Source organism: Coturnix japonica, chromosome Z (genome assembly GCF_001577835.2).
Source record: "Coturnix japonica isolate 7356 chromosome Z, Coturnix japonica 2.1, whole genome shotgun sequence".
In the NCBI taxonomy this organism is placed as follows: Eukaryota; Metazoa; Chordata; class Aves; order Galliformes; family Phasianidae; genus Coturnix; species Coturnix japonica.
In genome coordinates, this window is record NC_029547.1 from 56,447,851 (window position 1) to 56,592,029 (window position 144,179).

General features: G+C 39.0%; 2 protein-coding genes across 2 annotated transcripts; one reads left to right on the forward strand and one right to left on the reverse strand.

The window, feature by feature from the left end:
* Positions 1–41,514: 41,514 nt before the first annotated feature.
* Positions 41,515–42,771, forward strand: LOC107306525 (E3 ubiquitin-protein ligase Topors-like). Its single transcript, XM_015849766.2, has 2 exons — positions 41,515–41,984; positions 42,106–42,771. Exon 2 carries the CDS (start codon positions 42,187–42,189, stop codon positions 42,769–42,771), a length of 585 nt encoding a protein of 194 aa, XP_015705252.1. The 5' UTR covers positions 41,515–41,984; positions 42,106–42,186.
* A 7,268-nt stretch (positions 42,772–50,039) lies between these two features.
* ATG10 (autophagy related 10) lies at positions 50,040–105,123 on the reverse strand. Its single transcript, XM_032441297.1, has 4 exons — positions 104,678–105,123; positions 103,994–104,119; positions 99,060–99,176; positions 50,040–54,582 (listed from the first exon to the last, which is right to left on the reverse strand). Exons 1-4 carry the CDS (start codon positions 104,783–104,785, stop codon positions 54,358–54,360), a joined length of 576 nt encoding a protein of 191 aa, XP_032297188.1. The 5' UTR covers positions 104,786–105,123; the 3' UTR covers positions 50,040–54,357.
* Between the last annotated feature and the right edge of the window lie 39,056 nt (positions 105,124–144,179).

The following is a 144,179-nucleotide window of genomic DNA, read 5'->3' on the forward strand; positions in this document are numbered from 1 at the left end:
CCCTCCCTCCTCCCTCCCCTCCCTCCCTCCTCCCTCCCTCCCTCCCTGCCCTCCCTCCCTCCCTCCCTCTAATTCCCCTCCCTCCTCTTTCCTTCCTTCCTCCCTCCCCCCCGCCTCCCCTCTTGCGCCCTCCCTCCCCTTAAACCTGCCCCTCCCTTCCCTCCTTCCTTCCTTCCTTCCTTCCTTCCAGTCCCTTCCTTCCCTTCCTTCCGTCCTTCCTTCCTTCCTTCCTTCCTTCTCTTCCTTCCTTCCTTTCCTTTCCTCTTCTTCCTTCCCTTCCTCCTTCCTTCCTTCCACATCCTTCCTATCCTCCTGTACCTTCCTTCCTATCTCCTCCTATCCTGTCCTATCCTTCCTTCCTCCCTCCCCTCCCTCCCTCCCTCCCTCCCTTCCCTCCCTCTCTAGAAGTCCATAAATTCATTCATTTTCTAGTTCTTCACACTTCTTGAACACTTATGAACCTTAGGGATCTTTCTGAACTCTACTACTAACAGTGGCCTTTCATAAGCAGGTATTTTGGTGCTTCGTTTCTGCAATAAGCAGGAGTTCCACATGAATGTCAGCTCACTTGTTCAGATGAAAATGAAGGAGACTGAGCTCTGCAGAGCATAAGCAGGATGAAAATCTGTGTAATATTACTGTAAACCAACAGATAATAGAGGTTTAGTTAAATCCAGAAAGGTAGCCTGAACTTGCATAAAGAAATAATGAAAAAATATTTTTCATTTTAAAAGAAGTATGGCAGGTGACTTTTCACACATTAAGCAATATACTTCTTTATGGTGCTGCTAATTCCTCCAGGCATTGTGCTTCACTCCCACAGAAACCAAGAAGAATTTTCCTAATAAAATTTATATATGGAAGCTTTTTACCTGTGCTGGGGGAATTCAGAGATTTAATACAGCTGTGCTGTATCTGTGGTCATTACTATTCCCAGAAAAAGATGCAGTGATTTAACCCACAGGCAGCTCAGCACCACACAGCCATTTGCTTGATTTCCTCACAGTGGGATGGGGGACAGAAACAGGAAAGAATATAAAACCCGTGGGTTGATTCAACGAGTTTAATAGGAAAGAAAAGAGAAGTGTTGGGGAAGAAAAACTAAAATGAAAACAGTGCATAAAACAAATGATTCATAATGCATCTATTCACCGTATGCCATCTACAAATGCTCAGTTTGTTCCTAAGTAAAGGTAGCCCCCACAGCTAATCATTATTGCTAATCATGACACCATATGGTATAGGATATCTCTCTGATCAGTTTGGATCAGCTGTCCTGGCTGTGTGAAACTAGGACAAGAGGGTAGTAATATTTTTCCCCACTCTGTGTATGGAAAGTATATTTGCCTCTTAGGTGTATTCTGAAAGCACTACTGAAGAATTAAAAAACAAACAAAGACAAAAAAATAAAAAAATAAAAAAAGCAAACTAAAAACCCTCAAAAAGCCAAGCAGAGCAGAAACACTACTGCTGGAAAACTAGATACACTTTGGATTCATGGGTAAAAGGATAAAACAACTTGTGTTTTTCTAAACTGATATTAAACAGGTCAGTATTTCTCAATTTGGGTTTCAGTATAACCATTCCTTTCAAAGAATTACAATTGGCTTGTTTGTGCATGTGTTGCTTTGAACATCTGAACAGCGTACTGCTAGTCAGACACACAATGCAATCACTTTCTGTACCCAGTCTGGCAGTTCAGTAGACTACTAGCTTCTCAAATCATCCAACATTTACAGAGCCACCTACTCCAAATCATCATTCTGAGCCCAAATCAAACATATAACACTGCTACATGTTCCTTAAGCTTTAGAAGTCTAGGTATATCATGCTCTTTTACTATTCTGCTGTAAACACTTTACAATTATAGGCTTCTGAATATATGTCACTAAGTATGGCAGAGAAGCTACTGAAAAGAATACAGTTTAGCAATGTATTTGTGTCATTTTTCAATTGTCTTGTATGCACATGTTCTGCTCTAATATGCCTTAAGATAAACAGGCTCCAGATGAGGACATTGCATCATGGAGGCACAGAAATTTCAGAAGAATTGATCCTGAAAATCTAATTTATAGTTTAAATAAACCCGAATGGAACCTCCTCTAACAATGACTGCACAACCCTCAGGCTCCTTATCTGTGGCCTTATCCTTCTCTTGAGACCAGCTACATGCTATTCCCAAAGACGATATAATCCTTGTGTGCCTCTTTTCTTTGATTCTAGTTTCAAGACTTGGCAGGAAAGTTCAGCCTCAGGTGGAGACTGAAAAAAATATAAAGAAATAAACAGACACCTGAGGTGGTTTCTTCCTGTTGAGGAAGAGTAAGGTAGATTCTTGCTGAACTTAAGGGCTTTCTTATATCCTGTTAATGCTTAGTCAAGTGTTAACATTTCCATATTTTCAGAAGTCTTGAAAAGTCTGTATTTTCATTTCTGTTGAGCTAAGATCATTTCTAGAGTTTGAGGAGATTGCTAAGCAGTTAAAGGACTGAAACAGCAGTAGGAAGACATGTCTTGAGTTTCTAGATCACATTCAGAAACCCATTCCAAGCGGTCATTCTACATTAACCCAACTGGACCAAACAAGAATGCCTACCTGACTTTCCATGCTGAATCTCCAAATTCTCTTTAGTGTGGTTGCATACCCTGATGCCTCTTTGCTGCAATGGATACTACCTGCATGCTGGAAGGACTCTGCCCCAGAAATGCCTCTCACCATGAAGATGATGGCAAAGGAGACACCGATGCTGTCTCCCCATGTCTTATCCACTTCTGTCTCTAGTGATTTATGGGTCATGAGGGGGAGAGATGCCAGCAGCTACATCACATACAGCCATTGGTGTTGTAGCACTAGTAGGATTAGTTAGCTGGGACTTAAGAAGCAAACTGGGTTAAATATTTTTTTTCTCATCTTGGACTTCATGCTGAAATATATCATTCATGTAGAAGCAGAAAGATGCCTTTTTCAGTCTCATCTGAGTTTCATGTTCACTTAGTTTGCTGTCACATTGTTGTTGTTGGTAGTGATATTTCTCTTTGTCAGAGATATCTACTTTATAGAATGGAACATTTCTAGACCCTGGGTGAGTCCTATCCAGGCTAATGTACTGTGCTGAACCAGGTCCCATGTGCCAGCTGACACATCATGCACCCAGCTCAGCAGGGCACCATCTTTGTATGATTGAAATTAATCCATGAAAAGACTCATTTCTCCTCCTTTCTTGAAATTACTGCTGTTCTCAGATCATTATGCTGTGTAAGTTTTAGTCTCTGACTAAAAGGTGATCTGTTTTACAACTGTTGTCCATTCAGAATAAAAAAGGAATAGATTTTGTAATAGAGTAAAGCATGGACTGAAGTGATTTTTTTATTATTATTTTTAAAGGGAAAAAAAGAAAAAAATTAAACTATTTGGTAAGTTCTAGGTCAGAATTTATGGGGCAAAAATCCCTTAGTCCACTCCAGACGGCTATTTCCATTAACATTAGGATAAATCATAACAGTAGCAATCAATTTTGAATACTTCAGTGTACTGAGAGTCCGTTTCTGCAGCTGCAGGCTGCACTCTGTTTTGATGAGCAAGTGTTCATTTCATCACTTCCACAGGTTTTCAAAATGACTGCAGTGAATTAAATCAGAAATTCTATTATGTATTAAAACTGTAGCATATTGATAAACAGCTATGAATTTCAGCTCATAGAGCCACACTTCTTAACTTGAATGCAAAGTCTTCCCAGGTGCAGTAGCTGTATAGTTTGAACTTGTATACTTACATTCACTGTTGCAGTTATTGATTTCTGACTTCTCCTCCTCCCCCAACTCTCATTTTCACCAATGATCTGAAGATATTGGACTTTCTGGCAAAGATATTTGAGAACAAGTTATCATGTTTTACAATATATATGCATCAGATGATAATGAACCTCTATCTAAAAATCATTATTCACTAATGGAAAGCCTGGAAAGCCATGTCTTGTGTTTTCTTATTTTGTTTTAAGAAAGGCTAAGTGAACTGGGTCTGTTTAGCCTTGAGAAAAGAAGACCGAGAGGGGTTCTGATCCAGGTTTATAAATATCTGAGGAGTGGGGGGCAAAGTGGCGAGGCCAGACTCTTCTCAGCAGTGTGTGTAGACAGGACAAGAGAAATGAGTAGGAACTGGAGCATAGGAAGTTCCGCACAAATGTATGCAAGAACTTCTTTACAGTGAGGATGACAGAGCACTGGAACAGGCTGCCCAGGGGGGTTGCGGAGTCTCCTTCTCTGGAGATATTCAAGACCCATCTGGATGCTTACCTGTGCGACCTGGTGTAGGGAACCTGCTTTGGCAGGGGGGTTGGACTTGATCTTTGGAGGTCCCTTCCAACCCCTACGATTCGGTGAGTCTGTGATTCAACATGGTTATCTGTCCACTTTATAAAATTTAGGTTGCTCTGGACTTAGTGCCGCCTCCTAATTACCATGGCAAACACGTCAGCAATGTGCAATAGAGTAATTTCTCAGCTACAAAATCTTCTTCTTCAATGAAGTCACCACTACTCGCATTTTCACCGCAGATGAAAAAGAGCCTGTATACTGTGTTCTTAACTGTCTGCATAACCAGAGGTGATCCACTATTTCATAACAGCTAAGACGACTTCTTTGCTAGGCAAATGTTAACTGTTCAGTCCAGTTTTCACTGTCCTCACATCCACAGGCTGATCGACAAAAACATTCAGAAGTGTTGATGAATGTCAATGAGTGCCATTTTTATCACATAAAGCAATTCAGTGACACATGTTTATTTCATTTGTACTTTCACATCAGATGCCATTCTGTCAGACTGCCCTTCAGCTGCTATCTGTCACGTGGCAAGAACATACAATGGAATATTGGTGGGAAAGTTCAGCCTCCTCTGCTACCGTACCACCAACATCTACCTCTGATGTTGTAAGCCAACAAAATCAAATAGGTGGTGTTACTTTTAGAGCAGCCCCGGAAGGCCTATTGATTTTTATTTCCTAGAATAAAATAGGTACCTGGAATATTCTTAATTTGTTGTCCACTGGATAAAAATTTTTTAAGATAATCTTTTTGAAAAAATCTAACACTTAGTATTTGTGTTTTTGTTTGTTTAATAGGGAAGGCTTGTAAAGAAACAGAGATAAATGGTAAAAGTTTGTAGCTGAACCACCAGTGACAGTCATTTCATGTATTAGACTATTTGAAAGCTAAAATCTCAAGACAATTATATTTTGGTAGAAAATCAAAAGCTTGTGTTACCAAATCTCAGTTCCATGGAAATTGTCTCACCTCAATTGGATGTGTAAGGTTAAATCAACTGAATCACATCACAAAATAATCCATGGGAGGCAGTTTGAGTGAAGTTGTCTCTTTTTTTAGCCAGACATTTTGAAAAATGAAGCTGTAATTTTGATTTCCTAAAACACAAACAGTTTGATTTGTTTTAATTATTCAGTGCCTACCTTCCCTTCTTCTCCTTCACTACAGCTAAGGTATGAATTCAGTGAGCAATACAAAGAATTAGTGACAGTAAGAAGATGCAATGATATAAACTAGCACTGTTGCTGCCTTTTCAAAATACAAAACTATAATTCTTGGGTGCCTCCTATGCTAACACTTTCTTCTCATTTTCCTGCTTTCTGTATCTTACTCTAGGTTTTATCCTTTCACACACAACTCAAATGTACAATCATTCAATTTTCTAACCTCAATATTCACTTTCAGTTTCAAGGAAAGCCTACAGCTCATACAATTTAGCTTCAGATCTGTGCTGTTTTACAGTTCATTGGATATTTCTAGGCCAAAGAACAAGAAGTAATTGACCAAGCAAAGATCAATTTATCTATTTCTTCTGTTTGACCTATTACACTTTGTTGTAACTGTAACAGCAGATTTTAAGAATGCAGTGAATGGTCTGTAGGTTAAACAAATTATGCATGATGGCAAAATCAAACATTTTACAGTGTAACAATATTTATACTTTTAATTATATCAAATTATATCCGATGTGCTAAAGATAATTGCATTTTCCTTGAAATAAAAAATGGAATCCCAAAGGTTACAGCTGAATTTAACCATACTTTTTTAATGAAACCTACTGCTTCTATATTTCTGGGGGTCTTTTCATACCTTATCTGGTAGAACCAGTCAGGTATTAAACTCATGTCAACAAAACATTGTTCTTTGGAATATTCCTTTCCAATTAGGAGAGTCTCTCATCCTTAACAAATGGATTTCTTATCTATATTGTGTTTGCAGTATCATAACTAAGTTCTAAAGCAGGCCAATAATATTTAATGAAAACTTAAGTCAGACGAAGAAATAAAATACAAACTATTCTAAATAAAGTTAGTTTCTTGAGCTGTTATGTACATAAATGGAGCTATTCTGAAGCAGAAATGATCTGAAGATCTTTGGAATGCAGTATAGTAATAAGAGTTTACAATATTGGGAAGTACGTTTGCTTATTTGTTTGTTTGTTGCATTTTCTGGTCTTTCTTGCTCAACACAGATACAATTGAGAAAATAATAATAATAATAATATTTCCTATGGAATTCAATATTTTTTTTCCTTTCCTTCAGAAAAAATGTCCCACTGAGTTGCTTTATAAATTACTCTTTTTCTACTTCTTGATTGATATTTCCAAAGTGATTGGAAAAATTAAAGACCTTAATATATACCATTAGTGTAGCTCTTTAAAAGTTAAAACTCTGAGCTGATATTCACTGAAAATTCTTTAATTTTTGTGCTGCTTATATGCATTAGTAGAACCTAGAAAATTATATTTCATACTTTATAACAAATTTTCAATGAAAATGGAAGATTTATCTTTGGAAAAAGTGAGTTGCTGTTCTCAGAATCATTAAATACAGTTAGCATATAGAAAACATATACAAAATGTAGTTGGTCAATCATTTTAATGCTAAGTTATAGACCATTTCTATCTTAAACATATGGTGAAATGCAAATCTTTTGTTAATCATTGTTATTTTTATTAGGACTGTAACATTTGGAAAACCTTTTGTTCCACAGTTCACTGATTTATTTCTCACAATTTTCAAAAATGAAGGAAGATCTTACAGTCTTTAAAATAAGATTAGGTATATTCCTTACTGAAGAAAAAATGTGTAACTCAAATTATTGACTGGAGTTGGTATCGATGACTTTTAGAATCACAGAACTGTTGAGATTAGAGGGAACATCTTCAGATAGTTGTTACAACCCATCTACCTAAAAAAAAGTGAGCTAGGAGTTATTCCCTGTGACAGTGTATAGTTAGGATTTTAATACCTCCAATGGTGAAGCAATCTGCTTCAGCACAACCTCCCTTTGGGTTTTGAAAATTTAGGCTGCAATATCTCAGGAATTTTGAAAGTATTTTGATTCCACATAAAACATATTTCAGTCAAGCAGTAAAATAATAACATGCTTTTGCAATTGGAATTTCAAACCTTCATTTACTAGAACTGTTTTAAAGAAGTGTAGTAAATGTACTTTGGTAAATTTAAGCTTATGTGCCGACATTGATCAGAATTTAAGTAAAGATTATTTGGAAGTAAGTTCTTCTTCTTTATGTGTGTCTAATATACTATTTCCATTTCTTGTATTTATAAGCTTGATAATGTGCTGCATACTTACTTTTTGCATGTTGATTTCTAAAACTTCCTTTTTTAGCATCTTTTTTCCCCTTTTTATAAAGTCGTCTATGTTAATACAATATTTTAAAACCCAGTGGAAGCAGATATGCAATATATATTCCAGTGAATAGATATCTCCTTTTCCTTTTTTCTTTTTTTTTCCCATTGCACATTATATTGCTTCTATGATGCAATATAGTTTGAATTTACAGAGTAAAGGGTGTTATCAGGTGTTCTGAAAGACATGCTAACACTAGAAGAAGCACTGAATAACTCTTCAAAATACACTGCATAAAGCCTAAGTGCATTTGAAACTACAGAAATTTACTCTTCCAGGAACACTGTTTTAAGCTACCTTAACAATTCTAGAGATACACATTTACTTTAATTTTCCTTGACGTACCTGTTCATTTTTGAGAATTTTTCTGGATAACTTAATTTAAATTGACATGACAGAAAACTAAGAAAGAATCAATTTACACTAATTTTATTTAAAATTGTTTAGAAACTTAGAAGAAATCAATTGTTGTGTACATGCACTTTAAATGTCAGCAAATGTGAAATGAAATAAAATGAATTTTTTATGATATCAGGGAAGTCAGCATTTATTTTTAGTTAAATTAGTGCGTTGCTCAATAGACCCATTATACATTGCAGTCAGAAAACATTTTGTGTTAGATGTGACCAGCTGAATGATCTTCTCAGCCTAGACTGACCTGAAGGTGGAGGTGGAGAGGCTGATGAGCGCTGGGGAGTGTGAAAGGGAGATTGTTGGTTACAGTACCTACCAGCCCTGAGATCTAGGCAGCCACCTGAGGCTCCATGTGAAGAACATCACCCCCTACTGCCTTTGGGAACACAGCTGGGTTTGGGAACACAAACTGTGCTCTCTATGCCTCCAGGTATAACAAATAATGAGGGACTGAATGTAGAGGGCCAGCAGATTAATACTTATCTCTGAGCCTGGGGTGCCCACAAGGGGTTTGATCTCAGCTTGATTTACATGAGACCAGGCCTGCTGGCAACCAATGGGAATAGCTTATCCCACTGGTGGAAAGGGATTTTACAATGGGAGTTGGGAAGGTTCATTGATAGAGCTTTAAACTAGGTATGAATTGGGCTGGGGTGAAACTGGGGTCACTGGAAAGAAGCCTGGTATGTTACATGCCAGTGCTTGTAGGAGGGGAGGTGTCCTGGTAAGATCCCACAGGAAGGAGAAGGATGATGCACCATTTTGTAGGAAGAACCAAAGTGTTGGTGTGAGGTTGGTTACTATGGAAACACCCAAGTATGGTCAATAGGGTTTTAGGGCTTCTCCCACCCAAAAGGTGGCCTGGCACAGGTGCTTTTGCACTAATGAATGCAGGCATGGTTAACAAACAGGAGGAGATGTAGGCTGCTGTGTGGATGGAAAACTGTGATATAGTCACCATCACAGAAATCTGGTAGAATGACTCACACAGCTGGAGTGCTGTGATTGATAGCTATCAACTTTTCAAGAGATAGGCAAGGCAGGAAAGCAATGGTGTGCCCCTCTATGTTAAGACATTATCATGGGAGTCTGCTCCAGGCTACCCAACCAGGACAAAGAGGTAGACAGGATACTTCATAGCGAGGTCTCACAGTCTCTACCCCTTATTATTGTGGGGGACTTCAACTTCCCAGACATCTGGAATGATGATACAGCAGATAGGGAACAGTCCCAGAGGTTCCTAGAGTGTATGGGAGACAACTTCTTGACACAGTTGGTGAAGGAGCCAACAAGGGGAAACAAAATCCTGGACATGCTGCTTGTTAATAGAGAAGGCCTTGTGTGGGACATAAAGTTTGGAGGCCATCTGGAGCAAAGTAATCATAAGATACTAGATTTTTTTTATTGTTGTTGAACCACAAGGGGGAGCCAGCAGTACTTCCACCTTGGACTTCCAGTGGGCAGACTTTGGTCTCTTTTGGACCATGGTTGAGAGGGTCCCTTGGGAGGTAGTTCTGGAGGGCATGGGAGACCAGGAAGGATGGAAATACTTTAAAGAAGTTGTTTTAAAGGTGCAGGAACTGACCATCCCCAAGTCATGGAAGATGAGTTTTCTTGGATATTTTTCCTCTTTATGTGAGCATTGACATATTTGTCATATCATGTCATTGCATTTGTATATTTAAACTCACTTTATTTGGGTCATACACGGCTTCTGAAGTATCATCTGAAATAGCATTCTCTCTTGTTTTTTCTTTTATTCATTTAGAGAGTAAAATTAACTTCCAGTTGAAATGTAGCTTTGGGATTCATACAGTGTTTTGGAAAAGGGCACTTCATTCTAAGCTTACAATAATGGTGTGAATTAAAATACCTATTTTGCCAATTAGGGCACAAAGTCTGCCAGATTTTGAAAAGCATTTGGACAGTGTTCTAAAGTGTATGGTATAATTCTTAATTAGCCCAGTCTGGAGCAAGGAGTTTGACTTGATGATTCTTCCAGTGCAGGATATTCCATAGAGATGGAGTCTGAAGAAAACCATGCTTATGTAGACATATATCAAGGAAAATTTACTAGGCCTTTTTATGTAAGAGGTCTAGGGATTAACAGAAATATGTACATAAAAGCCTGCTTTAGTAATCACAGTCTTCCATGAGACATGGATTTGTATAGTATTTTATTATCGAAAATGTATAGGTAAAAGTAGGCATATTTTCTTACACTGCAAAATGTAATTCAGAATTTAGTTTGAATTTAAACTTCTAGCTTTTATTCCAGTAGCAATATGATCATGGAAAAATGGAATGTTTGTTGAAAGTGTCTATACAGTTCCTAATACTGTAGTGTTTGAGAGCCATATTTATTTGTGCATATCTGAACTGAAACAGAGAGGCACTAAGAACTACAACCAGAAAATAAATTGAGGAACTGCAATATTTAGAGTTGTTAAAGTTGATACCTAGATACCTTGTCAGCCAGTTGACTCTTCAGCCTCATGTCAACAATTTGAGGTGAGTCCTAAAAGTAGAACTGAGTGTGTGAGTCAGTCTTAATTATCACTTTAGATCCCAAGTATTAAATTCCCCAAAGTTGCCAGTACAAAAAGTATTTTTTAGATATTTTGATGGTTGGAAAACTTTCCAGATGTTCCACAGATATTAAGATACATACGATTGAAAGATTAGCTGGAACAGAAATTAATATTTTTCATACTATTACAGGTCCTTTTCAAATAGATGCAAGACTGATAAATAGTCACATAATTTCTGGAATTTTGGTGTAAGGGCTCAGAACTTTTGCCTCCACGATACTCAGAGGACTTAACTGCTTCAAACTGACTGTCATAAAAACCAGACTACAAAGTTGGTCTGTCCTAGACAGCTGGTAAAAAAAGTTGAAGAGTAGGACCACAGCATCTTAAGTCTCAGTGTCTCTGAAGTTTGAGTTATTCTTTATATTCAAGATGGGAAAACTTTAAACTTTTCTGAAATGTTGGAGATCAAACTCTTTTATTTCAGAACTAAAAGGAAGATTCTACCCTTTTCCTGCTGTTAGCAAAAAGATCAGTATCTTTTTACACAGCAGTTGAATGTTTGGAATGCTCAACAACCACCTTAGTCTGACAAATTCAGTTTCCTTTTCTGTGGGAAAGGCTCAGAAAAATATCTTCTCTCGCCTAGACAGTTTACAGCAAGTTAGATGCTACTCCATCTTAATGGGAACCATATTAACATAAAGGAGACAATTATGTTCCACTGTAATTTATGTCTTGATGGGAAGTATGCCCTAGCAGCCTCTTCCTGGCTACATAGAGCTGAAAGTTTGCAAGATATTCAAACCAAATAGTGATCAGGGAGTGTGAGAAGAAAATCAGAAAAGTCTGCATGAAAATGATTGCTTCACAGGCTCAAATACCTCAAGAATTGTTAATAACATAGTCTTTCTGAATTAGTTTTTGCCGAATTTCTTTTCTAATGAATAATATATTTTCAGAAAGCTCATTTTTTCTACACCTTAATTAATAGAAACTGAAACTGAGTTGCATGCTATGCAGTTCTTACTGTAAATTAGAAAGACTTTTTTTTTTTTTTTTTTTCAGGAAACGGGAATTTTCTGCAAGCTATTTAATAACTTGAGATGAGCAATCTCATGTAAGTGTTGTAGTGCTCCATTACCTCTGAACTAAATTTCCTGTTGGGAAGGGAATCATTATTCTTTTCCTGAACTTCTGTGTTAATCTTGCTAAAGTGGTTTGCAAGTGTTTGGATAAGGTTAGCAGTAAATGTTCTAATGGAGCAAAGTGTGTGCAGCCTTTCTTCTGTCCAGCAACAGGAAATTTCCTTCCTTCCTTCCTTCCTTCCTTCCTTCCTTCCTTCCTTCCTTCCTTCCTTCCTTCCTTCCTTCCTTCCTTCCTTCCTTCCTTCGCTGTCCTTCTTCCTTCCTTCCTTCCTTCCTGCCTTCCCTCTTCCTTTCCTCCTTCCTTCTTTCCTTCCTTTCCTTCCTTCCTTCCTTCTTTCCTTCCTTCCTTCCCTTTCCTTCCTTCCCTTCCTTACCTTCCTCCTTCCTTTCCTTCCTCTTTCCCTCCTTCCCTCCTCCTTTCCTTCCCTTTCCTTCCTTCCTTCCTTCCTTCCTTCCTTCCTTCCTTCCTTCCTTCCTTCCTTCCTTCCTTCCTTCTTTTTAATTTGTTTGCTTCTTACATTCATTCCTACTCATTCTTTTCTTTTTTCTTCCTTTTTGTTACTTGTGGTTCATTTCACGTCAGGATTCTAGCGTTAAGCCTCCGCGAATCCGACCTGGTCCAGATGGGGCCCATTTAACTACACGTTCACAACAATATGGTGAATAGCTAAATGGCATTTTATTGTGTGTGTTAGTGGTTTAAATAAGCTGCTATCTACTTTGTCTACACCCCTTCTACATATGCATAACCCCTTCTACATATACATAACCGAGCAGGGGAGGGCCTATCGCGTTACATCCCGAGTGTTCATGCACGCCTAATACAACACTTTTAATCAAAATGCAATTAAAAATGGACAAAATAAGTCTACAATTTCACTTACAACTAATCCCGAAAATGAATTCATTTTCAGGACATTAGCATAACTGACTCTTAAGATCATAAAGTTTGATTGTCAGCCTTGCACCGCAAGGCCATCCCTATGGATAACCATGTCCCTTAGTGCTTCATCCATATGTCTCAATTAATTTCGGGGAGGGGGATTCTATACTCCTTGGATCTGTGTAAGCACTACTCTGCAAAAACTGAAGCTACATTATTTTTAAGAAAAAATCAAACTATAGCATCATATATAGCCTCTGTAGAGGAAATTTACCCTATTCTAGACAAAATGTGAATGTTATGGGTTTGAATGCACCATTTGTCTAGCAAACCAGAGTCTGTATAGAACCTTCTTACTCTCAAAGAGATGATATGTTGCCTTTCCCAACTTGGTGTCATCTGCATATTTACTGACAGTGCACTCAATTCCGGAATCAAGATCACTGATAAAAATGTCGAGTGAAACTCACCCAGGGGATCCCTCGGGGACACCACTGGTGATGAGCCATGAATTGGATTTTAATCCATTTGAGCCCAACCATCCAGCTGGATTTTTCCTCACTGAACAGCACATATATCTAAACCCTGAACAGCTAGCTTCTTCAGGAGAAGGTTGTGGGAAACAGTGTCAAATGACTTGCTAAAGTCCAAGAAAACAAGTTACGTAGCCTTCCCCCTGTCCATTAAGTTGGTAATTTTACTACTGTAGGAAAGCTTATCTAGTCAATACTAACTTGCGTTTATTGTTCCTTATATGTTCACAGGAGCAGGAAGGCTTTTTTAGCAAGAGTTTTGAGAAATACACAGTGATACCAAAAGTATTATGACATTGGTAAGTTATACCTCCCTTGGATATTAGAAAATACTTTTAGAGCTTTTTTATCAATGAGCTTTTTTAGCTTCTGCTTTATAATTCCACTTGATATTATGCAACCACTTATCTAAATGGAATAGAATTAGGAATATCAAATTAACACTATTATAATGCAGGGAAGAAGTAACACTGAGAGTAACCTAAGGCAGAAATAGTCCCCATGTTGACCTGAAGAGAGAACCTGAAGAATCCATCTCTCTGGATGAGACTTTTGCTGCCAGTAACAGATGACTTCTGTTTAAATCAGTCTTGTGAAGTGCTGGTGACATGCTGCAATATGTTTGGAGCTGCCACTGTTCATTTTCATGACAATAGAATAAGAAATGGAGGGTACTGAAAAGAGTCAAGTTTTGCTAATTCTCTTCCATTAGCCATCCCCCTGTCATTTATAGGGGTCATTAAAGTCAAAGATATTACTGATGAGAGAAGGCTGGGAAATAGCTGAGAGACACAGGGGACTAATCAACTATGAGACGAGGGAAACAAATGAGATACTTGTGTGAACTGGAAAACCAAATGAAAGCATTGTTGTTTCTGGAAAAAGTATGAGAGAAGATAACAGAAAGGTATTGAAATGTCAGTTAGGGTTGAAATATGTTTATGCCGTGTCCAGGTGGATATGATGATTTAAATTATACACAACTGTGTTAAGCAAATGTCAGAATTTTTTGTACCAAAGTGTTCTAGGGGAGAACTGTGAGATATTTTCTACGGGGCATATTAGAATTTGCTTCCAATTCCCATGTTTTGCTCTTATTATTTCAATAATATCAGAGATTAAATTTTGAAGGGAGTTATGCTGTTATGATAAATTTAAACTTCTGAGATATTTACAGACCACTTGGGAAATTACTTGTTGAAATGTTGAAGATAAGTAAAAGAGCTACTAGTACAAAAACTGTGAGTTAGATTAGAATATTGGAGGACAGAAAAGAAAGGGTTTTGAAGAAGTGTATATTTATGATAAATCAGTGAAATTCAGAACTGCTACACATTGTTAATGCTTTTTGTTTGTTTGTTAGTCTGTTTTCTTGTACTTGAGCACACAGCTGAGAGTTTTTATAGGGGAACTTTATAGCTAAGTATAAGGAAATATTTTATGCAGGAGAGATTACAAAATTATGCAAGAAGTCAAAGCTTTTATGAGAGGAGAAATAAAATGGAATGTCATTTGATAACAGAAGCTAAAATGGCTACATGGGTCTTTTACATGGAGATCAAAGATTTTTTTAATATTATTATTAAGAACACAGACAGATTATGAATTCTAGCTGAGCCCAACTTTATAAATATGACTAATGTGATTCTATGTTTCAGAAACTTTTAGTGGGCTACAGAGTTAAAACAAACAAATGATCAAGCAAACAAATAAACTGACCCCCCAGACAACAAACTTGAAGTTTCAGTTTGATAAATTTAGTTATAAAATATGTGATATGGTTGGAAGCCGCACTGTGAGACAAAATTCAGTGATCCTGAAAATTGCTTGTACAACAGCACATTCTCCCAGAATCTTATTTATCTGTCCCTCCTTTCCAGATTGCTGTGCCCTTAGGTACTACAGGACACATCTTCAGGAGCTGCCTTTACTCTGCAGCACTACTTGCAATAATATGAACATTACAGTGAAACCACATGGCCCCATGAAGATTTCAGACATTTTGTGCTGAGTGGAAGTGAGAAACAGTGCATGTACAGAAAGCAGACATGTGATGCAAGGTGAGGCAGAAGTCATGCAAAGCAAGCAGTTATCAGAGAATACATAAGTTATACAGAGGTGGAGGTCTGTCTTTTTTCCTAAGTAACACTGATAGGACAGGAGGCAGCATCCCCAAGTTGTACCAAGGAAGGTTCCGGATGGTCACTTGGCAAATTTTTTTCACAGAGTGGTGAGGCATTGTAACAGGCTGCCTAGGGAGGTGATGGGGTCACTGTCCCTGAAGATGTTCGAGAAGTGTATCAATGTGGCACTGAAGGTTAATGGGCATAATGGGGACGGGTTGACAGTTGGACTGGGTGATCTTAGAGGTCTTTTCCACTCTTAATGATTCTATGATTTTGTATTTGTGAGATGGATTTCCTAATCTTCCACTTTAGCATGAAAATCCACATCCAGAAAACACAAATCTAATCTGCTGTCCTCACAACAGTTTCTCTGATCTTTGTTGATCCATTTGCAGCTTCTACATGTCACCACAAAACTCCAAGAGGTAAAAAACATCACCAGCTTCAGTATGTCCACAGTTAATGCGTCTTGATTAAGTGGGACTTCAAATAAGACTCAGGTTCCAGGTGAGTAACAGAAATTAGTGTGGTCCATCTGGCTCCCTAAATTGTTAATAAATAGATGCCTTTTATTATAATACAGATTTTTAGTGCCAGAATGTTATGTTTGATATTTCCTTTGCATTTGACAGCTAACATACATGCTTGAATTTTTGTATTATCTGCATAATATTTAATGGTTGAAGTTGGTAGATAAAGTAGTCTTCCATTTATAACTAGATTTAAAAAAAATCATTGAAAGGGAAAGTCTTACCACATGAAGCATTTCTGAGTGCATTATTTTTCATATGATTGATTGAAATAAAATTGGATATTTTTGACATGTAATTAAAATATTCCTGGTAATGTTATCATACAGACTGTTCTATTTGACTGTTATAGTGCTATGTAATAAGCTTTAAATTTTTGCTGTCTTATGTTTAAAATGAAGCTTTACAATTGTTCTTTATTTAAGTTCTAAATATGTGTCAAAATTCTAGATTTCTGTATATACTATGCTACTTAGAGGAACAAAAAACATTAAGGTCTGTGAATACAGACAAAACAAATATGTTGATTTATTTTAACTAGGTTGGAATTCAGACTCCTTACATTCCACTCTTGCAGGGAAAAACATAAGATTACATCAGAATGTTGACAGATATCTGTAAAAGGGCTTTTCTGTCAGTCTCTTTGTCTGACAATTCTGAAGCCATGGTGGGTTGAGGTTATCTGTTCTGCCATTCCATCTACATTAGTAGATGATTGTCTGCTTAGCCTGCTTGAGATTTCTGTAGTTTGCAGCTTAGTATGAATTTTTAAGTGAGATGTAGAATCACTCAGACAGTGTGAAGTCTGCACTGGTCTGAACTCCAGGACCTACTTGCCTGGATGTATTGGACATCCGTTGGAAGACAAGGACGAATGCACTAACCAGGGCCTCGGGCATCTAACTTCAGACAGGTGCACATCTCTGACAGCAAAGTTGTTGAATCATAGAATCAGAATCATCTGTGTTGGAAAAGAGCTTCAAGGTCATCAGATCCAAGTACTGACCATATTTACTAAGTCCTGTCACTTATGGCCACATCTACATGTCTCTTAAATACCTTCAGAGATGGAGACTTCACCAGTTTCCTAAGAGGCCTGTTCCATTGTTAAGTACACTCTCACTGAAGAAATTCTTCTTAATGTCTAATCTGAGTCTCCCCTAGTGCAATTTTGGGCTGTTTCTTCATGTCCTATTGCTTGTTACCTGAGAAAAGAGACTGACATCCTCCTAGTTGCAGTGATAACTTTTTGTCTTCAACATGCATTCAAGCTAATGTGCAGGACTAAAGCATGCCCTGGGTGCCCACTCTACTTTTGGCAATGTATGAAAGTATAAAGTATAGGAAGGTGTGCTTAAAATACAGTGGAGAAATTATATTAAGATCTAAATAATTTTACTGTCAAAAGCCTAGCAAGTCAGGTCAATGAAGGAAAAAGTATAAATTTGTATATATGTATATGTAATAATATGTATATAATTTAATATATGTATAATTTGTATATATGTATATGTAATAATATGTATATATATTATGCATATATTATATATGTGTGTATAATATGTGTGTGTGTGTGTGCGTGTGTATGTATATATATGTATGTATGCATGTATGTATGTATGTATATACACGCATTATATATATATTCAGTTTAGAATGTGAATGTCTTGTGACTCCACTACTTGTATATTCATAAGGCCCAGGCTCATCTGAGATATGTAGACTATGGAAGAACTTTCAGACTTTGGAGATCTTCTGAACATTTGCTGCTAAAAACACAAGCTGTACTGAAACAAGTCACTGAAGTGCTCTGGCACATGGCAATATGGGAAAAAGCCTGTGGGGTTGATGGGTAGACTGGAAAAAAGCCTTGATGAGCTCTGTCCCAGTGCCATGATGCGGAGTACTGCCATGTTTCTGCAGAAGCATAGCCTTCAGCGCTGCAGAATGGTAATAACAGCAACAAATCTAATGCAGCCAAGGGAGTAACAGACTTATCTACTTGATCAACAATGAGGAAAAAAACACTGTGGAAGAAATGCAAAGTATTTGTATATTCATGTTATATATGCTAGCTAGAAATAAATACACCAATTTAAATATGTGTCGATATGTGTTTCTGTAGAGATATATACACACATGCATACATACAGACTCAGTGGTGCTTATCTCTATACTTTGCACAACTCATGCATATTAATGAATTTAGCCTCAAAATACTCTTGGGATCTGGAGAATTATTGTTATCATCATATAAAAAGAAGAAATGTTATACATTGCAGCACAAATTGGAGAGTAGGAATAAAATATTACTACAAAAAACAAACAAAAAACAAAAAAAACCCCAACAACACATGAGTAACCAAAAAGATTTCACAGAGAGGTTAAGATTAATACCAGTAACATTTAAAGTGCAGCAAGTGAACATTGCAGGCCTTTTAATAGTAGGCCTTTTAATAAAATGGGCAAGGCCATTTTTGACTGCACAGAGACATTGCAATATTTTAAAATTCTGTGCATTGCTATTTTTATTTCAGGATTATTAGGTGCATACAACTCTCAGCATATTTTCATTTAAGCACATCATAAGTTTTAGCTGTTAGTAGGAGACACATAGCCGAATATTTTTTATAATAACAAGCACATATATTGATTCTTCCACAGCACAAAGATGTTGTGAGTCTGGCACCTGGCATTCTTTTATATATGTTTTCACCTTACTTAATACTCCAAACACCTTTGCAGCCTTCCAAAACCTTGCTGTTTTACTGAGAAGTCTAGATCCTCTGAAATTTTGATTAGCTTAACAAATAAAGATCTCTTAACTATCATTAAGATCTCAATAGACTATAAAAGTGTCTCAAAACATCTTAAATGCTTCATCAGATTTTATAAGAGCAAGCATCTCTTACATCATTTTGTATACACATTTGTCTTTAAGTCTTGTGCAGGACCATTCTAGCCCCTGCAGCTCTTTATGCCAAGATTAAGACTAGGGATCTTTCCAAACTGTATACTGTTCTGTCCATTATCTGACTACAAGAACTTGTACAAAAAAAATGTTTTCTGTGCTCTTTTCCATCCATTTCAGTTCTTTAGTTTCCATTTACCATCTAGATCACCCAGGACACTACATGAATCTATGGGTTTAAACCTATGTCTGTATGAAGCTCTTGAAGTTTTGTGAATATATATTTAAATAATCATGGAATCATTAATGTTGGAAAGACCACTAACATCTCATCCAACTACACACCCATCATGACCATACCACTAGACCACGTCACTCAGTGCTCCATTCTCTGAAACACTTCTAAGAGCAGTGACTCAACAACTTCCTGGGGCAGCCTGTTCCAGTACTGCACATGTCTTTCAGAGAAGTATTTTTTATAACCAGTCTGAAGCTCCCCTGGCTCAACTTGAGTCCATTCCCTCTTGCCCTACTGTTGGCACCTGGGATAACAGGCTGACCCTCATCTCACCACAATCTCATTTCAAGGAGTTGTAGGGAGTGGTTAACATCTTGCTTCAGCCTCCTCTTCTACAGACTAAACAATTCCAGTTCTCTTTACTGCTCCTTGGACAGACACTCCTGTTATATTATTTAAAGTGCATAGTTCCAAAACAGCAGTTTTAGAGATTTTTGTTGACATTAGAGTTATTTTACCTTTGTTTCTGCCTTGGTTTTCAGCTTTCTCATTACAACATTTTCAAAACTGACAATAAAGGTAGCTCTGAAACTATTTTTATGGCTTCAAACAACTTAAGCATGACTTGTAATCTGGTAGAACCTGTTATATTCTGCATGTTACTGCTCACTTCTAGTTTCATTTAACTCACTATGCCATGTGTTTTCACAAATATTTTGTAACTTTCTACTCTTAAAGCATTCCAGTTAAAGTATAATCTTGTGTCCTGAAGCAATGGTTGCATTCCCAGTGATCTGAAGTCTACTGTTAATCTGGTTCTGCAAGGAACAGACTATTTGCTAAATTATTAAATGTAGTTTGTAAGTCCTTTGTGTTTCTTACCCATTTGCATTTACAGATATGTTAACTGGCAAATAAATTTCTTTTCACTCCATTCTATATATTACATTATATAGCTAAATATCAGTACTTGTAACCCCTGACATCATATTTTCTCAAAACATATTCTTCTTCATAGAATCATAGAATAAAAGAATGTCTGGAATTGAAAAGGACTAAGATGTTCATTGAGTTTCAACCCACCTCCTGTGTGCAGGGTTGCCAGCCACCAGACCAGACTGCCCAAAGCCACATCCAGCCTGGCCTTGAATGCCTCCAGGGATGGGGCACCCACAACCTCCTTGGGCAACCTGTTCCACTCATTCACCACCCTCCTAATGAAAAATTTCCGACTAGTATCCAACCTAAATCTCCCTGTCTCAGGAATGCTCTAGCATTCCCCCTTATCCTATCATTATCCACACTCGTAAACAGCCGTACACCCTCCTGTTTATATGTACCCTTCAGCTATTGGAAGGCCACAGTGAGGTCTCCTAGATCCTTCTCTTTTCCAAGCTAAACAAGACCAGTTCCCTCGATCTTTCCTCATAGGAGGGCTGCTCCAGACCTCTGATTATCTTAGTGTCCCTTCTCTGGACCCATTCCAAGAGCTCCACGTTTTTGCTGTGCTGGGTGCCTCAGGCCTGGACGCAGTACTGCAGATGGGGCCTCACAAGAGCTGAGTAGATGGGGACAATCACCTCCCTTTACCTGCAGGCCACCCCCTTTTAAAGCAGCCCAGAACACAGTTGGCCTTCTGGGCTGAAAGCTCACACTATTGACTTGTGTCCAGCTTCTCATCCACCAAGGACCCCCAAATACTTCAGAAATCTTCCCCTGGTTTGTATAAATATCAGGGATTGCCCTGACCCAAAACAGAGTAAAATGTTAAGAAAGTAGATAACATAACAGGAAATTATAAGTGGAAATCATTTTTTAAACAGAAATAAAAAATCTGGGGGACTTTCTCAATTAGTTCCAGACATTGTTATGTTATCATCGTTTTGGAAAAAACTTGACACATATAAAAAGATGGAAATAAAATATCTGCATTTGCTAAATATCTGTATTTATTAACCCATTCAGCTTTTAGAGACTTGTATGAAAATAGTTTTTTTTTTGAAGATTTTTTCTTTTTGAAGAAAGAGATTTAAAAAGTTGTAAACAAATTAATGAATATCAAGGTTTTCTGTCTCTTTTTTCATTCCATTACTTTTCACTAAGCCTTCTTAAATGATTAAGTTGTACAACTCCCCTCATCCTGTCTATATCCCTCCCTGCCACTGAGGTTTTTATTTAGAAGGGAATTGTGTATTGAAAACTAATTCACATGAGGAAATTGAATTGCAAGCTATTCAGCACACAGTTTGCCAGTTGACATTCATTCCTATGACCACACTGTAGTGTGTTGTAGTAACTGACCAGTCTAGAGGGAATATTCTATTTTCGATTATTTCATCTATTTTAAAAATATTTGAACAGGAGAGTAGCCTTTGTGTATGTAGGCAACTTAAAAATCTCATAGATTTATTTTACATGGGCATTTCAATAAGTTCTGGAGGAGAAGCTGATGAAAAACTCCGTCCTTGCATGACCAAGACTCTAGGATAATTCATTGAAGAAGGTGTGGTCTTCTCCTTGTTCCTTGAGTCAATGAGATGTACTTTAGCTGCTGATCATTCCAAGGCTGGTGCTACTGAGTGGTTTCTCTTGAGGAAGGAAGAGTTCCTTCATTCCAATATTTCCACTGACAAGAAGGTGTTTCTCACCCAGGCTGACACTGCCAGCAGCTCAGAGGTTTTTTGATAGGGCACAAAGTCTGTATCACAATTTCCAATGGACCTTCTGCTTTTGTTATATGCCTCTCTAAATGTGAAAATGGCTTGATTTGTGACAAATAACTGTTGTCCAAACACACATCTCTGTCCAATTGCATCCGATTTCTCATCCCCAATGATATGTTTCAGGAGCATGCATCTGGCACTTAGAGAACTGATGTATTTGGTCTTGGTGGAAAAAATCTTTATCCTCACAAGTCAACGCATCTACTTATGCATCCATCCTAGTCTTTAAGATGTTTGTATAAGCTATGCCTTTAGTCAACCATGGTCTTAAAATAACAATTTTGATAAGATAATTGTATTTTAAAAGTAATTCATAAATGATTTTGGTTCTCTAATCTACATGTACTTAGGTCTATGAAGCATACATTGTATGTCAGTCTTATAGAGTGTTCTTAAATTGCTCACTTCAAATATGCACTATCTATCTGAAGTTGTTGACTACAGATTTATTACTACATGTGACACTGTGTGTATCCTAGGCCTAGATGATTATAGCATCTTAATCTGAAGACAAGTGGTAAGTAGAGAACATTCTATTTTTAGTGTAAGCTGTTGGACAGATAATAATTTATGACATAACTGAAAAGGCCTGAAGGATTTATGAATATTTGCATAAAAAGCCTAAGGCCTAAGAAGTGTGACTATATAGCAAGCTATCTTTTACGTATATCCAGAATATTACTCTGTCAATTCTGTCTCTCTTCCCATCCATTAATGCCCAGTACATGCTGTTTGGGCAGAGCATATATGTAGTGTATAAAAGGGTCTGCACATGAGGTTTCAGGGTGACTGACATGCCTTAGAGACCGACTTAGAGAAGAGTACTGCACAGTGTTCTCATGTGTTCTTCATCCCTTTGAGGGTGAAATATTGTCAAATCTTACAGACTCTCCAGAAGGAGGGATTCTTCTGTGCCTTTTGTACAACACAATGTTTTTTTTCATGCTAACTATCAAATTGACTCAAAAAAAGTCTTATGTTTGTTGGTCTTATGAGGAATGGCTCAGGGAGCTGGGATTGTTTAGCCTGGAGAAGAGGCTCAGGGGAGACCTCATTGCATGCTACAGCTTCCTGAAGGGAGGCTGTGGTGAGGAGGGGCTTGGTCTCTTCTCCCAGGCAACAAACAGGACCTGAGGAAATGGCCACAAGTTGTATCAGATGAAGGTTATACTGGACTTTTTCTCTCAGAGAGTGGTCAGGCCCTGGAATGGAATGGCTGCCCAGGGAGGTGGTGGAGTCATCATCTCTGGCTGTGTTCAAGAGGTGTCTGGATGAGGAGCTATGGTTTAGTGGTTTTCTGTAGGTATTGTAAAGGGAGGATGGTTGGACTAGATGATCTTATAGGTCCTTTCAAACCTTGTGATTCTATGATTCTGTGAAATACATAGAAACATACTGATTACAAATGTGATTTTAATGTACATCACTAATTCAAATAACTTTATGTTATCTTAATACTGGAGTAAAATTAGGAAAACAATGATTTTTATTTTATTTTATTTTATAGTATTCGGCTGATGGTATATGATTCTTAGATATACAAGCTTTGGTAATAACATTATTTTAAAATTTGTAATACTCCAGGATTTAATTTTTCTACGTGGGACTTCATAAGAAAGTAAGATGCACACACTCACCATGAAGAAGTATTAACTTGTACTAAGTTCTTGGAGAGAAGAGTTTCAACTATTTGCTTAATGTAATTTGTTATATAAGAAGATGCTAGTATCATGTTGCGTGATATAAAAATATCACTAGTGAAGATACAACAAAAACATAAAGATATGAGAAAGTTTAGTTTTTTAATGGGAGTGAAAAAATTGTCACTAAATAGCTACTGGCATAAACAATAATTGAAACTAAGAATGTATTCTGCAGTTGTAATGTAGGATGACAGGTTATGCTGGACTCCTGTATTCAACGCATTTGGGTCAGAAGGGTACAGAGGAAACACACAACAATGGTATTAAATGAAGACAGTGTGATTAGTTTTTCCCAAACCTAAACATGTGTGTGTACAAAATCTGCTAAAATCTTATAGGAGTTTATATCATGTTTGCATTAGAAATATCAGAAGGTAGTGTTTGAAGTTCTCATGATGTTTTATTGGTGATGACATAGATTACATAGGTTACATATGTTAACAAGGAATGTTTTTAAAATCATAGAAACATGGAATCACTATGGGTGGAAAAGACCTCTAAGATCATCCAGTCTAACAGTCAGCCATCTCCACCATGCTCATAACCATGTCCCTCAGTGCCATGTCTATACATTTCCTCCCTTGAACACCTTCAGGAATGGTGTTTCCACCTCTTCCCTGGGCAGCCTGTTTCGATAACTCATTCTGAGATTATTTTTTTCCTAATATCCTAAACATTTCTTTGTGCAACTTGAAGCTGTTTCCTCTTGTCATATCTCTGTTACCTGGGAGAAATGGCCAACCCCCACCTCACCAGTAATGACTTTCTTTGAGCTTCATGCACTTTTGTACATACATAGATCATCTGGGAGCTCTACAATAAGAAGCATAATGATCCAGGTCAAGAAAGCAAACAGTAGATATTCTGATAAATTCTTTATTTTCAACTTGATTTGGATTAGTCATGCACTTACTATTTATAGATATCTGATGAGCTGAACACTCACTCCAAATATCCTTGACACTTTTCTTGTTTCCTTGTTAGCAAGCCTAATGACAGTACTCTTAGCAATGATGGAGAAACTACTTGACCTTTTCAGCAGAAATGGGCAAGATAGGGAAGTGAAATTGTTGTTCGGTAGTTCACTGGCTAATTAACAAGAGTCATTTTTGTCTTGAGCTAAGATCTTTATGTATTTTAAGAGAGCATTGAATCTGCTGCTATGCAGATTGGTTTCCAAAATCTGTTACATTAGCCAAAACCTTCCTAGGAGTGGGATGATATGTGGGATGATATTGTGAAAGCTCCCACTTCAAACTCCTGAAACCCAGTTTCAGTGATAGTGGATTAAAAACAATTTTTGGATACCATTAATTCTGTGTTAAATTGTTTAATTGTTAGCCTTGCTTGAATTGTTAGATATAATGCATCTACAGCAGTGGAGCTGATGAGAAGAGAGTTCCATTGGATTCAGACATTTAACTAGTTTGTAACTCCTAGAGACTGACACTAATAATTACAGATAGGGCATATCGTCCTGCTTTGAATTTTATCTATCATCATTTTCATTCTTTCTGCCTGGCTTTGGGTGAGCTAGCTATTGCTATATAATTTGCTGGGGATCACTGGTATGCTAGCAAATGAAGAGGCCATGTAGATTACTTTCAAATATATTGTACAGTGTCTAGATTAATATTGCTCTTTGTGTAGATGGCTATAATAAAGCAAGAACAGTATTAATGGTTTGAGGGGTTCCTCAGTAAGGATACAGTAGAAATATATTCTGGAGATGGGTGGGAGAAGACTGTATCTTGCTCACAAGAGGTCTGATACCCTGCATTTCAAAATTGAATTCTTCATTTAAAACTAAGAACAATTCACTCACTGCTGTAAATCCTACCATCACTGATTTCATCACTGGTATCCCAGCTTACATTCAATGACATCATAACTATCAAAATAAACACTGAATGAATGAAGGAGAGGTATTTGCTTGGGTGAACAGGCTGTCAGAAGCAGTCACTGCAAGGTATGAATTCTCCCATTTATATTACTAATCCAATTAATGCTGGATCTCAGTTGCCTGCTCATCTGTTAAGTACTACTGCTTTCTGCTGACCAAAAATTCTCAAACAGAAAAATTATACTCATTGACGATATGGTATTCTGTGCATTAAAGTAAAGAATAACACGCCATAAAGATCTATGCACTTTGGTGCATATTTCATTATATTACTGATATACTATACTGACATCTGTAATGACACTAGACTCATGAATTACCCTGGTTGCCAGAAAAAAAACCAAAACATCCATTCCTTTTTTCACCTCTACATCTGACACCTGGTGCCAGGCACAGGGAGTTGCATGAATTAGCTGACTGCCTAATATCTGCTGACATGTTTATGTTCCAAAAGCTTGTTTTTAAAAAAAACAAAATCATGCAGAATTGTTCAGGGCAGAAGATAACAAACAAACAAATAAATAAATAAAACTTGAACCCTAGCATGTTTGACCTTTACTGACTTGACATGTTTTCCAGCTACTTTCTGAATATTATTTATTGTTTCTCATTTTTAATGTAAGATGAAAGTGGGAACAAATCTCAGAATTACTTTTATGCTTCAAGCATTAGAGTTTCTAATATAATTTATTAAATCAGTCTGGAAGTCTTACAGATTTTTCTCCACAAAGTTATCTGGCAACATGTGTACATACATCTAAGTTTTTTCAACTATCAATCATTTAATTTGTGAGTAGATTTCATTCTTAAGAAAACCTGATTGCATGAGGGATGGACATTTCTCAGAAAAATGGTGACTAATAAGAAAAACAGCGACTTACTGTGATGTCATTCTCACTGTAGACAGAGTAAATAATGATCGGATCTGGCTCTCGTAAATTAGACGTAAAATAAGATGTTTGATTTCTTTCACCATTATTAACACATGACAGGAAAAGAAAAATTACACTTTTTCCCCCATCCTTATTGAGCTGTGTGCCTGCAGTAGGGTTGTATTATAATTTATTTTTATTCTGACCTTCAAAATTAATGTGAGGAACCTGAAGAGTCCAGGACTGTGGAGAAATTGCTAGTTTCTGTTGTTAAATTAATTTTGTGATTGCTTGTTGCTCTGGACGGATCTCTTTTTCATCTGCAATGAAGATTAGACTTCAGAATTTTTTCACTGTCTTGTGAAATGTCACTGAACAGATGGTGCTTTTCACTGTTTTCTTGATTAGAGCCCAATCTGCCAAAGTGCTTACACACATGCTTAACTTAAGCACATCTGCCCTCCCATTTCTGTCAGTTTTATAATCAGTGCTTAGTGAAGTTTTGATTTTAAATTATTCCACTAGCTGAATAAAATTTTTTCCTTGAAATTTAGCACCAAATTGTGTGTTTGTTAACTTAAAGTAGATTATACTATTTAAACCTCTGATTACATGGGAGTCATTGTCAGAATTCCTCACTTGGGAACATACTTCAGTGTGGATGTTCTCGTATAACAGAATGAACATAATAAAGAAATGTGTGAAATAAAAATAATAGTGCCAGTCTCTCTGTCAGAAATAACCAAGAACTTTATAAGAATACATAAGTAAATTTTAAAATAAAATGCAGTTTGGGGTTATATCCTTAGATAACTATCTCTAGCTCATGTGCACGAAGCATTAAGCATATCACCTAAATCAAATGCTTCCCAGCTCTACCCTGGAAGAAGACATTAAGAATCTTTCCTTGCCTCAGAATTTAGAGTGGCAATTCCATCACTTGCTACTTCTTTAAAAACTTATCAGGATGAAGAATTTCAGCTTGGTGGAAAGGTCAGTATCTGAATCCCCTTACCTGAATTTGAAGGTTCAAAGCCCTGCTTTGTGTTTTTAAGAACCTATTCCATGAACCAACCTACAGGCTAACAACCTCTCCCGTTAAGCATGAATAATTCCTATTAAGGTTCAGAAGGAATGCACTACTTTATGAATGATTATAATGTAAGATAGATTCTTTCAACATTCCCCAAACATCAGTAGTATACATTTTGCTAAATGCTTCGGAATGAAATACCTTTTCCTACTTGTGAACACCAAGCACTGCAAAAACAGTGTGTGCCCTTCTGTTATTACTGGTCATGAGATTGCTTAGATTATTTTTCCCCAAATGCCATATTTCCTGGAGTTCTGGCTAAAGCAAGCATTCCTTTTTGATATTTACTCCTTCTTTTCCTTCCTTCCCTCATTCATTCCTCCCTAGGCTACACTACTGATGTGTATCAAAGTGATGAAACAGGTCTTCCTTTAGACCAGTTTGTTATTTCATATAAAGGATGGATTTCATCTGAAACATGAATTGAGATCATAAAATCATCAAGGACAAATATTCAAAGATTTTTTTTCATGATATATTTCATTATTTTCACCCCACCCTCAATTTAAAACTTTATCTAATATTTCTTCCTAATTGCTGCTTTTGGTATACAACACTAGCTTGGAATTTAAATTTAAATGATCTTCTCCAAAATTGCTTTCCTCTTTTTTAATATACTACTTTTAGGTCTTTCCTATGAACATATCATTTGGAAAGAATAGCTGTTTCTGATGAAAAAAAAATATACATCTACAGCAGCACAAAACAATCACAAGTCTGGAGTTTGTTGGAAGGAAGAAAGGAAGGAAAGAAGGAAGGAGGGAAGGAAGGAAGGAAGGAAGGAAGGAGGGAAGGAGGGAAGGAAGGAGGGAAGGAAGGAGGGAAGGAGGGAAGGAAGGAGGGAAGGAGGGAGGACCCCACGCGAGGATGGAAGGAAGGAAAGAAGGAAGGAAGGAAGGAGGAAGGAAGAGAAGGAGGAAGGAAGGAAGGAGGAAGGAAGGAAGGAAGGAAGGAAGGAAGGAAGGAGGAAGGAAGGAAGGAAGGAAAGGAAGGAGAGGGAAGGAAAGGAAGGAAGGAAGGAAGGAAGGAAGGAAAGGAAGGAAGGAAGGAAGGAAGGAAGGAAGAGGAAGGAAGAAGGACGAAGGAAAGGAAGGAAGGTAATGAAGGAAGGAAGGAAGGAAGGAAGGAAGGAAGGAAGGAAGGAAGGAAGGAAGGAAGGAAGGAAGGAAGGAAGAAAATGCAGTACTGAAATTATTTAACTTCAGGGCAGCAGATTTATCAGAATATTTCTTTGTATTCAATAGCAGCTCTGATCTATAATTCTATGCACGCTATTTGCCAAATCAAGTTTTATTAGACAGCATAATTAATTGCCTCTTGTCTTATGGTAACCAAAACACTGTGAAACACTGAATCTACTCATGATAAAAAGATATAATAATGTTAGCATGCTGAAATTATATTTGTAGTTTTAGCAGCATAAACAAAATTCAGTTTTCTGCTCCAGGTCCTTCCTGGAAATAACAAGAGTTATTTGTTTGTCTTTTTGTACTTCATACCACAATACTAATTTGTTTTTCAGTCTTTTGTCTGCTGTCATAAATTTAGAGTGCCGGCTTGTTGAGATAAGGAAAATACTACTATTTCACTTTTTCAGTGTTCTGTAAAACACATAGCATGTTGTAGCTTGCATCTCTGCAAAAAAAGCACAAGGAAAATGTGAGCAACCATTAGATAAAATAACAAAGTTATTAAATGCAGAAAACAAGCAAAAATGCTGTTTCAGTTCCAGTGATTAGTAGTTATAATTTGAAAAATCTGGTTCAACTACTATGACTTGGACCTTATAAACATTTCTATCACGTTATAGGGTTGGATATAATATGTAGAGTACTTACAGCGGGCTTTTAGAACAAGGGAATGAGATTTCAAGGAAAAAATGTGTTTTGCTAATTTTTACTAATAATATATGACAACTACTTAATTTTTTTTTGTTAAATTATTTATTAAAAGGCTTAAATATGCTCAGATTTATTGTGCTAATTATAAACTTATTTGTGTCCTCACATGTCACCATTTTTAATAGCAAAGTTCTCCAGTTTCCTTCTATTCTCTCTGTATATATTTTCTGTACTGTCACCCTAAATTCTTACTGGAATAACCTCAGTCTGATTTTCTGTGCTTTGTGGCTGCTATGTTCATAAGGGGCCTGTACGCATGTAAAAAGCATTCCCCAGTCTCCATAACTCTGCAGAGAGGAAAACTGTAATAGAAGATATTCAGCTTCCACCGCCACACTCCCATTTTGGCTTATAAGACAATCTGACTATCAAAAAACATATCATTAATGAAAACTTACCATCTCTGATGAAATGAAGAGTTACATTGAAGAAAGGGTAAATATATACATATTTATTTTTTTGAGGGGGAGGAAGAGGATTATAAAGATTTATTTCAGAGTTCTCTACACAGTTTCAATGCATGCTCCAGAAATACAAAAACTGAAACTTTTCATTAAAATTATGATGACTGCTCCAGAAGTAATGCCTTGTATTATCTGACGCTGGCCCATGACATCAGGTGTTGTTACTGTATGACAGATGGCAGCAGAGGGGCAGTCTGACAGAATGGTGTCAGACATGGAAGTGTATATGATGAAAAGAGCTAGAATAGTATTCCTCAGTGTGGAAAAGGATGGCACACACTGCCATTCAGAGACTCTTGCTGAACATTGATGTAAAACAACCAGTGGATGTGAGGTGATGGATGGTATGTTTCAGCAGTGGGGACAATGACAGTGGGTCACCACCACTGAGGCAGATTGTTACAAGAGTTTCATGCAGGCTTTCTTTGATGACTGTCAAAAATGCACAGGTAGTGGTAATTAATGTGTTGAAGAGGACTGTTCTGTAGCTGATAATTTGCACTATAAAATAGTGTTACTGTGCTCTTTGTTGCATTTGTAGCGGAAATAAATAGAGGCATTACTTTTGCAGCAGTAGATGTATAGAAGGAATATTGCATATGAACAAAATGTCCTGATTTTTTTTTTTTTTTTTATTCTCAGAATCACTTCTACTTGTGAAGAGCAATACTAAAATAAATAAATAATAATAACAGGAAAATTAGATAGACTCATGGTGGAAAAAAAATAATCAACAAACCAAATGAAGTTTACTTTTTTATATTGACTTCAGCTGACCTCCCACAGATTAGATGAATCACCTTGTGTTAGAAGATATCTACTGAGGAAGATGTATACAAGATGTTATCAGTCATACATGAAGGTACAATAATATTTTACAGCTGTGTGTTAGTTCAATTTTGATGCAAGCAAGTCTTGTCCAAAATAAGGAGGGGACAACTTTTAGCTCAGTTCATTTAGTCAGTCTTTTTACAATGCTTGCCATGGTTATGCAGGTTTTGCTCAAGGGCTGTTTGTCTTTGAAACTAGTTTGAATTCCACTGAGCTGGAATATAACATACTGCTAGTTCGTATGTGTCTGAAAAGTAGTGTGTAGGCTCACTTGGACAAGAGAGATTGCAAGAAACAATACTCAGATTGCTTCAGCTTCCTAAAAACGTCTTGATCTGTATGGTTTTTAAGTAATGTAAAACCTTCATCTGTATTGCCTGAGTAACCATCCAAACATTGCTCATCGGGAGAGGCTTGTACCAAGGTACTCTGTATCTGAAATAACAGAGTACTCATATGATGTTATTTTTATATACCAGCCTAAGAGAACTGTTAGTAAATATTAAGTAAATATTACACCTAATCACCTAAACTGTTGGCATAAATCTCCATAGATTTAGTGTAATATCCAAACAGAATAATGTAATAATGTATCAAGTTAAGATTTTTACTGCATATATTGTGTTTGAAAAAAACTTTAAGGTTTTGAGGTGAAAATACTTGAGTGACAGTTATAAAGTACATATAAAAGGTACTGTTGTGTCTCAAGGTCACTCATCCATTAAATAAAAGAAAAGGTGACAAAAGTTAGAAGGAAACAAAGTGAGAAGATTTTAAGATAAAAAGAAAAAACACTGTTAATGAATGCTGAACGGGAAGTCATAATTTATCTCCAGAGAGAAAGCAAATTTCAGTTAAGTATTTCAGTAAAGCTAAGTGTTTATTATTATTATTATTATTATTTTAACAGCATTCAATACTATTCTGATGTATTCGTACATAAGCCTGAAGTTCTGCCAAGCAACGAACAGACATGGTAGCACCAAATGCACTGAGAGAAACTTGATGTTCTTTTTCATATAAGAAAATTACAAGCTAGAATGCATATTTTCAGTTTAATTCTTCCAGGTGTTGGAAGATCAAAAACTGAATTAGAATCTGCCTGGGAAATTGCTAGTGTACAATCATGACATGCATTGAATTCACTGAAAAATATAGTTAGCACAGGATGCTCTGGTAATTTTTGTGTAGTCTTTAAAGCAATCCTGTTACTGTTCCACCTCACTAGATAAACTTTTCTTGTGCTGAGGGGAAGGGTTAGGACTGCCTAATAGAGCCTTATGACTTAATAATTGCTGGTGTTTTTTTTGTTTTTTTTTTTTTTTACAGGGAATGCTGTGTAATCAAATCCTTTCCCTGAAGATGTTTATGCAGGTTGGATAGTAAAGGAACAATTCCAATGAGCAGAAGCCCATAGCACACAACTGAAATGTTGTCTTTTGTCTCTGCATTACTATTAATGAGAAACGCATTGTATCATTTTATCTCTGAAGGTTTCCTTGAATTCAGGGTTTCCACTGAATGTGTTTTAAGCTAAGGTGTTTCTTTCTCCTGGAGGCATGGCAGCTTTCTACCCGTTTCTCCAGTTCTGTCAGAGATATTCACACTGTATTGAGCTCATGGTAAAATCTTTCAAAATATATACGTACTCTAAATAAATAAATAAATAAATTCTAAGAGTATGTTCAAAAGCAGGAAGAAAAAAAGTAAATCTGATTCAAAGGTTATTTTTCCATCAAAATGTATTGGACTTGTGAATTATCTTAATCAAATAATTAATTAATTTAATTTTAAATAACCATGTTTAGACTAATATTTATTCATCACCAGATCCGGTGTTTTCTTGTGATCTTCTACTTGGTCTTATTTAAGGCTAGTACCATATTAGTATAAACAGCATTTTTGCATCCACCTCTGTCTCCTGCCCCTGCTACTCCTCGCCCCCTCCCCCTCGGCCCAGTTTCAAATTGTAGCCAAATAGGAACAAATATGCAAAGAAGTATTTATGTGATCATCCAATTGTATTATTCCTCCTAAGGAGCAATTTGAGGGATGGCTACTGCTTCATTTATCTGCACAAATCCATATATCGACCCCTTTAAATTATCATACTTTGTAAACTACCAGCCCTTTCTTCCTTCTTTATATTGTTTCTCTCTACTGAAGCAAGCCTACCTATCTTAATATCCAGGATGAAGGTAACAAGCTGCTCTTGCATCAGTTAGTCAGCAGAAAGGAATTACAAGATCCCTACAGGTTTCCCACATACGGCAACAGAAGTTCAATGCAGACAGACTGCAAACACTGTTTATTAAGTCCTGCATAATTGTTCTTTGCCCTCCACTGCTTTTCTTTTTTCAGCAGAACTCACAATCCCCAGGCAGGAACCAGATGTTTTAGGCAAGACACTGTAATATCTGAGTAAAATGAAACTTCTGTCCTGAAGATCTCAAAACACAAATGTGTGAAAAATCATTTTTAGGAAACAGAAAGCTGAAATGTGGATGTGGAAAGATAAATTTCCTGGGCTGCATGAGAAGGCTGTCTTTAAGATGCACATAATTCTTTTAGATCTCCAACATATTTCTTGGCCTTGCTTTCAAGCGGTTTTCCACTGGACCCTAGTGTGGAGGATCCCAACTAAAGGGTTTCTGTCATAGCTGAGATAAAATGTCTACTGCCATGTTCCCAGTAAGTTCTGCAGCCTGTTGTTTTTTACTCTGACTCTGTAAGCACAGTCTGACCCTCTCCATCTCCAGGGAAATGTGAGGGCAGTGAACAAGGAGTCAGCACTTCCTGCTGTGTTTTTATTTTGGACATGAAACTTTGCTGAAGCAGGAAGAAATCACCCTGGACATACCATGACCTCTCTTACATCCATGAGATCTTTATGTAAAGAAGATGAAATAGTTTCCTGTTATATCACACGCAGGTGTGGCTTCTACTCTTCTGGAAACTGATATACAGTGGGCATTTTGTTTTCCTTATTAATCTGTATTTCCTGTATTAATCTATAGAATACACTCCCTTGCACACAGAAAAAAAAATCATGATAAACAGCTGATATTTTGCTCTTCAAGACAATTTCCTTCTCTCTCTCTCTCTCTCTTTTTTTTTTTTTTTAATTTTTATTTTTCTGCAGGCAGCTACTTATGGTATATGAGTGTGGGCTTTTAGTTTAATACGAAGTGAAAATGTAAGGTAAATAATTTCATGAGGCTTCACACCGCAAGATGCTCTGAGGATAGAATAACTTTTATCTTCATTAAAACAGAATAGCCTTTATCATCATTAAAGCAGAGCCTGAAATCCCTATATTGTGCAGGTTGGGACATTTTCCTGTGTTTTAATGTCATGCTAGAGGTTAAAGTGTAGGTCAAGAAACTTTAAAAAGTATGTTTATTATTGTCTTACACAGAAATAAATATTTTTCCCCCAGATAGAAACAAAACTGCTCTGTTGTTGGTTTTTTTTTGTTTGTTTTGTTTTTGTTTTTGTTGTTGCCATAATCTCACTTTCACAAGACACAGCCCCAAGACAATGATTAAATACTCCAGGCATATTCCAATGAGCTGCTGTCCACTCTCCTCTAAGATTGAAAATCTAGAAACAATCATTAGAGAAAACTTCCATTAGTAACTGCTTTCTGTCTTGAAATGAGAGAATGATATCCCTTGTAAAAAATATAGATTAATCACTGCACAAGATAGATTTTTTTAAACATTTTATACATCTGAAATATTTCAGTAAAAATATATAATTTTGTATTTAATTAAAGTTATTATAACTTTAGTATAGCTTATTTGAATCAACTTAAAACAATCTTTTTTATGAACTGCATAGCATTCTGAAGAATTTACCCAACACCAGTAAATACTGCATTTTAATGCCAAGCCAGTATTTTTTTCCATACAAGTTATTTTCTACTTGTGATTTTATATTCCCAGACATTACATTTCGCTGATTTATTTTTTTTATTTTTATTATTTATTTATTTATTTTGTTATGAAGAGAAAGGTCTGTCTGACCTTTTGAATATGGTTTGCTGTTGTTCAGGCAAACAGGATTTTTATCAGATCATTTCAGAACCTTATAAAAAGGCTTTAAAAATATCCATTCTGAATTGTAAATATCGGTCAAGGGTGAGAAGGTCTTTGTTTTATCTCATGACATTTTTATCTTTGAAAAACTCAAATGCTTATGGAAACATATGAGTAGAAAAATTGTAAAGCAATATGCAATGTTTCTCGAATTTAATAGTTGAGAAAAGAAAACCAGACAGACCACTGAGTGGAAAGAAGCAGATGACAACTTTATACAGTTATGAATTACAGGCATTTTTTTTAAAATTTCCACTTAGCATTTCCATTGCTGTCTGTATACTGATGATGTGAATTGGATGGATAGATGTTGACTAATCTGTAAACACTTTAATTGGCTTCTGAAATGTAGCAGAATGGTAAGCCAGGGTTTTATCCACAATTAAGTCAAGTTTTACGAACTTAATTCCTCATTATTGTTTGCTGCCAAGATAAAATTTTCCAAGTCTTTCCTCATTGACAGGCTGCAAACAATTACAGGGTTGTTTATGCGCTCTAGTTTGGGATTCGGTGATCAAACAGATTCTACTGAAAGTGCTGATTTGCAGCACCAAGCTGCATTCTGACAGCATTTTCCTTAAATCTGAACTGCGAATTTGAAAGATGTTCAGGCACAGAGAAATGTGCATGCATTCTGTGTGTGCACCCAGAAGAGGTCACTAACCAGACTGCATGTGCTGCTGAGTAGGCACTTATTGGTTATAATTTTATGTGGGTGCAGACAATTGGAGGAAAGCCTTTTCTCTGTTACATCCCAAAACATTACAAGATACAAACCACCTTTGGAATCTAAAATGCACTGAAGGAGCCTGTTACTGTTGTGGCATTGCTAAACAGGTGTTCAGCATTTACTTGTGTTATTTTGAAGAGCAACTGTGAAAGTCTGAAGTAAAGGCAATTAAATATTATTAAAGACCTGCATGTGTGTTCTGTTGTCTATCTAGATTTATACTGCAGATGCAGACAGTGCATTTCAAATACTGACCTGTACATATCCGGGAGTGGCTTTATTACATCCACTGCAAGAATAATAATGTTTTTCTGATGTGTACTTTATGTTACTTAGTTATCTTTTTAGTTAGTTGTATCTCAGTGAGTTATACCAAAATTTGCCCAATGTCCAAGAAGATTTGCAGTCAAAATTAAGTTTGGGGGAGCAGACTGCCAACCAATCAGACTATGCTTTCTTAAATATGATTAGCTGTGCAGGATATTTACTTAAAATAGTAGGTACATTTACCTGCATCGATAAGGCAAACTAAGACAACTAAATTGAAATGAGGAGGAGTTATATGAGGAATACAGGATTAAGCATCTGCCTCTTTCAACATCCATTCATCCCTCCTCCAGATTGCTTTTGCCATTTTGCCATATGTTTCCTTCCATTTTCTGTTTTCTTAGAAGGTTGGCTAATTTATAGAAAAGAAAATCATCTGAAAAGTTTGTTTTGAAGAAAATGGCTAAATAATCAGAGATATTTTATTCTGCTTTGATTTATTATGGATTGAACATACACTGAATACTAGTCTTCGTGTTGGAAAAAACCTTTTCCCCTAAAATATAACATGTACGGCAACATTTGCTAAAGATTCCACAGAGACTTTGCCTTTGATACTCAATAGACAAATAAACAGTCTCAACAAACACAATGATTGTGGTTTAAATATGCATACAATATACAATCATCTAAATTCCTAGCCTATTAAATACATGTTACTTCTGTATTTTATTTGTTTACTTTAGACTGTTCACTTAAAAAAAAAAAAAAGTCAGAAAAAATTTCAGAAACACTGCTTTATGTGCAGTAAATGAAACTAATAACACAGGAAACTTCATTTAAATTAGCTGAAAAAATATACAAATGTCCTGTAGGAGCTTATAGCTTTTCTTTTTTTCTATCTCTTGTTTTTCTTCATTTGATTTTACTTGCATTTTTTACTGTTTCTCTATTATACTTCCTGTATGGGTATTCATTTAACCCCTAACAAGTTCCTTTCATGTCTTTATCACCATAATTCCTTGTTAAGACACATATGCATGAAGAATATGGATTTTTTAAGTGCTAGAAGTCAGGAATTAAAAAAAAAAAAAAAAATGCTCCCATTTCTTCTCATTGGAGCAAATTTCTTACAACAAACAGTTCTTTTGAGCTATTAACAATGCGTGAAATGATGGTTGGCCCCATGTTTACAATGGAGATTTTCTGTGGAATAACAGAGTTTTTTACAGTGTCACAGGCCCATTTTTTCCAAGTGCTGATTTTATTTAGTCAGTATTGGATACAAGGACAGGAACAAGGAGATGAAGCCTTCATTGCAAAATGAGTTGCCACACTTTTCTGAGACCAGCTGTCAGTGATGATGTAATGTCATCCCTAAAAAACAACAACAACAAAAAATTGGGTTACTATAACACTCTTTGAAGAATTCCAAGGTTTTTGTCTTGAACAGGACAAAACTGACCAGCTGTTTTCCAAGTTTCTTTCTGAGAGTAAACCCCGAATTTTGCTAAAGAACATGCTTATAAAATTGCACTGTGTTGAAAAACACTGTATTCCTAAGCTCTGTCACCCTGTTAATTGGCTAGAATTAGCACAGATTAATTTGTGAGGCTAATTGTCTTTGTAAGAGACTTTGAAATGGAACATCTCTTTATTCTCAACCAGCCTGAAAGAGACTACTCAGTGCCTGAAAGAGATAGGATTCAAAGACAGACTTAATCGTACACGCATCCAGCTTCTCCCATGAAAGCTCATGTCTCTGGTATTTGTTAATGCCTGAACATGAATGAATTGTGCTCTCAAGCTCTAGCACACAGGCATGTCAGAAGTGCAGCCATATATATACATATGTTACTTCAACATCAGATCCCTTGACTATGCTTTCCCAGGGCTGGCCACTGAACATCTAAATCTGTATGGATGTTTCATCCAGTAGCATTTGATAGAACCATAGCAATATTCTTGAGCAGAGTACAAGCATGGGAAAGCATTCAAGGCAAAAATCATTATGGTCACTACTGCTGTAATATGTGATGAAGAAAAAGGTAATTATTTACCATGTATTTTCTCAGAGTGCTGTTTTGACTTTATGTTTTTTGAGAAATACCTCAGCCACTGAGCATGTTGTATGAGTTCATTTCAATGTGTGTAGTAGTGAATGCTATACATTGTTTATATATGTGTTAGTGTATCTATGCAATGTATTTATTCTATTCATTTATATATTTGGGCACCTCTTCTGACAAACACACTAGATATGATAGCCTACTTTTTCATTTTTTACAGAAAAATTCAGCTTTGAAATTAAGATTTTTCTTTCAATTATTTAAAATCTTGTCTTTATGTTTTCAAAAATGATGTGCATAATTACATAAACAGTGGTGATCACAGTAAATACTTACAGAATCACAATCATAGACTTGGGTTGAAGAGGATCTTAAGGCCTATTTGGTTTTAACCTCCTGCCATGGACAGAGTTGCCAGCCCCCAGATCAAGCCGTCCAGGCCACCATCCAACCTGGCCTTGAATACCTCCAGGGAAGAGGAATTCATGCCTCCTCTGGGTAGCATGTGCTCAGGCCTCATTACCCTGAGAAAATAATTTGCTCCTCATATCTAATCTAAATCTCACATCTTTTAATTTAAAACTGTCCCCCCCTTTCCTCCTGTTCTGTCACTATCTGCCCATGTAAAAATTAGTCTTCCTTCTTACAAGCTCCCTTGATATATTTGAAGGCTGCAGTGAGGTCTCCCTGAAGTCTTCTTTTCTCCAGAAAGAACAAGACTATCTATCTCAACCTTTCTTCAAAAGAGAGGTCCTCAAGCTCTCTGATCATCCTTGTGGTCTTCCTCCAGAGGCTCTCCAAAATCTCTATGCCTATCTTGTGCTGAGGGTCCCAGGTCTGGACACAGTACCCCACATGGGTCCTCATGAGAGTTAAGCAGACAGGAACCTCCTTCTCCCTGCTGGCCGCCCCTTATTTGAGGCAGCCCAGAATACAGTTGGCTTTCTGGGCTGCAAATGCACAATGCTGGCTTATGTTCAGCTTTTCTTCCACCCATACCTCCTCCTCCACAGGGTTACTCTCAAAGAGTCCTCCCAGTCTGTATACATAACTATCATTGCCCCAGTCCAAGTGCAACACATAGAACTTGGCCTTGCTGAATTGCATTAGGTTCTCATGTGCCTATTTCTCCTGCCTGCCCAGGGTCCTCTGGATGAAATCCCTTCCTTTTGTCATATGAGTTGCACCACTCAGCTTATTGTTATTGGCAAACTTGCTGAGAGTGCACATAAATCCACTACTGGAATAAAGATGATGAAGATGTAAAATGTACCAAAATCCAACACACATATTTAACTGATGTGCTCACAGAAGATAAAAGGACTATATTGAAAAAGTGATGGGGAATGTGAATTCTGTGGAAGGATAAGGAGGTGCCTTGGAGAATGTCATCTACTGAACAACCCTGATCACAAAGGTGCTGCTTATCTAATGAACTTTAAAATAAATAAAAATAAAAAAAATACCAGGAGCAACTCAGAGAATAAAATATTTTTTGTTGCACTTTGCAGTCATGGGAGTTTTGAAGCGATAAATGAAGTAGGGGCACTGTGAGGGAAATACTGCTGCTGAGTGGCTTCAGGAGTATATATCTGAATGATAGTTCTTGCAGTGCCTATTTCTAATGTGCAGTTGATAACTGCAGTTTGGAGAGAGCTGGAGCATGGTAATACTTCCCTTTGACCCATGTGCTCACAAGATTGATTATATATTGTTCCATCATCTCCCAGCTTACCATGTTTCCTATCTTTTCCCCACACCTTCCAAACTGATGATATACTACTCCCCCTCCACTCCCTTCTCCCCCCTCCACCCTCCTTACTTTCAGGAAGAAACAACTCCTCAACTCCTTTGCTGTGATTTTGCTTTGCCTTTGCTAGTATTCCCTAAAAAGATTTAATTAAAAAACAGTTTGTAGTTTTCTGCTTGTTGTGATGTTTTTGTTTTTGTTTTTGTTTGTCCTTTCTCCTTTGCATCTCATTCTTTTCTGTGCCTTTTGAAGATCTTCAATCACAAAAATAAGTTTTAACTGTATTCTGTATTCTAGCTCTTATAATTCTTAAGGCTTAGGACTGCCTGTGTGGTTTTTGTTGTTTAAATGAACAACAGAATACATTCTTGGGAGAGTTGTACTTTCAGGATAGGTGTTTTTAAAAACAGCTGTTTAAGGACTTATCTAAATATGAATTCACAAAACAATAAAAAATAGTGTTCATTTTACCAAACCACAATCCTCCCTGGTTTTGGGGAAAAAAAGAAAAAAAGCAAAAAAAAAAAAAAAATCACCAGGTGTACATTTTGTTTATTGTATAAGGGAACAGACATGCACTTAACTCACTTATGTTATAATGTATAATTCTGAATTGTTATATTTTGTTATATTTGTGTTTGTAATTAAAGGGCAGAACAGATGGTGGAGTCTTAGTTTTATGCTGTGTCTCTTAAAGTAATGCATGCTGCCAAGTAATTGTTCCAAATCACAAAATATTTGTTCATTATGTTTTCAGAAGAAACTAGTAGTGTGAGAGATGACTACTTCTTGATGAGAGTTTTACGAAACAAACAAGGAAAATAAAAGCAAAAACCAAACCAAGACAGAAAAAGAGTCTACGAGGCATTTTAAAAACAGGCAGTTAACTCAATGCAAAGTTAGGAAAATAACTACTTCTTTTTCCACAAAAAACCCCACAAAGTTTCATATATCAAGATTTTGATAGATTCTCATGAAATTTTTCAGTGAGCTGGGCTGTGAGAAAATGCAAGACACATTGTGGACTATGTTTGATGAACACCACCTAACTGTGCAGTCTCTTCTATGGGATAGAAGAGGAAGGAAGGGTGGCAGTGTGCCCCTTTATATTAAAGACTGTTTTGGTGTTGAAGAGCTTGGGGATGGGAATGATAAAGTTGAGTGTCTGTGGGTAAGGATCAGTGGAAAGGCCTGCAGGGGTGACATCTTGGTGGGGGTCTATTATAGACCGCCTCATCTGGGTGAAGAGATGGAAGAGGCATTCAATGAGCAGCTTGTGGATGTCGCGTGATAGCCAGCACTCATTCTCATGGGAGACTACAACTTCCCTGATATTTGTTGGAAATACAACAGTATTCAGGGGGTTGAGGTGAACGGGATGAGGTTCAACAAGGCCAAGTGCCGAGTCCTGCACTTTGGCCAAAATAACCTCAAGCAGTGCTATAGGCTTGGGGATGAGTGGCTGGATAACCATGAAGAGGAGGGTGAGCAGTGCAGGGACACCTGGATCCTTCAGGGCAGCTGCAGGATGTTTATGCTTGGACCTCATAATGAGCTGCAGCAGATAAACACCGAAACTGCCTTTTGCTCAGCGTCCTGTGATGTGCCTGAAAGCTCAGATGACTGGCAGTCAAAGACAGACCTCCCACAGGAAACCTCCATTCCATCTGAGGAAGGGTCTGGAGAACAAGTCTTGTGAGGAGCATCAGAGGGAACTGGGATTATTTAGCCTAGAGAAAAGGTCATTGAGGGGAGACCTTCGTACTCTCCAATGCTGTCTCAGAGAACGTAGTATGGAAGTGGGGATTGATCTGCTCTCTCAAAAAACGAGCAACAGGACAAGATGATAAAGCATCAAATTGTACGAGGAAAGGTTTGCGTTGGATGTTACAAAAAATGCATTTACTAAGAGGCTTATGAAGCATGGAAACAGGCTACACAGGCAAGTAGCTGAGTCCCCATCCATGAAGGAATTTAAAGCACATGTAGATGTGCTCCTTCAGGACATACTTCAGTAGTTGACTTGAAAGCATGAGATTAAAGATGGGAGTTCATGGACTTAGAGCACGTTTCCAACCCAGATGAGTCTATGATGTCTCCGAGCAACAGGCTGTGATTTAATCAAAGAAAATAAAAGTTCTATGTATTAGTGTCAATTGTAATGCATAAAAGGTGGACTGGAATGAAAAGGAAGGAACAGCCAATTAGGAACAGGAAAAGAAAATAGCATCTTGAAACTGGGGTGCTGTGTAGGCGGACAGCCCATGGTGATGACCCCCAGCAACAGGCTGTGACATCACCGGGTGACGGATTGTGACTGCTCAGCCCTCACTGCTCATAGTGGGGTGCGGGCAGAGCCTGGCTCAGTCTGGCTCGTTCCTGGACCCTGCTGAGCAGCTCTGCGAGGCTTGGAGGTTCTTCGAGCAAGGTTTTGGCTGTGCTGTGCTAGGTTGTGCCTGGGGCTGCTCGCAGCATCTCAGTGCCTGACCCACAGCATCGCTTCTGTTTCCCCGGCCCTGCCCAGTGCAGGCAGCTGGGACTCTACTGAGTGCACCCGCAGCAGCGGAGGTGAGTGGTGCGGGGACATGTGGGTCCCTCAGGGCAGTCCTGGGCTTGGCAGGGCTTCCTGCTGAGGACTTTCACACCCTGGGACAACAGCGAGTGACTGTGGCCTCTCTTCCTCTTGCAGTGAGACACCACCGCTGCAGCTCTGGTGAAGGAGAACAACTGGTCATCCTCAGTTCTCCCAGCCAGCTTCAGTGAGAGGAACATGTCTGCGGAAGAGGAGTGGACATGTTCCATCTGTCGTGATGTGCGACAGGACATGGCCCATGCAATTCCATGTAATCACACGTTCTGCCTGGGCTGCATCCATCGGTGGGCGACTGTGAGGGACAGCTGCCCGCTGTGCAGGACGGCCATGCGGACCATCCGGGTCTGCGTGCGGGGAGACAATCAGTTCGTGGACTGCATCGTGTCCCCGCCCGCAGTGCCGGTGCCCGTCGGCTTCATCACCAGCACCGGCCGCAGAGGTGCTGCGGCATCTGCTCCATTGCCAGCTGTGCAGAGGGATGTGGGAGCAGCGAGAGTGGGTGGCCTCCTGCCCGAGGAGTGGGCAGCACTCTTCAGGGAGAGACGTGACCTCCTCTTCCCAGTGCAGCCCTGGATACAGGACATCTTCTCCCAGATCCAGGAGCTGCCCTGGTGGCAGATCTGTGGGCTGGAGAGTGTGATCCTGGCTCTTCTGTGCCGAGTGGGGCTGAACAGGGATGCCCTGGTGTACCACGCACAGCCCACCCTGGGACCTATCACGGCAGCATTCATGGACGCGCTCATCGAAGTCATCGTGAGGTAGAGAAAAAAAGGCTGGAGGGACTTGATAGGTTTTATAATATTTTTTATGTTAGGCCATGGCAGCCATAGTGTGTGATTGTGGGCTGGTCCTTTTCATGTTAGTCGTGGGCATGGATAGGGTACGGTATGAGATGAAAGTAGCGATAGATCGCCGGAATGTGCGTAAGAATTCTTTTTACCAGTTGAGATACGGAGCCACTGAAGAGCGCCGGGAGAGGATGATTCGGTGGGTCTTTCCCTTGGAGATATTCAAGACCCGCACTGCCGCCACTACCTGTGCTACGTGGTTTTATGGGGAGCGATGCCTTTGGCAGGGAGCGGTTGGATCCCGAGATGGGCTCTAGACAGGTCATTCACCTACAATTCCCTGTGTCTGAGATTCTGTTGATTTCTGTTTTATCTTGAGGCTTGTCTATGTATTTTCCTGATCCAGGGTCTCCTATAGGTTTGCCTGCAGTTAGATTAGTTTTTCACCAATTCTTTTTACTCCTTTAGGGATCAAGACGACCTAATTAGCAACAACATTTGGGCAATCTTATGAGTATTATGGTATTTCAGGATTGAATCAGAAATTTAGTCTCATTGTTTATGTGTCATTTATTCAGGTGTAGTTGTAAATTTTCTTAGTAGCGTTAATTGGAGAGTAAAATAATTCTGATAATCAGCAATTTCTTGAGATGCATATTGTGACAAGAAGGATTGTATGGTGGTCTTACATAAAATTGAAAACAAAATTTCGTTCCTCCAATGGCTGTTAAATGATTTTGGAACTCAAAAAAATAGTGTGATTTAAAGGAAACTCTATGTCACTTCTGGATTAGATTCTTTAATTATCTATACAGACAGGATGGCACATAGTGAAGGGACTGGTATAGAGAAGGAAGAAATGTTCGTACTTTTGGACTTACAGATCAACACTTTTCTTCTCTCTCCCATTAAAAGCATGGGAACGTTTTAAATGGCTTTGGCCTAGCTGGAGGTTTTCAGTGAACTTTGGTATTTGCTGTAGTTGTAGCAGATGTTTTTGATGAATGGGAGGAAAGTACAGTGGCAATGAATGGAGTTTACCCTGCCTTCAGTGACTTAAGGTTATTTGTGTACTTCTTTTCCTTGCGATTTCGTGGCAGCTTCTGCGGGAAAGGGGGTCCTGGCTCATGCCTTCACCAATGAACCCAAGTTACAAAGCCCACAAATAATGTCTTAATAAATAGTTCAGCTTAAGCTGGCTCTGGCAATTGTAGGTCTAGCGGCCAGCCACACAGTGTCCAAGCTGATGCATTAGTTTCCCAAGAAGGGGCATTACTGGTTTGTGTTTGTATTTTAGAAATTTTATATTTTTTATAATGTTTATTTAAAATTTTTATAATTTTTTATAATTTTTTACTAAAATATATTTATTAATTTTTATATTTTTATAAATATTTTCTTAATTTTAAAATCAATTTAATTGTTAAATTTCTATTAAAACATACACATCGAAAGAAATATTGATGTATATGTTTTAATAATATTGCATTTTTGATCTACATTAACTATATTTAACTAAATTTTAACTAATTTAACTAATTAACTACTTTTTCAGTGTGGAACAAAGATGTTCTTTCTTCACTCGTGTTGGTCCGGCATTCTAAAGGCAATGTTAGAATAGAATGCCGGTGGCTGCCAGTATGGGTCTAGCTGTCCTGTCTCTGGATTGCTCGGGTACGTCAGAGGTCTTGTATGTCTTGCTGTACTCCAATGCTGCTTAGTAGAGCAGCTTCTTTAGAATCATCAGATTGTAGCCTGCTGTAGCGGGCTGTTTCCCAAAGAGAGTCTCTGCTGCATCGCATCTCTGTGGCCTCCTCGTGCTTCTGCTATCAACAGCCCTGCCTACTCAAAGGACGAAATGTTGTCAAGTCCTCTTGCCTGTATACCTGAGCCTGAGCTACAATCAGGGGACTTTTGTAGAAGGTGGTTGTCAGCCGGGCTTGCAAAGACGACGGAGGGCTCAACTCGCGCTGCACTGTTGACAGTTGAGGCTAAGCTCAGGCTTCTTCTTCATCAGTTCCTAACCAGGTTGCGCATGTTTTCTCACTATCTTGAGAGTTTGTATAGGGGCTGAGCATCTTCTTCTCTCCCAGGTGGTCCTCAGGGTAGGGAAGGAAAGGACGTGTAGTCTCACACCACTGCTCCCTTGTGCATATTAGTCAGACACTCTGGCTACCGCACTGTGGTGTTGTTGTGCGATGAAGAAACATTGGAGCAATTTCCGGACTGCTTGCTGAGTATTGGTTGTCTCTCGCATGTCCAGAGTGTCGTCTGAAGGACAAAGTGGGCGTCTCTATTTCTAAGTAGAACAGCAGGGCCTGTTGAGCCGATCTTGCAGCTCCCCCAATCCTGCGGTGGCCGTGCTCATACTGTCTGGTCGTGCCAGTGCTGGAGGAGGTTGAGTCGGTTGGGACGCTCGGAATTCCTGCGGCAAGATAATCTCCGGGCAGGGACGTCCTCATTTCCTATGAGGAAATGGTTCAGGCCGTTTTTATCCTCCACACAGCAACAGCGCAGGTAGCGGCAAAGATGTATCCATCGCTGAAGGACAATGCTCAAATTGCCAGCTTGCATGAGGGATGCAGGTCGGAGGGTGCATGAGGCACTGGTCCTCAGTTGGTTAGGGAGAAAAAGTTCTGGCCCGCCAAGGATGTGGGCGCCATTGCACGTATTGAGTTTGTTGAAGTGTTCCCTGGTTCACGGGTGGCTATGTTGCTGGAAAAAACTTTTTCGTCAGCCACCGCACAACTCGTGGCCAGATTGTCGCTGGGAGGTAAAGCAGCCTCTGTTGCTCTGGTGCTCAGAAAATGTCTGTATTTTCTTGATGGACACCCAAACACTCTCAACAAGAAGGGTGTTTTGTGGAGTGTCTGTTAAGATGGAATCCTGCAGGAGCGCTGGAAACGCCACATTTCTACTGCATTGCGCATGCCTCATGCATGTAGATTTTCCAGGCCATTTGTGTCGCACCCGGAACATCGGGCAGTCTTTCTCCGGGGTCTAGGTTAGGGCGTCTCTTGCAGAAGTCCACGTTAGCATGCTGGGGTGCTGACTTTCCAGCTTTCCTTGGAGGTTGTGGGAGGGGAAGCACCGCATACCATCTCCTGCTCCTTGCCCGCACCGTTTGCATTCCCGATCTACGGAATGCCAGGGAGTACTCCTTGCTGGCAGCTCCTGTGGGCACCCAAGATCGAGTGGAGGAAAACGTGCCAGGGGGGCCGACAGGGCAGCAAGCAGGCGAAGGATGAGTTCATTTCTCAGGGACACCAGCCTTTATAGCACTGGCCCACCCCGTGGGGAGTCTAGGCACGGAAGAAGTATCTGAAAGATACTGGCATAAGTTGATGAGAGGCGACCAAATAGGAAGGAGTACCTGCTCCAGTTATCTCGATGAATTTGGTCTGGCCAGAGCGCCATCAAGCAGGAGAAGATTACTCCCCCTTTCTTTGCGCTTTCTCATCTTGCTCCTGTTCTTGATGGGCTCTCCTCATTCACTGATGTCTTCACTTCTTTCTGGAACCTTGTTATAGATCTTCCACGATGACCAGAGCAGAAAAGGAGAAGAATGCAAAGACACTTGCAGGACCTTTCCAGTTAAGGCAACACAGAGAGAGCAAGGCTTGAATATCCACCCTAGCCTTCTCAGTGCTCTATTCTAATTGTGGATGGGAGGCGGAAGCTTTTTCATCCGCTTTTTGCAGAAAACACTTGACGGATGCGTTTCAAAAGAAGGGCTGCAAACTTTCCCGTAAGGCAAACAAAGAGACAAGGCTCGAATGCCTATCCAGCTCTGCCCAGGTTGTCTACGTGCTGCCCTGCGAGTGTCATCTGCTCTTGAAAAACGACTCACGCTCACGCATGCGTTCAAGCGTTTCCGCACCCAATCCCCACACGGAAAGCACTCTCTCCGCCCAAAGGCGAAAGAGAAAACGCCAAAGCCATGATTGGAGGATGAGAAGAGGAGAGGTCAGTGAGAGGGGCTGGGGCTGGGAGCTCTGCGACGGCTGGGGAGCAGGTCCAGGAGCCAACCACAGCCCCTTGTGACTCAGGTGGCGGGGGGGGGGAGGGGGGAGCCGCGGGGCTGAGGCCAGGCCCGCTGCTTGGGCTGGCTAGAGAGCTGTCACAGGCTACGCCCTGAGCGGCTCCCGCTGCCGCACTGCAGGCTCCCAAACCGCCTCGCGGCCGCAGGTCGCCAGGCGCGGCCCCGCAAGCCTTACCCCTGCTTGCTGCATCACGATGGCCAGGCCAAAGTGGGGCAGCGATGCCCGCTCTGGCCTCGATGCCAAGCCCCGATTGTTGAGGCCGCTCTGTGCGTCACAGCACGCCCCTCCCACCTTCGCCCACCCTTGGCCCCTCAGATGCTCTGGTTCCATGGCCACTTGTTCTGGGCCGTGCCGGACTGGGTTTCCTTGTTTCCCTCGGAGGTCTTTACTGCGGAAAGCGGTTGCTTTCATATATTGTATACTTAAGGGCGATTAAAGAAATTAAAGACGTCTTGTTCTTAACGGGGGATTTTTTTGGGTTGCATTTGCTTCAAATTTCTTCAGTTTTTTGTTGATGCAATTTCTTTTTATTATTTATCTGCAGATGTAGCTTTTCTAAGCTGCTTCAGGTCCACTTTAATCTCACGTCTTTGTCCTCTTGACTTCTTGATCGAGAGGGGGATTCTGAGATGAGTTGGGATGTTTTCTGCCTGTATGCAGTGCAGTAAAATAAAGTGGACCTGTCCATCTTGAGCCTTGTCTATGGTTTTTCTGAGTTTCCCAGGATCTCCTTAAGGTTTGCCTGCAGTTAGATTAGTTGTCATTCACCAATTCTGTTTACTCCTTTAGGGATCACAACAGACAAAAGGCAACATTAAATGGGCAACTTCTAAATGAGTTTTAGTGGATATTCAGGATTGGAATCAGAACTTGCAGTCTCTTGTCTATTGTGAATCTTTATTCAATGTAGTTTTTTATAAATTTTCTTTAATTGCGTTTAATTGCACAGTAAAATATTCTGATCTTAAATCAGCAAGGTGCCTGAGACCGGGGAATGGCGAGATTCACTTCAGTCAGGAAGAGGTGCGGCCGTGGAGTGCTACAAGGGAAACATTCGGTCCTAATCAACGGGACGTGATGGGGTGATCCGCGGGGGCTGAGAGAGCTTGGGATGAGGTCGTTAGGACTGGACGCTCTCTGTCAAGACCATCAGGTCTTGGAGACTTGGGGGGTGCCTAGAAGATGCGGGCATGGGCCAATGTCACTCAGTCTTCAAAAGGGCAAAGAAGGGAAAACCCGGGTAACTATAGGACAGTCAAGCCTCATCTCTGTCCCAGGGAAGGTGTGGAACTGCTTGTTGCTGGACTGCATCATCCAGGACACTGGGGGATAAGAGGTTATCAGGAAAGTACTCAGCATGGGTTACCAGGGGAGTCGTGCAATCGACAGCCTGGGTGGCTTTTAGTGAAGATGTCACTAGCTGGTGTTTGGAAGGGAAGAGGGCGGTAGATGTAGTACCTTGATTTCAGTAAGGTTTTTGATACTGTCGCCGCCTGACATCTTATAACAAAGCTGAGGAAGTATGGGATAGATGAGGTGGACGTGAATTGGGTTGAGAGAATTGGCGGGCTGGCAGAGACAGATGTGCCAGCGAGAGATGAGTACCCAGTTAGCTGTGCGGACGTCTGGCTGGAGGCCTTGTAATAGCGGTGTCCCAGGGGTCATGTACTGGGGTTCGGTTCTTTCGTTCAATCTTCATCGACGACCTGATTGAGGGGATACGTGACACCCTCAGCAAGATTTAGCTATGACACGAAGTTTGGGAGGACTGGCTGACTCGCCTGAAGGCATGTGCTTGCATTCGTGAGACTGGACAGGCTGGAGAGTGGGCGTAGAAACGGATGAAGGTTTCACAAAGCCAATGTCTATAGAAGTTCTATGCACCAAGGGAGGATAACTTGTGTGCACCAATACAGACTGGGGAAGACCTCTGCAGAGAGGGACCTGAGTGTCTGTGGGGACAGGTTGGCCATGAAGCAGCAGTGTGCCTCATGGCCAAAAAAAGGCCAGTTGCATTCTGGGGAGCATTAAAAAAAGAGCATGGCCAGAGATCAAGGAGGGTTGAATCATCCCTCTACTCTGCACCTTGGTTAGGGACCATCATCTGGATTACTAGTATCAGTTCCTGGGACGTCCCATTACAAAAAAGAAAGGGATCGTCTTTTGAAGGAGTCCAGTGTGAGGGACCAGAAAGATGTTGAAAAGGCCTGGAGCCCCTCCCTTTGAAAGAAAGGCTTTGAGTGGATGGGTCTGATTAGCTTGAAGAAAGAAAACTTGACGAGGAGACTGATCCAAAGGTCGTAATAAAGCTCTAGGTATGGGGAAGCAAAGTGTTGAAGCGAGGCTCTTTTCAGCAGTATGTGTGGAACAGGACCTTTTCTCTTTCTTTTTCTTCTTGTCTCCATTTTTCTACTACTACCCTTCCCATTTTCCCTTTCCTTCCTTTTCTCCCTCTTTCCCTTTCCTTCCCTTCCACCCCCACCTCCCCTCACGTGCAGGAACTGGAACAACGCGGTGCTGTGGGTGTTTTTATCTTTATTTGTTAAGCCGTGTGTAAGCCCCACTTTAGAGGCGCCGAAGCGCGGTGGCGCCGCCTCTCTTGCAGGGCAGACGGAGCGCGCCAATGGGCGTGCCGGACTCCTCTGGTGGGCGACGGGGAATCCCCAGACCGACGCGATCCTGCCCCGGCCGCGAGCAGGAGGAGACCGCGGCTGCGGCCCTGACTCAGAGGACCGGGCTGCTCGGAACCGGTCGCCAGGACCTCTGCCGACGGGCCCGTGGACCGTAGCCGGGGAGTCCTCGCGTCCGGGACCGCGGAGTGCCGGAGGGAGGTATGGTGGGGGGCAAGGGTCCCCTGAGGGAACTAGTGGAGGGACCAAGCGGGGATGGGGGGGCCATCTCGTGTCCATGAGGCAGCCTGGGCTCTTGGTGCCGTTTCTCGTGCTCTGTCCTGCGGCAGCGGCTGGCATCTTCGAGGCCAGCAGCGACTCGCGGGCCTCCTGGCCGCACGGCNGTCTCTTCTGGCCAATGTACCTGTAGAAGGTTTTCTTATTGTTTATATTGTATACAATACATCTTTAGTACCAACACAGGTGAAATGTAGACTTGATGCAACAAACATGACATCTACCTGCAAGAGAGGCCAAAAGTGCCTGAGAAACAACCAACAAAGGTTTATTTCAAGAGAAAGGCACTAAAGGACAGGAAAAAAAAAAACTCCTAAATATTGGTTCTGCCTCTGCCATTCACTAGCTGCGGGCTTGAATCAATTGGTTCAATTGCGCCAGCCACTACAGCCTTCCTGTTGGAAGCTCACATCACTATGGTTTAGATTGTCTTGGCTATAATAAACTTTACTGAGAAAGGCGTGTTGAAATGAGCTGGGGTTGACTTACTCATGTCATCGTAAGCTAGTTAGGAATAGTTTAAAAGCAGATGGGCTTTTTAATTTGTTTTTGTTTATTTATTTTTTATGGCCAAAACCATGATACGATTCATTCTTACAGGACAAGGTCTTAAGAAGAACTATTTTTCTGAGAAAGAACAGAGTTGTTGCATGCTTCTGACTTCAGAGAGTACGCCTGATTTCTGGAAAGCGCATCCATCAGGCTTAGCATTGTTATGAATACAGAAAGTCACGCCTTTGGGGTTGGAGGAAGTTACATTATCTCACAAGCTGTCTCTCTCTCAATACTCATTAACATGGCTTTTATTGTCAGGGACCTATCTATTTCAGAGAACTAGACATATTTTGAACATGTCAATTTGAAAATCCCCTCTCTTCGCTCTTTTCTAGGTGAGTGAGGCTGTAGTCTTTACTGACTCCCATTAGTCCTGCTCTTTTTTGGTGCTTTGCCACTATTAACGATTCCTCTGCCTTTGTAGGAAAAAGAAGAAGCAAACTGAGACAAGTCATTCTTTTCTTGCAGGGTGTTTCCTGACTCATGCCTGTGTTCACCTGTGAATTTGTTACTGCTACCTCACTGTCAGTGCAAGAGTTGCTTAAATGTAAGGCTTTAGATGAAGAAGGTTCAGGAAAAGAACAAAGTTCCTTGACATCTTAAAGATGAAGAAAAGGGGAAAATACTCTGCTGATTAAAGAAAGCTTACTGGACCTAGCCCAGCCCATCTGGCTGATGCCAGCACTGAAGGGAAAGGCTAATTGCCTAGACCATCTGTCTCTAAGAGGGCTAATTGCTGACATCAGATCTCAGCAAGGGTTCATGCATTTCTTCAGCTACCTCTTTGGTAATCTCAGACGCCGGAGAAAGAATGGCCCCCGTTCTTGAAAGGTACGGCATAGATAAAACTGATTTTGGAGAACAAGCACGTAGTTCTCTGACACTGTGAGGTGAGGAAGACCACTGCCCTGAGCTCCTGACAGAGACTAGGACTTTCTTAGATGTATGTGTATGTATCCTAAAATCATCTTCTCATCTCCCACAATGTTTTCAATCATTCCTCCAGGCAATCATCACGTTTCATCATTTTCAGTTGAAGTATGTCCTTGCACAGAACAAGATTATCCCTGCAAACCTGTTCCCAGAGACTACCAAAAAGTTCCGATGCTTTTCAGAACATTTTAGTTCTGCAATTGTACTCGTACCTTGTACTACCTTACATATTTAACTTTCTCTGAACAATGGAAAAAAAGGGGGCGAGGTGGGGGTGACCTAAAGATGAATACCAGAAAATAAGTCATAAGATGCAATTTTAAAAGCAACAAGGATAATGATACAATGTAGCTTTGCATCTTTTGCCTTTCTCCAGGAAGAAGTGACCTGCAATTTTTTTAATCCCTTCTTTTTTTTAGCACTCCTTGCTAGCAGAAAGGAGTGAAAACCAGACGTCTTCACTTACACAAGCTCCTGAAGATGCAAACCCTGCCAAGGAGGATAGGAAAAAAAACTCCTCAGGAATATTTTCTGAAGTCTTTTTCCTAAGAGTTTCTCCTGAAGTCAGTGAAAATTCACATATGATGGAAGAAAAAAAGGATTTAATTGTTCTAGAAAAGTTCTCAGAGTCTATTTGGAATACTGCACATTTGGACAGGCCAGCACCAGCTGCTATTGTAGCACACAAAGTGAGGAAGTGAATACTGCAAAACAAGCAAAACTACTTAGTCAGGTTGAGCAGAAAAATTATTATTTCCTAGGCAAGCCTCGAGTTGTAATGGCCACTTAACATACCGCCAGAGAGGAAGCAGAGTGTTAAATCCAGCCTCCCTGCTCTTCTGCTGGGGAAGACAAGACAGGGCAGGGCTGTGAAAACACTGAAAGGATTATAACTCACCTTCACCTCTTGCAACATGCTCTAATTAGCATGAGGATCAGTATGGACAGGATTCAAGGGAAACCATGAGTAGCTCACAAGAGACCTGTGAAGAACCCATTCTGCTAGTTAATCTGCAAACAATAGCAGGAATTTAGAGTGGGAAATCGATGCAGGTCTCAGAAGATTCTTCCCTGTCAATTTCAGACAAAGAATGCTGTGAGTATTTCTAGCTGTCCAAGAAACACGGTGAGGAGCCTATCCCAGAAAGACTGTGACCCTTGTAAGGAAACAAATATTAGAGTTTCCCACATAATAGACTCAGGGCAAGACAAAAGATACCTTTCTCAGATAGCTCAGGTGGCTGTCACTGCACGTTTCTTGAAACTCCGCTCTGGGGCCTTCAGATAGCACGGACACAGGCAGGTAAATTATTTGAAGTTATGACTGAATGCTTTGTGTTCAAAACTAAACTATCCAGAACTAAAACCAGAGAATATTATCTGAAAATAGTCTTGGAGAAGCACTTAATACCAGTATTTAGTAACCTTCTCTCTTGATGAGTTAGAGAATATTATGTGCTAGAAGAAAATGATAAATATGAAAGACAGGCTAGGTGACCTTACGAATTATCTGAAAAGATCATTGTTTTCCATTGTGAAAGGTTCCCAAGAAGCATTTTAAACCATAATCTTACTTGCAAGAACAATAACAGATTTGTACTGCAAGGGGAGCTGTTGGCACATAATACTACGACTGTGCATTAGATCATCCACTAGCTTCTGTAATATCCACTTCCAGATATAAGGAGTCATGTTTCAACACCTCCGATTCCCTGATGCTGACAAGCTAAACAACTTGTTTTGTCTCTGGGAGCTCTTCTCTGGTGATTAACTGCTTATGGTGAATACTAATTATATGAAAGTACAGTACAGTCGAAATAGTGTCCTATTTCTTCTACCTGCAGCATCTCCATCCTCTTCTGTAGAAACTGTGTGCTATTAATTCAGCTAAAACCAAGATGATGACATTTTTCAGGACCACAAATAGGTTAATCTGTCTCTTTCAAGCAAAACTTCCCTCATCCTTCTGTCTCCACAATACGTTTAAAAGCAAAACACTGCACATTTATAAACACTTGCAATAGAATAGAAATTTGCAGCAGGAGGTGTGCAAATGACTTCTGGTGGTAGAAGGCAGAGCAATGTCCCCTATTCCCTATGTCTCAGTTTGAAAATTTGCCCCAAATTATCCATTCGTGAAACTGCACCTCCAACTAAAATCTTTTCACCAGGGAACCTATGAGAATTTGTTCTTCAATTTTAAATCTAAAGTGCCTTTTAAAATGCTAACACTGCAAAATTAGAAACCATTAAACAATATAAGGCAGAGAGTGATTAAATCTACCAAACACATTCAAAGCAGCTTAAGCTACTTTTTAATTAAAAAGAAAAAGATATCTCTGGCAACATTCAGACATCTTTATCTAGATAAAGTTAGGAGATTATTCAAAACACAAAAGATGCTGATGCTACCATGCAGGAGACTGAACAAAATGACTTGAAGATTTCAGTCCCTCAGCCCTTGGTACACAGTCACTGGGTACAGAGGAAGAAAGCACAGCCAGTGCTGCAGTATGATCACTCTATGCTTGCTGATTAAATAAGTGACACTAACGTTGGCCTTGGAGGGAGGCTCTGTGTTCCTCCTTCCTTCCTGACAGGATGGTGACTGAAATCACAGTGGCTGAAGCAATTCAGTAACGCATAACAAGATGTACATTTTAGGAGGAAAAAATATCTGTTAGTTTCAAAAAACAGTTTTCATAGAGAGAAAAAGGCAATACTTTATCACTACTATTTTTTAATTTTTTTTTTAAATGAGCAAAGTTAAATGGAAAACAACAGACATATTTAAAGGTATACTTAGACCCCAGCCTTGGGACTCAAATTCAGGCTTCAGAGACACAGACACAGTTCTGCTGAAGCACTGTAATTATGTCCACTTATTTCATAGCCAAATTCAGACCTGCAGCTTTAAGGTTTTTGTATTCATTTAAAGAACAGAGCAAGAAAAATGACCAGTAGTTTTAGTCAACCACAGGCAAGATGCCAGGAGCCAAAGTTCAGCCTCCTTCAGGCTGAGATGATATCATCTATTCCAAGGTCCTGAAGCTCTCTGTCTGGAGTATTACAAAATTTACTGGTGAACAGCCTCATCTCTTACTTTCTTATTACACATGATCATTACTCTGTTTCTCTGCTTAATATAAAATTTGAGTTTTTAACATCTATAGCATCTGACATTTTTTCTACATTACTGTCTAACAGAAAATGGGTCTTACCTAAAAAGCAAGCCCTAAAATAAAGCACAGGTACTTGGTAGCTGCTGGAATACAAGACATGATATTCATAGCGAATTACTTCTTCTGTTGCACAGACTCCAGCTACTTGAGAATCATCCGAAGATTCCTAAAGCAATAAACACAAACACAGAATTATATCAAGTTTTGTATTTCTATCAAGAGGAAATTGATTACAACTGTTGTAATTAATAAACATACAGAACAGAAAAAAACAGCAATCACCCCTTTCACAGCACTAGAATTTTAATGTGAGCAAGAAAATCACAGAAGTCCAAACTCTGCAAAGACGTGTTACACTCAGCTCTTACAAACTGTGAACTCTGTATAAGCACTTGCAGAATTGAGGCCTTTCTATACGCAGGCTGCTTATGTGGGCAAAAGAAAAAGGCAAATGCGTTCTTAAATCTTTATGGCAGAATACCTGCACAATAAGGTAACCACATCTGCACCTCTTCTGATTGCCATTATTATAAACCATTTTAAAAGTCTATTCTTGAACAATCTGGTTTTGCCTGCCAAAGGACAAATCAACAGTATCCACCAATAAATAAATAAATAAATAAAAATCTTTGTTCTTCTCTCTTTAAAGGCTTTTTGCAGAAGTCTGGTTTTAATAATAACACTTCCAAAAGTGGAGGCCACTTTTCTCCTGTTACTGTATATTTTGTGTGCAAAGTAATTTATATATGTTGCAGGCCTGAAATAAATCTGAAGAGATGGAACTTATTGCATTAAAATATTTCCCATCTGGAACAAAAATCTCTTTTGCATTAACTTTCTTAATTTCAAAATAATATTTAAATTGTGCTGAACACCCAGCTATTTTGACTTTTCTAAAAACTGCCAATTCTTCACAACTCTGAAACTGGAGACATTACATTACTAATGCTATTAAGCTTAAATGTTAGAACAGACTTTCCAAGAAGGCACTATGGGTGTGGACTTGTTTGGTTTACAAACCCCCCCAATTTTCATGCATGAACTAAGCAATGATAATGCCCCACAGGTTGGGCGTTTACTCTGCAAGTTTATTATTGCCAACAATTAATATTGGTTTGCTGTCTCTGTCCAAGCACAACGAAACAGACTGAATGGAAAAGAGGAACCAGCTTTGAATTCCATATTGGTTCAACACACAAGAAAACAAAAGAATTTTGCATTTTTATTTCACATTGGCAGCTAAGCCATGAATCAGTGTACAAGGTGGTATAGTATCAGATAAGCTAAAGCAGTAATGGCATGCAAAACACTTTTTTTTTACTTTTTTTTTTTTTTTTTTTTGGTAGTCCACATAAAAGATATTTCCCCCACATTTAGTATATTAGACAACCAGCTGCAGCTGAATGAAGCATGTGGATCATGAATGAAGAGCCCAGACCATGGGAAGCTACAGACCAAGGTACTGTAGTACTGTAAATACAGTTTTGGACACAAAATGACAAAATCACAGATGGTCACAGAATAGAAGGTTTCTGGGAAGTTCTGCACAGCTGCAGCTCAGGAAACAGGTATATAAAGCACTGAAAGGAAACATTAAAGCAAATCCTCTCTGTGTTAACCTACTTATAAAAAACTGTATGAAGGGATACTAAAGACAACGTGCCAGAAGGGACAATGATGATTGCTTTATCTGACTTTGTAGGACCGGTGAAGTCAGTTATGCCATGCCTGGCTCCTATAAAACCATTTAAAGGACTAAGAAAGACAACTTTTCCTCTTCCCGTTTTCAGAACATCTGATCAGATATCAAATACAGCAGAACACCATTAAAATACATATATCTTGAGGAAAAGACAGACTCTCTACAGTAAACAATTTTATTTAAATCCATTTTTAGTTCTTTGGTGTAAATAATAAAACAAAGAAAACCAGCTGCACGTGGTAATGGAAATCAAAAAACAACTTGGCTTCTGAGTTCATACAAGGAGGAAAGAGAAAGAATCCCACAATTAGAACAGAACATAGATTGAAATCTGCAAAACGCTTTAGGATCATCCTTTTGGAATCAAAACAGTGCTGATTTACAGACATCAATTCTGCATCATCTTATGCTTAGTCACTAGCTTACCTTACTAGAAATGGCAGGACTACCTGGACATGTATTAAATGCTGTTGTTCTACCGAAAAAGCTCACTGTATACACACTTCTCTCTCTTGCTTTATGTATGTAATGTTCAATAAGTCTACACACTCAGACTGAATGATAAAGGAGTCATACCCTTTACTACCTGCAAATACCTAAGAAAAAATAACTTAAACTCAGAAATTAAATACTCAAAAGCTGCATACCCTTAGGGAAAACATGTTTTGTAAATAACCTACTTACTATCTCAGTAAGTCATAAATTAAGCTAAGAATAACTTTGTCATCAAGAATTCAGATTGCTGGGTTGGCAAGGATTTCAACTGGTAAGCAACTTCTATCTTCATTTTTGGGATGTAGAAAAGGAAAGCAAAGGAGTCTGTCATTCCTTCTAATTTTACTGTTCCTTGAGATGGCCAGAAAGAAAACTCTCTTGAGAATTCCTGCCATTACCAGGACATTAGGCAGTGGACCACTTACCAAAACATCCTATTACTTCCAGAGAAAGCTGATTTTCTGCAGAAGTAGCCTTCCCAGAAGATGTACGTAGTCTGATGGCAGGAGAGGCAGCAGACAAGGGAAGAAGGCTGTATAAACAGCTTTGCTCTAAACAAATTACCGCACTGGAGAGCAGAATGTTTGTGCACACATTCATTTTGCATTATCCCAGAGTTCTCTGACTGATGGTTTAAGCACTGTCTGAAATCAAGTACTCTGCTCTATGCAGAGCTGTAAGAAGCTTTGAAAATGACATTCTTCTGCTCTGTTACAAGGCGGACCTGGGTCTACTGCAAAGTTTCTATGATTATTCAAAACAGTTTCTGATAATCAGATCTCTTTTCGTGCCATTTCTAGTGACAAGCGGGTGCATTGTATTTGAGATCTGCACAGAAAGACAGATAACTGAATCCTTCTTAGGGCTATTTCTAATCTCCTTTTCTTTTGGTAAAAGGCAGTGGCAAGACTTCTTACATAAAAAATGCAGCACTGATGTGTAATCCTGTCCTTTACAGCCTCTGTAAGTACAATGCATAGGATTTATCCAAGGAAAGTACATCTTGGATTCTAAACATTCTGATGATATCTCTCTCACTGATGAGATGAACTTTGCTGATGAGAGGAATAAAATGAGTACAGTCGCTTTAGGTGATCTCTGGAACACCTGAAAGTTATGTATGGCTGAATAAGGCCACAGAAGCTCAGAGAGTGTTATATCAGCCCAGAAGAAGAAATCCATTTTTTCCTCTTTAACAAATTACTGGCAAAGCTATAAACTTAAAATGTAGGTGTAACTCATAAAATAAATAAATAAGTACAAAATCACAGAATTTTCACTTGATAGCCTGTTTAAATTTTTCTTCAAGTAACTGTTCTACATTCCTTTCAATGTGTACAGTTGTTCTAACTCTTTCAGCTAATACGAAATTTTGGTTATTCTAACAGACAACACTGAAACCAATTTTTAACATTGGGAGACTGCATTTAACTTTTACAAAATGTTCATATGTGTACACGGATAAGAAAACAAATTCATAATTTTGCTTTGATCTTGTCAAGACAAACACACCCGTGTAAAGAAAAAAGGTTATTATTGTGTTAACAGAAAAGGTTATTTCGACTGTCTTGCGATGCTTAAAGATGAGATGAAATAACCAAAATAATTTGATTTATCTCTTTTTTTCCCCCTTTTTCTTTATTTTTGTTTTATTGTTGTTTTTTTTTTATTTTTAGGGTTTTTTGTTGTTGTGTTTTTTTTTTGTTTCTGCATTACAATTTGCTTGCATGGTTGCCATGCTTCACATTAAAACTGTGAATCCAGGATTCACCAACTGTTTCCTAAACAAATTGGGAATTTGTCATCAGGAAGCATCTGCTACTCTGTTGCTCTCATGTAAAATTGTTCTTGTGCTACTATAATGGACTGCTGAGCAGATGTTTAAAAGCAATGTATCTATTACAAAAAAGATAAGCAGCAACCACCTAATTAATTATATTAGTTCCATCATAAATGAATTATCACTAATTTTAATTGATATAAAATTGTTCTCAACCTTTAAGTATCCCCTAAGCAAATTAAGTTGATTTGTCCTTTTTAAAATGCTAAATTATTTAAATCAACAGATCAGAAATGACGCCACACATCACTCTGAAGGCAAAGTAATGTGTTTGCACTACTTCCATTCCTCTTGATGAAGATGACAACAACCGCTGGTAACATCTGGGAGCAGGACAGAGCCTCCAGTGCGCTCTGATGCTGTGTGCAATCACAGCAGACACTGTATAGGGCAGCTTGCTCCTGGAGGGGGGGCTGCAATGGGAAGGGAAGGGACTGGAACAGGCAAGGTGAAATGGGAGGAGGAGAATCACCTGATGGAGAAGGGATTTTCCTTTGCTGATGCCACATATTTCCTTCTCCTCACCTCACACACAGAGACTGGCTGAGCCAGCATTCCTTCCTCAGCCCAAATTCCCTTTGAAATGCTAAAGCAGGCCCTAAAGTCTTTTTTTGGGGGAAAAGGGGAAGAGAAGTGGTTTGAACGACAGCAGGCACACTTCTCTCAGATATCACATCTGCCTTTCTCCCAGTTCCCATGTTCCTCATCTCTGTTTTTGGTGTCCTGACCTCCATTTCCTCCTGCTTCCAGGGAGCCTCCTGGGATTCTCCTCACACACAAGCAGGGCAGGATGGGGCTGTGGGCAGGGAGGGGAGGAAGAGAAGACAGAGGAGCAGCTGCTGGGACCAGCAGCCTTGTTAGCGGGGGGAAACAAGACGCAGCCCAGATTAGTAAGAAATTTGTTTTCATTCCTTAGAATATATTTACACTTAATTACATTTTGGCCTCCAAACTTCAAAACAAATGTATCATGCGTGTACCTCTTTAACTGTTTCTCCAAAAATGACTGTGAGCTCCCGTGTGAAACACATGAGCTCCACAGAGCAGCTCCCCTCCCAGTCCAACACTTTCCCTGTGGCAAATACATGAAAACTGAATGGCAGGACAGCATTCATCAGACAGAATTAAAGCAGAGCTTAATGTGGAGGGTGCGGCAGCCTGGTGAGATTGTATCTGTACTCCTCTTTATTCTTCCTCCTGGGTGTTCTCCACCTCTATTAGAATCGCGTCTCCCTTCTTTGCCTGCAGCCCCACCATTCCAGTCTCTGCAGGTCACTTTGCTGAAGATTCCGTACCTCTAGCACAGAATCTCACATCATCCCAGGGCAGTGAGGCCCTGGCACAGCTGCTCAACAAGCTCTGGGTGCCCCATCCTTCGAGATGTTCAAGGCCAGGTTGGATGGGGCCCTGAGTAGCTTCATCTGGTAAGGGGAAACCAGCTCACAGCAGAGGTTGGAGCTGGCTGGGCTTTAAGGCTCCTTTTTAGCCCAAGTCATTATGTGATTCTACAGTCTCCACCATCACCTAGGCCCTGGCTGCAGTGGCTGAGCGAAGGATGAATGAGCCATGGGCCTGGACTCTGCTCCAAGAACAATCACTGATGTGGGTACTGAAACACAACCTACAAAATGCAAAAAATCTCCTTGCAAAAATAAACATCCTGAAGACAAGAGAAAATTTAAAAAAAAACAAAAAACTTTTAAGAACTTCAAACCACCCCAGCGCATGTTCTTTATTTTAATGCAGTAAGAGAACTTCTGTTTGCATTATGTGATTGTATTTTCCTTTCAACTATTAAATGCTCACATTATGCTAAAACTCACAGGCTCAAACACCCTTACCCTACTGTATCTTGTCTGTAAAAAATGCATTAAAAAGTGGACATTTTCCTGAAAATGTTAAGTATGAATGGTGTACAAATGTATTTGTCAACAGCTCCAGCATCTTTATAACCATTAATTGCTCTTTTATCTTAAGCATATACCAGGAATTCAGCAGTCTCTGTGTGCTTTCCAGGGCAGCCATCATTAGTGACAGACAAGGCGATACAAGAGAGACCCTTGGAATGACAAAGTTACCTTATGGATTTATTCTCTTTAAGCAGCTACAGAATGTTCCCTACTGTCTTGTGTTTCTTCAAACTCAATTAGCCAGGTAAAGAACCTAGCTAAATACTGCCCTGTGGTAACAGAAGAAGAAAGGAATGCTGACTACAGTCACTGATGCTGCTAACAACAAGCCCAAAGAATTCTGTTCTGGAAGACACAGCTTTCTGGAGAAGCTACTAAGCCACCTATGGAAAACAGACACGAATTAAGGTAAACAAGGAATGGATTCCTACAGGCACATGGATCTAGTAAATAATTCATTTCCCAAAGGAAAACCTTCTAACTGCAAGTCAGCACCCTGACTGATGCTGCTAAAGAATCCAGGGATTATTAGAATGGCTGTTTTTCCCCAAAACATACAGGTTGCTAACACAAAAAAACACAGCCTTTCGTTATGCAAGGCATACCAGAAGAACAAAACCAACAGTTCCACCCCAAAAAGATGCAGCACATAAAATTTTAGTAGTCCCTCATGCATTAACAATCGCTTCTAATGGTTGGAAATTAGATTTGTCTTTTGATTGCTTTAAAACTGTTATCACAAGTGAAAGCAAAATCTATTCAAGTGAAAGAAGCAATGGACCATGAAAACCGAACTGTTTCGTTTTTTTTCCCCCCTTCATATAAAGGTGGGGAATTCTTTCAAAATCAACTCTTCATTTTTTTTCCTGCTGTCACATTCAAAATGCAGAATTTAGTGGCTCCTCTCCTCCCCCTAAAGAGGTATGTTTCTTTTAATGTATAAAATAGGGCTTAGCAATAAAATCCCTCCTGGCAGAAATCACAGCAAGCACAGCTAAGTGCTGGGAGAGAGGCTAGCTAAGCTGGCAATGCAAGAGGTATGTCCTAAGCCGTGGACACACATCCATGGCCTGATGTGTGGGCTCCAGACATGCATTTATGTAAGCTCCCTCCAGTGAACAATAGCCATTATCAAAATTCTTCTTCCACCTCAGGCACATGCAGCAGCCCTACTCTTGCAGGATGTATGACAAGACAAGAAGGCCTCATAGCATCCTTCTCTCCAGGTCAGAAATATAGGAATTTGACAGGTGTACTGTTTGATAGATAAGGAAATGGTTACAAAATCAAACCCAGAGAGTAGTGATCAATGCCTGGATGTTCAGAGAGTGATCAGTGATAAGTGGTGCCAAAGAGGGATCAGTACTGAGATTGGTGCTCTTTAATATCTCCATCAATGGCATTAACAGTGGGATTGAGTAAACCCTCAGCAAGTTTGCAGTTGGCATCAAGCTGCGGGGTGCAGTCAACGCAATGAGCCATCAGCTGCCATCTAGAGAGATCTAGGCAGACTGAACCGTGGGGCTAGGAGAATCTCATGAGGTCCAATAAATGCAAGTACAAGGTCTTGGGTCATGGCAACCTCCACTGTCAGTACAAACTGCAGGAAGAAAGGAATTAGCATAGCCCTGCCAAGAAGGAACTGGGGATACTGGGGGATATCAAGCCGTAGACAAGCCAGGAATGTGCTTTTGTAGCCTAGAAAGCCAACTGTACCCTGGGCTGCATCAAAAGAAGCATGGCCAACATGACATGCCTCTCTGCTGTGCACTGGTGAGACCTCACCTGGAGTACTGCGACCAGATGAACACAGAGATGTGAACCTATTTGAGTGTGTTCAGTGAAGGATTACAAAAACGACTCATGGGATGGAACACCTCTCCTACAAGGACGGGCTGAGAGAGCTGGGGCTGTTCAGTCTGGAGAAGGTCCAGGGAGACCTGGGAGCGATTTTTCAGTACCTATAGAGGGGGCCATTAGAAAAAGAAGACAAACTCCTTAGCATAATCATAATCTCTTGTGACAGAACAAGAGGAAATAATAGTTTCAAACTAAAAGAAAGGAGATTTAGAAGGGATATAAGGAAGAATTTTTTTAATCTAAGGGTTGTGAGGCACTGGCATAGGTTGCCCAGAGTGCTGGTGGAAGTCCCCTCCTTGGAGACACTCAAGGTCAGGCTGGAGGGGGCTCTGAGTAACCTGATGGAGCTGTAGGTGTCCCTGTTCATTGCAGGGGAGTTGTAATAGATGGATTTTAATCTTCCCTTCCAAGTGAAATGATTCTATCATTCTGTGAAGACGCAGATGGAGATGGTGGCATTCCTATCTCTGCTTTCTTGCCACCAGCCTTACTCTATGAATTACCATGCAGCGCAGACAAGGTGCAGGGATTACTCTACATAGGTCCATCTGCAGGGACAGAAGCCTCAATCTTACTCTAGTTAGGCAGTGCAAGCTTCAGGCCAAAGTCCATCTCTTGAATTTTGTCCAGACAGATATAAACGAAATTGCAGCATTTTCACATTATTTTTATTATCTCGAATTTGTACAAACTATAAGAAGTTACTACAAGATTTAGCATTATTATGTAAGATTATTGCTTTCTTGGACCTAACTGCTTCCTAGATTGAGCTCTACGCTTCATAATTGTATGCTTTATGATAGGTGAAAAAGAAAAAATACTGACACATCAGAAGAGAAAGGTAACAGTTCAGCTGTATTTTAGGTCAGTTTTATCTTTTTAGAACAAGATTATTATTTCTGCATTGAGAAGCTCAGCAGCAACCCAGTTTTGGCCACAGTTAATTCAACAGGGAGACTGACAGAAATTCATGCAGCTCTTTACTTTACAGAAGACAAACTCAAATCCTCATTAATTTCTCAGATGGGAAACTGTACAAAAATGGTGCCAAGACTGACAGTGTTTAGCAGTAATTGAAGTGAAAAAGTTACAGAGAGAAATGCTCAAATTGTCACAAAATCTGGCACGATAAAAACAAGAAATTTAAAGTTACAGGTTGTGATTACGAGCAGCTGGAAGGAAAACGACAATGGCGTGGTCCAGAAGCCGTGTGCCATGCAGAGCCCCTAATTAAGTGCATGTCTGTCAAAATGATACCTCTTGGCCATAAGCTGTACCATACAATCACAACAATTAGAAACCATGCTTATAAACCAGGTAGCTTAATAACAATCGACTTAAGCTGAATATACACTTAGACTGAAGAACATACATTACTATCTTATTAAGACAATAGAAGGAAAAAATTCAAACAGAACGGTCTATTTCAGATTCAAAATAATTGTAGATTGTAATTTACATTCAATTAATTCATTAACTTGAATTAATTAAATTTAAAAAATATAACTCTCACACAAAATAATTATGAACTCACTTGTAAATTCTCAAAAATACTCTGATTTGTTCCCACACTTATATAAAAAACAGTATCACATTAGGATCCAGTGATCTTTTCTTTTAGGAAAGGTGTGAGAGTAAATATTTTCTTTAGGAACAGGGCCAGAGTTTACCAAGTCAAATCAGTTCAGCTTTTATCTGCTCTGAAAAGCTATTTATTAATATGTGATGTAATACAGATGGACTTACTGTCTAGTCTGCAGTCACTTCTACATAGGAAATGCAAAGCTCTGTATTCAGATCTGGCAGGTCAAAAGCCTTTCAATTCATTTTCAAACAAAATATTCTGTGTATTCTAAGTATTAATAACTATAATGTTATCAAATGCCGTTTATCACAACTATCCCAAATGTATATTGGTGACATTCATACTGGATGGAAAGAAAATACTGAATGCTTCTTTTATTAATGTGATATCAAATAAGAATGGCCATGCTATATTACATGCTACTATTAATTTTCAGGAATGCAGTACATAATAGAACTCAATGCAAATTTAATCACTAGCAGGCTTTACAAAGGAGTAATTGTAATTTGACAAAATGTAGCTAAAATCCACAAAATTCAAATGAGAAGACACAATGCAATACATTCTTATAATTAAAAATAGACTGTTACGGCACTATCTAACAATAAAGACTATATTCCTACTGCTTTTGAATAGCATTATTGGGAGACTTCTGTGGGCAAATAGAGGAAACACACAAGTAGAAATGTTTCTCAGCTATAACCAGCAGTTCTGGTACAACACAAGTAGTATTGGACAACTCAGTGCAACTGCACCTAGAAGCCAGCTCTGCTCCAAAACTAAGAACGTGGAGAGAAAAATTTGAATGAACAATTTTGGAATGTTTCTAAATTGAATAAATCCTCTAACAGTTTCCATCTTCAGACAACGTTTGTTTTAATTGACGAGAAAGCTCAATATCACATTAGGAACACTGAAATAAGATTTACAACAAAACATGGCTGAAAAGACTTGAGATGGTCAACAACACTGCAATGACCAACCACCACTACTGCAGCAGTGGCTTTACAAAAGCCAGGACTCGCACACATGGCCAAGCTCCTACCTGGTGCTGACACAGATAATTTAAAGAGATGCAAAACCCAAATACTTTGTGAACGATTAAATACATGAATGTATCTCATCTTAGGGAGCTAAGTGAGGGAGAGACACCATGGTGCATGGGTCTGCACAGATCACTTTTGTGTGCAGGAGGCACATATCATGAGAGGCTTGACAGTTACAATTTCCTTGGCTCCATCAAAAAAGTGATGCACTTGACAACCCATAGGATCAGAAACATGGGATACAATAAGGAAAGAAAAGAGGTAGTAAGTGTGCATATTTGCATAGAAAGAGACAGTACATAGCTTTGGCTGTATGCTGCACTTTACCCTCTAATTTCCCTCAAAAGCTACTCTATAGCTCCTGGAGATAATTTGTTCCTTCAATTCGATTAAGGTATCTCAGAGACTATTTCAGATATTCACCCCTATTTAAAACAATCTGAAATCACAGCTAAGACGATGAAGTACTTAATTGGTTAAATTGCTCTTGCTTTTCAAAGCTGAGATATTCCAAGTGTCCCGAAGGCATTTAATTCCAAAACAGGAAGCCAAAGAGGAGAGCACTCAGCAATTCTAATCTTGCGCAGATCTCTTGGAAAGTATTTTCCTAAACATTTGCTGAAAGAACCTTTTATTGTACTGCATGCTGCAGCACGTACCCCAAATAGGGTCCCTCAGAAACTGCAACATACTTAATACTTAAATTATTTCTAACTATATGAAGGAATCAATCTAGAATCAACTATGAGCATGCTTTCCTAAATATTAAACTTCAGATATTTGAAAAACAAAGGATGCAGAGGAAAAAACAGCTAAAAATACGATGGATGTATTTTTAACATCCTATACTATAACTTTATTCATATGACCAAGGCTATGAATGATAGTGCTGCACCAAAATAAAATACATACTTTTATTGATCTTTTTTCTTAACTGCTGTTTATAGGCTTCTGCAACTCAACTGCAATTCCTGAAAATATAATTTTAGAAGAAATGTCTGGTGTCCATATGATATTTTAAGAGCTACCACAGAGGTCCCCATTCCGCAACAGTCCAGGTACAAGAGGACCTCTGCATTATTGACCTTGTAACGCTACATGAGACAAGCAACAATTTATGGTTGCAGGAATCAGTTCTGAAGTACCAGGCCCCTTCATACACTGAATTCCACAAAACCATATTAACTTAATAGAAAAAAAGGCAAATGTTGGCTTCTGATATCAATGCATATGTTTTAACAAGCATTTGCACACGAGTGAACAGGATGAGCAGATAAACAGGCTTTTTTATTTTTATATTTTTGCAGCAGACATTAAGCTGAAGCCCTCAAACAAGAACTAAAGTTTCCTGAGTTCCCTCACGCGTTCAATCCGCTTAGGTGATTTTTTAATCTCTTCTCAGGGGGCTCTTTACCCCTTGCAGTACACAAGGGACACGCAGACAGCCACAGCACATCACTTCTTTATCCTTATTATTCAATATGTAGCATCCAAGTCGTAGACTGAGGCAGAAGTGTGGGAAGCTCTACTGAGGGTCTCTCATATCAAAATAAATGATAAAACCCAATTTCTGCAGAAATGACTCACGGATGACTACAGAGGATGGCAGAGAAAATGCTTAAAGAAATGAAGGTTTAATTGAACTTTGGGTGGCAATTTTGTGACTCACTGGGAGTTACCTTTTTGAGAGAAAGAAGGTGGAGGCATGGTATCAGTGCTGATTAAGAGATGACTTCGTTGGGAATGCTTAGTCACTGGTAAGCATCCACACAGAACTGACTTCTCTCAACAAAATGATATCATTTGCATGTGGGTCACTAATGTTTTCAGTCAGGTCTAGTACAGCTTGTAAGTATTTTAAAATAGGAAATGCGATGGATAATTTGAAAGATTTATCTGTTTACCAAACAGAGAATAAAATTATAAATCAAGAAAGAGTAAAACATTTTCCATGTACATAGAAAAATATAAAATAAACAAAAATCATCATCATATTTGGAAAGTCGTAGCTGTCAGGCAAAGCCCACTTGAGTGGAACAAGGGAAACATCACTACCACTTATAAGAAAGGGAGGGAGGAGGACACAGTGAACAACAGACCAGTGAGCCTCACCTACGTGCTAAAAAAAAATCATGGAACAGATCTTCCCAGAAGAAATGTTAAGGCACATGAGGGGCAAGCAGGTGATCTGAGACAGCCAGCATGGCTTCACCAAGAGAAGGTCATGCCTCACCAACCCGGTGGCCTTCTGTGATGGAATGACAGCATGAATAGACAAAAGGGAGCAAGGTTTTGCACTTGGGTTGGGTTAATTCCAGATATGTGTACAGACTGGAAGAAAAACTCATTGAGAACAGTCCTGCTGAGAAGGACTTAAGTGTTCTGGCTGATGAAAAACTCAACATGAGACAGCAGTGTGAGCTGCAGTCTGGAGGGCTGATGGTATCCCTGGGTTCCATCTGGATGAGGGAGGTGACTGTCCCCCACTACTCCACCTTTGTGAAGCCCCAGATGGAGTACTGCATCTGAGCCTGCGGCCCCTACGCAGGACAGATGTTAACCTTTTGGAGCAAGTCCAGAGGAGGGCCACAAAGATGATCAGAGGTTTGAAGCACTTCTGTGAAGACAGACAGAAGAAGATGGGTTTGTTCAGTATGGAGAAGAGAAGGCTGCAGGGAGACATCCTAACAGCCTTCTAGTATTTAAAGGGGGATTACAAAGAGGCAGGTAAACCACTTTTTACATAGGTAGACAGCGATAGGACAAGAGGGAATGGTTTTAAACTAAAGGAGGGAAGATTTAGATCAGATGTCAGGGTGAAGTTTTTCACTGAGGGTGGTGAGGCCCAGGCACAGCTGCCCAGGGAAGCTGTGGATGCCCCATCCCTGGAGGTGTTCAGCTCCCGGTTGGATGGGGCATGCTGCAGCCTGATCTGGTGCTTCAGCTAGTAGCTAGCAATCCTGCCCATGGCAGGGGAGCCGGAACTGGATGATCCTTGAGGTCCCTTCCAAGCCAAGACATTCTATGACTCTATGAAAATAAAATCTAGAAAAAGACCTGATAATGTTATCAGAGAGCAAGTACAGTAATTGGAACTACAGACCACAGTGAAAGGACTGCAAGTGCATTACACAGGACCCTAGCAGAGGCCAAGGAGGGCATTCCCAGTGTCACACTGATTCAATAATGTGGGCAATACAGGAAGAAGCAGAGGTTTCTCACAGGTTTCTGATACACACCCTGAAGCAAAATATTATAGAATTCTCTCTTAGAAAGTGCTTTCAAGTGCCTTTATTCCAGCTGTGAATCATGCAGAGAAATACAAGTGACACAGACAAAGTTAACTCAGTTTGGGTCAAAATCATCTGAGGGAAGAATTATAAAAACACCGTTTACAGTAGTACAAATAAGATCTACAGGATTTTATGTGGATAGGGATCTCTCAAATACTGTTAGAGAGATTAGTGCTGCCAGGAACCACAAGAGACAAACTCAGTAGTAAAAGACCACAGAATAGATGTTTCTAATATTGACAAGGCTCACTTTTTCTTCTATGTGATGCCTGAATTATTTCATCATCAAAATTCACTGGATAAAAAAAAAAAAAGTTTTAGGTATTTTAACAGTTTCAACATTATTACAAGATTGTCACTTATGTAAAATGAGTTTGACTTATAGGTTTCAATTACGCATAAGTACAAACAAATACAAAAGGACAGGTGTACATATGATAACAAGTGTATTTGATTGCTTTATCTTGGTCAAACACTCAAAACCAACCAATTACAACATTTCCAATTTGCTCTGCTTTCTCGGATCAGCCAGGAGTTTTGCACACTAAAGATGTGGCTTTTGGTACTATACAACCGATCTTCACCTTGTATAATGAACTGAGAAACCCAGATTAGATATTAGGAGGAATTTGTTCACACAGAGGGTGGTGATGCCAGATTGCCCAAGGAGGCTGTGGATGCCCCATCCCTGGAGGCATTCAAGGCCAGGCTGGATGTGGCTCTGGGCAGCCTGGTCTAGTGGTTGGTGACCCTGCACATAGCAGAGGGGTTGAAACTAGATGATCATTGTGGTCCTTTTCAACCCAGGCCATTCTGTGATTCTACGATAGGAAACATGCACACAATGATCAACAGTTATACTATATACTATCTTCCACTACTGAGAAACTTTTCAGAGAAACTATCCACAGAAATCCTTTCTAAATTTCTGTAAATATTTTTAAAATACTTAAAAATCTAGAGTGATTATGATTTGAAACATTTCAAAGCATATAAAATAAGGTGAAGGAACAGAATTTGGAAAAGGTTTAAATCTATTTAAGTCAAAGATAGAAAAACTCCCTAAAATCTACATTCTGAATCACTAAAAACACCATAGAAAAAATGCTTCAGACTTAGCTGAGTGAATAATCACCTCAGAATGGATGATTAAAATATATATAATAAACCTTCAAAGAATGAGAGCAATGGCAAGAGAAAAGAGCTACATCTTGAAGTCTAAGTTAGAAGGAGAAAACAAGACCTGACAGTATTCAAGGTAAGTTGACACTGATGAACAGTAAGAGGCTCACCAGACATGAGTAAAAGAATATCAAGGTTAAAAAATATAGAAAGACTGAGGTTCAAATAAAAAACATAGGAACAACCACAAACACAATCTCTTACTTTGTTCCAGTGCTCTACAGTAGAAGATGAGAACACCCCATAATTGTTAACAAGGATAATGTTCTGTGATACACAACCATGACACATCTTTGTCAGTTGAGAGAGAGCCAAGGAGGAAACCAGAACAGTCTGAGGGAGCAGACACAGGTAAGCAAAAATCCAGCAGCTGGGATTTTTACCACTGAATGTGTTGAGTGATAATATTTGAATGAAAAATAACAGAGTATTTGCATTGAATAAAAACAAACAACCTATCCAACTAACTGTATTCTGACCTCAGCATATGCAGGGCTTAGAACAATTTTTAACGTATGAATAATAAAAATTAGGGCTGAATGGAAGCAGGGACAAAATGTAACATTAGTTTACCAAAGAGAGAGCAGCCCTGACTAACCTGGTATCTTTATCAGACAAGATAACTGAATTAGTGGACAAGGAAATGCAGGAGATTTAATCTGCCTCAATTCAGGTAAACATCATATACTGTGCCAAATGAGAAATTACTATCTAAACTGGAGAAGTTTATGTTTACATTGGAAAGTAATGCATAACAATCTGGTAAAAGGGAGATAATGAGGGGATATGCTCAACAGCAAATTATTGACCAGGAGACCACTGACCAGCTGAGTACCTCTAAAACTGGTTCGCAAAGTAATCTTGGTTAATTTTTTCCTTAATAACCTGAGCACAAAAGCAGGAGACTGTAGACACATTTTGCTGATGATACAAAGTTGGGAAGCACTGTCAATAGAGCAGAGGTAGTGTTACAGGAAATGGTGTTCATAACACAAGTGCTGCCACATCAAGATCATCCACAAGCTGACCTCAGCGCTTCTCCCTCTCTCTGTCAGAAAAGTATTGACAGTATCAACAAATGAAAAGACAAATGCTCCTCATTCTCATATTGCAGCTATGGGTTCTCCCTACCTTTTGCAGATCTCTTTTTACAAGAAAAGAGAACTTGTACTGCTAGCAATCCAAGCTAATTCTGCTATTTCCATCCCATGAGCTACTTCTGATTCTTAATATCTGTCCTTCTTTAATCAACATCAAAGTCACATATGAATATTTATCACACAACAAAAATGTTCAGGTTACAAATTGTGAAATATTAAACAAAGAAAATGTCTGCATTACCAAATAAAAGCATGCCAGGTAAATCTGCTAACTGATTGACCTAAACCAGATGGACATTCAGTGTGATAATCCTGGGAGAGTGCATAACCAAACGCAACTCCAGTTCCCACCCATACCTTAGGGCTTCTAGCCTGCTTGTCTCTACCAGGAGGCATTCATAGGCACTTCCCCACCCTAATGGCTACAGACAAAGGAAATACTATATTCCACCATTAAAACCATAATGCAGCTTTCCCCAGAAGGGCATTGGTAGGGAAAGATATAATAAATACAGCTATGCTGGGTAATGCAGCATATTGGAACTCCTGCTAGAAAAGAAAAGTTTAATACATCATCACGCTTTCAGTAGGATTAAGCTGATCCTACGTAAGCTACTTCATTTTCATCTGACTAATTAGAAAAACATTTCTTGAAGAAAAAGTTGACTTTGTAGAAAACAATTTTTTCCATTAAAAAACTTCTCTAACACCTTCACCTCTGCCACAGCATTCACACAGCTCTTAGTAAAACGAGAATTACAGGCGTATAAACCTGACTGCAAATACAATTAAGGGAAAGAAAAAAAAAAGAAGAAGGAAAAAAAAAAGGAGATACCAAACTAAGACCACTTACTAGTCAAAGAAAATTCATTTATTTCATGTTGATACCAGGGACATTACAAATCCTCTCATAAGGCTTTTACTGTGTGACCGTACTGAGCACACTGACAAAGTGCTTCATGAGCCAAAGCATGCATTTACACGACAGACTGTAAAACCAAAATCAATTTACTGCAGCTCACCAAGTACAAGCCTTTTACATCAGTTCTGTCCACTGTCTCTGCAAACAATGGACAACACACAAGTAAAACCAAGGTCTGGACTTAGAGCATCTACCACCCTTCCAGGCCTGCCTTGTGCATCACGCACAACATCTAGACTGCTTGGAAGTGTGGAGAGGTGAGACAGCAGCAGCATTTAGTTGAAGCAAGAGTACAGTCCTGCAAATTGATTTTTGATTTATCAGCCAGATTCACCCCTTGAGGGGCAGGATGTGGTCCTACCAGCAGAAGAAAAACAGACAGATATGGCTTGTGCCCTGCTGCACTGGCATGGCCTGCTGGCAGAGCATGCTTAATGCCGACTTGCCTTATTATTGAGATATTTTCAAGTTTATATTCTTTTGGAAGAGCCTTGTAAAATGTTTGCATTTCAGTGGAATTAGAAACAACATTCCCATTTTTCCCTCAAGTATAAATGTGCATACAAACCCATTCCATACTTCTCAGCAATTACAAGAGATAACAAGAAAAAAATGTGTTTTCCCTCCACTGTCATCAGAGACTCAGACCTGCAACAGGAAGTCACATTTCATTTCACACTAGGGTAGAGGGGGTTAAGTTAGCCCTCTAGTTTTGCTGTCATGCCATTTCTTTTTCTTCCTTTTCAAATTGTCCTCCAGTCGCTCAGAGATATAGGTCACCAGAGAAAAGTGTAACTACTTTCAACACAATATGTTAGTACTCAAACAGAAAACATGGTTGCTACTCAAGCCGAATAAACAACCTGCAGCAAGGGAATCTATAATGATATACATGCTCTCATTACCACAGAACATGCAGGAAGAATTCCTCACATCATTCCCTGTGTTTTATTTGGACAATATAATGTTTCCCCTCTCCTCCATTCAGGGAAAACTGCAAAATTAAAATTGGATGATGTTAAAGCAATACAAGTCGGGTCAAATTTATCCCTTTCTTAATTCCACACACTTTCACGTGTCACACGGAAGGAGTCCTGGTTATATACAGCCGTACTGTAAAATGCAGTTTGTTCTAACTTTAAAGCTTAGGTTGATGATCTGTAATAAATATCAAACAGCTCACTTCTGAGATTTTTACCCTTCAGAGACTCTATACACATGATTTAGATCACACGATTTTTGGTTATTACACAATTCCAGCTTGAAAAAAAGAACAAGATGAAATTATCAGTAATGAGTCTGAAAGGATCAACATGCAATACCAGAAGACAAGATCCTATGTGTTCATCTTGTCATTACTTAAAACAGGAGTGGCTGAAAGGAAAGCAATCACAACATGAAGAGGAATTCAGTCAAACTAAAGGTCTTGCCTTAACAGTTTTGTTACCACAAATAGCAGTGTTTTTTTCCCCACAAAAAGTGGTATTACAAAATTTACTGCTTATTCTGCATCATCATTGCTAGCTATAGTTATTTTATGTTGTTAACTTCTACCCCTAGCAAGCATAAGCTATTCTGTAAAGATGGAGACAGAAAGGTGAAGTGCTTTCATCAGTCTTATATGATAAATTCACAAGAGAACGCAGAGTATGAATTATTGACTCCTTGTTCCAAAATGCTGTGTATTTCCAAAAGCTCAAACCAATAATTAGCTACCTTGCAAATCTATATTTTAGCAAAATAGCTATAAATGCAGTTCTGAAATTGTTTATGAACATGAGCACTCTTTAGAACATGTGTATAACAATAAAATACAGAAGTCACTTTAAATACACATTTTTGTTTCCAATACAAACATTCCAAAATGAAATTTCCATTTTCATAAGTGTTCGAATTTGAAGTGAAATCATTAACCATTTAATAAATGTCTGTTCCATCTACAACCACAGGATAATACTATCATAATCCTGTCTCAAAAGACCTTAAAATATGTCTTGGAACCTTCACAGCTTTGGTCACTGCTGAAATTAGTCCCACCTGCACCTTGACTTCTCTGATCCTATCTCTGCATGTCCAGATGACATCTCTATATTTTTACCAGCCCACCCAACCCTGCTTCCACTGCCTGTACCTTTCCTTTTTATCTCCCAGTTTAACCAGCAGATCCTTGCTTAGCCATGCCAGTTTCCTGCTGCCTCTGCTTCATTTCTTATAAATGGGGATAGAGAGCTCTCATGCTCTCAGAAAAGTGCCCTTAAGAACATGACAACCCTGTTCTGTTCCCATGTCCCTAAAGACAGCTGCCAATAGGGTCTCATCCAGTAATTCCTCATAGAGCTGGAAGGTCTCTTTCCTGAAACTTAGGGTCCTCTGATAAGTGAGAAGGGAGAAATGGCTTCAACAGATTGGGGGAAGGCTTAAGTACTCAATGAGTACTGCCTGATGTGGTTGCCAAATCATTCTCCATCATATTTGTAAAATCATGGCTGTCAGGCAAATTCCCCAGTGACTGGAAAAAAGGGAAACATCATTTCCATTTTTAAGTGAGAAGGGAAGAAAGACACGGTGAACAACAGGCCAGTGAGCCTCATCTCTGTGATTGGGAAGTTCATGGATGAGACCATAATCATGGAATAGATGCTAAATTACGTGAGAGAGGAGTATGTACCCTGGACTGAATCAACAACAGAGGGGTGCCCAGAAGGGTGTTCGAACCCCTCTGCTCAGTTCTCATGAGGCTCCATCTGGACGACTGCACCCAGGCCTGGGGGCCCAACACAAGAAAGATGCAGAGCTTTTGGAACAGGTCCAGAGGAGTGCCATAAAGATTATCAGAGGGTTGGAGGACTTCTCCCAGTAAGAAAGGTTGAGGGAGCTGGGATTGGTTAGCCTGGAGAAGGGAAGGCTCTGGGGAGACTTGCAGCCTTCCAGTACTTGAAGTAAGTCTATAAACAGGAGGGAGACTGACTTCTTACATGGTCTGACAGTGATAAGACAAGGGGAAACAGCTTTAAACTAAAAGAGAGGAGATATAGGTAGATGTTAGGGAGAAATTCTTTACCCACAGGGTGGTAAGGCCTTGGCACAGCTACCCAGAGAAGGTGGGGATGCCCCACTGGAGGGCTCCCCTGGAGGAGCTCTACGCCAAGTTGGATGGGGCCCTCAGCAGCCTCATCTGTTGGGTGGCAACCTGCCCACACTGGAGATGTATGGGCTTTGAAGTCCTTTCTAACCTAAGCCATGCTATGATTCTATGAGTTGTGATCCTCTGCATTAAATAACTAGATTTAAGAACAAAAAAGACTACCGATCAGTTCCATAAACAATTAGGATAATGCCCTTTCAAAAACTGGTTGTCCCTATGTCAGCAGGAGTAAAATTAAGTGTTCAGAAACACTGAAGAACTAAATGGAAAAGCACTCAAAACAGTAAGACCAAGGCTGCAAATTTCCTCACCTGGCACAAGACTTTTACTGGACAAAAAATAAAAATAAAATTCATATGATTGCGCCTTAAAAACAAGAATTATCTTCTTAGTAACTGACAGATGTTAGAGAAGCAACAGCAAGTGCAAAGTATGCTTTAACTTAAAGTATATCTTTAACTTAGAATTATAATTTAAACACTGAAATGGTTAGCTCTTTAACAAATTTGTCTTCTATTTAAATAAGGATTGATCAAGTAAGTGCATGCTACAAGTATGCTTAAATATAGCTGCACACACTCTGATTTAAAATTCTCATCTTTTCCTCTGTTAGCATTCATATTAGCTCTTCAATCAGAGTTTTCTCTCATAGTAAAGAATCTTAATTTTTTTTTACATAAAATAGTAGCAGAAAAACTCAGTTATTGATAAAATCTTTGGAGAAAAAATGAAAATAGAAAGAAAAAAACCATGAATTTTACACCCACAACTAAACAAACACATTTCAACATGCAGCAGAACTATGAAGTAGAACTACATATGCTGGTATGAGCCTTTGAAAACTGACTAGGTGCAGTATATGTTCTTAACTACTGGCTCCTGCTGATTTGCCTTGTTTTATCTTCCATGGCAGTTGTGCATGAGCAGTTTGCTTGATATATGACACAGCTCTACACAAATCCATTTGATTTAGAACAAAAAAGAAAAAAAGCATGCAAGTAAATACAGAATCCCAGAATCATGTTAGCCTTACTGATTGCACACTGGACTTTCCTGAGGTCCAGGTTTTCCAAAATGAGGAGGTATTAGATAAAAGTCATGCCTACAAATTAACTGCTATGTACTGTGTGAGCTGGGTAATTATGAATGCAGAAGAACATGCAGCAATAAGGTACTTCTCTTAAATAGCAATCTTGCGTCTCAAATTCCCTGTTAAATCTATTCTGAAACCATAGTCTCCCTGTCTCACACCTATTCTTGAAGTGTTGTGAGAAACAAACGAACTTCCAAACAAATTTCTGTATCTTTCACCCCTTTAATATCAGATGTTTTCAAAATACGTAACTTTTCCAAGGTTCTCTCTTAATCACAATGGTATTGAAGGATCTGCTGATGTTACAGACATTAAGTAACATACATATTACTGAGCCAAATGATACATGCCATTTTGAACAAAATAAAACAATAACAACAACAACAAAAATCAGATGCTAGATAGAAATATGTAACTTTGGTAGATGAAAATGTAAGAAAAGAGTTATAATTAATTCTTTGTTATGGAAGTAAGCCTCGAGAATATTAAATATATATATATATGCGCTGATGAAAACCTAAAACATTTCTCAGAGATTTCATTTTGTTCTTGAAGTTTAATGATAGTCTGTTGAGAAACAGCAGTTAAAAAAGTTATATTGCTTGTGTAATTTCTAAAATCCTTGTTTCTCTTCCTAAAGACCATGCACATAACACTGCTATAGTTTCACAATAACAAGCCTCTGAGATGCCACATGTAGCTTCATTCAGCTACAAATTTCCAACAGGTATTTAGCTACTGATACATGTGTTTAGAATGAGTTTTTAATGTCCATTCTGTTTAATATTTACACTTCCCTATTTTTTACATAAGTCTTTGTCTCTGGTGCTTTATACACCCATTTCTTCAGCCCCCATGAACTCATTCTTTAGAAAAAAAAGCAGAGCAATCATGTCTCTATCTGTGCAGAAAAGCAAACAATTATACTGTCTGCTCTGAGGCTTGTCATTTTGATGAAGAAACATGACTTAGGGCTCATATTATTGCTATTGATTGCCAATCACAATTGGGAACTGTCTGAGTCACTCAGACAAAATTAACCTAAAAAGAGCATATTAATATTAGATTTTCTGGTATAAGAACATAATTCTATTATCAAGGTTTATTTCTTTTTTCAGTATAAACCTCTAATAAGACAATGAGTATACAGATGGTATGCCCTCTTCCCTACTTGTGTCTGCATGGATACACTAACAGGCACAGCTGGTCAGACAAAGGACAGTCCTCCACAAGCATGCATGGAGTATGTACAAATCTTATACATCTTGGGGATCCTTCTGCTGCATTTAGTAGGGGGAGAACACTAACACAGATCAAGAGAACAGTGCCTACACAAACACAGAATTACTGGCCTTATTCTTATCATACAGATAAGGGCTGCTGAAAGTTGGGTATTAAAAACGAAATACAAGTGAAGATATTTTTGAAAAATAAAGAATGTTCATCTGCTTTAGAAAAAGGAAATGAAAATTCAACACTTTTGCAGATGATGTCATTTATTCAGTATTCATTTTATCACCATGAAAAAAGTATTCATCACAAACTCTTTACTATGTATTGGCTCATTTTTTCCTCAAATGAAAGTAAAATAATAAGCCAAACAAAAATCATAAAGATGCATAGGCTTGAGAACAAGAGTGAGGGAAGTTAAGAACCATGTTAATATTCAAAACTCATCTATTTCAACAGGGCAAGCTTTCAGTACCAATATGTAAAATGGCACTTTCAAAAACATTTGTTCTTATTCCAAATGACTGCACCTTCAGCCACTAACATGTAAGTAATAAGGACCACTTAACAGTACATTTGCTTCAACTCATGGCACAGTTCCTGAATATCAGTCATTGGCAATGACTGGTTAGAAGTCCTGCTCCAAAGCTAGAAGCATGCAATGACCCAGGGAATTGCCTAGGGCTTTGGTTTACTCCATCTGTACCCTGACTGTCAGGACATTTCCTATCCTCAGCAGCTGATGCTAGGGGCACTTGGACCACACTAGTTGGTGGGAGTCATGCCCAGCTCCAGAAGTCTCCACCCTCACAGGTTGTAGATCCCAGGGACTTGACAGTTTTACATGCTGCTTCTCTTGGCCGTATCTTCTCTGGAGAAATATGTTTGTCAGTTCTGTTCATTTTTAACACAAGATAACTTAAAAATGAAAACAAATTTCATCTAGCAAAGCAAAAGATTATGTTCTTAGCTACAAAGTTGGCAACAAGATTGCCAAGAAAAAAGCGTAGAGCTAGAGCTATGTATAAACTGAAATTGTATTTCATTAAAAGCAGCATTTTAACTATCAGAGTGTCTCCCTGTTTGAAGGCAAATCTCAGCTACAGAGGCAAAGCTAATGCCTGATGCTGCAGCATCCTTTCCTCCTCAGTCTGCCATAGGTCAGCTCTGAAGCTACATCACAAGGGAAAGGATCAGTTTTCCCCTCCATGAGGCAGCTCTTTCCACTACCTTCCTCTGCTTTGTGTTCAGGAAAGCACTTCTCATTCCACCGTTCCCTGACATAGTAATCGCTTCCTGGTTCTTTTTATCAGGTAAGAATGCATCTTTTAGATCAATAAGAAAAAAAATTCTCTGTAACAACTTGTATTTACAATACCAAGAAAAACAAAAAGATCAACCAAAAGGATTATTCATTGATCCCATCCTACCACAACTACTAAATGCCTAAATGTTCATCAGAGAAGTGGATGCTCAAAGCACAACAAACAGTGACAGGAGCAACTCCATCTGAGCCCAGGCAAGGGCCAGATCCAAAGAACTACTTGCTGATTGCAGGTTTGAGGAATTCAGAATGAGAAATGAGGAACAAACATCTCATTCTGTTTCTAAGAACAAGTTTCTATTGTCTCAGACCTCCATTAGAAACTCAGTGACTGCTCAGTGATCTAAAATGTTACACATTCCCCTCTGCAGACCTCTTAATTCTTCTCTCAGCAGTGCAGCCAGCTGAAGAACCCTGGGCTGTGAGAAGCATTCCATGTACAATGCAATCTTGTAATGACTTTGGTGCCTAAAACTCGATGAAAAGAACACAAGAAAACCAGATATAAGTGGGAAGATTCTTGAAGGGTGACTGTTATGTTAATTCTTGATAAACTTCCCATGTTTTCTTCCTCCTGATTCTCCTCCTGTGAAAGAGGTATCTTTCTTACTTGTGTGGGGGAAGGGCATAAAAGAAGGAGGAATCTGAAAGCAGAATGTAGGAGCCCAATTTTGAAAGAAGAAAGAAAATAAAGTCTGGGGAATTAAGAGGACAGCAGTTTCTCAGAGTCAGATCTCAGGCTTTTAGGACCTCTTACACTGAGCAAAAGCAACAAACTCCTCTCCTTGGCTATTGTAAAGATGAGGGTCCTATTTTACAAACAACGGACAACAAGTATTCTTGCACAATCTCACATTTCCTCACCTTCCAAGCAGTCTTGCAACATCTGATTCGTAACAACAAAGGCATTAACTTTAAATACCTGTCTTTCACCACAGAGGTGGATAACAACAAATGAAAAATAGAAATGTATGAAATACAAGGGGAAGGAGCCTCCTGAGTCATTAAGTTCAGACACTTTTCATTACAGGTATCAAACATCATATAATGCTTTATACTAAATTTACGTAGTTTAACCTGAAAATTAAATGGCTTCGGGACACTGCTGTTTCTTTTGGAAAGATACTGCAGCATCTCATTTTGCTGGTTCTAGTGCATGTTTATCCATGGTCAGTTTATAACTCTTAGTTCCAAAGCCAACATTTTAGCTGGGTTTAAATAGCTCTTTCATTCCCAGACATTTCCAACCTCTTTTCTCCAATGTATTAACACAGATAAATCACATTCTTTTCGAGGCTTTGTTTTTTTCTAGGCTAAACAAGACAAATTCTTCTAAATGATTCTCCTAAGACAGGCTTCTCCCAGTTGCAGTTGGGCTAGACGATCTCTGAAGGTCCCTTCTCACTGAACTATTCCAATCACCAAATAATAAAAAAATAATTAATTAAAAAAAATCCACCTTGTTGCACAGTGCCTATTTCAGCTAAGAGCACCACCCAGACAGAACCTAAACCTATCTTTATTTCCTTTATGCCCATTAGCAACTCACAGTAATCCTATGATCAAGTGAAACACTCATTTCTTTCTCTTCCTCAGTCATTTCCAACTAACAAGCCACAAGCTTCTGACACAGAATTATCTTATCCTTACTCCCTAAGTACATGACCTTATACTTTGCACCAATACCATCCTGTTTCTGCTACATCAGTCCTCAAGGCCCTCTGGTTTTCTCTGCAGGAATTTCTTCTTTTCTTCCTATATTGATGATGCCTCCAGATTTTCTTTGCCATCAGCAAATTTATTTAACCCACTCCTACTTCCTGTACTATAATTACTAGTTAAAATGTTAGATCTGTCCACAGACTAATGTTTGTGGTATTATCACTCACTTTCATCTTCCTCTATGCTTTTAATAAAAAATGTTTTACTGAACTATAAACAGATTAGAAGGAATACTTTCCTTTCTCCAACTAATGAGCAGTTTTGTCAAATAATGTCACTTTTCAGTATGTCCATCTTCCATAAATCCATCTTGCACTCCATTCTACACTCTTTTTCAGTGGCCGTATGTTTATTCTTTAAGACCTTATTAGAAAATATGAATACTACTGATTTCAGGCTTAGAAGCCTACAGCTTTCACATTTCAAATTAAAAATAAAAATTCTTTCCTGTTTCTTTCATTTCAAAACTTTCCCTCAATCAAGACATGCATCCAACAAAAATTTTAGTGTGCAGAAGATATTTGTTGCCTTCTGCCTTGCCATCTTCTCTCAAATGTTGCTTTCTCTCCATCAAAGCAATTTCTACATACAATCGCATTCTTACCAGCAATCTGCCTCCTCCAAAACAGACTATACTGAAAATGAGAATTTGTTTGCATGTATTTAGAGAGTAAAACACAGTCTTCAATCTATTCATCAGGCTTGCTTCTCTTCCTTTTTTCTATCCAGTAGGCATAAAGAACCATTTGACATTCATCTTAGCAAAATTTCAGACCTATTTTCAAGGTGTAATAAAGGTTCACTTTGTGGAAACTCTTATTTTACATCTAAAACTTAGAAACAAGTTGTTTCGTCCTCTTTCTAACCTTATTTTAACAGCTGAGTTTCAGACTACTCTGCATTTTCAATTAAAGGGTAACAAAAGTGTGTTTCAGCTAAAATGATTAAATATATGCAATAAGCTACAGTTTGACCTTTTGTAGTTAATAAACTTAAGCTAGGCGAACAACTTAAGTGTATTTTAAACAGAATGAAATCATGATACAACCAATCAAACTTGTTTTCTAAGGCCAGCTATTAAGTAATTCCTAATAAAAACTAAAACCAAATCTGAAAGTGTTTTAGGTTTTTCTCATTTAAAACATAACTGCTACATAAAATCCACTAACTGTTACATCCAGAAGCCTCTTATCATCTTTATAAACAACAACTGAGTAATAATTAAGTTTAATAATGCCATAATTATTAACAAATCATTTGCAACAGACAGCAGCTTGCTTTCAAACTTTGTTACTGTCATAGTGAAAACTTTTTTTTCAATTAACAGCTGAAACAAGTTGTAAGAAACAAGAATTGATTTCTAATTCCACAGTATTTTTCCTTACCTATTTTTGGAGAGAGGTTGCAGAATCTTTCTAGTTTCTTCCAAAACACTAAAGATGTGTTTGCAACTTATCTACCACTATGAAGAACAGTCAAGACAAACATTATCTCCTGAACTGCACCAACAGGAAAAATGAAAAATGAGACAGAAAGGATTACACATTCTGTGAATCCTACTCTGAAATGAACAGGAGTACAACACTGTACGGAATCCAAATACCAAAGGTACGAACAGATGGAAACTATTCAGTGCATGCAGCCACTTTATTGTTCGGTTTCCCAGCATTGTCAGTATAAATCACCTGTTCTGTCAGAAATCATCTTCAGAACTTCCGCAGAGACATAGCTCAGGTACCAAAAACAACACAGGCACACACATTACTATGATACTCTGCTCAGAATAACATAATATCCTATCTCTCTATGATGTTAATTATGCCTAACAAAGCAACATATAAGGGCTAATCTGCTTCCAGAAGAAAGCACTTACAACTCCTTCAACAACAGCAAAACTGAAGGTCCCTTAAAAACCAGCTTATAACCCAAGTTATTTCCTGGTTAAAGCCACATGTCAGAAATATTAGAAAAAGTCTTTATCCTTTTATCACTTCTCTGTTATTTAAAAGATACCACAAATAATTATAAACTTTGTAGGTGTAGTGGGAGTACACATTTCCAGTCTAACTGCCTATTTCAATGATTTTTATAATAGCTAATCAGTGCTTTGAATTCCTAGCATCTCACTAAAATATTGTTAAAATGTATGTATGTTTCAGAGCCAGATGAATACAACTGTATTTACCCAGCAGCCACAGATATTTTTAAATACCTGTTCTTTGGTATTACTAAGTGAAAATTTAAGAGACAGACTAAAAGAAGATAAAAGGGAAGAAAAAACACTATTTTGCACACCATTCCACTCTCCTGATGCAGAAAATTACACTGTTCTTAACCTCACTTCTAGCATTCTGAAACTGCTATAAAATTAGTCTCCAATGACTAGAATAAACCCATGCCCTTCCCTACCAAAGTACTGCACCAGCTCCATTTCCTCCTACTCATAACTCTTGTTTATATTCATCCACTCACTCCTCCTAAGTATATCTACACATTTTTAGTAAGTTCAGTTCAAAGTGTAAGTGTTCATTTCTTAATAATTATGATTTTAAAATTTGCTAGGCACTTGATTTTGAATTGCTTTAGTAAATTGTTGCATTACCCATGTAAGGTTATTAAATGTTCTTCAGTCACTAAAGAAAACCGATATATGTTTGTTGATTGTGTATTATTTACGCCTGTAAAGAGCACTGCCCTTTAAGAGGGACTTAACATGTACAAGGGACCATCTCACCTTAGAAAGATTTCTAACCAATACTGAGAAATGATATACCATTCACTGGAACACCTACGACACAACTAGCTGCCAACACATTAGATACTTGGAAAACTGGTGCTTGCACATAGATAGGAGCCTGCTGATAAAGGGCTGCCGTTGAAAAACAACAGGTAGAAGCTAATTCTCAAATATGCAGCTTACAACAGCACCAGCAGGCAAAATCTGAAATTACCAGCTAGATAAAACACCGAGGACACCTTCCAGGAAAAAATAAGTGTATCAGATTACAACAGGGATTTCAACTGAAGATAATAAAGTGCATTAACTAAAAGACATCAATAAACCCCTCTCGTGTTATTTTTCTGTTTCTTCCTTTTAACCAATATTCCCATCACAGTAGCATCAGAGCAGTTTTCAGAAAGACATTTTTTACAGAAGAGCATTAAAGTAACTATTCTATTCTAGAGATAGACTTGAAATAAAGTTCTGTAGCAAGGTGCTGCTACTCTTTTTCATATAGAGACACAGAAAACACATAATAACAGTAGTGGTGGTGAAAAACCTGGAGAAATACATTGAACAGTAAATGAAGTCTAATACTGAAGATCTGATCACAGTGGTAAAAAGCACTTCATCTAGTTTAATGGCAGCCAGGTTTCTCTAGATGCCCAGGGAACACAGGGACCTAAGAATCTGGCCTACAATGTTTGAAAACATGGTTTAGAAATGTACTGACCTCATTGGTAAGTGTGCAATTCAGTTTGATTCAGAAACTTGGGAATTACCAAGCTTTGCATGCCTGACCACTAAGTCTTTTGTTACATGCAAAGTGGATTCAGATACAGTACACATGAAGGTGAGTCTCTGCATTAGTTTCAGCAAAAGCTGTAAAGGATTTCAACATATTTTCAGACTGCTACAGTTACCACTGTCCATGCAATAGTATCATTTAAAAATTATTAAATCAAACAGAGAAAAAAGAATACCCAAACATTAAAAAAGATAGAGAAAGCAAGTATTTCCCATACTGAATTGGGAAAAATGGAATGGAATGGAATGGAATGGAATGGAATGGAATGGAATGGAGTAGAGTAGAACAGAATAGAGATCCAGTTCACAATAAATGGTCATATTCGAAAGGACGATAAGTATGCGAGAGACCAAGCACTACACAGTGTCTGCACTGTAAGTCCAATGTTTTCCTCAGAAGCCTGAGGACTTGTTGCATATATGAAGAAACTGCTATTAAGGCCCAGTGTGACCTCTGGGATTTAAGCACAGGTACTAGATTTACAATGTGTGGAAACTTAGTAGCTGGGACCATGCTTGTCCAGAAATTTAGGTCAAAATAACCAGTCCCAGGTATCTGAACAACATGGGTTCAAAAATGCTACAAGAAAAGCTTTGTACAGTTTTGCTATTCTCAGACATTCAAATCTGCCATTCATGGGGACAAGGGTGGCACCAGAGAAAGCATGGCAGGCTTCCCTGAAAAATGCAATGGCTTAATATTCATAGGCTCTGCACATTGCCACATGGCTAAAGAACTGCCCAAAACGAATATCACTTTATCCACAGTTAGTCAGTGTACTCTCTGTCTCTGTTTTCTCCAAGCATACCTACTAGAGGAAAGGGGAGAACAGTTGAAATAATTGAAACAGTTGAAAAAATCCAGCAAAGCAAAACAACAACTACTTGTCAGTCTAGTTCCTTAATCAACTCATGTTTGTTTTCCCATATTGCATCAAATCCACATGACAAAACATTTTGAAGCTGTTCATCAAGTTGCTTATTAAATGTTTGACGATCATAATTATCTTGAATTATTTTGCAGTCTTTTTTCTGATTGATTTTTCTTTCCTTCAGATTTGAATCTTGTGGTCAACTGATTTGTGGGTCTAAGGAAGGGCAAGGCTGGGACATTCACAAGGTCTGTCTCATGTGGATTTCCCAGCACGCCACAAACTGCAAGTAATGTTCTCTGTCTTCCAATCAGCCACTGATTTTCACAGAATTTTCAGGAGCTTAATTATATTTCAGTACATCCACCCTGCTCAAATGTGGTCAACATCACTCCACTGATGATAAATAAATACATAAATAAATAAATAAAAATCCATAGATACCTAAATAAGCATTGGAGAAAATCAAAATAGATCTTCTTATACAACTGAAGAAAGAATTGTTAAACCTTGATAACTCCAGACCACCTGGATTCTCATCTTCGCAATGTTTAATGTTTTTCCTAGAATTCTAAGTAGTTACGGTTTTCTCAGAAACATGAACAATTAAGGTTTACATAGAAATCATGTCTTTGATTTTAAATGACTAATATGTTTCTGTTCCTTCAAAGTACAGGAGGAAAAAAACACAACAAAAACCAAGCTATGTGAACACTACACATCCAACGACTGACAGCAAATAAGATACTTTAAAAAATGAGAACTCACACAAGTTTCTTCCATTAACACTATTTAAACAGCTGTAGTTTTTAATGTTTGTTTCAGAAAACAAAATAGTTGTACCTAATGTCACACTACAGTATCAAAGTTTTGACTGCATTATCTCTACTGTTCTTTAATTGTATTTCTACATGTTCTCTACTGTGATTAATCGCAGTTCTTTGACTTCCTACAGGAAAAGGAAAACAGTTTCTTAGCATTTGTTTTCTTTTACCCCACCAGTCATTGCTGGACTATTAAAACTCCTTTGGCATCCATTAAAACAGATGCTGTGAAACAACTGAAGCACAATACCCCTGGAAAACAGGTATTTAAATAACATTCTATGCATCCTGCATGGGATTTCAGAATTCGTATGTGAAGCTTCTTCTTTTTTGTGTTCATTTCTGCAAATGTATAACACCACTCAGGACAGCTAACCATATCTTACCTTACCTCCTAAATCTTGGGTAAGACTTTCATTCAGAAATTTTCACTCAAATAAGCAGGTTTCTATTTAAGCACCTATGTGGGCTTACTTTCCAAAGAACTACATATTGGGAAGAGTCCACTGAAAACAGCTGAAGGACTCACCACTGCTGACTATCAGGTCAGTTTAGAAACCCACACCTAGCTTCTAGAGTTACTCAAATTCTTATATCTCAGATACAAAAAAAAAATGGATGATAATTAGTAATTTTTTAATAATTCCTTTTCACACTCCTCAATTCCAACATGATCAGTACTATCTACAAACATTCCGGAAGTGAGGATTTGACTGGATAGCGCATAAAGGATGAAAAACTAAGATTTAATGAGCAGAAGATGGAATTCCATTGGCCTAAGTTAGACATTTAATTCTAGTTTGCTCCACATTGTGTTTTAACTTAGATGGTGAAGAAATAATTGAAGGGAGCCACAGTCTGTTTCTGGAAACCTAACTACTACCTGAACTCAAGCAGACAAGATCTCAATTTGGTGACTCTCAAGGGCACATACTACTTACTCTTCACTGATTAGATGTGAGCTTAGGTTCTTACTTTGGAGGACTACTTTAAACAGGCACAAATTGTACATAACAGGTGTTTAGTGGCTGTACTTGTACCAACAAGTGACCCAGGTGGGAAAAGAACCCAACACAGACAGTATTTGGCAGCTCCAAGACTCACATCGCAAGTTCACTGTGGTCGAGTTAAAAATATACAGTATCGTCCCTTCAGATCATTATTGTAGGAAATCAACCAAAGAACGGTTACCTACAGCCTGGCTTTACCATCCTAGTATCCATTGGAGTTATGCTTCCATCCAAAATGGATCAATTTCAAGGCCATAAAAGAAGACCAAAGCACAAACTGCACTTTATACAAATTTTCACATTTGTTTCAGTTATTTTGAAATCTTATAGCACAGCAGCTGATGTTTGAAATGGAAATCCACAACTTCTCAGCATACTACGCATAATAATGAATTGTAAAGAGTGGCTAAGATATAAATATTTTAAAACTCTGGGAAGAACAAACCTTAAAGAAGCCTTCACAAGTGCATTTGTCTCTTGAACTGTGATGCCATATATCTACATCCAGTTTATACCTTAGCAAAGTTCTTCTGCAGTACCATCAAGAATACAGCTTAGGTCTTTAAACCTCTCATTAGCTACAAGACAAAATGCACTTCACTGAAACTTTCACTTTCCATGAAATAGTGATTTTCTTCTCCCACAAATAACCCATCAACAGGAGATGAACATGAATGACATTCCAGCACCTACAAACCAGCCCTTTTCCACATGGGTTTTCCAGTCTCATAGACAGCCAGAATTGGAAGCCCGGAAAGGTTGGCATTTCATCAGCACCACTGTATGCAAGGCATACAACACACAAGACAAGCTCCATGAACAACTATGGTTAAATTATTACAAAGTTCTACCATCAAAAACTTCTGAAGTTCCATACATGCAAAAGTAATAGTTTCCTATGTAGTCTCACTCAATCCAGCCCCCTGTTCATGCCTTCTGAAAACAAGAAAAGATTTACATACACATTAATTGTAATGGACAGAATGGAAAGAATTCCTACCAGAACTTTCAAGAGAACAGTCAGCAAGTTCACCTAGCTGCTCACTGCTGCAGGATGTACAGGAGAGGTAATAGCTAACCTGGCACCCTTGCTATGAATGCGTCACCAAAGATACTGGCCAAAGGAACATCATTATTTCAGATGCTCAGGAATGATCAAGAGCTGGACTCCTTTAACTGGTTTGTGCTGACAAATTACGCATCACCTACCCCCTGTCTCCTGTTCTGGCAAGACATAAGCACACTAATCTTGAATTTCTTCCTAACAGAACTTCACAACTTCAATTAAGAAAGCAACAAATACTAATGCTGCCAGAAAGCTGAGACATGGTTCCCCCAGAGTTCCTCATGAGGACCTAAAGATGATCCTCATTCTCTAGTAGAGTGAGGAAACTGGCAACACTGATATTGCTCCATGTTGGGAACCAATAAAAGGAAATAAGGAAAAATATATCAAAACAAAGCCGTCTACTTTTGTAAGTGGGATTGAAAAAAGTCAGTTCCAGGGCTTCCCCAGCTTTTGGTTCAAAAAACTGCACTTCCCTCACAGAACAACACCTTCCAGTAGCCATTTCACATCCTGAACATCAACCAGCCCAGATGTGACAAGGAAAACAACTAAAGGGAGCCTAAGAAAGAAGGCTAGGATGTTAGCTGACACAAGCCAGGAAATTTAAAACAAAAAATTGAAATTTCAGTCTAAGACAGACATCTTGGCACAGATAATGCATGATTTTCCTTTGAGTATTGTCAGTCAAGATCTTCACTCCTGGGAGTGCACCTTCACAGTACATTCCAAATACATACAACATGCAGAGATGCTTTAAAATTTGATGATATTTGCATTTGGACTGACAACTTCTCATAATACATTTGACACCAAGCACTTCAGGAACAAAGAACTGAGCTGATTTCAACTCAAGTCTTTTCCAAAGAATAACGGGCAGCTACACATGAATGAATAAGTGAACAGTTTGCTACAGTAATGAATGCCTCTGAAAACAGCAAGTTTGCAGGCACCAGATGGAAGAAGAACATTACTGCAATTCCTGCATTCCATTGTGCAACAGCCAACAGAGCCGTTAACGCTTTCTGGTGATTTCTAAGCTTTTTAATGTGTTTTCTTTTGAAGGTGTTTTTTTGTTCCCTGTCAGCCTGCAAGCTAAGCTAGGTTCAGCTGTCTTGGAAAGAAATTTTATTGGCAAGCCATCAAATAAAGAGAAGTCGAAAATGCGGATAAAAATAAATACCACTAATCATATTACAAAGCTCGCTAGATTGACACGAAGCTGAAGTTGTAAAATACAACCTATTACCTATGTCATGAGTTTTCCACCTCCTACAAGACACAGCTTTGTCTCTTCTGCGCTAGAAGGGTCTTTATCACTGAAATGTCTATCTCATGGTTGTGAGCAGTCTTCACACTATCTTTTTTTCTAGAAAGCAGATGTGTATTTTATTAAGTGTACGACACTGCCTTCTCCTGAATTCAGAATAAAATGGTAAAAAACTGTTCTAGTTCAATTCAGATTATCTATTTTGATGGATATCACCACAGATCATCAAGAGAAAGTTTCTCACCGAGTAAAATGAAACATGCCCAGTTACAGACATCAGTTTACACTCCACAGTACATTTTCCCATCCTCAAACATATACGATCACTTAAACAATGCTCCTTTTGCTTGGAATGTACAAATGAGAGTGCCTCATTTAAATTGTCAGTAAACGTGTCTAAGCACTGTCTGAACTAGTCTCTGGCAAACCAGGGCAGAAAAATTACACAACATTAGCAAGCTGAACTCAAGTAAAAAAAAAAAAATACCTGCTGTTATTAAAGATCTACTGTCTTATTCATTCAGGAAAACATCTGCGTCTCATAGAAATTTACCGAATGAAATTCATTCCTTCTGTGAAGTGAAATCATTATTTTGAAATCAGGCCATTCATAATTACCATCAGTACCACATTTTATCATTCTGCCTTGTTAGACAAATTGACCACCAGCCCTGTTCAGAACCTTATTTCCACAGCTACATTCTTACAGAACACTGCTTAATACTATCCAACCATATTTGCCACAGCTTAAATTAAGGTCTCCAAAATGCTAAATGTATCCTATACATCCTATACTGTATCCCAACTCAATACACAGTCCTGTATCCACTATTTTCAGAAGTATTCATGCTCCTGCAAGCCACCTTATCTTCACATTCATAAAGCCAAACTATTCCGATACACAATTGTTTTTTTAGGAATACAGAGATTTTAATCTTTTCATTGTACTTAATATTGCCAGAGCCAATATATGTTTTTTGAGCATATCCTTTAGCATTGTGCATATCTGAATGATAAATCAGTTCTGAAGAACTACTGCCAATTTTTATCATTAATTCTACTCAACTTTAAGGTGTGTTGTTTTCATTTTTAAATTCACACAATTAAGAAATACAACAAGGTGTTAGAGTAAAATTGAGAGTAACAAGTATGTGTCTTCTACACACTCTAGTGAGCTTTTAACCACACATCTGTTCCTATTAATGAGCTGTACTGAGAAAAAATAGTATAATGTCCAGCCTCCTGCAACTACTGAACAGTTCTGACTTAGATGGGGAAGCTTAGATGGGGAAGTGTTTTCTCATACAATACAAAATATCATAGTATTCTAATGATACATTCCTCCAATATATCCATTCCCATTATTCCTAAGAACAGAAATATTTAGAAAATGAATGCCTCGGCATTGCTATGAGTAAAAGTTTTCCTACTGAGCCAAGGCTGCTCTTCTGAAGTCAAAAGACCTTGGTCTAGAGTTTTCTTTTCTGGATTTGAAAAGAATTAGCCAAATAACCTCCTCAGAACCACGTTTTAGAAGTCATCAAACAATGCACTAAAGTCAGCAAAATGACAATACTTCTTTCTAATACCTATAAAACACTATCATGGGGCCAAACAAAGGAGCTTATAAAAAGTTTCATGAGTTGTATCACTAGTCTGCCAAAGTCGAGGCTCTGGGAAAACCATAATCAGTGACTAGTCTCAATGCATGCTTCATTTACTTATTGCAAAAGCAAGACATTCTGCAGGGATTAAGGCATGTCTTCAACTACTGTAGCTCTAAGTGAACTGTCACATTCACTTAGCAAAGCTGAATTAGAAATATTTTTTCAGTGTTTGACACAAAATTTATTTGCCAATATTGTCAATTTCAAATACTAAGATAGCACATAAGACGTTGAAACCACTTCAGCATCTAAAGTGAAAAGAAATTACTTTTGGAGGTCACAGAGTGTGCTTCTTCAGCTCTCTCAACAGCTTGGTAATTAGTTTGTATTTGTATCAGTTCTAAGGTTTGTAAAAACTTATGCATATTCCACAATGATAGCCAAGCCAACAAGAAGTCATCAAAACTCTCAAAAACTAAGACAAACTACCTTTAAAAAGATCTACCTGGATACCAACGAAACATGCTGAAAGTGATCTGCCAAGGTGTGGGGCCAGGGGGGGGAAAGAAAACTCCCCATGCCACTAGAACTCAGTAAAAGAATGTAGTCAATTTCCATGAAGACTGAGACACTGCACCAATAAAGGAATCCTGAAGCAGGACACAGCTTAGACCCAAATAGCTTCTGTCACCATGGCATTTCTTCTTTATGGAGATTTCTCCGGTTCAAGGAAGGGAAGTAGTCTTGATATCAAAGTTTCTCCCAGACTTGATATTTCTAAACAATGTCATTCTTTTGCCGAGCTTTTTCACCTAAAACACAGCTAATAAAAACCACACCCCATTTTTTTCTTGTGGTTTAATAAAAAGCAATTCAATTTTCAGATTAATATGTCTTTAAACACAATCACAAGGATCTTTGCTGCATTTTGCAGCATACTTTAGATATACTTAAAATAAGTGGTTTCTTGATTTATTTATTTTTTTAATAGGCTTCCATCAACAATTTGGATTTTCTGTTTGTGAGCTAGCACTTTAGAAGGTGTGCTGTATAAATAATAGATAATGAAGCTCTAAGGGAATTTGGGTGACTGAGCCAATCACTGGCCTGGCTGATAAAGAATCAGGGTCACAGTCATGTACTGTGGAAAAATCAAGGCTGCCTAGCAGCACTTTGGGCAGCAACACCAAAGCAAGAGCTGGTTCCACAGAGGCCTAATGGAATATAAATAGGACACCCTGCATGCTGAGAGAAGTCTGAGTAGTTCTGAGTTGAACCAAAACTAGAATTTTTCCTTCCTATCAAGGTTATCAAACATTCTTCCATTGGGTTTTCAAGAGAAAATATACTGGGTTGAGTACATACACCATGATCCATTCCCTCCCCAGAGCAAGCAGGACACTATGGGAAAGAATGCATTGTAAACTCACCTATTTCTGAGGCAGCTGCACTGCTCTTAAGCTGTGATCATTCATTACAAAATGATATTTTACATGAGTATGTAATACTTGATTTTCTTCCTCTGCTAAGAAAATTTTATTATCTTCTCCAGTGAGTGCTGGATTTCATTAAATGTATTTACATTTTTCTCCTTAAGTACTTTTCCTGGGTTTTCACTTCACATTTTTTAACCATCGAACAAATACTGTGGCGATGCCAATGTTTACACTGAGTTCATCTTATTTACTTTTGCACACAAAAGGAGTTGTTCTTAATTCTAAAAATACTGGATTTGTTTGGAAAAAAAATGATTAATAATTGCTAAGATTTATAATTTTCTAGCTGTAATAAACTGAACACCACAGCTGAACAGCAAATCACATAGTACCAAGAAGTACAAGAAAAATGTCAGACTCATTCCAACATTCTCTATCAGGCAAAACTTCACTTACACTATTGAACATCTGCCAACAAAGGTAAAGTTGATGTAAAAATAAATATATAATTTAATCAACACATTTGCGAATCTCAGTGCTCATTTTCCAAAGGCAACATCAGGTATTAAGAGACCTTCAACATTCCCAACCTGCCTACTCCTACATAAAGTAGCAATGGCTTTAACTTCAGAAACAGTTCCAGGCTGACTCACTACTTCTGCAATACCCAGAAGAGCTGAGACAAACCACACACAGAGAATTATGACTCCAAGTTATTGCTTCCCTTGAGCTATTTGAATAATAAACAAAAAGAATGCATAAAGTGAATCCAGATTTTCCTATTTTACTCTTTCAGAATATAAGCTCTTAGAGGCATGTGAACTATCCTGATTTGAGCTTTTGTACAGGATTGTTCACCTTGTCAACAATTCATGTAATAATATATGGTAGTAACTGTTCTGTCCCTGCTTGAGAGGTGTCTATGTATGGCTTAACAAAAGCTGGAGCTCAATGAAGTTGATGGTAAATACTAATGCCCAGAATCATAGCCAATGTTTCAGTGAAATTCAGACCTACCCAGGCTCATAATAAAACATACAGCCCCACAGCTTTTAACTAGTTTCAACCTACTGGGGGGGGGGAGGAGGAAGGAAAGAAAGAAAGAAAAGAAAAAAAAAAGGAAGGGTAAGAGTCCAAATTTAAAACAGAAGCCACTGCCCCAGCCAAGATACCAATGTCACAGTAACTCTCAAAAATCAAGCCCAGGTTAAGTTAATCAAAACTATTCTTTTCCCTGCACAGCTGGTTATCATTGCATCTAGTCTCAGTGAAGAGCTTGAGATGCACAACCTTCATGAATCTCAGATATAAATTTGGTCAGTATAAGGCTGTCAGCACAGAAATATTTAAAACGTTTATTTATATATATAAATTAAATTATACAAAAGACAACATGATTCCATGTTCATTGATACAGATCCTGACAGACCCCCTGGCAGTGCAGATTTGGACATCAATCTGGATCAAGGCAGACATAAACTGAAGACTGCTGTTGAATTAGCCTGAATACAGTACGGTGGTTACACAAGATTTATACTGTCTGCAGAAAAACACAGATGACGCTTACCTGGCGTGAGAGAAAAGATCAAAAACTGAATAAAAATCAAACCAGGTCAAAACTGCACCTTGCAACATTCAGATGGTATGATGTGTTTGTATCACTTCCATGTTCTGTATTTCACATTATTTTCAGCTCAGATTTATGATCCCTTCAGCTTGTATCCCAGGGACAAAATCCCATCTCACTGGTTAGTTGTGAGCATCCTTCATAAGCTTAGTCAAAAATCAGCATATGTTTAGTCACAATGTCATTAGTAGTTTCTGTTTCCAATCTGAATAAGTATACTACCAGATGTAGACATTGGGTAGGATGTAATTCAATATAAGGAGCTGAAGTCCTTCTTCATATTAAACATTCTGATTAAACTAAATCCACGGAAATCAGAGAATAGCTTTTCATAGGAACACTCCCTATCCTTTTCTAGTAAGACAGCAAAAGGAAAGAGAGGGGGTCTGCATTAGACATGGCACCCAGGCACCTGGTCAGATAAATGGTTTGACAACTCAGTTACCAACAAATACACAGAAACTTTCCAAGTAGGTAATAGCTTTTAAGCTTACCTGTCTCCAGACAACTTGCCTTTAAAATCTCAGTGCATCTAGGAATACATAAATCCTTCCATTTACATTAAACTAAGCTTATGCTAAACATCATTTAAATATAACAAAATGCAACTCATTACTCTTACAATGCACCTAATTAAAAACAGGGCAGCAGACCCTCTCACAGCTAACAACATAAGCAGTCGTCATATGAGCTCATGAGCTAACTCTTCTATTGCCTAGGACAGCTAAGGAATTAGCAAGAGCATGTCTGAGTCCTGCAGATGCCAAAGGCTCACTGACATGTGAAGATAACTGTGAGACAGTTTGAATTCCGCAGGCTTGCCAGTGAGTTGAAGTTATCATCAATTAAGTATTATGTGCATGATAGAACCCTTCAAGTTTAAGAAAATGGAAAACCTGCTTTCTATTAGATAACAATGCCATGTTGCTGCAGTTCAGTGCAAAGGTTCCCAAACCTGTCCTCAGTTCCTGCTATATTCTGTTCTGAAATATGTATAAGCTTTACTGTCAAAGCAAAATCTCAGCCTCAGTGAAGTCAACAGCAAAAATGGCTACAGCCTTTAATGAGAGTACATCCATGCTTCATTGTACAAGATACATATCTCAAAATGCAGATTACTACATCGTAGTTAACCATCTAGCTTCCTTGAACATCAATGAAGAAAAATAGGTGCATCCTCTCTCAGAACAGTTTGATTTATAGACAGTAATCACTTCTTTCCGCCTCAGGCTGAAACAGAGATTTAAGTTACAAGCTCTGTATTGCAGATATAGAAAAACAGAAAAAGAAAAAACAAGCCAACACCTTTTTCTTCTTGGTTTCCAGATGCTTTTCATTCTCTTTACCAAAAACACAAGAATTGTTAAGTGGAACCAAGCACACCAGATAACACAGACAGCTGAGAAGAAAATATTACAATACATAGTAACTCATTACTTCTTCACCAGAAGACCCCAAATATTTAGATGGCAAAGAATAAGATGGGAATTTTGAAAAGGTAATTGTCCATAACCAATGAGTGGAAATAAATTTTTCAAATAATTTGATCTGTTTTTATGAGGATCCCATGAGATTAATGCTTTTTTGATAATATATCTGATAACTGACTTCCTATTTTAATGTTATTTTGTTCTATACATTTTTCGCATTGTATCACTATATTTTACTATTTCTTGACAGATTTGAAAACAAACAAAACAGGAACAACTTTGTTGCTCTGCAGTTTCAACACAACATTCAAGTTCTCTGCTATAACAGGATATACCCACTGAATTACTCAATATTATTTCTTCACCTCATTCTACAACAAGGTGACCTGCTTAGTGGATGAAGGTAAGGCTGTCGATGTGATCTACCTGGGCTTCAATAAGGCTTTTGACACTGTCCCCCACAACATCCTCTAGGAGAAGCTGGCTGCCCATGGTTTGGATGGGCATACACTCTGCTGGGTGAAGCACTGGCTGGATGGCTGGGCCCAAAGAGTAGTGGCCAATGGAGTTGAATCCAGTTGGCGGCGAGTCACAAGTGGTGTTCCCCAGGTCTCGGTTCTGTGGCCACTTCTATTTAGCATCTTTATTAATGATATTGATGAGGGTATTGAGTGCAGCCTCAGTAAGTTTGCAGACAATACCAACTTGGGAGGGAGTGCCGATCTGCCTGAGGTGGGAACGGCACTACAAAGGGACCTGAATAGACTGGATCAGTGGGCCAAGGCAAACTGTACGCATTTCCATAGGTTTGGCTGTGGTTGGGCTTGATGATCTTGAAGGTCATTTCCAACCTGACCAATTCTATGATTCTACAATTTGCTGACGTGCCTTCTAGTTCAATTATTTAAATAGGAATTCCATCCTCATTCTGGATGGCTTTCCCCTATTTCTATCCAGGTTCAAAATTTTGACTTGGCATTTTCCTGATTTCCACCTACCAAAACCAGTGTTCCATTCATGATCTCTGAAATGGATTCCCAAGAAAACTATAAAGGAGACTGCTGTGACTTTTATGCCATGCCATATACCACAGTACATTTTTTGCTCTTTCTGTCAACACTTTTTGTTCTTAACAATGGATACTGATTACAATGACTTTAGTTTCCTAGTTTTCCCTTTTTGACTGTTCCTAATTAACTATCTCATATAAAACCTCCTCCAAGATACCTTGAAGGAAAAGATCAGACTAATGACAAATGAAAATTACTCAGTAAGACACAAACAGCAATGATACAGTACAGTAAATAAATTTGAAATTCTGAAATAAAAATCTATCAGCCAGTGACATTCTGCAAAATAAATTCAAATTCCTACTTAGATATCATTTATCTTTCAAATATATAAAAATAAGATTTTTAAGATTTTCTAAGAAAAAGCTATAATAAATACTGAGTATATAATCAACAAAGCACTTCCCAAGATCTGCAAAGATCACCACTTCAGTTAAACTTCACTCATAAGAATGTCTTTCAATAAAATACTGTAAAAGACTGTTAAAACTATGCAACGCCACACAATTAATGAACACAATGTTTATCTTTACAAAAATACATCCTATTTAATAATAGACTGTTATTGGAACAGGACTTGCCGAGTATACATTTGTGGGAAAACATGTTTTTCATATATGCACCAGTTTCATAGAATCAGAGAATGCTTTCAGTTGAAAGGGACCTTTAAGATCATATAGTTCCAACACCCCTGCTACCAGCAGAGACACCTCCCTCCAGACCAGTTTGCTCACAGCCCCATCCAGCCTGGCCTTTAATGCTTTCAGGGAGGGGGAATGCATAACTTCACCAGGCAACCTATCCCAGTGCCTCACCAGCCTCTCAATAAAGTTATTTTTTTCTAATATCTAGTCTAACCTATACTCTACCAATTTAAAACCACAATCCCTTACCCTGTCACCACTTGCCCAGATAAACAGCCCCTCCCCAGCTTTTCTATAGGCATCCCCTTCAGGTACTGTACTGAAAGGCTGCCATAACATCCCCTCAGAGCCTTCTCTTCCCCAGGCTGAACAGCCCCAGCTCCCTTAGCCTGTTCTTATAGGGAATGTGTCCTAGCCTTCTGACAATCTTCACGGCCCTCCTCTGGACCCACTTCAACTTTTTCACTTGCCTGGACAGCATCAAGTAAAGATGAATCATCTTGGGCCACATATACATAAGCTACTCCAGAAATAATGCCTCCTATTTAATTTTATGGAAACCACTAAAGATACGAAGAGCAAAATAACACAATTTCATAGAGCACATTTGCAGCTACAAAACAACATTTTCAATCACAGTCTCTACAGTTAGCAGTGAATTTTCACCAGCAACAAACAAGACCCTTCATGCTGTGCTCACAAAAATCTGCACAAGCATAGGTGACCCACTGTTACAGTCACTGCTGCAGAAAAACACCACCCACTGCCTCACTGTGCTCACATTCACTGTTTGGTCTCCATAAACATCCAGCAAGCATCAGTGAATATCAAACAGTGCCATTTTTTTCCCATGGAGCAATTTAATAACACACTTTTGCTCCATATTCACTTCCACATCAGATATCATTCCGTCAGACTGCCCCTCTGTTGCCATCTGTTGTCACACTGCATCAAAATGTAATGGAGTACATTGGGAAGGTTTAAATTCTACTGCCATAACACAGATATCCACCTCTGATATCATAGGCCAACATCCTAAAACAGGAGGCATGACTTTCAGCCCCTGTAAAATATACAGAATCATTAATACTTGAGTAACGAAATAATTTAATTTTTAGTATTTTTCTGAAAACATTTTTTTAAAAAGAGGAACAAAACCATAAGACTGGAGGGCTATTCAACCTTGTTTTTGTTAAACGAATGCATCACCTCGGTTTGATGTCAGTAGTTGAAATTCTTAGTGATGCCTAGAGGTGTTCATCAGGTTTTCGATGACATTTTACTTTCCATGTACGTCATCCCTGACAATTTTTCACACATGTGCATTCTGCCAAAAAGCAGTGACATGAATAAGATGTGATTGTGAAGTGAAGGATCTCCCTCATTGGTAAGAGAGGACCTAACAACCCATGAAACACTGGTATTTGGTTTCATTTTAAGAAACACTAACATTTCAAGGAAAACTTCCTCAAAATGCTTCTGCTGCATTTGAGATTACTTAAATGATCTGCCCATTGATTTGTATCTATCTAACAAACATAAGGCAATGATTCTACAGATGATGATCATTCCAATTGGTATCAAACCTGGTGTACCAGCACTAGGGTTGTACCTTTTTCAGAGCATCCAAAGAGTTATCAGCAATAGAACACAAGCAATCTGCAAATAAGACTTAGTTCTGTGAATCCCAGCTGCTCTTCAAGGTACTGTGAGAGACCAAGGTGCTTCTTCATCCCTGTACATGCACTGACTAGACAAATATAATGTAAGGATCAGAGTTTTACCTGCCAGCAGAAGTCATCTTTAACCTGGCCAGACATTAGCTTTCAAATCTCTTAAAAAACAAACACTTTGAGAGATCTACCCTTCTTTAAAATACAGTCAAAATCCATGAGTGAACTCAAAAATCACAAGAAACAACTACCTAACAGATGGCATGATTGCTTAGTGGCATTTCCTTCAGAAATCAGGCCAAAAGAATACTTATTTCAGACCCTGTTCCACAGTCTCTGTGGGGAAAAAAAGTTAAAAAAAAAAAAAAAAAAAAGTTGTGCTAATGAAAAAGAAAAGGACTTGCTACAGGAAAAGGTAGCTGGAAAATATACTATGTTAATCTATTCAACAGCTTGTAACATAAGGAATCCATTATTTTCAGTCAATTATAATCCAAAATTTCTTTTTTGTTTTGTTGTTACCATACACAAGAAGTGAGTTTCTGCTGTTTATATCTTGATTAGTCAATAATCTGATGGTCTAATGTCATACAAGCAAATAATTATTTAAAACAATTCACCCTCTGCTTAATGAGCAGAATTCATTTTCTAAAAGAAAGAAGTTTATTTCCCTTCAAGAATATGTAATATATTTTCCTTTTCAACACTAGTTTAAAAAACTGCTCAATATTTTTAAGAATTACCAAGAAGTAACAGTAGAAAATAAATACACAGCGAGCATAAAATTTCTACACGCTACTTATTTCTTCAGAGAAAAATCACTTCAACGGTTCAAAAAAAAAAGACCTTAAGCTTTTTAATGCTAGTGCAAACCAATGTGCAAAAAAAGTACTATCTTTCCACGACAAAAGCACACAGATATATGATACTTGACCTTTTCCATTTTCTCCCAAATTTCAGCTCCAAATTAACTATATGTGTTAAAAAGAAGTACTGGGATAAAAATTAAGTAACATTGACAACCAAAGATCTGAAATTTTACTGGAAGGCCTTAATACTATGTTGTTGGTTTTTTTTTTTTCAAATCCTGCTCATGTTTTCTTTTATAAACACAGAAGTTAAAAATCGGTACTTACTTCAACATGCGTAAGCAACATTTGTTCAATGCTATCATTTTTCTTCTTGAGATCTGGTGAGATGCTTTTATTTGTTACTTGGAAATGTGTTTTACTGAGATAACCATCACCAAGGTCCTGTGTTCAGAACAAAAAAAAAAATAAAAATCTGTAACCAAAATGCAAAGTGCTATCACTGTTACAGAAAATAAATAAAGCACAATGTATAAGCAGAAGCTCCAAGACTTTTTACAGAAACCAAAGCAGCAATGATTGTGCTGCTTCTCAGAATCTTCTCACAGACAGTTCATGCTGTTCTCAGTGCTAAAAGAAATCAAAGACCCTAAACATGAAAATAAAACATAGTACAGGATGACTGCCAAAGGATTGGAAGACAGTGCGCTAAGGTTTTGAAGAGACAAACAGCCAATAATAACTTGCAGTGCATTCATACCAGTATAAACTTCCAAACCCTTACTAGTTTATTTTAGATCTGTTTACATTCCAACTTTCATAAAGTAGAAAAAAAAAAATTATTAAAAAAAAAAACAAAAAACACCAAAAAACACCTAACAAACTTTAGAATCTACGTGTGTAGAGTCACAACTTGTTCCCTTCTCTTGATTACTTCTGAGGGTCAAATCTGTGAGAAAACAGCAGTGCTTTTACTTTCTTCCAGTTCACTTTATATCACTCTGCTTCCCAGACCTCCTGGCCTACTGTTGTAGAAGGCCCTTCTGCCATTTCAGAGCTGCAGTAGAAGCTCTAAACTGCCTTCCCTCTTTATTAACTATCTGCACACATATAAAAGTTATTTTTTCTATTCAAAGAATGGAAAAAAAACTGATCACTGGAAGAACGTACCGTCTGAAAGAGTGTACACAACAAAGAACAGTAGTTACATGTTAAGAAAGTATTTTTCAAAGGAAACAAATAAATTGAGGCTTTATTAGCTGTTTCATTACGTTTTATTTTAGACAAATACTGAAAGCACATGTGCAACATCTGAAGAAAAAGAATTCTATTCAAAACAGTCTCTCTACCGAATTCATTAATTTAGCATTAGATTGCTCAACAAGGCCACAAATTCAACCGTAACAGGTCTCTTTGTTTAATCTATTATTTCTGACACAGTTTGTTTCATGTATTTTTACCTTTAAATCAACATATGTTATATTTTGATATATCAGTTCTCCCCTTCCAGTGACACTGCAGGGTCCATACACCTCCAACACATTATACCTATACGTGTACTTTGTTCTTATCAAGTTTCACACCTTGAATAAAACACTAATACCATTTACATGTACTTTTGCCTGTGAATTTTGATGCACAAATGCTATGAGCAATTATCTCACTCATCAGCAGGATAAACCTGCCAAACTTTACTGGATGTCCTGGTTGTACAACCAACTGCATCCCATGCTCTGAAGAGCCAAGCATGTGGAGGACAATGAAGATGGAAAAACTGAAGCACATATTGGTGACATAAATACCACTCCATTCATCCCCAGCACTCTCAAGTCTCTCCTTGTGGAGTTTTGTGTGAGTGTCAGTAGGAATAAAGCTGCCTACATTAGTATTTATTGCCCTAAGAGCAGCAAAGAAAGTACTACCACCACCCACAGAGGCAGAATGCCCCAAGGCACAATTATCTTTGCCAGAGAAGATCTGGATACAACACTCATCTCCTTGAACCAGTTTTTCCAGTGAGGGGAAAGGAGGAGCCAAAGCTATACAGCCTTTGCTCTCTCCATGATATTTGAATGCCATGAAAAATATCTACAGACAGCAGGAAACATGGAACTATAAGCTTGACAGATGTACATCAGAAGTCAGTAAAGTGGTGTCTGGAAAGAGGAGCATCCTTCCCACTGCACCCTGTAAGACTTCTGCCCCTGCAAATAAATCAATGCTGTGGCAAGGATTTTGATCCTCATTAATGTGGAAAAGGAGTATCTTTCTACTCCCGCTGTCTTGTAAGTATCATAAACAAACGTGAACTGATACAGCCTTTGATATGATTACCCAGATTAACCTAACTTCTATGAAACAAACTTAAAACAGAAATGAAATGATAGGACAGCTGTCAGAGACAAGTCCTAATTACCCATCCCTACTAACACCTGGTGTTACTATTTGCATTGTAACTCCATCAGGTCCTACAACTGATGTGTTCGGCTTTTTATTTTATTTATTTATTTTTAGAGCTTTCTTTCAGAAGGAAAAAAGAAGAGGAAGAAAAAAAAAAAAAAGGATTATAAAAACAACATGGTTTAGAACATTCCACTTTCAGGTTTATTTACAGGGTTCTGCTGGGGTCATGTGAGCTCATGCCACAGGAGTCAGCCTGTCAAAAACAATGAGTATTTCATCATCTAAGTTTAATCTCTATCAAAAACATAGGAGACTAAGAGCACAGTACTACAAGTCTGTGTGGTCTTATTGCCATCAACGGGTCTATTCATGCAAGTATGGAATGAGGAATGGGATCTGAGCACGTTACAGTGGCAAAACCGAGTGCTTCAAACTTCCTGTATCACAAATATTGTTGTTTTGTTTTTTTTTTTTTAAAAAAAAAAGGCAAAAAGACAATGACAAATTTTTTTAATGAAAACCTTCCCTCAGAGATTATATGGTATAAATGGACTATCTCAAGTCAGCTTTTTGTTACACTCTGAAATCACAAAGTCATCAACTTAGCCCATTAAAAAAAAAAAAAAAAAGCTTTTTTATTTTTTATATACATGAGAACACAAATCTCTCGCTTTGCTATTTCCAGCAAAGCTTCATATTTCACAAAAGTTCAAAGGTTGACCTATTGAATTCCTGATAGAGGCTCATGGCATCTTTCTTTGTTGAATAAATCCCTCGTATATACAGCCTTCAACTGAAATCTGAAGTTTCAAATGGCTGCCTACAATAAAGGGTGCATTGTAAAACTTGGCTAATATTTGCACTGTTTTAAAAACTCCTGAAGTGAATGCATTTAAGGCCAAGACCTGAAATTGTTTAATCTGTGATGAAAGGGTTAAAACAGTAACCCTTCCACTTGAGTACTACAGTTTATATAGAAATTATGCCACATCTTTGTTTCTGCACTTCCTGCATTTCAAAATGGTTTAAGCATGATTTCTCTCCCCAAGATTATTGAAAGGATGGAAAACCAGACATTAAAACAAAAGACCACCAGTCCACACACATACACACACACAAATGAGAAGTAAATTCTGCAGAGCAAAGAGAAGAAATGCCAAGATGACAACAAGCATCCATTACTGAAAATTAGTTAGAGAAGCAAGAGAATGTGAGAAAATCTACACCGTCCAACCAACAAAAAAAATTGATGCAAAGAGAAATCCTAATACAGCATGAATCTAATACTAGATGGAAAATAATAGAAGCATTCAAAGCAGAAAAATCACCTGTTGAAAACATTTCTGTTGTTATCAGACATGAAATACAAATGCTGCAGCCATGTGCCACAGGCAGCAGCTAGACAGGACATTAGCACAGAGTGGCAATGACTATATTTTCTAAGCATCACACAAGAACTGCTGATAGTCTTTATGTCTCTGAATGCTGTGAAAGTTCCAGAGAACTTCAGAGAATGTACCCATGTATCCCTAAAAGTATATACCAGACAACACACATAGCTACATACTTGTTACCTTGACACTATACCAAGCAAAGACTTCAAACGGAATTCAATAATTAAAGGAATATATTCTTTTTTTCTTTTGTTTAAGAAAAGTAGTCAAAGTAATGTAAGTATGTGTCCATAGTTCCCTATGTTAAACACTGATTTCAAAAGCAGAAATTAAAAAGAAAGAATATAATCCCAAACTAATCTGACACACACTAAAAGATGAAAAAAACAATCACAAAACAAAACTTAAAAAAACGGGGAATCATCATAAAAGAAGTGATTCTAATGGGGTCCTGTGGGATCAGTCTTAGCCCCGTGCTATTTAAATTTTGATTAATGACCTAGAAACAATATGTAATTATTTTTGGTGAAGCTTGAAGATGACAGGAAAAAAAATAATGAGGACTGACCACATACTGACCAGTAATAGATTCTTTTATCTGCTGCATGCAAATAATTAATTGTTGTTTTTTTTTTTAAATATAAAATACAATATAAAATACAATCACACATCTAGAACAAAGACTGCAAGTTGAAGGATTAAATCCTAAGGCACAAAACCTGCATAGATTTATGGATAATTAGCTAAACAGGAAAATCCCATCTGCCACTTTAGTTTAAAGGGCTGAAGTCACCTAGGAAGGTTGGAAGCCCACAGTGATGCAATACCCATCCTCTAGTTCTGACCATGGATGAAGAAGGAAGGATGTTGATATACTGGGAAGGACTCAAGGATCCACAGGAATACCAGAAAAAATGCCAAAGAGCCAAGAAGGTCAACCTATTTTACTTAGCCCAGACAAGGTTTCTGAATCCAGAAGAATCAAAACAGGAAGAATTCTGATAAAAGAAAAGCCCTCAGCTTTGCAGACAAGAAATAAGTTCAAGCAGCTGGAGGTCTGAACTAGGTAGTTAAGATTAAAATATTTTCCTCAAATTTCATGTATAGCCAGCTAGCCTTGTTGAAAAATTGTAATTTTTTCCCCATCCTTGTGAATTCTGAAAGCAAAGATAGGAAAAGGCCTTAGAAGGCACCAAAACAGACATCATCTGAGATTATTCTGTCTTTGTTACATAAGGCCCAGCCACTGTTTCTAGATTCGTTAGTTGTACTCAATAGATGCCTCAGCCTAAATGCTTAGATAAACCACTTCTGTGCTCTCTTGCTCACAGACAAGCTGTGAAAAAATGTCATTTATTTCACACAATATAAACAATCCTAAAGGATCTTATAGCTCCTAGCATTTGCAAACTACTAAGAGAGGCCAGCAAGCTATCTAAAAATGAACACTTTGATTATTTTTACCTTGGTAGTTCTCCACTCCCAGCCATCCCCTATTTGCTGTGAATGCTTAACAAATTCTTCACAGTACTGCTTGAATCTTTTTTCTTCCAAAAACCAGTCCTCTTCAACAGCCATGCTACAGGACATCTGCAGAGCAAACTAAACGTTAGTACTGACAGACAAACACTAAAAATAACATGCATTGATTTATAGCAACTGAATAGCAAAAGAACAAAGCAGTGGAGAACGCTTTGTTTCTATTAGACAAAGAATTATTTCAAGTGCAACAATTTAGAGAATCACAAAATGGCTGAGGTCAGAAGGCATCTCTGGAGATCGTCCAGTCCAAATCTTATGCCCAAAGCTGCATCAGCTACAGAAAGTTGCCCAGGATCATTTCCAGATGGGTTATGACTATCTCTAAGGAAGATGTCACAACCTCTGTTCCATCGTTCCACTACCACAGAAGTGCCTTTATTTTTTTGTTTAAATAACGAGAAATGTATACACGTTATCAGCTTGTGTTTATTGCCTTTCAATAAACAGTGTCGGGAAAACACCGGCTTTAACTTACTTATTCCTTCCTACCTGGTATTTACACATACATACACATACACATATTTGCCAATATACACATTGGCAAAATCCATCCCTCCAGCCCTCCCCAGGCTGAAGAGTCCTACCCTCCCATGTCTGACAACACACCCTTAGCCATCCTGGCAGCCTTTTGCTCAGCTCAGTGCAGTACAGCCTTCCTTGAACTGACGAAACAGGAGTGGAGATCTGTGCTAAGGGCAGATGTCTCATGAGCATTATGGACTAGTGTGTGTCCTTAAGCCTGAACTCATTCTCAGGTTTATTTCACCAGGCCTAGCACATTCTCCACAGAGAACTAAATGGCAGAGGGCTAACCGGTGTGGTGGCTGCTACCTCACAGCCCACCCAGCTGGAGCACCACAAACCTGATGGCCCAGACATGACATCAGGGTGCTGCAGCCTGAGATGGGCACTTTCCCTGCCTTTATATCCTTACTCCCGGCTCTCACAGGGGTACAGTGACAAACCTACCACGGCCACACCGTCACCCTGCCCGCCTGGGGAACAACATCAGGCACTTGAAACTGCGTGATTTCCTGTGGCAGGCCGCCCAAGCCCCCAAGCAGCACAAGTTACCTGGATGCGAAGAGACAAGAAATTTGGAAGCGGGTTCCACCTACGTGCCCGCGGCTCCCAAATTTCCCAGTCCGGATGAGGCACTGCCCAGCAGCGCAGGCAATAAGCCGGGAGCTGCGTTAGAGCCAGTGAGGCGAGCGGGCGGGCGGCAGCCACACAGCGGCTAAGGGCAGGCTCAGGACACGCCGCCTCCCCTGGGGGACACGCCGCACACCGATGGCGGCGGATGATCGGGGAACGGCCCCATAGCGGGGGTGGAACGGGGTGAGGGGAGATCACGGTGAGCTGCCCGTTCTGTCCCGCTGCTCATGCGCGCTCATGGCGGCGGACACCGCTCCGCCCATGGGAGGCGCGGCGGCTCAAGGAGGGAGGGGGGTGGGCAGGCATGCGCTGTGGGAGGAGGCTGCTGCGCTTGGGTGGGTGTTTCTCAGTGGGTTTGTTTTGTAATGTGGTGCCCCTTGATATAGTCTGAGGAATAACAGCTTTAAAGGATAGATTTAGGTTAGATTTTAGGTAGAAATGCTTCACTCAGAGGGCAGTGATGCCCTGGCACAGCTGCCCAGGGAGCTGTGGGTGCCCCAGCCCTGGGGGCACTTAGTGCCGGGTTGGGTCAGGCCCTGGGCAAGTCCATCTTTTTTCTTACAGCTCCCCCTTTAAATACTGAAACACCACTTTCAGGTCTCACTGGAGCCTCCTCCAGGGGTATGCTGCTAGTCCCTGGAAGGCTTTCCCTTCCTCCAGCTCTTCTCTCCTTGACCTCATTGCAGCCTTTCAATTCCTGAAGGGAACTTACTCCCAGGAGGGGAGTAAATTCTTCGAAAGAGCTGATAATAGCAGGACTAGGGGAAATGGTTTTAAGTTAAAAGAGGGAAGATTTAGGTTGGATGTTAGGGGGAAATTCTTCACTAGGAGAGTGAAGGCTTAGGCCCTGGAACAGGCTGCCCAGGGAGGTTGTGGATGCCCCGTCCTTGGAGGTGTTCAAGACCAGGTTGAACGGGGCCCTGGGCAACCTGATCTAGGAAAGGTGTATGTTTGGTGGCCCTGCCAGGCAGGGGGGTTGGAACTACATGATCCTTGAGGTCCCTTCCAACCCGGGTCATTCTTATGTGATTCTGTGTGATTCTCTCTCTGCCCCATCCTCCCACTTCCTAAACAAGAAGAGATGTTGGAACTAGATAAATATAGTTCAGGCTGGGCTTCAGCCGGCAGCTCAACAATGCCAGTTTTATTTGAATGTTTCTAATTAATTTTAAAAATTGCCTTCCATCCCTGCAATATAAATATATAATGATATATGATGACTTTCATCTAGGAAAAACAAGTAGGAGAGGAAGATGAAATTAACGCAGCCAGGTCGCCTGAGCATCATCTTATAACTGATGTTTAAGTAGAAAAGTCATGCAAAATGGTTATTTAGCTTTCTGGAGTGGAACAGAACAGTTGGAAGTGACCTATAAAGATCATCAAGTTCAACTGCCTGGCTACTAGAGGGCTAAAAGAAAGCTGAAGCGTGTTGCTGAGGGCATTATCCCAATGTCTCTTAAACACGGACAGCTGTGGGGCATCAGTCACCTCTTAGGAACCCTGAGCCAGTGTTTGAGTACCCTCACGATACAGAAACATTTCCTAATGTCCCGTCTGTAGCCTCTTAAATTGCTTTTGGTTATGATTTTTGCTAGGTGCACAAAGCAACTAGCATTTGTGTAGTGTTTGCTAGACAGGTAATGAGCATCTAACGTAGTAAATATGTATCTGTCTTGCTAGATAAATTCTAGAAGAATTATTTTTAAGCTTATGAGTCTATCAGACCAAACATTTTTCAAGTGTAATGTCTCTTATCCAGTGTAACTAGACTGCCCAAACAGTAGTAATCACAAAATTCACTATATTTTTATATGCTTAAGTAGAACAGGATGTTGACTTTGCCAGTGTATCTGTAAGCTACTGTTTTAAAGAGTTCTGTGACTGCTGGAGGAAGAGTAAGCACACTGACCCATCACCTTTGAAGTTCATACTGTTCAGTGCAGAGCCTCCATATCAGTAGGATGCTTTGCTGTGGCTGATTTTAAGGTGACATTTTTCATTCTAATTTGCCTGTAATCCACAGGGTATGGAAGATTCTCAAGGGCCAAAGCTTTTTGCTGGAATATTCTGAGATAAACCAGTTCTCTTTATTCTTAAAAATTCCATTTTCTAGTTTTTGGCTGTTAGCAGCCTAGTTCTTCAAATATACACCATGATTCATATTTAAATATAATTTTCACAGCTCTTCCTGAAAAATGTAACGTTCCATGTAAATCCATAATCTTTAGTGTTAGGTAGATAGGAGAAAAGATTTGTTTCACTAAATTATTCTAGCGAATAGCTGTGCATATTGTGCAGCATGCTTTGAACAGGTTACCGTACCTCCACAGATTATTATTTTGACTGCATATATTAATTTTGAAAGCAGTTGTATGGCATGGGTGATGCCATTAAAACTACAAGCTGTGTTGTTATAGTCATTACTTAATCATTATATGAATTAATTATTGATGTTGTTATTGCCTGTTTCCTTTAAATGTTGGTGTTTGGAAATTTGGTACACAAATGCCACGTTGTCACCATGCCGTGAGTTCTGAAGGGAAATTTTGCATTGTGGAATATATTCTGTAAGCCATTTTTGCTAACAGAAAATGCCTGTGTTATTGAAAAAATGTCACGTAATGTGCATTGCCTTGGAAGCTAGAGCTCCTGATTTCTAATTTTAGCTTTGTTACTGTCTCTTTGCATTTTCTCAGGCAAGAATCATAGGTTTAAGACATAGTGCATTTTAAAAGTGGCTGCTAGGGCCTCAGATTTTGCATTGAATTTAGCAGAGGATCTTCCATGGCTGGCAGATTCCAGAAAACTAAGCTGGAGTTTATATATACTTGGATCCATTCACTTAAACTAAAATTTGTGTAAACTGATTTTCAAATACAGACCCCTTAAAAATCAAGGGCAGACAGTAATTATATGCTCACCAGTAGTAGGCATTTTTGAAGTCTGCAGGCCTTAGCCATGCTTGAGTTCAAGCATCTCAAACAGGCTCTTTTATCTGTGGGCCTTAAATTGAATATACACAGTGTTAAATAATTATGTGTTGTTAAAAGTAAGAGTGTCCCCTTTCAGTGCTTGTCAACTTCCTCATGACAATCATAACTAACTCTTAAGGTTGCAGAAGTTAAAAATTCAAAACACTGAAGTTTAAAAAACTATTAGCATCTGCACACTAGTAATAGTGTGCAAGTAATATTAGTGAGATACTATGTTATCTGAAAGTTGACAGGATATTGCAGAGAGTGGATTCTAATCCTGATTATGGTGTAGACAAATTAAGGCTAATAATTTCATTTTCCTATGTCCATTTCTCTTTTTGTCCATCTTCAAAGTATATTCTTAGAGTGTCAAGGACCAGTCAGGTCATTCCAGAGAATGCCTCTTTATAAAAGGATTTGTTATAGTTCTAAAATTACTTGTCAGCAGGCCCCAAATATAATTGTAGAGTCATAGAATGGCTTGGCTTGGAAGGGGCCTCAACAATTATGCAGTTCAACACCCTACCCCCAAAAACCTCCTGATCAGGTGCTCAGGGCCCCATCCAAAGTGACCCGGAATACTTCCAGGGGTGGGACACGCACAGCCTTTCTGGGCAGTCTGTGCCAGCGCCTCACCACCCTCAGTGAAAATTTTCCCCAGGCATCAAATCTACAGCTCCCCTCTTTTAGTTCAGAACCTTTCTCCTATATCCTATCATGGTCTGCCCATGTAAAAAGTTGATTTCCCTCCTGCTTATAAGCTCCCTTTAATTATTGCTACTACCAGCTCTCCCCTGGTCCTTCTCTTCTCTGGGCTGAACAAACCCTGCTCCCTCAGCCTGAACATGAAGGTTTCTGTCCCTTCCTTTCATAAATCCCCAGTTTCCTATCTCATCTCTGCCATACAAACTCATGAATAGTATTGTTCCTTGTGTTACTACATATAAAGGTACAGGTCATCAGGCAATTTTTTACTCTAAATACACAAATACATGTACAAAACAATCAAACACTCATAATTTGTGAGTGCAAAATACAGGATTTTAGAACTAAACTGAGCGAAGATCACAGAGAATAATCTTTCATCACCCAGAAGGTGGACAGAGGGATCTCTGAGAGGTATTTTTCATCTCATTCTTCCTTGTCTTTGGTTCCAGAGAAGACAACTTCATTCAGAACTCATTGATCAGTCAGGAAACTCAGTCAGCGTTCTGCTAGTAACACTCGCCGAAGAACAAAGGCAACATTACATCTCTAGAATTGATAGAATTAACATGATGTACTTCCAATTTTGTAAATCCTTCTTAGTTTGATTCAGATCTTGAGCAATTCACAGTAATTCTAATGCTATTTCTTCCACTTTGGTTTTTGATTACTCTTGATTTCCAGTGGTGAGCAATGTACCTGTGTTGCAGAGTGGTACTACAAAGGAATATCGTTAGCTAAGCCAAATAAGAAAGGATGGATTAGCCAGAGCAAAATGGTTTTGAAAATCTCATGAGGCTATTTGACAGCATGTTCAAAAGCAAAATGTCATTTGTATTATAACACATCCAGTCTTCATTTGCTCTACTGATATGGTTGCAGGAGCAAATGTACCTCATTTGCAGTTAAGAAGGATTGCATAGACAGGCAACATCTGCAAAAGTGAAACGCGGAACTTTGTTCCAGTTGAAACTGGTACTAGCAAATATCAACCATGTCCAATCACTTAATTTACTAGGTTAATCGACCTAATAGAGATTCTGCACAAATAATACATAATAGGAATTAAAGCTACATTCTTCTGCATTCTTCTGCTTTGTTTGTTTAGGAGACTTCATAGATGAAATTCCCCTGATATAAATCGTTTGTTTAAGAGGTACTTTTTCAAAATTGTTAATGGAGATACAAACCTTTCTTTTCAGTAATAAAGTAGAAGCGTAGTGTTATTTTCCTTCTGTTGGTAGAAAAAGGAATTAACTTGGTGTAGGCTGTGGTAACTCATTGTTAGGTTGGTGAATGGAGCTAAGTTTTGTAAACTGAAGTCTGCCTTCAGTTTACTTGCCTTCGTGGTACTGTGATAGTTTGGAGAGAAAGTTCAAAAGGAAACAGACCGAGAGGTGTACAAACAGCATACATTTTTCATGGATATTTTTCTTCTTCTCCTGCAGCTATGAACTGGCACTGAAGAAAATACTTGTACAATGCAGCAATTCTTCTGTTCTTCAGGTTTTAACAATTGTTCTGCTTTTACATATTTCTTTTAATGTAAGAGTTTAATCTTTCAGGGTTCAGATTTTTTCCTTACGTGTTTTGTCTTCACTTTTTTGTTACTGTTACTTATGCTGCATTCTTGTCTTTTTTTTTTGTTTCTTTGCTTGTTTTTTCCTATTAGACCAATTTGAGACAGTCTGTGTATGAAATTACTGTGTCATCAATACAGAACATAACAGCAAATGAAGGCCTCAGAAATGAGGGTTGGACTAGATGATCTTGTAGGTCCCTTCCAGCCTTGTGATTCTATGATTCTATGTAATTCTATGATGCTTCTAAGCAGTGGGACTTTGAAAATAATGAGGAGAACTAATTGATACAGAAAGATAATTTTTTAAGCCAACTTACCCATTTGTGGTCAAAACAACATTAAAGTATCTGCAGGCAGAGGAGCAGAGGTCATTATAGTGAAGGATCGTATGAAAGTGTAGTAAAAAAATACTGTTAGAATCTATAGCAAACACACATTTATATATTCAAAAAATTAACAGGTTACCATTTGTCTCTCATGTGTCATTAAGCCAGCAAAGCTGTGCTACCACTCTCACATTTGCTGAAAACAGCAAATCAGAAATCATTTCTGAGTACAGTATCTGAAATGTTTTTGTTCAGGATGCTAACTAGATCAGAGCTAAAATTCATTCTGTACATGTAAGTTAAATAAAACCTAGTGTAAAGCTCCAGAATAAGCTATTCCAGAAACCTAGTTGGTTTGGTATAGCTCTGAAGGTCCACCCCATAATGAACACTGAAGTAAGTCAAAACTGACAGATACTGGTGTTATGGAATGAGCATTCTATACTCAATTCCTACAATATGTTGCGAACCAAAATCATATAAAGTAACTTCCAAAGCTGTGTTTTGAGAATATATTTTCTTCAGATGATAGGTACAAAGGTCAAGAGGGAAGCTTTCTCGATAGAAAATAACAGGCAAGAACAGAGCAGTTGTCATCTACCCCATACAGAGAAAAGATTTTGAGCTTAACCAGAAGACTCTGAGCTTAATAAGGAGGATTATTGCAAAAGTTAAGAACTCTGTTATTTAAGGAAGCCAAATGAATTGAAACATGAGAGAATTTCTTCATGAATTGAGAATAAGCTTTTATATATATTTTAAGCACCTCTTTCTGACCAATCTGACTAGTGTGCTGCTGGTAAAGAACCATCTTATTGGAAGGGACACCATGCGATCATCGTGCCTGTCATGGCAAATTCCTCGTTGTAGATTTCAGGCACCCTCATCCAGAGGGGTCTGTATCAGTAATTCTTTTGTACTGCGTTCACAACAAATCCTGCAGGTGTACCAACAGGAACATACACCAAGTAGTGCCTGTGACACAAATTGCACAATGAATCGGGGCATTAGCCTTACCTGCACTGATGGTACGGCTAAGTGAAAGAAAACAGAGAAGGCATGAAGCCACCTTTCCTCATTCCAGGCAGCTGTTCTCATTTGCTCTGAATGAAATAATCCCTTCACAGCAATTTTCCAATCTGTATCAGGCCTGTTTCCTATCCTGGAACCTCATCTGTACTTTTAGCATAAAGACAACAGCATGATAGGAGAAAACACATCTTGAAAAGTCTGAATTCAAGTGTGTGTGTATAGTTAGTGCATGTTGTATTGCAGCAAGTGTGACTTAGTGGATATTACTCATGTCACAGCATCATATGCTCATGAGATCCAGCATACCTTTAGAGATTCAGCATACCTATAGGCTTGATTTCAGGATTTAAGGGGATGATCAGATGTGCCTTTCAAGGAACTAGATTGTTTCTTGGTTGGTTTGTTTGGGTTTTTTTCTTTGCAAAACCTCGTTTTTCACCCTATGCTCTCAAAGTGGAAAATAAGTGGCTGTCAGAGAATAATGCTTTCATAGCTGAGTAAGGTCCTAGTAGTTCTAGAGTTGCTAAGGGGCTACAGGTGCCCCCAGTTTGCCCTCATAGAATAATGCATGTCAGGATTGATGCACGGTAGTTCAAGAGGTCTGATGGATGATAAGGACGGTGTTTTTAACAACAGTATGGAAAACAAATCAAGGTCTGACACCGAAATGGTGAAACCTAATGCTTAATCTCACAGACAAAATTAAATCCTCCCCAGTATGTTGCTACTCATGGAATATTATTTCCATTATTTTAGTAACAATTAATGTCTTTGGTAAAGTGCTTGAAATCCTTTACTAACTGTGTAGGTACCAAAAGAAAACTGCAAATAGACTGATCTGTGCCTTCAGAAAACAGACCTGTTAAAAGCAACCAAGACCTGTTAAGTGCAAGTTTATGAATAGGAAGCAGATAGGTAGGAGATAATTCTGCAAGAAAAATAAACTTACTTGGAAATGATGTTATTAAATTTTTCACAAGTGCAAGTGTATATCATGGTGATTACGTTCGTATTAAGATTTTAAAGCCACTTTCTGAAAGGTATGCATAGTGAGTGCAGGCACAAAGTGATCTAAAACAGGGATCTTGAAGCTTCTGTCCAACAGAGAAAGGATGAGTGAATCTGAAACCACATTTAGTGATAACTGATTTCCTGTCTGGAATGCTCCTTGCCTGTATTTCCTGACTTTCTTTTGCAGCGTTTCAAGAAAAATGTCCATTGTCATGTCGTCTTCCTGTGCCAATGCTGAAAGCCTCTGTTTCATGAGAGTTCAAATTCCCATACAGAAATTGTACGGTGAAGAACTGGAGCTACCCTTGCACGTACAGCTGAAGATTTTGCACTCACTGAGACCTGCTGTGAGTATACACAACTCCACCATCCTCCTTCAGACCTCTCCTCTACATAGTTAAGGCTTTTTAACATCATATTGCTCTTTAGTATCCCTAATGCCATCAGCATGGATGCTGAGGAATGAGTCAAAGTGGTTAGTGTCACTTGTTTTCCTGAAATGGCCTCTCCTGTTGCTATAGTCAAAGGCAAACTAGTCAGGCCTAGGTCAGCCTAGGTCCATGGGCTGACTAGCTAAGCTGCCTCTAATGTTTTTAGTTTCAGCTCCAATCCTCTTTCATAGCTGCTGAATCCACCTGTATCATTCACTCAGTAATGATTCTCAGACACATCATCTGCTCTTATTTTCTAAACAGCTGTGCTGTCCACTTGGTTAGCCTTCTGAATGATATAGCTAAGCGTTCTTGTTTGGAAATGCCTGGTAAAGAAAAAAACAAACAAGTGTTTATTTGATTTGTTGTAAAATGTTGGAGAAAGGCCCTGTGCTTCGTTGTCTTCATCAACATATGGCCTCCAACATTTTTAGTATATCTCTTTGTCCTACTTACAATAATTCTACCAAGCAAATGGCCTCCACATGATAAGAATGTTATAACTGTTTCTAAAATTACATTTCTTATGTAATTGTGGCATATGTTTTAACTTGAGAATATGATAGATTCTTTTCTATTGTCACCAGTCTTGCCTGCTTTCTGGATTTTATTTCCAAAAATCAAAACATATTGAAAGCAAAAAATCAGTGATGGTGCTCTCAACATGAAATGCAAATGAGATTTTTAAAAGCTCAGTGGAAGAACAGTGCATCAATAAATGGGGAGTTTAACATGTTGGAGAAGTCAGTCATCTGCAGTTTGTTACTTCATCAGTTTGAACTGACAAAATTCTGGTTGCCTGAAAAAAAAAGCCCACAAAAAAAAAAAAAAACAACAAAAAACCAGATAAATATCACCTGCCAGAACTGGAAAAATCAGAACCTATACTGATAAAATGATAGATTGAACAGTGAATAATTGATTGTTCAACTGACATGGAACTATTAATGTAGGATCAATTAACAACTGTGTCAAAGTAGACAGTATAAATGCTGGGCACTCGCTCTCTCTTTTCCTGTTCTATTGCTTTTCAGATTGTTTTTGGCTCTTCAGAGTGCTTCATTTAAGACCTAATCTTGGTTTAGACAAGCCTCAGCTAAACAGAATATGAACTGGAATACTTCAGTTAGCAGTTTGTACTATCTATGGTTATCTATGGTTAAGCCTGATTAGTCTGGGTTGTCCCCAGTCTGCTTCCAAGGTAGCCTCAAAAGACCACCCTCTGTCTCAAAGATCCTGAGCAGGAAAATGGTTAAAGAAGCATCCTAGAAAGGATGTAGGAATCCTTAGCTGTGACTGAGTGTAGGGAGCTGTGTTTCGGGGAGTCATCTGCTGCCCAACCAAGCAATTCACAAGAAAAATGATGGGCTAAAAAACAAGTAGAATGACACAGGGTGCTATTAGCTTGCAGGTAAAGATTGAGATAAAAGTCAGTGGAGAACATATAGATCTAGATGATAAACATAGAGGGTGCAGACAGTACCTTTGAAAGATTCTCTGTACTGCCAATGCATGTAATATTCCTGAGTTCAAAAAATATGCTAAGTACTGACCTGTGCCCATTAAATTAATTTCTCCCAGAGATAACAAGGGATTAATACCTGTAGAGATAGGAGATCATGTATATAACTGGACAGAAGGAACTTCCAGTCTTCTTCACTCTCCTTCTTTGTCTTTAAAATGGGCAGGTTGACCTGTGTGAAAATCTCTATAGTAGATTTCAAAAAACACTCTTAACTCACATTATCTAATATACAGCAGTGATGCTTCTGTTTACCCTTTTTTGGACATAGTTAAAGGCCTTTTTCACTCATCTGAATTGTACTTCAGAACAGAATTCGAATCACTGATAAATTACTGAGATGTTATCAAATCCAGTATACATTTTCTTTCCAGAAAAACTGTACATTCATTAAGATAGAGTTCAACTTATAAAACATTAAATCATTGAACAGATCAACTCACACGATAGTTTGAACAATTCTGGACTGTTTTCCTGGTCGTGATCACAAAACTACTGCAGATAGCCCCTGAAAAAATAAGTGCAAACAAAAGTGGAGCTGTAGGGATCTAATCCCATGAAACACCATCAGTAGTATTTCAAAATAAACCATCTTGGTCTCAGTACTCTTTTCTACTCTATTATATGCCTGGTAATTTCTTTCTTTTTGTCTGTGATTCTGAAATGCATTGACCCAATTGACCAAATCCACTCTAGCATAAGAGGCTGTAACTCCACTTCTTTCAGTGAAGTTATATTTACCTGTAACGCAGTTACACTTTGCTGGAATATTTCCTGCCAGAAGGTGTAAAGGTTAACCAAACTACTTCCAGTCCCGAGTTTCAGTCATCATACTTAGAGTCATACGCAGCATTTACACAAGGTAAATAATACAGGAAGAGTCAAAGAAAGTCAGGAAGACAAGAGGATGAAGAGCAGACTGTCACTGAAATAGGAATGATTTATTTAATAACACTGAAATAGCACACTCTAGCTTCACCAACTCATCAGTGTCAGCTCCCCTCATCTGTACATGGCACTGACAGCTTCTTAACATAACAATGAAATCCATGGGCCAAATTCTCCTCCGCTCTAAGTCTGCTGAAGACGATGAAGGTATGTCAGAATTAATTTAGTCTGACAATTATTCCCCATTACCTGGAGTAATTATAGGGCTGCAACACCTGGCTAATGAAAACCTAGTATAATATGGGTACTGTGTTGCACGGTTGACAGCATCAAAGTGACCCTTCTTGGAAATAACTGAGTCACAGTGTGGTCGGCACAGGCCCAGAACTGGAGGCGAAATTACTTCTGTGGAACTTTTCAGGTACCTTTATGTGGTGCTCCAAAATGCTGTGGGTCGAGGATGTATTGCAGAGCTAGTGAGTCCTAGAGCACTAAGGAGCACAGTACTAAGATAGCCAAGTGGAGGAACTGGGCTCATCCCAGACAGATTTATTAGATCCATTCCAGGATCGGCCAGATTAAGTTCATGCAGAACCACAAAATCAGCTGCAAACCGGTGCTCCTCATAGATGGAGAAGAATGCCAAGACTCTGAGGCTGGATCTGTCTGGAGCTGAACTGGGTTCATAGGGTTTTCTAGCTTATGTACAAGCCAAAATGTAGCTTACGAGTGTTCAGTTTGCATATAGCTCTATGCCAAAATTGGCAACATCTGGCTCATAATTGTCCACAGAGAATTGATTGAACTAGATATGATTCAAATGAAATAATGTTTAAGAGACAGATTTCTTTTCCTGTGATTTTTCATGAAAATGGTGAAATTCAAGAGGAAAACTAAAATAAGATGTAAATTTACGTTTTGGATCCCTAATGTACAGTGTGTACATATGGCATGTGATTTGTAATGTAGAGGCCAGAGAAGTAGTAATTTCATATGTAACAATACTGGAATGTACCCCCAAGCACAAATTTAAATGAGACCCACCCAACACCAGTAAATTGGAGTGCTGTGTTTTCCCAGCCTGGTTTCCTTTGTCTGCCATCTAGAATCATGTTCAAATCCAGGTCACTTTCTGTTTAATCCCCTTTATTTCCAACACTTTGTAACTGTTCCTTTCTTCATACCTGCTCACAGTCGAACAATATTGCTTTATTGATGAATGCATTTTGTTACATAAAAAACACTTTCATTTGTGTCTTCAACAGCACTTATAAATGTTGTCTGTCTGGTGAACATTCCCTTTTTTTAGGGAAAGTGTTTAGACACAGAAAAAGCTAAAAGCAGTGGTTAGCACCCTGGGAGATGACAGCTTTTCATAGGTATCCAGCAGTTTGGAAACAGCTGCTGTATTCTGTTTTATCAACTATGGGATTACTGGGGGCTAATGATGAGGGTGGGGTCATCTGTTTTCAGATCACATCTGCTTTCATCTCTGCCACCAACTCTTTCTATTAACTTTGCCAGGTTACTTGTTTCTTGCTGTTATTTTCATCTATCTGCAGGATAAGAATGATCATATAATAGGTGTTTTGAAGATTAACTCAACACTACTTAAGGACCCTTCAGATACTCAAGTGAAAACATTAGTGTATAGAAAATCAAAGTATAATTATTATGAAAATGTACATTATTGTTTAGAGTAAAAGTGAATCGAAGACAGGATGATGAGATAATCAAACCACTGGAACTGAAGGATTTTGAGGCTTGATATTTAATAAGTAAAAAGCAGAACACTTAATTGAGCTTAGAGAGGATTTTCCTAGCAAGCAATCTTCATTTCCTTTGTAATTTTTTTTTTGTTTATTTGTATTACTATCTAAGAAAGATCTAAGATTCAACATGATAGGAAATAGAAGGATGTAAAATAGCATTCAGACAGCCCTATCCTGTATGTATAGACTCACAGTCCCAGTGAATACAGTACTAACAAGGTAAATTTAGATTTAGGTCTTGCTATTGGCTATATCATTAGATAAAGGTCTGATGGAGAGAGTACGAGTTTATTATAATTGCGGGACTTTCAAAACATTATGCAATAAGAAAATAATCAAAGGTTTACCGTATTTTCATTTGTAAGGGATCAAAGGTCTGAAGTAACCTGCATTGCCATCAAGTTGCCATGCTGCTCCTAAGAAGCCAATGTTACTTCTGTAACCAATGGTCTTTTTTAAAGAATATTTAGTACTTCATGAAATGGATTACCTACAGCTCAATCCAGAAAAGGCTAAAGGGATGACATTTATAAAGCTCTGGTTGCCACAAATCAGATTTAACTATAACTGTACTGCAAATGATGTAAAGTCAGACATAAATGAGATATAACACTAACAGAGTGGAAGTTATATTATCCTACATTTCATTTATTGAACTTTCTTTAATTTATCGGCTTGTTTGGATTATACAGTATCATGAACGCTCCAGTAGCAACCCTCCAGTTGGGGCTTCTATTTATAGCACATCCTCTCTTCATTGGATGCCCCTCTACATTAGTTTCAATGAGGCAGTAATTAGGCCCTTAAAACAAAATTAAGATATCTTTAATAATTGAATTCAGGCAGAAAGCCTACCCAGTATTCTTTCAAAAGACAATCATTTTTATAATGCTTTGGGGCTGTGAAAAAAAGATACATTTCTAAATTCTCCTTTTCATTTTTCTTTTCTCTTATTTTTATTTGATTTTTATGTATTTTGGGGCTACACAGCCGCTATCTCCACAAATTTTGGATTTCACACATACCCATATTTAGCCATAAGGCAATTCTGAACTTTAAAAATCCAGCATACAGCGTTTCCCTGTAGGATAGATTACTTTTGCATTCTAAATAAATTCTATCATGATAGCCAGGGGAACTACTTAGCTGTACATGATGCTTAACTGGAGTTGGACCATAATTTTAAAGAAAAATAAGAAATTTTCAAGAGCCTTAATCCTAAATGTACTTGCCAGTACGGCCCTACATGCAGCTTTCATTGCTGTAGTTGGTGTTATTAGAAATGTCAAAAGTAGTATTACAGGAAAATATTTATTTGTCAACATCTATTGTCCGATATTAACTCAAAGACGAGGTAACAAAAGGACACATAGTTTTCACTATGTAATGCATGCAATCTACATTAACTACCTCACAATCAAAACCTAATTATACAACCAACATATGGACTGTGGTAAGGGAAGTTGCACATAGATTGGTCAAGGTAAAAAGGTTCAATATGTTGGCTGAGAAAGATGTGACAAAAATGTAGAAAGGAAAGCAGTGAGTATATTAGCGCCTGCATTACATAGCTGCATATTTCTTTGCTCTGACTTTGGGCTGTTTTTTCAGTATGGAAACGTTACTCCAAAATTACCTTTTTTAGAGTGTGAGAATCAGACAGATAGCAATTTTGAGTATGTCTTCAGGGAGCAAGTTGATTTGAGTGATGAAATTCATAAGCCTTGTAATTACAGTAATTATGAGACCATACCTTTACAGGTAAGAACTCATAAGTAAAAACATTAGCATGACCAAGAAGCTCAATAACTCATTCCAGGGCATGTGGTTACAGTGCAGTGCTTAACATAACCTTCACAACTGCACTGGCACCTGGTCTTACCTTTGAAATATATCCATCTTGTAAGCATATACCCCTCTGTGCTCTACTGTTTGAGCACAGCCTTTTTAAGATTATTTCATAGTATCTCTAACAGATGGTTACAGGTGCTCAAACCTTACCACTCATTTTAGACATCATTTGTCTCTGTGGCTTTTAAAAGAAATATCCTGAAACACTGGAATGTTCTGACTCAGATTTTATTCAGAGAAACGCGTGTTGGAATAAGTATTCCCTCCACAAAGGGAGCTTTTTTGTCCTACCTGTGCTTTACTCTAGCCCTGACCTGCTGGCTAATGGGTAAGGAAAGTTTGGTGATATAGGGGAATGCCTCCTTCCTAGTCATTCTGTGCTCTTTTATTGATGTATTTGCTGAGCACTTAAGTGCCAGGTATGTCTTCTGTGACTGTCATCTACAACTAACACCTCAAACTTTTGGAATGGTACTTGGAGAAGCTTGTTAGGAACAAAGCTTCTCATCAATTAGACATGCTGAGGCAGAGATTTATTTACTTATTTCTAAGGGTCATTTGACAGGATATTGTTAATATTCTTCAAAGTCTGTGTCCATGAGCTATAACAATAAATGCCACTCATAAAATAAAATCTTATGGAAACTACAGATGATCTTTTTGATCACAGCAGCATATAATATTTCTCAAAGTCCTGTGATGAACAAGTTTGTACAAATTCGAGCTTGTTCCATTATTTTTTTTTTTTAAATTTAGTTTCATATTGCTTGAATGTTATTCTCACTGGAGAATACCTGCACTGTTCATCATTTAGATTTGTGATGCTAATAAACTTATTTTATCGTTCAGTGATTTCCCTATTTCGTTATTACAGTTTTGTTTGGGATTTGGAGCATCCTGGTCATACAGAATTACTTTTAAGTCTCTGTCAGTTTCAGCTGTGGCTGAACTTTTGTACACACTTAAGATGTTACCAACGAGGAGTGAGAAAGAATACTTGCAATCCAATTAAAACACGTGTTTTAAAAAAACAGTGGGCAGAGGTATAAACAAGAGAAATTTGGCTAGATACCCTGAAAAAAGTATCCTTCATGAGGATGGTCAAGATTGTCTGAAGTGGTTTTCTGGTTTCCAGCCTTGGAGGTTTTCCAGAACCAAGTGAGAAAAGCCCTTAGCAACTTGGTGTGATCTCACAACTCACCCTGCTTAGGGTGGGAGGTAGTACTAGAGACCTCCTGAGGTCCCTTCCCACATGAATCGTGCTATAATTTGTTTTGGTTATCTGAAATGATAGCTGTCAGCAGTGCCAGCACTCCGTGCCATAGGTGAAGATTACAGATCTGAACAACTAGCAGAATAGTCAGACATCTTAAGACTTCTGTCACAGAGCCCAGTTTTACTGTACAGATATATATTACGCAATCAAAACATATTTTCTCAAAATAGATTCAGTTCTCAATCACATACAGAATCAGTGCATGTCTTACCAAAACCTGCCAGATGAGGCAAAACCAGCCTTGTAATGTTTGCATTATCTATTTCTTTGTATCTGCACTGATCTTCCATTAAGATATACTTATCATAGGATTGCAAATACTACTCACCAGATAAGAATTTGTTTTTTAATATTAACACGTATTTTCTCATCTCTGGCTATGATTTTTAAAAGATTTTGGTAGAATATATAAAATATTATCCTGAATTACACTGCTGTGAAAACATGCTGAAAATTCTCTTTTGTTTGTTTGTTTGTTTTGTTTTGTACTGTTTCATTTTGTCTGAACTCTAGAATCTTTGCTTTAATTTTTGTTGTATTGGCCTCATTAAGGAGAAATGCCCTTAGTATATTAGAAAGACTTCTGAGGGATTAAAATATATATACACAGTTATTTCTTCATGAATTTTTATGTTTATTATTTCTTTGGTATTATAAAATGGGGATTCATCCAGGACTTTATGCGACCCTCCCACTAGTGAAGTGGCCCTCTAAAGAGCAACGTTTAAATTAGGAATACTATCAGCATTTACACATATTGCACACAAAAGAATACGTTAAAATAACATTATTACATTTGCAAAGTCAAGTACTCAAAAGTCACAAAATACAGAATTAAGCTTCAACTTGTCCCCCTTACACATCAGTGCTCTAGCGGAGTTATTAGTGACTGAATTGTGGAGTACTTGCCTGCCTTTAGGGGGCACAGAATGGATGGTGTTCCTTGAATGAGCAACAATACATTTTTACTCTTATTCTGGTATACGGTGTTGCAGGCCTTATTTTCAGTACTTAATTTGAACACCATTTGGAAGACTGAATTACTAATTACTGTCCTGAGCATTTCATAAAGAAAGCGTGGAGCTTCATCAGAGGAATATCCGTGATTCTTTCGTGAGCTGAGGCAGTTCTTGTTACGACCATAGATGAGAACTGCAGTGCGCAGGGGGAAATCAGAGATATCTGATAATTTGGAATGCCTAGGACATTTGGTTTTTTATGTTGTTTTTATTTTTCCAGTGGACTCACGTGTGCCACAGACAGTTCCCACTGATTTTCTTTGTAAGCGTGAGCACTTGGATCTTCCACAAATTAAACACCGGAGTCTTCAATCAAAAACCTACAAAAAGAGAACACAGATAATGATTGTCTGCGGTAAATTTGGTTAAACTATGTGCTTCCTTGCATCAGAGACAAGACCCAACTCACCAAAGCAACTGTTCTAATCATTAAAACATCATTTCTTTGTAAGCCACATCTTGACTCACCAGCCAAATACTTTTTAACTTCCAGATCAAGTAAGAGGTTTCACAGAAAACATTCACCCCTCTTACAAGCCATGAATCATCCACAAGCAGGTTCCCCCGAGGCATTTACAAGGGGAGAGTGCCTGTGAAAAATCACTGTATGATCATGTAACTCCAATACAAGAGTGCATTTATAAGTCTAAGTTGCACCTGAACAACTGGCCTGGGAAATTTCAGCCAGGAGACTCTAGAAGTTATCACCAGTTCAACACTTGCTAGCAGAGATTGTGTTTCAGTAACAGAAAGTTACGAACCATACCACTCACAGTAATCTTGTAGTTTACAAACACTGATGAAACAAATAACCTAATACTCACTTCAGGATTACAATCACCAGAATATATAAACAGAGGGCATTAGGCCTAGACGAGAGGAAATACAAGAGTATTTGTACACATCAGTATACAGAGCTTAGACAGGACAGAGTTGAAGAGGTGTGTACCACAAAGAAGAGCTGTAGGAACCTAGTGGAGAAAGCAGCCATTTTTCACAGGTAATCAAAATAACGGGTCAGCTTGGAACCTTCTCCACAGACACAGAGATGTTAGGTAAGTTAGAGAACCGTCCTGTGACTGAACTGTAGCAGCTCCTTGGCACTCCTATAACCAAAGTGACGCAATGAGATCAGAAGTGGTAGGACCTCAGCAGGTGGGGAACCTGAACCCCAGATGCAGAGGGGCAGTCCCACTGTCCCTTTGGCAGATGGTTTGTCACCCCCAGCCTCACCAACTGTTGTCTATCTTCTCATGGCTTTCTAACAAATGTAACCTTTAACACAAAAATGCATAAGGACTTGATAAGGAGGATCTAAAATAAGGAATTGCTCTCCTGGCACTTTTGTCACTCTTTCACAAACCCACAGCATCAGTGTGGACGATCCTGGGTCCACTGGGAATCCCTCTGTCATTGCTGCCCTCCTTAAAGTCTTCAGAACAACTTCCTAAGAGAATCTGTCTTTCTGGGAAAAAGTACAGCCCTTATAACTATTCCCTCAAAGCAAACAAACAAGCAAACAAACAAAAATCATATAGATAGATAGGTAGGTAAGAACATAGCTATGTACACAGGTACATAGATAGATAGATAGATAGATAGAGGAACCGATTAACTCTTTTTTTCTCCCTCTTTCTCAAATAAAATAAAAAGTTGCCCAAACATTCGTTCTCCAAATACCTCACACACCCTATTTAAAGAAGTAAAAAGAAAAAAACAAAACAAAAAAAAAAACCCAAATAAACAAACAAAAAAACAAGCAGTATTTGCTCTGCTGCAGTTTCACTTCTTCCTCCTCGATCCTCAGAAAAAGAGTCTGTGATCACTGCACCCCACTCAGTTAATTTTTTTAAAGGGAATACAACCTACACTGTACAACTGAGCAATCTGCTTGCTGAACACTGGCTGTGTAGTCTTTCATGCTCACATTTTTTTCCACCCAGCTTGCAACATGTACATTTTTAGAATACTTGCATAGATATATGGAAGTCTGACGATGTTACAGCCATTTCTTCTCTCTGGCCAAAAAAAATCTAGTATCTAGACATGCCAGAATGGCAATAATAGTAATCATTTCTTTCATCAGAAAAAGAAAATCTGAAAGACACAGGCAGGACACAGACTGTGCAAATCAGAATAGTAATACAGAGTGGTCATACTGAATAGGTGAAAACACAAGCACAGTGGTCTGCAATAGCTACTTAACTATACAGTCAAACATCTCCTGGTACCAAGTAGATCAATCAGTCTAAATCTGATGCAAAACATTGTTGCATTTACCTATAGGCATACAAAATAACAAGGATCTAGGAAAGGTCTTTTTACTACCACAGAGCAGAAAGTTACAGTTGAAGTTGAGCAGGGCAGCAACTGAGGATAAACACCTGCAGAGCCATGGTAATAGGTGAGCTCTCATGAGATTTTTGTAATCACTGTGACAACATTGTAAATTGTTGGTACGTTTTTGTAACAAAAACTTCACGCTACTTTTGCTGTCTGACTTCGCACTGTCAACTCAGGTCTCGGGCAGCAGAAAAAGTGATTTTGATTTTGTGACATCCATAGTTAATACACAACCTGAGAGCATCACAGCACCCCTTCAAAAAATCTAGGGGCAAAAAAATGGAGGCTGTTTTGCAAATGGCATTTATTACAATGCAGTTATAAAATGATTCCAGCTAAATTCTGAAGGAGTTGCATTAGCCAGCACAGGTACATGAACAGTCATTTTGCACTATTCTGAAATTATCTTTTCCCATACCGCTCCACAGCAGAGGTATATTTGCTCCTCTTAGCTAAAGACCAGTTCCTATTATGCTACCCAGATGGCATGCTAGCTTCTAGCATGAGCTAGTATTACTGCAGAATGTTCTTGGCTAGACTGTCCTTGCTCATATTGCATCATGCTGATCCTTTCCTCCTGCTAAGGGTGAATCTGCACCACCTGAAGTCATCACAGAGGTAATCCAAATCACACCCCTGCCTAACACATACTCCTTCTCCTGACTGAAAATGTTACACATGACCATTTCCTTTTGGCAGAATAGGACCTCTCAGGACCAGTCTGGCAGTTGTCAGATATAATGTGTCTGAGCACAGAGGGAGAACTTGAAATCACGGGGCTCATGGTACCAGATGCGGCCTCAGTGAACGATCAGAGGAACCAAGCACACCCTAAGTGCAACCCCGAGTCTGCAGCAAGACAAGACTAAACTTGGAGTAAAAATTTTGGATGTATGTACAAAAATGATTTGAGCACTCAGAAAACTTACTTAACAGGAACCGTCTCTTGATATTTCCGTTATTCACCTCTTTTCTGGTTTTTGAGAAGTTTGTTGTAAATGAAAATAAAGTTTAAGTAACTTTCAGCTTTGGAGCTAAATAAAATGTAAGCAGACAAAGTGTATGAGGGAAGAATAGCATAGGCTGGATCTTTGTTACCTTTATCCATCACCATGTGCATTGGAGAAAGCCTCTGACCAGACAACGATAATTAATGAAGCTGAGAGCAAGAAGCTTTATCTTGTGTAATGTCATCCAGATGGGGGATTGTGCAGTCACTGTCGGCTTCTTTTCTGCTGTAGGTCGGACCTGTATAATTGGAGGAAGGGATATAAACACAGATTTCAATTTTTACTAAGTCCTTTTCTGACTCTATTCACACTTTAGAGGGCCACTGAAATATTAAATCCACCTCCACCGTGATTCATGGCTAGAAAATTGGTACCCTCTATACTAACAAATAAACTGCTGCCCGAATTAAGATACTACCAAGGATACTAATCAGAAGTTGCCTATTTCATTTCCTCCATCATTTGCTCTTTTTAGGCTGAGAACTTTCTCTAATACACAACACAAGGCAATGTGTTCACCAGCAAAATCATACTTTGAGCCTTTATAATAATTTAATCCATTATCAACTTGTTACCTAAGAATTACATGCATTCTAGAGAAGCACATATTGAGCACACACATATCAAACTCACATTAGCACTACTGCTGTGCATGTAAGGACATGACACGTTTCACAAAGCAGCCACAGATTCCAACGCCAGGTAAAGCATTTGGGGGTTAAAACCAGCAGCAGCAGTGATGTAAAATTACACACCTTCTTACACAAGGTTATCAGCTGCAGTGAAAAAGAACAAAACGCATGAAAACTTTAGAAAAACATGAACTTTAGTTTCATGGGTAATGGAATAGTTTGTGTTTGTTAAATAGTCTGCTCCTTTCTCCTTCTGTTACTATGTTTTCTGTTTATTGGCGTTACTGTAATATTCCCAGAAAATTGATCCTGCAGCTGTGAGATCTCTGGGAGTTTTGTTACCAGGAGTGAAAACAGACATAGACCCTGCAAAGGTGCCCTGTGTTTATAGATTTGCTTGTGACTGTTCTGCCAGATTTTTGCATTGTCCTTCTCATTAACTGCACATACTGCCTTTCTTTGATTAAAAATATTTGCAAGCACAATTGTAGATACAAAGCAGTCAAAAATCAAGTAATTTTGTGTGAAACATGTGATCACTTAGATTAGATTCAGAGTAATCCATTAAGTAATTTCAGAAGTTTTGGACACTTCCTGGTTATCACTAGGCAGCATGCAATGTAAGAACGCTACACCTACTGTTTTGAGGACTCTTTCAAAGCATTCATCTCAATTTTACAGAGCCGTCAATTCCATATCTGCAATCAAAGAAAGATCTTAGATTTGGCCTTAGCTGAATATACAGATTTTGGATTCTAACTTTAAAGTGATTGAGCCATTTTGTTCCAGATACTTCCATCTCATCTATGCATAAAATCTGTATACCAACTGTCTGTGGGCTATGAATATAGTGCACATTTATTTTCCACTTGTCTTAGTTGTATGTTCTGCCCCACCACATTTCTTTCATGCAGAGCAATGCAGCACCACACTTGTGTGTTCAGTCCCATGCACAGTGTTCCTTACACCTGCCTTATTATTAAACGTGCATAAAACAAACCCTGCAGGATGGGTAGTATGTGAATAAATACAAATAAATAAATTCTGGGTGTTTGTGTTATTTTAAATGGGATCTGTCTGACTAAATGATGTTAGAATCTTTGCTCATTCTTCTCCTCTGTGCCTGCACAACCAGTGCCTACTTGTGTGAATGAAGAGCGTATACTGCACTCATATTTCTGTACCCTGCAAACAAAATGGTGGTGCATGGGTGGAGTTAGAGAGCAGACATCCATTTGTCCTTTTCAAAGAAATGTTAAGGGCAGCCTCTCATATGCCTCAGCGTATTTAAACAAATGCATGGGTCATCTTAGCAATTGCTGACAGCATGTACTATATAAGATAATATGAAAACATTTCCGATTACAAAAATGTTTCTGTAGATATAGACTGTAGAAGGAACTCCTTAAAAGTCTCAGAAATTTCTCACAATGATGAATGTGTGTCTTGAGACCTCATTCAGAAACAGATTTGGTAAACAGTTTGATTGAATAATTTGTGCCTCTCCAAGAAGATTTAAAAAGTCAAACACACAAAAGTCATTATTTATTGCAATGCTAAAGCATTATTTTATCCACAGATTTCTTAATAGCAGACCTACTGCAGTCAGTCGAGACAACAGACTTAGGAGAGCCCAGGGCCCAATCCATCAAGGTGCCAACCACCTCATGCACCGAGAGTGCCACGGGCTCTAGCTGGAGCCAAAAGAAATGAAAACATCACTCTGCCAAACACCTGAGCAGTTTACAAGGTCTCATATTTAAGCAGACAGGCAGTTCAGTGAGAGTAACACAATATCAAGCATGACCATGCTGAATGATCCCTTACTTAATGGCTCGTGTGAGTATGTACCACATAGATACAACGGGAAAATGCTCACTAAGATCCTAAAGCCAAAAGAATTCCCTACCAGTTCAGACAGCCAGGGTTCGTATCCATAAGAAGTTAAAAGAAAGATTTAAACTAAAACCTTTTTTAAACTAAAAAAATCAACAAAAAAATCATGTAATTACTACCTGCAACTAACACATGACTTTGATACACAGCAAAAATTTCCAGGAAAACATTTAATTAAGAATGGATCCTTAACATACTCTGCACACAGCCCCACATGCCTTCAGAACTTGGATGTTCCAGTTTGGCCATACACCGAGTAGGGCATCTGGTACCAACATCTGCACATTAATGTGTTGTTTCGCTTATGAGTAACTGGATCCACATGAATATAGTATTCAGAGTTCTTACACACTGTAGTACCTTTCATGTTAACACCATACATTAATGTTGTAGGAAAATGTGAGTAACAAGGTAGAAGTATTACAGAAAGAATTAAACTGTGCACATTTCAAATGTATACAGCCATACCCTTACTCATTACTTTCATGAGTCAGTCAACAAGTTTTGAAGCCATCAAAAATTAGGCACAGTATTCCTCCATGGTATCAGTTTATTATGGGTAGAAATAAGTGAATTGTGGTGAAAGTGACATGTCTGCATTGACGTTTCATCTGCATACCACAGCTGGCAGGTCTGCAAGCATATGCTACAGAACTCCAACTCCATTTCTCCAGAACAGTCATACTAAGCAGAAAGATTAAAAAAAAAAAAAAAAGACAAAAATAGGTCAGCATGATCATCTCAGGCACTACCATGGCAGTTTCCAGAAACTTCATGAGAAGAGAAGGTAGTCAGATCTTTGTTAAAGAGCAGCAACCACGTTCATGGATTTCTGTTCAGGAAGCTTCAGACATCCCAAAAACATCAGCAGTTAAAACAGCAGCAAGAATAAATGGCCACAGCCATTTATCAGTTCTAATCAAATTAAGTTTAGAAACAAAGTGTATCCTCTCTATTGCCTCAAAATAAGGAAGCTTTCAATGGAACTGAGGTGCCATGGAGAAGTCAGCCCATTCTACTGAATGAGAAGAATATTCTTTGCTATCATAAGACAAACAGCCCCCTGTCAATATTTGATGTATGTGTTCAGAATGATTTTATTTTTGTTTTAATTTTTATTTTTTAATGATTAGTGTGGGATATATAACAGACACTATTTTGTTCAAAAAGTTGATCAGGATGGGTGGTCTACTGCCAAAGGCACAGCAAGCGCAGCATCTTCATCATGTTGGTTACCCTCAAACAGCCCTGTAATACTTCTCACACAGCTGGAGTTGTGTGAGTTGGAAGGGACCTCCAGAGATTACTGAGACCAATCCCTGTGCAAAAGCAGGTTCCCTAGAAGGGCATCCAGATGAGCCTTGAACATCTCCACCTTCTCCCCAGTGCACCAACAGGCAACTTCATTTCAATATTCCTCTTCTCCTCCTGATTCCGTTTCCCATGTTAGGGATGCCAGGGAGGACTGAACCACTGCTGTGTCCTTATTAGACACCACAAGACAGACTCTCAGTTTAGGCTGAAAATATGCAGCTTGTTTGGGGCATGGAGAGAAGCAGGATCACTGTGTAGCAGGCAGCAATTCTTGTCTTGTGGGACTATGCCCTGCCAACATTACAGGGACTACTCAGTAAAAGGGAAACGTGTCCCCTGAGCACCTCCTGCATAGGAGCTACACAAATGACCAGCACTTTGCAGAACAACCTCTCAATTTCTAAGGGTTTCTTGGTGCAGATGAGAACACTGCTGCAGGTAGGCTTGCATGCTTGCTGGTCACAGATGAACTGATGCTGTAAAACATAAAATCTGAAGTGAACGAGAGGAAGAAAAAGAGCTGTTGTCAGTAGTTTCAATTGCTTCTGTACAGTCTGCTCTCCTTCCTCCCTAAGTCACGACCCTTACGTATGTCCATGCACAGCTCTGCCAAACAGGCCCGCTGTCTTTAAGAGGACAGCACCGCTAAGGAAATGCACATTCTGAGCCAAACAAAGAGTTGATCTTCCTCCCAAGAAGCCTTCAGAGGGCAGGAAGCCAGCAGCTAACCACCCCCAGAAACTCCCAGCCTGCAGGATCGTGCAGCAGCAACTTCAGGCCACCTTGGCCCAACGTATGGCGAAGGCTCTGTCTGAAGTTTGCAGTCTGCCTGGCGATAAGGTGTCAAAACACCCATGTGTGAGTACGTGTACCTATGTGCTTACACATAAGAACTCCACGCATATCAACGGGCAGGAACTTCACACAGCCTCTCGCTCCCCAGACCACAAGGCGAAGGTGGACATCATCACCCCTCTTTGTTTGACAGCGGGCACGGCAATGGAACATCTCCCCACCACCCCACCGAGGGACACCCCATGCAGCAGGCATCCCATCGGCTCTCCCCTCACGTTAGCACAGACAGCACCCCGAGGAGCACAGCCGGGCTCCGGGGCCGGGGTACCCCATCCCGCTGAGGTGTTCCCGCCGGCGGGAGGAGCGGCGGCCATTGGCAGCGTTGCAGGGCGCAGCCCGCCTGTGTCAGCACAACTCGCGGGCGGAGGAGAGCGAGGCGAGCGCCGCGCGGGGCCGGCGGGAGGCGGCCGCGGGGACGGAACAGCAAATGCTATTCAGCCCGAGCAGTTTCAAGCCGCCCATGCTGGGGAATTACTGTAGTCTAGCTACGGCTCTGAGCGCTGGCGCTGGCTGTGTGTGCGTGCGCGCTCGCGTGTCTGTGTGTGTGTGTGTGTGTGTGTGTGTGTGCCCGGCTCACACGCGTCGGGCGGAACGGAGGGGCCGCTCCAAGGGAGGGGGCGGCGGGGGGCACACAACTTTGCTCCGGCCCCGCCGCAACTCGGCCCCCCCACGAGGGGCTCGGACGGTGTGTAAGAAAAACACACACACACACACACACACACATACATGAGCAATAGAAAATAAAAAATAAAACATGCACACACTGAAAAAAAAAAGAAAAAAAAAAAAAGCCCGTATTCTTGGGCAGGCTGACAGCCGGGGTCAAGAAACAGCTGCTGGAGTTAATGTTTCTTCCTCCCACTCCGTCTGATGGCGGTGCCCTGCCAAGACGAAGTGGGAGCCTGAGCGCGGCTCCTGCCCGACCGGGCTCCGGGGCGCCTGCCCGCCACACGCCGCCCGCCCGCGGCCGGGGCACAGCCCGAGCTGGCAGGAGGGGGCACGGCCGATCGGAAGCGGAACGTGGGCCGCTCACCGCCCCTCCGCCCTCACGGCTCCCCGTGGCCCAGGTCCCGCAGCCGGTGCTGGGCGCGGGCCTTCCCGGGGAGGGGGGTGAAGTTTGTCAGAGCGCGGTGGGCCCGAGGGGGCTCTGAGGGGGGCAGCTGTGCAGGATGTCAACGAGGGAGGAGCGGCTGGGTGTCAGATGTGGATGTTATCTTGAGGCTCACGTCCAGAATTTGGTAAATGGGTGATATCTGTCAGTTCCCGCTCACTCAGCTGCTCGGGGCCTTTTGGCCACACACTGGGGACATAAGAGATCTACATCTAGGCATCCTTCTGGAGAAGTTGGGCAGTGTTGGGGAGTAGCAGCACTGCATTGCTATGGTTTGCCCCCTAAGGACCAGGCTACCCACACACATCTTGTGGCTGCCCTATCCATCCTGCTGTCTGCAGGGTTACACCCCAACACTTCATCACGGCATCACCACCCCTTACTGCCGTGTCTTACTGAGTTATGACACAGCCTTATCATGCAAAGAGGTTGCATTGACTCTTATGTATCTTTAGAATATTTCCACATTTGCCATTGCTACGGAGATGCCTTTTCATAAATAAAATAAACACAAGCGTGAGTACTATTGACATCCTGTAAACATGGCTTGCTGGAGGCTCATTAAAAGCAGAGCTGTCCAGTAAGCTGCAGTGCCTCCTGGCAAGCTGGCCTATTTCATTTCTTCCTTAATTCCCGGTCCAGGATGGTGCACTATTCCAGCCTACTGCTTTATAGTCTTCTGTGAGCTCTGCTCTGACTGCTGCTTTTTCTAGGCTGGTCCGCTTTGCTCTTTCAGCTGTATTCTCCACACAGTTCCTTGCCCAAGTGCACTGCTTGCTGCTAATTAATGCCTGATTTTTTTGCTGTCTAAAAAAGATAACACTTTGATTAGACACACACACATATACCAACATTAACTCTCCTCTTTCTGAAGACTAACTGGCATGAAATCCAAATGTTGAAAAATTCCCATTGACTTTAGTGAGATTGTTTCACATGTGGCACCGAGAGCAATCTATGTGCCTCTAACGCTTACCCATCAAACAGTAATTTCCATTTACCATAATTCAACCTCCCTATTAAATCCTGTAATTCTGATGAATTTTGGACATGTTTTGTTATACTAACCATTAACTTTTTCTGAGCCAAATCTTTACTGTTGCAACCTATACAAAGCTGTGTTACATCTCTTTCTTTTTTTTTTCTTTCCACCTTTTCTACAACCTCAGAAGAATTAGTATGCATCGTTTTCCTTTTTTAGAGACTTATTTCAAGCATTCAAGTTGCAGTTCATGAGAATTAGCACCCTGAGTTTTTCAGCCACCTTCTTTTTCCAGGTGAGTATTTTTCAAACGTTAGCTGCTGTCTGTTCAAATCTTTATCAAGGATTAATAACATGGGGCTAGGGGCAGTACCTGGAGTTCAGAAAAAGAAATGGTTGGTCCACAAACTCAAAGAAGCTCTAAACTATCATCTCCAAGGATCCACAAGGTCATGAGAAGAAACATCTTCAAAGTGCTTAGTCTCACGATGTGATGCCCTGGCATATTAAAATAATAATAATCGGGGATTTGCTTCTAGGTCAAATAGGAGCTGCAAAGAAAGAGTGGTTTTTGGACACAGTTTGTGGAGAGACAAGCTATGACATGCATAGCTTTAATTCTGCATTTGGAGGAGCTGTTTGCAGTGGCTTTTTAGCAAGGTTGGAAAGCCTTTGTCCTACTGAAGCCTGAAGAGCTGTCTACAGCAGGGCAGCTCCATTTGCGGAGTCAGAATGGTATATTTGTGAAGAACTGGTGGACTGCATGTAGGCTGTCTAACTACCTTAAGACAGTGTTTCCGAAAGATGTATGATGTTGTTGATGCACTGGTGGGAACCAGTGTTTTGGGCCCTTTTGTCAGAACTAAACTTGCTCTATCCCTACTTGCTATGCCAATGCTGATTTCATGGCTTGCTGCAGAAAAAAGATTGAGAGCTCCCATTCCCTCATTTGATACGTAAGAATGGTGAAACAGCCACTGAAAAGGAAAGCTTACACACTCACTGCCAATGAAGGAAGATGTTTTATCAAACCAGATTATTTTAGATGAGAGAACACATTGCCACAATAGAAAACTGAGATCAAGTAGTTCCCACATTACACAGAAAAACAGTGTTTTTCATGAGTAGCAAGAATATTTGAAACCATAATAGTCAAATAAACAAGTACAGAAGGAGATGGAAAACCTCGTGTTCCAGATCGCTATTAAATCTGAGAGAACAACTGAGATAAAGACAGATACCAGGCTGATTACTGTGGATATTTTCTGAGAATTCCTTGAACGTATATTGGAAGCATCTGATTCTGGCAGCTACTGATACAGAAGATCTGAAGAGAGGAGGAGACCTAATCCTTAAAAAATACACCTGTTTTGAGCTAAGAAGAAACTGCAAATTAATGAGCTGTTCCAAACTGCGTAGTTACTTTCATCTGTTGGAAAATACTGACCAGGGAGACATACTCTTGCAGTTGCATTCGTTTGTACTCATGACTTGTGTTTCTCAAACCGAGGGACTGGAATTCACCCACTTTACATCCACCAAAACATTTATTTTCACAGCAGGATCTTGTTTTACAAAGCCTTCATTTTTGTGGCTAAGAAGTCATTCACCTCTGTTTTGGGAAAGTGACGTTCTCACTCCCACTGTGGCACTGTTCACTGTTTCCCCTAGGACACAACACATGGTCAAGCTGCTGCAGGGTAAGCTACCATGTGAATTTACAAAACAGTGTGCATGCATACAAGGAGGGCTAGGCTGCCTTGAGTTACCTTGCTTTATCCTCATGCACACACAAGCAGTTACCATGGAGGAGGCAGCACATTTTAAACCCACCTCTCACCACTAAACTACTGCTGCATGCTTAGTGCTCCCATATCATTCCACCAACACCAAGTCGCTCTTGTGTCCATAGGAGATTTGTCTCCTGCTGGCTTTGGTTCTGTAGCTGGATCCAGAAGTTGAAATTCTGTCTGTTCTTTTGGGCTGAAATCAGTCCCCAGCATCAACTGGTACAGCACAGAAGGCACAGCTGGCCAGATGGCGTGTTCTTTCATTCTCCTGGGGCTATCCCCTCAAGAGAAGATGGCAAAATGTATACTCATGTGCAACACAGTGCTTGTGCTGTATGACTGCCTGGAGAAAGCACCTCAAGGAGTTTAAGTGCTTTGTACTGCCACCACATGTATTTCCCTCATGGTTTAAGCATGCCTCCTCATCCTCATCCTTCATTCTGCACCTCCTGCCACATTGCGCTGGCACAGCTGTTTGCCTGGCCCTGGGAGGCACAGGGGTGGGATGAAGCAGCTGGAGGGCTGTGATGGCTGCTCCTGCAGCTCTGCCACTGTGAGTGCAGCCCTGGCCCAGGATCCATGCAAGGTGCTTCAGGGGGAAGACCTCCCACGTTCAGGCCCTATCTGAGCCACCCCACATTATCCTGAATGTCGGGTAGGTGATAGCTGTGGTATTTCAGATGGCATTGTATGGAAATTGATGGTAAATGTTGGCTTACTCCTGGCGACTGCAATGTATCAGTTTTCATTAGAAATGTAACATAAACTGGAAGTGCTGAAAAACAGCAACAGAAGCAATTATGCATGTGATCATCACAGAGAGTTTGAAAATCACGCTTCAATAAAGCCTGAGTAGAGAGAAAGCAAATTCTTCCACATAAATATGATTTGCTTTTGCTAAGTGATGGCAATTATCAGTGGCATTAAAATATATTATTTTGATATTTTTCACAGAATTCCGTGACAGTGAGACTTCTGCATTACAAACAGCATCTTCTGCTGATCTTAAAAACGCCACCATTCTCCATCTAGTCGTGTTCTGCAGAAATCTCAGAGAATAGGAGCCTTTCTCTCAGATTTTTAGAAAATTTCCTTCAAAAGCTTCCAAATCTAGACCCTGTCATCTATAGGAAAAAATAATAATAATAATTAATAAAAGTTCCTCTTAATATTTTATCCAGAGAAAGCACTTAAAGGGCTTTCAGAAGACAAAGATTTTCATTCAGCTGATGATTCAATAGAATCAAAATATGCTTTTTCTTTCTTTCTTTCTTCCTTTCTTTCTTTACAAACATCTGGTGGAAAATGTGCTTTCACAAGATGCTGAAAGACTCTCCTAAACCCCACCAAATTTTTCATAATAGCTTCCCTAAGGATCACTGGAGCTTCAGTAACCCAGGGAATTTTAATACTGCTAAATAGCAGAAATGTTCACGTTTAAAATGATTTACTCAGAAATGGGCCTTATGTTGACAAACATTCCAAGAAACACCCAGAGGTTCCCCAACAATTTACATTTATTTTTCAATAGAGTTCTTGATGACACTTGGTAGAACTGCATTATTTCAATGAGAAATCCCTATGACCTCAGCCAAATGGGTGCTTCAGACATCCCCTTTGCCACTGCAGTATGCAGCAGTTGACCAAAAAGGTACTTAATTAGCAGTGGATAAGAAGGGCCTATTTATCTTATCCAGGCCTCTGTCCTTCCTGATTGTGATCCAGATGTTCATCTGTATCTCAGTCTGGTCCCCTTGACCAAGTTCTTCCATGCAAAGGCTCCTTTCCAAGATACATACCAAGTTTGCTAGATATGCATTGGTCAGCCCTTTCCTTTCCTGCTTTAAACCACCTGCAGATTAGCAGGAGAGGAGGAAAATTCTTTTAAAAATGTCACAATTTGTTAACTGCAATAGCATAGGCTTGCAACCTCAATGATGTGGACATTATATCAGAAATCATGAGAATTTGTAACAGGAGTCCATGTGTTAGAAAAAAAAAACAAACATTCAGCTAAAAGGTGTGGAAGTAGAAATGGTATGGATATTCCTGATGGATTCATAGGAGACTTGAGAAGGAGGATGCAGCCCTCTACTCAATATCTTAGAATTCGGTACAGCAAAAAGTGCAGGGATTAACAGGAAGCTCTGGAAGTCTCAGTGCATGCTCAAAACTGCAAGTTAATTGGCATAGCAGGCACTTGTTCAAGTAATTTACATGACTAGAATATTAATATGCAAGAATATAACTTGCTCAGTAAGGGTAGGGAGGGCAAAAGAGAGGTAGTGTTTTATTGCACTTCTGGATCATACAACTCTTGTTCTAAGGCCCAGGGTGAGAAAGAAGAAAGATGGGTTATAAGTCTGTGGGTAAAAGTAGCAGGAAAAAAATGAGGGCATTGTCACAATGAAGGCCTTTGTATGCCACTGAACCATGAAGATTAAGTGAGTGAAGTTTTTGAAAGCTGATGAAATTCTTTGAAGGCATCAGGCTTGGTGAAACGCAGAAATTTAACTCCTCTGGACATGCAGTAGGAAACCAGAAAAGTAGGAGACAAGCGAATTCTAGAAATGTAATGTATTGTAAATAATTTTATACAGCTCAGAGGAAAGAAAGGAAAGGGAAGAAGCTGTTAAACAGTTGTGGATTTTTTTCAAGCCAGACAGCTGGAACTGGTTGAGAACATGAAGGTGTGAGGCACGTTGGGTGAGACTGACCATTAAATGTCTTCTAGCCAGGAAAAAAGACACAAACTAACAGATTTAAAGAACAATTTGTTTAATAAATTCACTGAATTGGGAAGACTTTATAAGAAATAAGTCTGAGATATCCTACAAGTCTGTCAGTTTGTTTTAAAAAATATTCAAAAGGCAGAACCATAGACTCTTCCATTGCGGAAGTAGATCAAAAACAAGTGTAGCTAAATCATGACTTCATATAATCATAAAATCATTTGAGTTGGAAGGGACCTTTAAAAATCATCTAATCCAACTCCCCTGCAATGAACAGGGACATTTACAGGTATATATGTGTGCGTGTATATAAACATACAAAAATATAAAGACATGGAAGTGAATTAAAAGGAGCAAAGAAACCAAACAAACAATCAAACAAATAAGGCAGCTAATGAAGAACACAAAGTGTAGCAGGAATCTATTCTAAAAGTATTTTAGTGGGAGGGAAGAAAATCAAGGAGAAAATCAGTCTGCTTGTCAAAGGAGAGAAGATATTGATACTAAAAAGGCCAATGCTTTTTTTATTTCTAGCTGAAAGACAACAGCAAAGCCCATGATTATACAACACAAGTAATTAATACCAAATATGGAGTTAAGAACTGAGACTACAGTTGGTAGAGGAGAAAATCATAGAGACCTTAACATCATGAGATGCACCCAAATGATCTGCGTCTCATGCAATTCAGGCTAAGTATTACATGGAGATCTAGCCATGGAAAGTAGCAGCATTACTTCTAGTTACTCCTGAGAGCCCATGATGGATGGCTAAGGTTCTGAACCACTGGTAACGGGGAGACCAGTGAGTGAGGCAAGAGTCCCCAAAGTTCGGCCATCATAACTTCAGTCTTGGAAGCTTTGGATTCAGTCAACTGCTTATGGGACTCTGAAAGATAACAAAGAGAAAAGTAGCAAACAACATGAATTTGTCAAGAACAAATCATGTCAAACCAATCTAATTTTCTTCCATGTCCAAGAAATGGCATCAAAAGTAGGAAGAAGCAATAGATACCATGGTATTCTGGTGAGTTTTTGTCACTGTGTCATATAATTCCCAAATGTAAACATGGCTACATGAAACTGCTGTTATTTGGTAAACAGCTTACAAAAGTGTATTTTGAGAGAAGAGGTATCAGAGGTTCTTTATCAAATCAGGGATGCCAGTTGTATGGGTTTTCACAGGGGCCTTTTCTGGTCTAATGCTACGTAACAGTCTCAGTGATTACTCAGATGACAGAATAGAAAATGTTTTTGAATCTAAAGAGAACAGCAAATGTAGGGCAGCTGCAGTTGTGTTCAAGGACAAAGTTATAATTCTAAATTTTGTTTAAAAATTTTGAGAAAAAAAAAGGTCTGAAAAACAAGGATAGCTGCAAAAATTTCACTTACAGGAAGTAACACAGTTACACAGAGTAAGGACAGATGTTGTACTGCAGGAAGAAATAAAGATGTAATAAAATGAAGTTTAGGAGGCTCAAAATCCTCAGACTGATTCAGAAAGAGGCAGGCATTGTTAATGGATGTGTGTCTGGAAGGGCCTTCTTTGAGATGTGCAGAGTGCTTTATCCAGTGCTCCACCATTTGATGACTATGTAGAAGGAATAAAGAAAAGAGTAGTGAGAATGAGGTCTAGGAAATACCATCGGTGAAGAAAGGGTAGAGGAAATGAGGCTGTGTACTCTGCACAGAAGAAGATAGAAAGAAATGCAGTTAGAGACTTCATATGCCTCAAAAGTAGCCTCAAGAATGGTAATCCATTCCTTTCATTGTCTATCAGATTAAAAAGGAGAAAGACTGTTTACAAGGGTGGAGAGTGAAAGGACAAGGGGGAATGGTCTTCAACTGAGATGGAAGGTTTAGGTTTGGTATTAGGAGGAAGTTTTTCACAGAGGGTGGTGACGCACTGGAACAGGTTGCCCACGGAGGTTGTGGATGCCCCATCCCTGGAGGCATTCAAGGCCAGGCTGGATGTGGCTCTGGGCAGCCTGGTCTGGTGGCTGGTGACCCTGCACACAGCAGGGGGTTGAAACTGGATGATCACTGTGATCCTTTTCAACCCAGGCCATTCTATGTTTCTATGATTCCATGATCACATCTTCACCACTGGACTTTTCCAGGATGAAATTGGACAGACCAGAAATACAAGATGCTACATCTGGAAATGAATGTTCGCAGAGGTACTGCTTCAAAGGCAGATAGCCCATGTATTTCCTATGACCTGTGGAACTGAACTACATTAAGGTGCTGTGGGAGAGATGAGGGTAGGCAGGACAATTTGTCTTCAGATGCCTGTTTCATTTTGTTTTGGTTTGGTTTGTTTTTTTTCTCTAGTGATTTTCCTTTGGGTTAAACTAATATAATCATAAAATGTTAGAGTAACCAGAGCAACATACGGGAGCTACTGCAAAGTGTTTCCAAATCCGTTACAGCCCACTGAGTGATGCAAGTTAAAATTTAAGAAGTTATATGTTCATTTTTTCCCATACTGATTCTGAGGTTTTAATAAATTTACCTGAGCAAATGCAGCGGTTTTATTTAATCTGGTTATATTAGTCTCATATGAGTGCTGCAGATCTCTACAGCTCCTTCTCATTGACTGTGGTATATGTATTAATGAATAAAAAATTGATGAGCTTTAGGCCTTCTTCCTTGCTTCCTTTCCCCTCTCCCATCAATGACTCAAGCAATGAGCTAATAGAAACATTACTGAGAAACAGAAACCTTCAAGTAAGTAATTGCCAGTCTGCTGCAGAGGGTAGAAACATACGGATAGGCTGGAGAGCACTATGAGGCGCTGGGAAAAATACCCAGGTGCAGGGAATTCATGGAAGGACAAAAGCACTTTGCTGTTGCAAAATTTAATTTTTAATTTTCAGTATTTGTGACACTTTACTGATGTTCAGTGAGAGTCATTATTAAAACGTTTTTTTGTTTTTGGGTTTTGGTTTTTTTTTTTTTCTGTGGTGTCCACAGACAAATTATATGTGTAGAGCCATAAGCCACAAATATTTAGTCTACTGCCCTTCTCGAATCAGGTAGTGGCTAAAGTTTGTAATCCTGCAAGATTCGCCTGTGAGGAGGGAAACGGATGTGGGAGCTGGCAACTCCAACCTAATCCCGTTTATTTACCAAGTGTGTACACAAGACAGATGGAAAAAGAAAAAAGATTGTTTCTTGACTTTTCCTGTGCACTGCTCTGCGAGTATCCCTGGCACTGCGCCCCGGGGTCCTTCCCTGTGCTTAGCTTCCCTCCTTCTTTACCCATTGCATTTGTAGACAGAAAAGCAAAGACGAGAGATTTCTGATTCACCCCAGCCTCCACTGCCTGCTTCGCTTTAAGCATATAAGCTCCCATTGGCAATGCAGTACAGCCTTACTGTGTACCCATGTTCTTCACAGTGGCATCTATTGTGTGGATCGCCTGGTTGTGCAATGGACTTTAGCAGCTTCTTTACACTTACACTTCATTGAAGATGACCATTAAGCGATGTTTAAATGATCCAATAATGTTGTGTGTTGCCCATATTTGGGTGTGTCTCAGAGCTGTTTGCCACAATTATAAGGTGTAGGGAGTTATGCGGGTTCAGGCAAATATACCTGCACTGTTCACCTTGGGCCCGATCCAAAGCTGGCTGAAGTTGGTGGAAGTATCTCTGGTGATGTCAGTGGGCTTTGGATCAGGACCAAGGCTTCTCCAGCCTTTACTCAGATCTTACCCTGGCAATTCTCCCATTGAAGTCAATGAGATTATTCACTGGGATAATAGAGCTCACTGTCAGGAAGATTTTAATGATATTCAACCTACATTTTCCATGTCTTCATATCACCCCATTACTCCTAGTTATATCTCATTATCTTTTTTTTTTTTTTTTTCTCGGGGACCCAGCCCTAACCCTCTTAGTCAAGCAAAACTCACACTGGTTTCAATTAAGGAAGCAAGAGCTCACTGTGATCTTTGCTGTTTGGAGGCTGCTGTTGCAGCCCCCCATTATGTCATCATATAGGCTATCCACGCGTGGTATTTTTGCTTGTAAAGACTGCAGTATTAAGCCTATGGCCATACTGAAGAACAGAGAAAAATGAAAAGATTTGTCAGTATAATTCCAAGACATACAGTAGTATGAATTTTTAAATAACATTTGATCTTATAAAAATATTTTATCATCTATCAGGCGCACATCCTCACAGCTATATAAAAATTTGTATTAAAATTATTGTAAGTAATTTCTTTGATGAAGAACTCAACATCTGTGGTTTAGAATAGCTTTATAACTTTCTCTGCACAAGAAGGATAACATGATACTTCTTTCGCAATAATCATTTATTATGTATAATTTGAGCTTTTTGGATGGTTGGACTGCACTGTGTCCTAAATTACCAAAAGTTAAATATTTCTAATGTATATTAAAAATGGGTTATTTTCTACATAGTTTTCTCTAAACTTGTATTAAGAGATTGCATTTTGTTTAGAATTAAGACATCATATATCTCTAGTGATCTTCACACAACTTTTGTCACACTTATTCTGCTAGCTTAAAAAGTTAAGCTCAGGGATTTACTCTCTGATGCTCCAGAGAGAAGTGTAGAAAAGCCCCTTCACCCCTATCCAGTCTCTAATTAAAAGAGCACTATGATGGGACACTCCCAGGACAAGCTGATTAGTACTTAGGTACTGGTACTTAGGGCTAAAGGGCTAAAACCTGAGTGCATCAATACACAGCAGCACTGAGCCCCCTATCTCACTGGCTGTTGTACCATTGCCAGTTTGCAAAGTTTTTGGAACAAGAGCCCTCTTTTTTTCTGCCTTCCTACAGAAATGGGCACTCTGAGATAGGGATTTTATAATAATACAGTCATGCTAACAATGACACTGATAATAAATAAAATAGGAATACTAATGAAAAGAGTGTATGGGCACTGCATAGTACATCACAAATATGTTCCCAATCCTGCTATAGAGTGCTTCCCTACTCTGTTCTGAAGAAACAGAATTAATTCTTCTCGCATAGATATGTGGGACTCCCTTGTGACGACACAGTTCTGCCAGTGAGAGCTTTAAGTACACGCAAGTAACCCTTGCAAATAACTTTTCTTTATCTAAATCCTGGATTTTGCAGGTTTTCTACTGCATACTAGTAATTATTCTTTGTAGATTTAAATGTGTATTTCCTTGGCTATTAGTTATATTCATTTCTCAGCAAATACCCAGAAATCGCATTTATCAAGATGAAAAATGTGAAACTATTGCATGCTCTTTGTCCATCATTACTGTCCCTATTTGCTCTCCCCACTCCACTGTGATGCGGGTGTATGGCAAATGGTGGTTCAGCTCTCAGGTAACCGTCCAGACCTATTTCTTTATCAGGATAAAAGAAAACAATCCATTGCTTTTGCAGTTATGCATTTCTCCAGGAATGTTCTCTTCAGAATGAATATTTTCAGGAGGCATTTACTCATCAACTGAAGAATGTCACTTCTTCATTCCAACCCATCTCTCTTTTTCAGACATGAGGTAGCGCAGAAAAATAAGAGGTAAAATAGTGCTAAAGAATGGCTTGAAGAGTGATGTATCTTCATCATCTGTTTTTGTTCAAGTTGGTTTGCTCTTGAAGTGCATCTACTAATTATCCTAAGTTACCGTTCTTTTGTTTGTATCATGAGGCATGCAGATTGGACTCCTTTCAGACTAAGTTAACCCAGGTTGGATCTCAGGAAAAATTTTCTTCTCAGAAATGAAGTGGTCAAACATTGGAACAGGCTGCACAGCCCGGTGGTAGAGTCACTGTCCCTGAGGGGTTTCAAGAACAAGGTAGACGAGGCACTGAGGGACATGATCTAGTGGGCAAGGTGGGTATGAGCTGACAGTTGGACTTAGATGATCTTAGAGGTCTTCTCCAAACTTAGTGATTCCGTAATTTTGTGAAAAGACATAAACTAGGATAATGCCCAACTTGTTTCAATAGACCAGTAAAGCTTGTGGGATTAGACTTGAGTTAGTATTATGTGAAATCCCCCCAAAATATCATGTGGACATTGGATCATCAGCAACGTGACAAACATAGTTGCTCTGTGCATCCTTCCCTGCAGTGCACTAATGCAGAAGCATCCTTGGCTGCAAAGAGACAAGTCTTGTAGTGTACTTTCTACCAATGTTTCTCCCACCCAGTTTCCTGGCATTTAACCTGGTCCTTCCCTGGCAACATGGTGCAGTTCTTTCAGTAACGTGCATTAGACACAAAGTTCAAAGATGAAGAGAAAAGCTCTTCCTGGAAGTCCAAGCGCTGTGTTAGACTGTATGCACAACTGCCTGGCAAGGGAACAGGGATGAAGCTCACCTCTGCAGCCTGGATATCCGTTATGAGAATGGCAACTCAGGGTTGTTTAGAAACAAAATCAGCTTCGATTAGATTAGCATTTATTTGTAACAAGTGAAATTTGTCACATTAATCTATAATTTGCGCATAATTTTGTTTTTGTGGATTTTTTTTGTTTGTTTGTTTTTTTGTTTTGTTTATTTTTGTAGCTACGCTCTTCTGTGTCATATATGAAAGAATGTCCTGTTAATTTCAGACGTGATTGAAAAGCATCTGGTTTTTTAATCAGCATGATGTGAGTACTATTTTTATCTGGTATCATATGGGTTTCACACAAAGATGGATGTTGGACTGTCAACATCTCTCATTTCCATTAACCTTCTTTCCCTCATTAATAACTGACCCAGAGCACTAAGAGCCACCCATGAATTCAAGCAAATAAAGCAATCCCCTTTTCTAGGCCCAGCACTTTTTGCTGTATTGAACCCTCACAGAGTAAGCAGCAACATGTCTGCTGGAAAATACAACTCTACAGACAGCAGCTTTTTACTGCATTTCTGTTTAGATGCAACCACTGTCACTCTAATAGCATGACCTAATCCATGAATACCAAAATCCCTGCAATATCCCAGTCCTGAAAAAATATCAAAAATACATATATAAAAACAGGGATAACAGAACACAAATGGTGAGCATGTATATTTAGCATAACGGATCCCAGTATCATTATTTCGTACATATTCTTCCCAATTCAGACGAGTTTTGTAAATCTCAACTGTGAGGTTTATCTGATTAAACAGAAAAGCTATGGCTAAAAACAATGCACAAAAATGTTTGTAATGTAATATGAAAATGGTGTTTGGGATCTTAATACGCTGTAATTGACCACACAGAATTTTTCAGTGAAAAGATAATTTGGCATTAGAATTGTGCAGTACTTAAATAATATAATTTTGATAATGACAGTAAAATACAATTTCAGTAATGCAAGTGAATCATAAACTTGAACAATATTTCTTATTCAAATGAAGTCTGTAATATGTCTGAGTGCTATAGCTATTGTACGTTTTAAAAAGAACCCTGTCACGAACTGTTATTAAATATTACTGTATTTCAAATATACAGTTGAAACTGGTGAAGTTACAATACAAACATAGAAAAATGTGTTACATTTATTTGGGAAATAATGAATCCTGTGGGAGCAAGTCAAACTTCTTTTTCTAGACAGTTTTATTATAGACTTTTTAAAGAGCTGAACTTTGGGAACTCTTCACTCATATTTAGCTGAAAACTGAAACTGTGATTGGTTTTGACCTTCTGAAGATAAACATTAATTCCCTTGGATACTCATGGTTCCCATTTCTTGTTGCACTGTTCGTGGTTCTGAGGCAAAGGGAGCTAATCTGTTGGGGATCTGATCAGAGAGAATGTTTTCTCACATTGAAATCTACTCTTTATTTGTGGCATTCACCCCATGGCTTTTTCACAGCTGCTTGTGCAAGAAGTAGCAAGGCACCAACAGTGAGTTCCCTCTTGTATGTGGGTTGCTCCAAAAGTAATACCTCCTATTTATTCCCATGG

Excerpts from the sequence above, each read along its gene's own strand:
- LOC107306525 (XM_015849766.2), top strand. The coding sequence starts at position 42,187 with ATGTCTGCGGAAGAGGAGTGGACATGTTCCATCTGTCGTGATGTGCGA.
- ATG10 (XM_032441297.1), bottom strand. The coding sequence starts at position 104,785 with ATGCTCATGAGACATCTGCCCTTAGCACAGATCTCCACTCCTGTTTCG. Across the intron at positions 104,120-104,677 it reads GGCTGCCAGGATGGCTAAGG|ATGTCCTGTAGCATGGCTGT; the intron begins GTGTGTTGTCAG and ends TTTGCTCTGCAG. Across the intron at positions 99,177-103,993 it reads GGGAGTGGAGAACTACCAAG|GACCTTGGTGATGGTTATCT; the intron begins GTAAAAATAATC and ends TTCTGAACACAG.